The 144,179-nt window shown below is 41.4% G+C and overlaps 1 protein-coding gene across 2 annotated transcripts; it reads left to right on the top strand.

Annotated features, from left to right (window-relative positions):
• Nucleotides 1–29,560: 29,560 nt before the first annotated feature.
• Nucleotides 29,561–143,448, top strand: gabrr2a (gamma-aminobutyric acid type A receptor subunit rho2a). Of its 2 annotated transcripts, none has more exons than XM_055231351.1 (9): nt 29,561–29,648; nt 57,361–57,467; nt 101,902–101,969; nt 104,414–104,637; nt 120,729–120,811; nt 126,524–126,664; nt 130,220–130,372; nt 133,983–134,191; nt 141,564–143,448. In XM_055231351.1, exons 1-9 carry the CDS (start codon nt 29,644–29,646, stop codon nt 141,897–141,899), a joined length of 1,326 nt encoding a protein of 441 aa, XP_055087326.1. In that variant the 5' UTR covers nt 29,561–29,643; the 3' UTR covers nt 141,900–143,448. The 2 variants fall into 2 exon arrangements, with proteins under 2 accessions (XP_055087326.1, XP_033844085.2); XM_033988194.2 differs by lacking the exon at nt 29,561–29,648 and adding an exon at nt 42,437–42,600 and having other exon boundaries at nt 141,564–142,134.
• Nucleotides 143,449–144,179: the final 731 nt, after the last annotated feature.

The following is a 144,179-nucleotide window of genomic DNA, read 5'->3' as shown; positions in this document are numbered from 1 at the left end:
TTGAGACAATTACTCAGATGACTCACTGAATATGGCATTTTTGTGATTTTGTACTTTTGTTCCTTATCTGAGTTATAGAAAATGCTGTCTGTGTCTGTATTTGTGTGTCTGAAGCTCTGTCGTTACATGGTGTCCCTCAGGGCTCAGTGCTAGGTCCAATCTTTTTTATTTTTTTTAATCTTTTTTGTATTTCCCTGAAGCAGAGCAGGTCCAGAACAGCCACATGTTCTTCCACACTTGAGTAACTTCCCATTATTCCACTAACTGCTCCGTCTGGATCCTCCATCTCACACTGTTGACTAGAGTGTAAATTTATTCATACCACGTGTCTTGTTTTAATCGGTTTATGACGTTGTTAGTTTACTCATTAGGTTTTCACATTTTTTCCATTATTATTCGGACATTTGAGTCCAAAGACCATCTTAACCAATCAGGATTTTTCAGCCGCCAGTGGAGCTTTTGGTCGTAGTCAGCGTTCGTGTTTAGGAAAGTCGCACCCGCCGTCTTTTCCAACTTTGGACTTTCCTTTTCATTTCATCTTCAATTGTTCACTTGTCCTTGAGAATGTAAATAAACCAACGCCTGCAGAGAGGAGTAAAGACGGCCACAAAGACCACAGGGCCTCTCACTCGTCTCTGCAGAACATCCACCATCGCAGCTGCCTCCATCATCAAGGACCCCACCCACCTCCAGCATGGACTAGTCACACTGCCCCCTTCAGGCTGGAGGTACAACAGTGAAAAGCAGGACAACCAGACTCAAGAACTCGATTTCCAACGGCCATCAGACTCTTGAACTCCTGAGTATAACCCCGCCTCCTGGACATGGACTTACACATGATAATATTTATTTGATAATATTTTTTATTTATGCTCTTTTTATCTTATTAATTTGGTCAGCAACGTAAAAATTTAGTTGTACAGGGAAACATTTTTCTTACTGTATATATTACAATAAAAGCTTTAAATCTTAAATCTATTATTATTATTATTATTTATAGTTCATATCCCATTAATCCAGCCTTAATTAGTTTTGTTTCTGTTTCTTTTGTTTGCGTTGCTGTGCGTAACTTGCTCCAGTGATGCATTCATGGACCAGCAGACCTTCACGTTTTCACTACACTCTGCTGCCATCCGTGGTGCGTTCACGGACACTCTGAATTTTTTACTTTTAGGCAAGAAAGTAGCACGATCTCAATGTTAGTTCATCATTGTACACAGCTTATGGCTAACATATTTCCTGTGTTTCTGTATATTCTGTATTTGCATGTTTATTATTGCTGTATAGTTTTATTTGCCGCATCGTTCATTACACTCATAGTTTTTTTATTTCTGCTTTTTAGAAACCTTGAACCGTGAGCATGACTTCGATAAAGAGCAGTAGAGCATGAACGAGCGTCTGGTCACTTTATTCTGGTCGAACAACCTGAGGAGATTGTGGAAACTCGACTCGCCGTAAACACAGTCCTTTTCCGAGGTCACACGTTTGGGGTTTTTTAGAAAGAAACTCAAACAGACTCATGTGTCAGACTAGAGTCGAGCTCAGGGTTTTCTTTCCCTCGGCTGTGGTTCGGCAGGGCGGTCGATGGGGACGGTGGGAATCTCGTTCATCTATTCATGCGTGTCACTAATTAGATGACGAGGCATTTGGCTTCACTAATTGAGTCATAGTTATTTTGGGTTCCTGGGTTACACGCAAAAACAGCTCCGAAACTATGTCACTGTTTGATTAAATGACCGTCTAAGTTATTCGTTATTGTGTTGAAAGTTGGTGCTGGTCCTGCTGCACATCCACACTCACTGGAAACCTCCTCAGATGTTTGATTCCTTCATTCCAACTCTCTAAATCAGAGGCGTCAAACTCAATTTCACCGAGGGCCACATCAGCAAAATGGCCGCCATCAAGAGCCAGATGTGACTGTGCGGCAGGATAAATGTCACTAAATGTTAACAAACAATGTAAACAAACTTGTTAAATAACTGTTTCTGTATTTATTACATATTCAAGTTGCAAATATTACGTGTCTGTGTAACTGTGTATTTCAGCTCTGCTTCAAAAACAGACTTTTAATTATTGAACAATTTGTTGTTTTTCTTGAACGCTAACTTTTTCATACTTAGCTCCGTGTTTAGTGTCAAAATGTCGACGTAGATTGTACCAACCTCGCCTCATAACACAAAAAACATACAGATTTTCTCCTTAAAGCACAAACTTGTATTCACCTTTAGCGTCTTTCTTGAAACTTCCTTCCACGCTGACAACTTTCCTCTTCCTGAACAATTTGTGATGATTATTTGCAAATATTTCTCAGTGTCACTTGTTGGGAAAATCTCATTAGTTTATTGTCGATGCAAACATTAAATCAGTATAGACTTATTTTAAAATGACAGTCAAGCCTTAATTTACCTTCTCACGGGCCACATAAAATGACGTGGCGGGCCGTATTTGACCCCCGGGCCTTGAGTTTGACACATGTGCTCTAAAACAACTTGTCACCCTTTCCACTGTCACCCTGTCCAGCTCCGTTTCTCAGCCTGTTCTGTTTCTTCGTTTGCTGCCGTTCGTTTCCTAATCAGGGGTGTAGCCTTCACACTCTCCCTCTGTTCAGTTTGTGTCGCTGGTTTGTCATTTGTTCTTCTCGTTTCATTTGTTCCATCAGAGAAACGCAGACTCTGTGTTCGAATAAACCTGCTGTTTTCACCGGAGACTGAGATGTTTCTGGGGTTTTCTTTGTGTTGCCTTTACACCGTGACTTCAACCATACTTTAAAAAGGGAAAACGTGATTATTTAGATATATTTCAAAACTATTTATTATACTTTTGACGCACAATGAGTTTAGATTTTACTGGACAAACACCACTAGCCACAGAATTTTGCAACATTCACACTTATTTCTTTAATTTATTCATCCAAAATCATTTTCTCTGAGCCCTAAAAAAAACTCTCCGGTTGTATTTTGCCCAATTTGTTGTGTCATATGTAAAAACGCGGACTTCTCTTGCACAGTTTTAAGCCCGTAAACTATCTCTGAACTTGTTATGCAATCAAATAGTGTTCACAGCAAACATATGGCGCATTAGCATAGCAGTCACGTACTTTGGCTTCACTGTTTATTTTCCCATTGTTCATCCTGTTACTGGAGGGAGCTTCAACAACTCATGGAAACAAAACTGTGCTTATTATCGTCAGTTTTCCACATGCAAGGATTATTTAAAGTTAAAAAATGTGGAAGACTTACACAGAGGTGACCAAAAACATGTTTAAAATTAAATTAAAGCTACAAAAATGCATAAAATGTGCTGTTGAAGCTCTCTGAATGAATAATACGCTTCTGTTCTTATTCTGCGCGGCACACTCCATCACATGTGTCGTTTGCCCTTTGACCTCTCCACTGTGTTTCCTAACATCTGTTGATTGAAGCCCCTGATGACTTCACTGCACTTCTACTAAATCCCTGGTAAGACGCCGGACGCGCCGCTCGAGCCAAACCGATACGACCGCTCACTGAAAGGTGCTAAAAATGGTAAACTAAGAAGCTTTGTCATCCCAATGGTTAAAGAAAATGAGCCATGATGAAAAGCTGCGACGGGAGCATAAACATCACAGCTTATGGTGGATTTAGTAAAACGATGGATAAACTTTCACCGGACCAGATGGTTAAGACTTACAATGTTTTATCCACAAAAATAGTAGCATGTAAATCTCACTGATACTAAAGTTTTTAAATAGTCGTATTGTGACGATGTTAAAGAGCCAAAGCGACTCACGGCGATACAAAAAACGTCCTCCATCCAGTCTGGGATTTTTGAACTGACAAAAATCTAATCTTTTCACATGAATTTGATGTTTTTAATGTTTGACTTTGCATTTTTTTAGGGTAAAGACTGAGTGATATAGACTGTTGCTAGGCAGATTACAAACTGAACCTTTATTTTAAGGGTTGACCTTGTGTGTGACCTATGGCAATTTAAAGGTCAGCGCCCCCTATGTGTTAGCAGACGTATTTTGACAAAGCATTACACTGTTGTTGCTCAGGTGATTGCACAACTCTGGGTCTCGAACCTGCTCATTTGTCGTTTTTGTTCTGCGCTAATTGCTACGCTATTGTGGCACCTGAATTTAGTTTTTAATTTTAGTGATTTTGTATTTTTTCTGTATCTGAATAATTTAAAAAAAATGTGTGTGTGTGTATTTATTTATATTTATCTATATTTGTATGTCTGAAGCCTCACTGTTGCTGCATGGTGTTCCTCAGGGCTCAGTGTTAGGTCCAATCTTTTTTCTCTTGGTAAAATAATTTTGTTGCATTGTCGAATGAAAGCAACACAAACTCAGATACCAGATTGTCAAACTTGCATCAGAACCTGGCTTGTGAATAATTATCTTTGCTTAAACCGTCTTAAAGTAAAAATATATTGAGTCATTCCCTGGATTTTTTCATCAACACTGCGAGATTGACAGCAGACGCACGGCACAGTGAAGCTATTCAGGCTTTGGCTCGTCAAACCTGCCTGTCTCTATCAATTTAATGGTTTCTTAAAATGTGTTTTTTCTTTCAGCAGGGTCTTTTTACACTGTGAGGCAGATAAAAACCAAAAGTGTGATAATAATAATGATGCTTTAGTCATTTATAGCTCTTTTCCAGACGCTCAAAGTCGTTTTACAATTCTGTGCCTTATTCATTCACTGCGTTCTCTGTTTGTTGTTGTATTATCGGTTCAGTTGAATGAGAGCAACACAAACTCAGATATTGGGTTGTGTAACTTGCATCAAGACGTGTTTTGTGAATAACTATCTTAAATTCTTAAAAGACTAACACCTTGATTCTTGTAACAGCCTCCACGAGACTGCAGTTTGTAAGGAAGACTGAAAACTACACATGAATTGTATTTATAATCTCATAAATCCACCAATCCACCTAACTGTGCAAAATCCCTCTTTCACCGTCCTAAAATAGTACTGGGATTTCCTGTTTGCCAAATTACGCAACTGGCTCAGTCGGGATGTTTGTAAAAACAGCTGACCACGTGCACTGCCACCTTTTTTCATACGGGATTTGTCCAGATGGGTCCCTCTCAGTCTCGTGTTTCACTCAGGGCTGTCCCAATCCCATCCCGTCTGCCCTTGTGTGCCTTTCTAAAAGTACAAGCCCAGACAATCTCCGAGCGGGTCGCGCGCCGTGAACCCGCGCATCACCCGGACGCAGCCAAAACACGTCCGAACAACACAAACACAGACGACCTTGAGCGTCCTTTGGACCCGCTTCACCTGCGTTTCATTGTTTATCCTTTTTTCTAATGGAGTGTACGACACCTGCTCGTCTCCTTAGCGATGTAATGTCCCGTAGTTTGGCATTAAACAGATTTATCATTTATCATGTCGTACGTTTTTTATAAGAAATGCACTGGAAAACCAGTATCTCAACTGTGAGCAGGTTTGTCTCTACATAGATCTGACTCGTAACTCGGCCTGGTGATGCTGCCGACTGATTTCCATGGAAACAAGTTCAGTGTTTACTACGGAATATTCAATAACAACTGAATCAAGCAGATCAAGAGGAAAGTTACATGTGCATCTTTAAATAAGTGGATTATGGCGACATGGCCTGAAGTTACTGTGACGCCTCAAAACTATCAACTTAATCATAAAATAAAAGTTTAACTCTGTATAAATCATGAATTCTACTTATCACTTCATTTTTATTTAACATAAAACCTTGGGCTATATATCTAAGATTATTATAAGGAAGATAAATTATGGCACCAATGAAGAAGGAGACGCTTTTAGCTCTGAGTTTGTCGTAACATCTGAGGAATCAAAGGTTTAACAGAGTTTATTATGAACAAGAGGAGGTGATGCTGCTGGAGGAGCAGGGAGTAGGAGGCTGGGTCAGAGGTGGAGGTGGGTTTAAGAAACAGGGTCTGGCGAAAAACGAGAAACACCGACTGAGAACTATGATCATAACCAGAAAAAACAGACCAACTGTACCACAGAGGACACACTGATGACCTGGTGGAGGATCCTCAGTCTCTTTGCAGCTCGATTGTTGATTGGTTGCAGGTGTGTAGTGGGTGGGGCCAGACTCTCCACCCAGCTCCAGGCTCAGAAGTGAGAGGGGGGGGGGCAGACGGACTGGGGTCTTGACGGAGCTTTACATATTGTTAGCGTAGCATGTTACCTTGTTAATAGCTGTGCTGCGTGACGCTCACATCTGTCAGTCAAGTGTTAACCTTTTAATACCCACATTTTTCACAAAGATAAAATTATGAAATCCATGTTTTTTATGAAAATTGTCAAAAAAGTACATTAAAAAGTGAGTTTTATGGTTGGTCACAGTCGTGGGGGGATTAAACCTTGTATTGTGAATTAAAGATGTCCCTTTTTTGACCAATTTAATGTAAAAATGCGTCTATTTTGACTTGATAGTAGTTGCACTTGTAACATTTTTAACATATGTGAGATTTTGCAGTTCATATAAAACAGCGCAACTATTTTTTTCAACATGAGAAAAAGTTGAGGTATCAGTAAAACGTGTATTAAATGTAAAGAAATCTGTGTGCTCCTGTCCTGCTCTTTACTGCGGCACAACGTTCAGTCCCATCACAAATGAGACCAACATGTTTTCCATCTTACGCTCAAACCAAAACAAAGTGGAGTCATTCAAATGTATTTATCGTTACTAAAAACTGTAAAGGTGTGAACCAAACACCGTCGTTTCAATTTAAATCACTGTACCTTTTATCTGAGGTCATTCTGATGTAACTTTTACATAACCGTCTCTGGTCAATGTGACTATTTAAAGTGAACATCTGCACACGTTTCACCCTGAACTTTTATTCTTTTGAAAAATACTGGAAATACATTGAAAATATAATAACACAGTAACAAACCGAGAGCGTCAGACGTGCGCAGTACTTTCACAACTGTCGCCGGTTGAAATGGGTTAAAAATAAACACATTTATAGAAGTGACTCATGACTGACATGTGTTTCTGCTGGAGACGTATGTTCTACAGATAATGGAGAAAGAAAAACACTCGAACATAAGAAAAGTCAGAGCATTTTGAGTTCACCGTTTAAAAGATAAACCACACGTTTGATTTGAAATTTGGCGGTGGAAATAACAGCACAAATATCATAAACGCTGGTGTTGTGTTTCACCAAATACGAACACAGACGTGAAGGTCACCGACGTTAGCGACGTTAGCTCACGTCGTTCTGTCTGCGAGAAACGGCTCAACTGTGAATGGAGCGTTATGTCCACAGGTTTGTTTGGTCTTTGAGAAGCGGATTTGAGGATTTACAAAACAACTCCACAATTCAACAAGTCACGTTTGCAGCTCGAACTGGAACAATAAAGTTTGTTTTGTATTGAATGAAAACAGCCCTAAAGGTGGCGCTCTCTGTGGACACTGTGTAGCTTTTCTGGTGGAGATTACGCCGGAATGTTCCACAGTGTGCCATTAAACGTCTCTACCTCCGTGGAGACAAGCAGATGATGTCAGGCCAAGTTACAAGTCAGATCTGCAAACGGGCGATCCTTCTCACAGTAATAACATATGCAAAAGACTAGAAAATATGTTTTAAATGTTCACAGCTCATCCATCTTACAAATTTAATTACGCAAAGTTAGATTATCTCCATGGCGACAGGCCGACAGCAGACCCTCCTCTTTTATTTCAACATGTGACCCATAACCTGCCTCAAACTTAAAAGTATCTCCAGACATTTCTTGGATTTTTTCATCAATACTGCAACTTTGATCGATGACACACAGCACGGTAAAGCTATTTAGGTTTTGGCTCGTCTAACCTGCTTGTCTGTATCGATTTAACGCTGTGTTCAAATGTGGATTTTTCTCTCAGCGGGGTCTCTTTATACTGTGAGGCAGCTGAAAACCAAAAGTGAGATAACAATAATAATGCATTAGTCTTATATATCGCTCTTCCACACGCTCACAATCGCTTTACAATTGCGTGTATTATTCATTCACTCCACTCTCGCTGGTGGTGAGCTTCTATTGTAACCGCAGCTGCTCTGGGGCAGACCGACAGACGCGAGGCTGCCAGTCTGCACCGCCAGCCCCTCCCACAGCTAAAAACACGAAAAACACGCCTCGACCGCGACCTCGACCGGGGAGTGTGGGTCAAGTGTCTTACCTAAGGACACGATAAGTGTTCTGCCCCTGCTGCCCCACTGTGGCTCCTGATAATGTGTCAAATGTCGCTCGTCCAAGTCCTAACCACGTCCATCATGTGACGACCTGCTCTGCCACGCCCAGCTCTGCCACGCCCAGCTCTGCCGCGACCAGCTCTGCCACGACCAGCTCTGCCGCAACCAGCCCCGCCACGCCCAGCCCCGCCACGCTCAGGGAAGTAACAACAACCGAGATGTGAAAACAAGATAAATAAAGTAGAAATTTAATGAACAGGATTGTAAAATGTAAAGTAACAAAACTGGAGTAAACTTGTTAGCTTGTTTTTTATGCTAATATCTTACGTTAATAATAATAATAATAACAAACCAGACACGTGTTCAGTTCTGTCTGTGCTTCATGTCCGTGTTTTGTTAGTTAATGGTTGATTCCACATGTTACAGTTCACTTGTTTGACCAGTAGATGGCGCTGGCGTGTGTAATACCTGTAATTTAGTTCACTCATTTTCTTTTATACATTTCATATTTAATTTTTTCATATTTAATTTCCGTTTTTTTTTATTTCCCCCACTGTAAAGTCTGAAAAAAAACAGCTGCTTTTTATTCAAATTCAAACAGTTTCATGTCGCACCGTGTGATGTAAACCAGGACTTACATTTAAAAGTTTATTCCGTAGCGGCCGTGGACTCAGAAGCACAGAGGAGACGTGCGGAGCGTGCAGCCGTTGAATTGGGACGTGTCGTACCTGTTGGCGGCTGCGGGTGACACATAGGATTGGCCGGCCGGGAAAACAGTCGTCCAATCAACAGTGAGGACTCGCACAGGACGCCACGTGGAGAGGGGGCAGGATTCAATCACACACTAAACAGAACAGACAGATACTAAAGCTTTTGGACTGGAGCGTCGTGTATTATTCTCGTGGCTTGGTGGAGTTGGTTGAGTGCGAATCCACAGAGAGAAAGTCATCGGTTCAAATCCTGCTCCCGTCGTTCCGTCTTGTTGTCGTGTCCAGTTTCCTCTAGTGTTTGTTTGCTCTGGTGTATAAACGTGTGCACATGGGTGAGTGGGTCCTTGATGTAAAAGGCCTTGAGTGCCCAGTGGAAGCACAAAAACTAAATAAATGTGACAGTTTACGTTGTGCTGATGGTGGATTCATTCTCGTTATTTGTCTTTGCGCAGAGGTAAAGGGGAAAAGGGGGAATCAGGAGGAAACGTACACACACTACACAAACGCCACACTCAGCCCTAGGCCTTCTTCATATCTTCTCATGGGCAGTGACAACCTACTGGAGACAGAGGAAATCTTTTGAGGCTCATAAGGATCAACGACGGCTCAACTCGACTTAGGAAAACTGGAGTGAAGTGAACTTAAGTGAAGAGACAGTGAATACAAATAGTGTCTCCTGTATCTTTAATGCAGAATGTAACTCTTATACGTAACAGAAACACCTGAGGGACGCCCGGGTTTTGTATGAACCGCGCCGCACACACTTAAAAAGGTAAAGGCGTGTAAATGGACCCCTGGTGGAGAACAGTATGGAGAATTCTTCATTATGCGTTCGTACTTTTGATCGACTGCAAACTACTGAAACATTCAAGATGCTTTTAGCCGGTGCCCTGCAGAGAGCTGAACCCACAGGCCACAGGAGTTTGGAGAGAAAATGCCAACTACTGTGCTTAAGAAGTTCAAAATGGTTTTATTGCATAATTAAGGAAGTGGAATAATAACTATAGCGTGTGTGGCTTTAAATGCACCATTATATGGACGTGAATGAGAACATTTAGTGAATATAATGTGACTCATCATTTCAGTAGGAAAAACTTTATTTTTGACCTTTTAAACTTAGAATAAAAACTTTGTTCATGATTATTTTGTACTTAAACTTGCTGATTATTTATTTACCCTGTTTTCCAGACTATAACTCACACTTTGTGTGCGACTTATACTCAGATGCGACTTATATGTGGAGTATGCTTTTTTCTTCATTATTATGCCGTTTTTGGCTGGTGTGACTTAAAATACTGTGTTTTAATTAAAAATACAAATGTAACTCATGTTAGTTTTTATGAGGCTCACGTCTACTGGACTTTACAAAGACTCATGTGGACACAGGACACATGGACCTGACTGATGTGTGATAAGACAAAGAATAACTTAAACTGTCCAGAAACAGAAAAGAAAAAGGAAACTGCAAAGATGTTTATGAGGAAATAGGAAACAGACAAAATCTCACAAGGGACTGAAAAACACTGTGGATTTCTGCAGAATCAGTGACTGAAGTGAGTTCGTCTGAGGTGAGAGACGTTTGTTGATGATTTGTGACGAGTGAGCTGCATGTTTCACATGTGCCACTCAAATCAATTCAATTAAATTCAATTTATTTTTGTAAAGCCCAAAATCACAACAGCGTCGCCTCTTTGGGCTGAACATGAGAATTAATTTAACCAACGGAAAGTTAGAAAATCAACAATGAAACAGAAACAGACAAGAAATGAATCAACAGAAAACAAACAAATGGAGAAGTGTCTCAGAGCAGAGCGCCCCCTGTGCTTAGACTCTTCTTCTTGATAAGGACAAATAAAAAAAAGAAAAAGAGAAACGAGGAGAACCACAGTGAAGGAGAGAGCCACTCCCAGGACGGACAGACAGACCAGGACTAATGTGGATCCATTTACAGAGAGAGTCAAGACTGTGGAGCCAGAGCCACTCAACTCAGAGCCAGAGACGGGCCCCACCCACGGCAGGACGGGAGCCGCTCCAGCCAGACACCGGGACATCCAGCCAGGCCACGTATACTAAATAAACAGATCTGATTGGACGGCTGTGGAGGCGCAGACGCGGTGACCAGACTGACTTTAATTTGGACGATACAGAGCGTCTGGATCCCGGGCCAATTAACGCTGCAGGTTTAGTCGTCTGGCAGAGCTTAACAAGATCATTAATTTAACCAACAGAAAGTTAGAAAATCAAAGAATAAGGTCAGGGGTCACTCAGGGGTCACTCAGGGGTCAGTCAGATGATCAGGTTACACATTTTTTTAAATAATCACCTCCAAAGTCAAAAGTAATTGGTCTCTCTGATCGTTCCTCCATTTCGTCTTTTCAGCTTTTCAACAAACATGTTCCTCCTCGTCTCTGTGGCAGCGGCAGCAAAACCATTTCCCTCCCAGCCTCTCGTTCTCCTCCTCTTCATTAACACCAATATAATTTAAGCCAATCACACTCTCTGTTATTGCATCGCTGGCATTTACAGCAAACGAAAAGCATTTATAATCATTTGAAAGTAAAGTTGACAGATCTGTTGCAGTTTAAGAGGCACTAGGTTAATTTAAACTCACACTTAAAATGTAAAAATATGCAAAACATCTTCACGGCGTTTGATTGCTTTTGTAACAGTAAATAAAACCATAATATAACAGTCACTTTAGCTGTTGTGGTTTTATACATGAAAATAATGACTTGCATTTACATAGTAATTGCAGTATTCTCATGAGACAGTACAGGCAAAAAAAAAAAACCTCATCTCCTCCGGGTTGTTTTACTCCAAAAGATCATTTAATTTATTTATGAATTCCTCTTAAAGTAAAAGGATTAATTTTTCATTCCATCACACTCAGGCCTGTCTGATACATTGATTTTTGGTTTGGCTCGTCCGTCTCTGCAGCAGGAACAAAACTTCACAGTGAGTTCAATTCTTTAATGCTCCTCTTGGACTCACCGGGAAATAGATTCTTTTTCTTATTGATGAAACAGAAAGCTGCTTATATATTGTTCAGACGGTTTTTGTTTTCTCTGTTTTCTCTGTAAGCTCTTTTTTTTTTTTTTTCTTGTATCTTTATTTATACAACAGAATGATGAGCGTTCGGTTTAAAATATAAAACAAACAGAAAAACAAAAGCTCAAAGTCGATATAAACCATTAAAAACAGGAGCAGGTGTGTGTGTAAAAGTGTGTAAAAGTTCATTATCAGATTATTATCATATTCTGGACGTATGTATATACAGTTTATATAATTTACTCTGGAGTATAAGTCGCACCAGCCAAAACAATGCATAATAATGAAGAAAAAACATATATAAGTCGCACTGGAGTATAAGACAAAGAACAGACATTTTATCTTTAAAGGCAAGTTATAATAATAATAATTTTTAAACACATTTATATTTATTCAGCTCCATGAAGCACAGACAGAACTGAACACGTGTCTGGTTTGTTAACGTAAGATATTAACAGTTAATCAGATAAATAAAGCAGAAAAAACAACAAGTTTACTCTGGATCTCACTCCAAATCAATAAATCCACTGAATTCTTCATCCTCGGTGTCGATTCTGAACAAATCCACCAACTCCAGAGGAAGATGAAGCGTTCAGTGTTTGTCTTTGTCTTTTAAATGAGTGTAATGTTGATATTTTAAATGTTGAGTGGTTCAGGAGGAGTAGATACTGGTCCAAGTCTAGAGCCCCTCGCACGACTGTCACTGTGACAAGAACCAACATGTGACTTTATAGATTTGAATCATTTCACATAAAAGTCACATCTGAGGAGAAGTCGCACCAACGACAAACTGTGAAAAAAGTGACACCTAACACAATAAAATTTGTTCCATTTTTGTGAAGTAAAACATCTAAAAAACTCGTCTCCAGCCTCATAGTCATGTGACCTGGTGTTAAATGTTCTGTGTCAATGATTCACAAACAGGTGAGGCATTCTGGGAGTTTTTGAAGTCGTCCCTTAAAGACACGTTTCATACAGTTCTGTTCTTTTCTGACAAACTAACTTTTTCATAGAGAAACACTGATGAGTTCAAATCCATTAGTTTCTCTCTAAACGTTGTCACACATCAGTTTGACGTATAGAATAATAAACATAATGGCATAATAAATGAGCTCAAATAGCCAAATAGTTAATGGAAAAAACAATCTCATAAATATTTGATTCCTGTGCAGTGAGTAAATATTTAATGGGATTAATAGCTCAACATGTAAAGTTCTTTATTAATAATTGATTTAGTCATGAAATCATTAAATATTGGTTGTCCGGTGGTTAAAATAAAACATAATAGGCCTTTTGGAAATGAAAAGTGCAATAAACTGATTCACTTTTGATATTACTGTGCGTTTACTGATGTGGAATAATAAATAATGATCTAATTCTGTGATAAAGTGTTAATAAAGTGTCTGTATAAACACTGAACACAGACGTAGCTGTTTGCAGGGCTGTATTTCTAAATTCTAGGGCCCTGGGTAAATCATCCTGGGGGGCCCTGGTGAAAAAAGCACATTAGACTTTGTAAAGAGGTTCATATCGGTGCAGTTTAACCCCCCTCCCCTCCCCGGTGCGACGCCCCTGGGGAGACGCAGCCGTAAAGGTCATAACGGTGACGATAATGGAAAAAGAAAAAAAACAAACAAACTTCATAGTCACGGCCTCCAATGTGACCTGTAAATAATATTCTGTTGTTTATGGAGGTGAATGGTGGAGGGCTCCGGGGAACACTAGCGCCCAGTGTTTCCTCGGGTATAAAACGCCTCATTTTGCCTCACGCTGCTCCAGCCAGAGGTGTTGTACCAAATTGTGGGCCCCCGGTACAAATTGTCTTGGTTGTTTTACTTACTATATGTTGAAAAATGCACATTACAGATTTTTACAGGACGCCTCACTGCACTGGACCCTGTACCCCGCACAAACGTAAAGGTCACAAAAAAAACAAAACAAAACTTGATTGTAATGGTCCCCAACATGATCTATAACTAATACTCTGTAGATCTTTTATACCCCAGTGTTTCCTGAGGTATAAAAGTTCCACTTCCGTCGCCTCCTCGCTCACACTGACGCTCCTCCGGACAAATTATGGGTCCTGGGTACAAATCATCCCGGTGGGCCCACGCTACACGTCGTCAGGTGAAAAACGCACATCACAGACTTTGTAAACGGCACGGGGCCCGGGGTAAACACTGCCCTTTACCCTCCTGAGTGCGACGCCCCTGAGGAGACGTAACGCTAAAACGATAACGACGATAATGTCTGTGTGATTCCTCAGTCGTCCCGGGTCTGATCCAGAGCGAAAACCCGAAGTTAAAACTGTCAACTGGACGAATCACTGCCACGTCCAGTAGAAATCTGACCAGAACTGAAGAAGAAGCGGCTTGTAGGAGCGAAGACGTTTGGCTGCTCGTCCAAGCCGCGGCTTGGACGAGCAGCTAAACGTCTTCGCTCCTACAACGATTTGTCCAGTTACAGATTTAAACTTCAGCTTTTTGCAAATGACGATAATGAAAAAACACCTGTTATTCGTAGCGGCAGAGCGTCCGGGCCCCCTCGTTGCACCGGGCCCCGGAGAAACAGCGCCGTTTCCCCCCCCTCAGCGCGACGCCCCTGCTCCTGCTCCTGCCTGACGCACTGGGACGATCCATATTTATCAAATGAAACGCGAACAAAGTGCATCATTTGTGACAGTTTGACGATAATCTGAGTTAAATCAAAGACATCCCAGTGCACAGTCGAGCTGCGACTAACAATCATTTTGCAAAACTCATTAACCGGTTAATTAATTGATCCGTTGTTTCGAATTTGACTTTATTATTTCTGGATTTGACCCTGATGAAGCCAAATTAACAGACTTTGACGTGATCCCGATGGAGTATATTTATTTACGGACAAAAACACACAACGATTATTTGACACCTCAATTAGTTTACAATTATTTCCATGATTAGCCGCAATTAATTGATTAACTTGTTTCAGCCCTGACACGGAGCGGCGTTACATAAAGTCAGCGTGCCTCAGATCACGTCAAACTATGGCAAATTATCAGACGCAATTCTGCAAAAGCACATCTCTAATAATGGTCTATTAGTTGCAATATTACGGCTGATTACGGCTGTTAGCTGTTAAGTGGCGCCGTAGAATCCATCATATACGATAATGGGTCATAATAGCAGTTGGATCACATCATAAATCACGTCAAACCTCTTCCAGACGTATTTCCAGCCCAACGCATTGTTCTCAGACTTAGAATTCACCGTCAAGAGCGCTGTCAGTTTTGGACAAGTTGGCCGACTGCCCTGGATAGTGTAGAATGTACTTGAAAGTGAAATACTGGCGCTCTCAGAACAGCTCGGTAAGTACACACACCCCAATCTGACTTTGATGGTCGACCACGGCGAAGGCGGATAAAAAAGGAGCTATAGCTACTCATTATTTGGACCAATCTCACGACTCGGTACACGGCGGAGACGGCGGCAGAAGATCTCAGACAAGACGGACTTTGATCAGAAAACGCCAGAGGAGTTTGGCGTGACATTTCTCATCAGACTGAATGGAAAAGTTTTTTTGTGTAACTAGCGCCATCGATTTAAAGGAGGCGTTTTATGTCACGTCAACTTTCACAAGATTTAACCAAACTCCGAGGTGCGTTTGATATATTCATGCGTGTTTGAGCGATCCTCTATTATCCTGTCAGAAAATTGTCTGTTTTCACCTGGCCCCCTAGCCCCACCCACATTCATAACTTTGATTAAATATGGATGATTCTTCTGGGTGACGTGTATAACGCTGTTTTCTGATCTGTTCTAATGTTTCCTCCTCAAAAACAAACCTGGAGTTGTGTTTTTTGTTTCATTCTCACATGTTTAACACACAAACCTGCAGATTTAGGCTGAGCTCTTCTCTCAAACAGGAAAAAAACACTCTGTTCCACCTTGTGATGTCATCGTGTGGTGATACAGGAAGTGCTCCACTGTGTTTTTAAACTCCACACACCTTCATTTCTAGAATCATTTGGATCATTTCAGCCTCTGGAATTGCCGGTTTATACTGAACTAAACGTAAAATGTAGCTTGAAAACTACCACTTGATGACATCACAAGGTGGAACGTCGCATTTTGAGCTTTGTAGATGTTACAGACTAATAATAAAGTGTGACTCAAACATGTGAATGAAACAAAACACAACTCCAGGTCTGTTTTTGAGGAGAGAACAGCGTTAGAACATGGATTCAAGCTACAGGAGTTTATTTTGTGTGATACGGGACCTTGGAAAAGTAACTCGGTGTTGAATAAGAGCAGATTAAATATTGTTTGGTTTTGTACATAACCCCAGTAGCAACGTGAGGGGGATATATTTGAGGTAAAAGGATTATACCTGCTGTATGTGATTGAAGATAGTAAGAAAGCAAACTAAAAATGTCAAGACAAAGGAAGAGTGGGAACTGCAGACCACAGACTGTTTATAAATGGACATAGCTAACATGCTAGCTCCAAACAGGAAGTGATCATAACTGCTGCTTCAGACTCATTCTGGTCTTAAATGTTCGTATTAACCCTCTACATGATCCTGGGGTTTTTATTTCACTATTGTGTCTGTAAATCAAGATATGAACATTAATAACAGACAAATCAGGTCCTTCTTTCCCCGAGGTCGCTCCTGTTAGCGTTAGCAACAGGTTTGATTGACAGCGTTGCTAAGCGTCTTCTCCCTGTTAAACCAGCGGTACAGGTTTCAACATCCTCGCTCCTGATTGGCTCTTTGGTTGCTATGATACTCACGGTCAGAATCCCAAATGTAGAACTCTGCTCCAAATTAGCCGCTGTAACTGTTAGCCTTGATGAGCTTCATTTGACCGGAGCTGAACGCTGCGGGTGACGTCACTGTGACTTAATCCACTTCTTTACACACTTTAATACACAGTTCAACAAGAGCAGAGCAGTCCACAGCCTGGATAAAAGTAAAACCACCTGAACTTTGCCAAACGAGCGACTTTTATTAGATTTCACTTGGTTTTATTTATGCATTTTCAAGATCATTTATGTCGTAACACTTGATTTCTGTTTGTTTCATAATGTAGAAAAGTACAAATAACGTTATGGATTGATGTGACGCAACAGCACGCAAAGTAGGGCTATCGTTACCCCCTGACAAATGGCTTTTTGGTTCATTTCCCACATGCTCCTGCTTATCAGCGAGTGAAAAGGTGAAGCGCCTGGGAAAAGCGTCTTCCATTATGTCTGAATTCAACTCGGATAAACGCTAACGAACTCAAATTTCCCATTTTCTTTGATTGGATTACATTGGCGTAGCGCGCTAACATTACACAACTGTGCCCGGGGCCGCCTTTGTGCGAGTCAACAGTCTGCCTTTAATACGAAGTGCCATTGTGAATTAGTGGATGGGCTCTGAAGTGCCAAGGTGACTCGCCCGTTCTATTGTCGCACTTACACGAGCGCTACAGCAGTTAGCAGCGATATCAAACTGCCACGGACTGTTTTTACAATTGCTCGAGTTTGGAGGACTCACACGTGGCGGCTGAAATTGGCGACGGAGACGAGACGAGGAGGAGGAGGAGGCAAAAGGAGAAGTCGGAATGCCAGAACTAATAAAGAAAATCAAACAAACATAACGGAAAAGAGCGCCTGAATAAGCTCTACAGCCCCCCAGTCATCAGCGGCAATGTAAACCACCGCTGCGTTAGACTCCAGCGGGATCCTGAGCCGGAATATCAATGAATGTGAGTGAGTGAGTGTCTGTAAAGTGATGGAACAGCATCTGCTTTACTGTGGAATTTGCATGTTCTCCGTGTGCATGCTGGGTAATCCTTCAGCTTCATACTCTCAGCCTGGGTGTCTGTGTCAGAAAAGTGCGGAAAATGCGTCTATAAGGGCAAGAAAGTTCAGACAAATTCACATAAACGTTGGATCTCAGTGTGACTCTGAAGTGCTGTGTGTTTGCAATTTGTTTTCTCCCCGACAAAACCCACAATGTCGATGAAACGTTCTGCACCGACAAAGACGCCGACGAAGGTTTGAACTTTGAGAGAGTTTAAACGAGAGAGAAATGTGAGAAAATGTTAACGCCTGTGTGAGAAAAGTGTATAAAGTGTGTGGTGAGGGGTTTTACAGACAAAAACAGAGAGAATAATGTAAAAAATAAAGCTGATATTTCGTGGATTTGGTCTATTGCGGGTTATTTTTAGGGACCACTGTACACACTTTTCAAATGTGTGTGATTGACAGGTGGATGAGCCAATCAGGGACGTGCATGGTCCGTCAGTATTGAAGAAAATAAAGGAAAAACGTGGCTGAAAAACATGGTGGATTTCTGCAGAGTCAATGAGGAAAGCACTAAACCCTAAACAACTTTACTTGTAAATCATGCGTGACCAATGAGCCCCTTTGTTTCTGAAAAAAACCCAAAAACAAATCTGATTGGATGAGATGCAACAGACAACGTGGGACCAGACTAACATCAGTCTGTATAAAAAATACAGAGATCATTCTGTATTTGCCGGGAAAGTGGTACCTAACTTTATTCTTGTAAACGAGTACGTAAATTGTTTTTTTGCCCTTTGAGGACGTTATAAAAGCACCACTTTGTGACATTAAACCACTGCACAAAAATATATTTTAGTGTTCGCAAACCAGGAATGAAAAAGTGCAGTGTGAGCATTGCCTTTGCTTTGGCTCCTTCATCTGAGAAACTGTTCTAAAGACAACAATAAATCAAAGAGTTTGTGGGAGTTTGGAACCAGTTTGAGAGAGTAGAGGCAAAAACAACCTGCCACTTTAGCGCCGCTGTTAGCCTGGACGAGCGATTGTAGCTGGAAATATAGAAATATCCAGACTTACACATGTTATTGTTCTGTTAATCAAGTTAAGATTCAATTTGTATCCACGCATTTTATAAATTAGAACAGAAAACACAAAACACAGTCAAAAACTCCACAGGTTCCATCCATCTGCATTTAACCTATGACTCTTATCATATAATATAATATAATCTAAACACAATTTAGACTTAACAATGTAGATCACATTACAAAATAATACAATTAAATTTAAATTATTATCCCAAAATAAATCTTCATCAAAATCTAAGAGAGATTTAAATATACTTCCTCTTTCCGTGGTTTGAAATGCAACTTTATCTTGAATAAGCTGCTCGTGATAATATAAAAGTGCTCGGTGGAGAATTGTTTTGCGAAATGTTGCTATGCCACATTTTTGATCAAGGACAGAAGTTTACGCTCTGTGCAAAGAGAAGGCTCCACAGGAACCGTTTTACCTTGTGCCATCAGAACTGTCTTTGTTTTATTCCGTTGCAATAGGACATGAAAGTGCTTCTACTCTTCTGCATTGTGACCATGGCAACGGCCCTGCAAATTCACAAAAAACATTCTTTACGTGTGGTTCCTGCCGTATGTCTCCTGTCGTTGTCAGCCAATCACAGCCAAATACAAATATTCAGCATTATTTACCATTAACATACTCTTGAGTACGTTTGCTTTGGCCTTTCAAGTTTATATTTTGTTTTGTTTTTCAGGGAGTTACTGTTGAAAGAAAAAACTACAAGAGTGACCAGCATTTTCTGACATGTTACACAAACTTGTAGATGTAGTAAACACGATTCGATGGAAGAAATGCTTAGAACGAGGGATGGCCATGACTTTTATGGACTTAAAAACAGAGCTTGAGACCCACAGTGTGAACCAATTTGCCAAATGCGCCGTTCGAAGTACCCTTTGATGTTCTGTTCGAAGTACACGCCCGAAGAAGGGTACTCCTCCGTGTAGCTGCCTTCTTGCAGAAATGGGACATGGAGAGTATTTCAACCGCTCCCTAAAGACAAAAGAATAAGGACGAATATTAAACATTACGACAGCTGCACTAATAAACACGTGTGAGGGATGATTCCGCTCACGTTTGGTCAGTTACTGTAAAACACAAATGAACAGGACGTCACTGAGAGTCGCCTCGCACAGATCTTTACTCACATTTTAACAGTTTCATGTCGCTTTGTTGTAGGTGACGTAAAACAGTACGGACATTTGAACGTGTATTGCGTAGCATACTTCGTTTTTTGTCTATTGTTTTGCGTAGGCACATGACGGGATATAGAAGTGTGCGTAGTCTGCTCGGACACACGCTCCATGGATCTCGCAGGGCACATTTTCCGCCACATTCGTCAGGTGCATGAAATGGGACAGGCCTTGTTGCACCGGGAGTTACGTAAGCACTTAAATGCACCGTTTGAACTGCGCATTTAAGGGCACTTTGGCAAATTGGGACATGGCCTGGGAACTCCTTGGGATTCCACTGGAGGAGCTGGAGTTAGTCTGTGAGTCCCTGTTTAAACTACGGAGAAATGGATGGACCTTACTGTTTGCATATTTTGTCCTATTCATAGTTTTTGTTGCACCACATCCCCGTAGAAAATTCCTAGTTTGGAATTCTGTTCACTGATAACGGCAGTAAACCTTATTCTGATTCAGTGCCACCATCGTCTAGACACTGGGGAGGGATAATTTCCAAAGCTAATCTGTTAAACTCTCATTTTATTGCATAGATTCACAAAACGCAAACGTTTTGAGTGAGACAAATTAATATTTGCTCTACACTCATTTTTCTGTCTGATATAAAGGCACCTGATTTTTACTGTCTTAAAAATGTGAAAAAACAGAACTAGTTCATTTTAAGCGCTCTAAAGTTATTACCAACTTAACTTATCCACTGTGACCACGCTGATTATTCACAGTGATGAGTTTATACGAGACCAGAGTGGAGGTTTACCATCACGCTAATGCTCACAGCAGCGTGCACTTCCTGATTATCCACAATAAAACGCTTTATACCACTATTATCGTTCAGTGTTTTTGTTGCACGTCTCCGAAGCACATTCTTAGTTTTTAAATTCTGTTCACTGACGGCGCCAATAAATCTTATTCTAATTCACCCCCATTGTCCAGACGCCGGGGAGACATCGTTTCCAAACCAAATCTGTTAAACTCTCATTTTATTGCATCAATCTCTATTATTCACAAAACACAAACTTTTGGAGTGAGACGATTTAATATTCACACCACATTCGTGTTTCAGCCTGATGTAAAGACGCTGCATCTGATTTTTTACGTGAAAAACAGAAGTAGTTCACAGTTTGCAGTGGGTCAAAGTTAATCCTCACTGACCTTATACATTCAGAGCATCCTAATGACTCACAGTGATGAGTTTATAAGTGCTTTTCACAGCTTTCTGAGACCAGAGTTGAGTTTTGTCTTCACGCTAATGCTAATGCTAATGCTAATGCAGTCTTGCTGTTTCGCGGATTATTTTTTTATGCAATTTTTTTTTACAGAGTATGAACGTGCATTGTGTCGTGCGTCCTGATTGGCTGTTGGACTGTAGACCATTGTGTCGTGCGTCCTGATTGGCTGTTGGACTGTAGACCATTGTGTCGTGCGTCCTGATTGGCTGTTGGACTGTAGACCATTGTGTCGTGCGTCCTGATTGGCTGTTGGACTGTAGACCATTGTGTCGTGCGTCCTGATTGGCTGTTGGACTGTAGACCATTGTGTCGTGCGTCCTGATTGGCTGTTGGACTGTAGACCATTGTCCATCAGTCTCCTCCGTGCCGTGTCTCCTGTCCAGTACAGAATGTGTTCAGACAAATTTACATAAACGTTGGATCTCAGTGTGACTCTGAAGTGCTGTACGTTTGCAATTTGTTTTCTCCCCGACAAAACCCACAATGTCGATGAAACGTTCTGCACCGACAAAGACGCCTACGAAGGTTTGAACTTTGAGAGAGTTTAAACGAGAGAGAAAAGTGAGAAAATGTTAACGCCTGTGTGAGCAAAGTGTATAAAGTGTGTGGTGAGGGGTTTTACAGACAAAAACAGAGAGAATAATGTAAAAAATAAAGCTAATGTAAGACTTTATAGTACTATTTTTTTTTCTTTTTCTCTTTTTTTCGTGGCTCCGTATCACTGACGCAAATTCCTCGTTTTTAAATTCCCTTCACTGACGACGACAATAGATCTTATTCTGATTCACCGCCTTTGTCTAGACACCGGGAAGACGTAATTTCCAAAGCAAGTCTGTTAAACTCTGCTTTTATTGCATAGATCCCTGTTATTCACAAAATGTTTGGCAAATTAATATTCGCGCCGCACTCACTCGCTCTGTTTTAAGGCTTCAATCTTTCCCAAGGCGTGACAAGAAAAATATTATGAAGTGTTTGAAATTCGATGAAAATTTCTGTCTGGGAAAAGGACAAAAAAACAGTTTGTACACAGGATTATTTGGATTCCTCATGACTCACCACTATCGCTGCAATTGTGTGATAAAGTCAATATTGTGCGTTAGCTTAGCAATGTGCGACAATAGGACCCCGGAGAGCGACGACCGTCTGGAGAAAGTGTGTAAAATGAAAATATACAGTGTTTTGTTTGCGTTTGTATTTCAGTCAGGAGGTCACTGCATTATAGTTGATGGAAAATTACGACTCAAAATGTTATAAATATATTTTTCTGATACGTCTGGAAAGGTCACGACTACAAAAATAAAGAAATGATTAGTTTTCGACGTGGATTTCATGTTTGAGTGCTGCGCCGTGTTATGTTAGCTTGTCTTGTGAATAGCGAACTTCCTTAAGGCTCGTCTTCAGAAAATGTTTGACGTGTAACAGGGAAAAAGAAACGCCAGATTTTAATATTCCGCCGCAGTGTCTTGGAGTTCTCGCCGTCGTGTCAGCGCCTCATGTAAAACATTTAATACTCAGACATGGTGGGCTTGTCAGCTCGTGTTCTTGCCAGACGAGTATAGACATTGAACAAGAAAGATGCATATTTGATTATTTTAGTGACGAGTATTTGATTACAAAAGGTCAGTATGTCCAGTTCGATTTGTGTACAGCCCAAAATCACTACAGTTTTTTCAGACGGTTTAACAAATGTGCAGATTTAACCAACAGAAAGTTCGAAAATCAAACTTTTACTACATTTACAGACGTGTCCGAAAACTGTAAAACAAGGCCAAGACCATTTTAAACTGATTTTTAAAAATGCAGGTAAAAAGGGGATTGCTGCTCAGAGCTGCCGCCAGTTGGACTAGTGGCCACTCATTGGTACTACAACGAAAACATCTCTCCTGCCCAGAAAGGATTTTTTTCAAAGAACGAAATGTAAACACAAACTGACAGAGACTGACGAGGACTGACAGGGACCGATAAGGACAACAGAGACTAACGGGGACCGATAAGGACAACAGGGACTAACGGGGACTGACGGGGACTGACGGGAACCAATAAGGACAACAGGGACTGACAAGGACAACAGGGACTGACGGGGACTGACGGGGACCAATAAGGACAACAGGGACTAACGGGGACTGATGGGGACTGACGGGAACCGATAAGGACAACAGGGACCGATAAGGACAACAGGGACTGACGGGGACGACAGGGACTGACGGGGACTGACGGGAACCAATAAGGACAACAGGGACTGACAAGGACAACAGGGACTGACGAGGACTGACGGGGACCAATAAGGACAACAGGGACTAACGGGGACTGATGGGGACTGACGGGAACCGATAAGGACAACAGGGACCGATAAGGACAACAGGGACTGACGGGGACCGATAAGGACAACAGGGACTGACGGGGACCGATAAGGACAACAGGGACTGACGGGGATGACAGGGACTGACGAGGACTGACGGGGACCGATAAGGACAACAGGGACTGACGGGGACGACAGGGACTGACGAGGACTGACGGGGACCGATAAGGACAACGAGGACTGACGGGCATGACAGGGACTGACGAGGACCAATAAGGACAACGGGGACTGACAGGGACCTATAGGGGCTGACAGGGCACTTACAGCTTTCACAAAGGCTGAATTTTGTGGAGATTTTTACCTATTTTCAGATCATAAACATTTCCTCAGCTCAAAATCTAATTCAATTGTCTTAAAAAAAAGCATTTTTTAATTGTTAGCTTCGACTGTGCTCTATGTCTGTGCTGATTGGTCGACATGTAATCGAATCTCAAACACACAAATAACACATCTGGAGAAGGACATAAGTACGTGGACGTTCTCTGCACGTAACAGCGGGCTGGGAGAGGCATTCAACTGCATGGTGTAAGAAACAGTCAGAAAAATAATAGACACGTTTGCTCATTCATTTTAGATCAGCAGCGATGACAAACTGCAGCCTCTCCACCCCGGACGAGCATGTGTTGTTTCACTGTTTTGGACTGATAAAGTGAAAGTAAAATGTGCCAGAGCTTCATTGTGTTTATTCGTGAGTCGTTGCCAAAGTTTTAGAGCTAAAGCTAAATTATTAGACACACCTGAATGTCTCACCTGGTTCTTTGACCTGACAAGAGCCGTTTGACAAAAAACATTTGAATTTTGTTGTTTAGTTCTCTCGGTTTTCTCCGTGCATGTAAATGTAGTCATTGGTCAATAACAGACAAGCCGAGTGACAAAGAGAAAATGGATTATGTCCCTGAGTATCTCTTGTCCTTAGACCCTCGTTCTTGGCAAGGAAAAAATCAATCAAAGAAATTAATTTTGTATATATATCAAATGGTGGCTGAGTGGTTGAGAGGCCTGTTCACTCGCCTCATGGAACAAACTGGGTTCACACAGTTTAATACGGCGCTTTTCCACGTTCTTAAAGCGCTTTACATCAAGAAACACTCACACATTCACACATTCACACATTCACACTCCAGTGCAACAATTTATGACAAAATATAACATCTTTCAAATGGTAAAAAATCCTCAAAATTGTTGTGTATCACGAATGAATAGGTTGCCATCGTTACGCACCTTGAATGTCTGCAGATGGGGTCACTTCGGGGAAAATGAGGGGTTGAATTTGGTGAACAAATTTCAATATGTTAACAGCAAAGTGGCTATACCTCAAACAGTTAATGTGAAATGAATTACAAATGTGAGACGGACCTAAAAACGAGAAAGTTTTTCACATCCTTTCGGAAACCGTCTTGTAAATTCACATTTTTAAAAATTATTTCCTTACTTTCTATTTTGTATTCATGTATTTACACGGGTCCCTGGTTTATCGCGGGGGTCACGTTCTGAAAATCCGCAAAGTATCAGCTTTATTTAATTATTCTATATGTTTTGCAGCTGTAAAACCCCTCACCACACACTTTATACACTTTTCTCACACAGGCTGTCGTGTTTATTTACAGATTGAAATGTGTAGATGAAGGTAGACGGACGGGGTTGTTTGCAGTCGTGCTTGAGTAGATCGTGAGGTAATCCGTCCTGGTCGAAGTGAACTGGGTCGGAGGGTGTGAGGTTTGTACCGGTCGTGTAGAGCTGGGTCGGAGACAGAGGAGCTGAGCGGGTCCAGGGGGCGGGATCTGAGGAGGAGCAAAAACATCCAACGTAGAAACGGGTAACAAATGAAAAATCCACGAGATAGAGCCGAGCAGAGCGGTACCACAGTGGATACGCAGACGATCTGGCGCTGAGTGTCAGATCCTGGGTCCCTTTGTCCTCCAGGTGCAGCTCGATTGAGGAGATGGGTTGCAGGTGTGTAGTGGGAGGAGCCAGAATCTCCACCCAGCTCCAGGCTCTGACACAGAAGGGAGGAAGAAAACTGCACAAGAAAGATAGGACAGACTGCGATCTTGACACAGGAATTAACATTTTCTCACATTTCTACTCTCAAAGTTCAAACGTTCGTATATTATATCCCCATTTTCCTCACTGATGCTTTAAATGTGTTGTTCATCCAGCGGTGTCCACAGAGGCGCCTCTATGTGCGGAGAAACACTCGAGTCCAAAAGCGTTTCTGAAATTTGTCGGTGCAGAACGTTTCATCGACATTGTGGGTTTTATCGGGGAGAAAACAAATTGCAAACGTACAGCACTTCAGAGTCACACTGAGATCCAACATTTATGAAAAAGAAAGTAAAAAAAAAAAGCAAAATTGCTCCAAAAAAAATCAGCGAGACCACGAAAGGTGAAACCGCAATAGCTACTCATTTATTTCACCTTCTTCTGAAATCATCTAAAACTTTCGCACATCTTCCTCTTGTATATTCCCCCTTTAAAGACGAGTCCATACATATTTTGACTTGTTATCGGGCTCGTTAAAAACACTACCACTGTGAGTTAACAAGGCCGCGTCTGCAGCCCATTCGCACCAATGTTATCAACCCTGATTTGATTAAAAGTAATGGATAAATTTCACTTTACAGTTAGTTTGGCCTCATAAAGAACATGATAGTTATTCTGGTGAAGTTTTATACTCATCTAATGCATGCGGCTTGATAGAGTGAGGGGAGTGGGTGGACGGATAGGAATGAACCCCTGAGGACATAACGGAGAGGGGAGTGCATGTTCCCAGTGAACCTTTGCCAAAACCTCATTACTAATTTGTGGGCTGAATTAGCATACTGCATGTAGCCTACTTGGAAATGCATTGGGATAGTTTGAATATGACAAACGTTATGCTATATATTAAAGAGCGTCTACGTGGATTTGAGCAGAAGTTTTCCTGCCACATTACAGATGACACGACATGGCATGAGCGGTTCTTAAAAAAAAAAAAAGTCAGCAGCGAATTGTCTGTACTAATTATGGTTAGCATGCTAGATGTTGTTAGCATTACTCCGTCTGGTCTGGTCACTCTGGGCATCGTGAAAAGTACTTATAAACTCAGAATGCACAAGGTAAGTGAGCAATAACTTTGGACCTAAAGACTGTTTGTATAAATGGACGTGGCTAACCTGCTAGCCGCCACGTTCCAAACAGGAAGTGATCAGGGGCGCACTTCCGGCTCCATCGACTCAGACTCATCATTTTGGTCTTAAATGTTCGTATAATTTTTTTGTTTTTTGTTCATTTTGAGTTCTTTTTTTTTTTTTTTTTTTTTTTTTTTTTTTTTTAGGGTATTTTGAGTTTTTTTTATTTATTTATTTATTCATTTATTTAAGTTTTTTTTTTGTTATTTTGAATTTAGTTATTTATTTTTGTTATTTTGAGTTTTATTTTTATTTTTTTATTTTTGTTTTTTTAGTTTTTGGTTCTCTTTTTTTAAAGTTATTTTAAGGTTTTGTTTTTTTGTTATTAAGTTTTGAAAATCTGTGTCCTCTCTCTGTCTCTGCTGCTTCAGACTCATTCTGGTCTTAAATGTTCGTATTAACCCTCTACATGATCCTGGGGTTTTTATTTCACTATTGTGTCTGTAAATCAAGATATGAACATTAATAACAGACAAATCAGGTCCTTCTGTCCCCGAGGTCGCTCCTGTTAGCGTTAGCGTTAGCAACAGGTTTGATTGACAGCGTTGCTATGATACTTGGGCGGATTTCCAAATATGAAACTCCAAATTGCTCCAAATTAGCATGATTTTTGTTTTATTTCTTACTTTTAAATCTTGTGTTGAATACTGCGTCTCAAACACTGAAGTGAATGTGTTTTTCAGTAAGAATGTTACACATGCTTATTTTAAGAGGTTTCGCAATCCATCTTTTCAGAGACTGCAGCATTCTTTCACTGACTTATTCTACCGTCTCAGTTAACGGCCGACCCATTTATGACCTTGTACGGATGGAACAACGGTAAATACAGAAGCAATTTAATGCACAGGGATGTTAAGGTAAACTAAACACAAAAAAAACAAATGGTGCCTTGTAAGGGTTTAAACAAAAACAAAAGGTAAAGTTAACTAAAACGCCAATTTTACAGGAACAAAACAAAACTGACTTGACCGAACGAGACACACAAAATGCCTCGAACAGGTGTCCCGAATCTTCTTAAATTGGTGGGAGGCGGCTGAATTGATCGGCCAAGCTGGAAAAAAAAAGTCCTCCAATCACCGTCAAGGGCTCCAACAGCCAGGACTGTGAGGAAACTGGACAGACTCGGGGACACACAGACGAAATATAATGTACAAATACAAACAACTGAAAGAAGTTAAGACCAAAGGCTGTAGCAACGACCAGCCTTTTATAGATAGTACCTTTCTCAGAGTATAAGTACTGCAGGCTCCTTTGTGATATAACGCATGTGCTGCTGTGTGTACTTCCTCCTCTCATATCAGATAAAACTTCTTTCACCTCTACTTCGTCTGCAGTCACTTTCTTCACAATTACACCCGCTGTACCTGCTCTGACCTTGACGAGCTTCATCTGACTAGAGCTGAACGCTGCGGTGACGTCACTCACTCAGTCACTTCTTTATATAGTTTATGTTTGGACCACTGCAAACTGTTTAAAATGAACTTGTTTTTTCACATTTTAATGCAGTAAAAATCAGGTACAGCACCTTTAAATTAATATTTATGTTCTTATCTACAAGTGAAATCGGATCAAAGCGTTTATAAAATTGTGTTGCAGTCGATAAAACATTAACAAAATGTAATCAGGGTCTGGAGTAACAAGCGGCGCTCCTATACAAAACCATTAGGAGACAGTGAAATGGGGAAACCTGTTGAGAAGTGCCACTTAGCAGCTCGAGGCTCAGTGTGTTACGTCCAAATTAACAAGAAGTGTGTGGCACGTTTAAATATGAAGGTTAAAGACATTTTTCCTGCAAATGGTGTCGTCTGCTTTTGTCAATGAAAATCCCCCTGTGAGTTAGATTATTTTGGTGTTATTATTAAAAAACAGGCACGAGAGGTACAAGATCATGAAGATGGACCACACAGTTCTCTACAGGGACAATAAAGTACATCTTAACCTTAAATAATCTCACAAATGCTGTTTGAGATCACAGGAATATTTATTCACAGGCACAGTCCATCCTAACAGTCTATAAAAACTAATATATTAATCTCATAAATACTGTACATTAAACATTTGACACTCTGTACATTCATAATATTCTGTCTGTGAGCTCCGTTACCACAGCAACCCGAAATCTCGCGATACTTCACGGTTGCTCCATGAGGAAGTGTGACCTGTGTGTGTAGAGTAAACAGCAGCACAGGTGGAGGCGGGTGGAGGTGGAGAACAGCTGGAGGTGGAGCCATAACGACAAACACTTTGAATGAACCTGCAGATTGTCCTGTGTCTGTGACCGCAGCTGTCACCGTCTGTGAGATTCACCAGAGGAACTAGTGTGATCACTGTGCTAAACATGCTAATGCTAACCCTGCTAATGCTACACGGAGCTAATGCTAAACGGAGCTAATGCTAAACGGAGCTAATGCTAAACGGAGCTAATGCTAAACACGCTGATACTAAACGGAGCTAATGCTAAGCTAATGAAAGCTAATGTTACTTTATCGTTTTGTCACACACTGCCTCTGTTTTAGTCTGAGTGTTTAAATCTGAACAGTCACGTGACTTTGACCCAGTTTATTCTGCTTCTGTCTGAGAGTTTAGTGTTTAGAGTTTAGTGTTTAGAGTTTAGTGTTTAGAGTTTAGTGTTTAGAGTTTAGTGTTTGTGATCCGCCGCTGAAAAGAGCAACTGTCATTCTCTCATTGGGGTTTATGTTTACAGTCATTTACTCTGAGCAGTCTGATGTATTTATGCTGTGCAGTTATGAATTTGTTATTGTGATGTACATCTAGAATTTACGTATTTATTGTAATAATGTGGAAATGCTAAATACTGAAGCTGAAATGTTCTTGTACAGGTCAGATTTCTTCTTCTTTCTGTTTGGATTGGATCAGACTGAACGGCAAGATCTGACCTGCCAATGTCCAATGAAAGACACTGATGTGGTAAGAGGCTCTGCAGCCGACACATGTTCACTCCAACATGTTCACTTCACCTCCAAGAGACACACACACACACACACGTATTGTTTCTTCTGCTGGACTCCATTGTGTGGTGTGGATAATTACAGTGGACTGTATTGAACTGTTTTAAACTCTTTTGTAAATATGACACATGCTTTTTTGCATGTTTTTGTCATGGTACATGGTACATGGGCACCACATCCTGCTGCTGTTGTTTTTATTGAGCACTGTCTCTTTCCTCTCAGTCAAATCAGATCTGAGCCCAAAATCATTTTTTGCAAACACGTGTTACACCATCATGAGAGGAGCTGATATAAACAGTTAAACACACTGTTGTATCACAGACGTCATAATTAGATCATATTTAATTATTATTAGCATTTAACTTTTTTATAGACTTGGTTTAGTCCTTGATGTAGACTTGGTTTGGTCCTGTTCTAGTCCTGGTTTAGTCCTTGATGTAGACTTGGTTTGGTCCTGTTCTAGTCCTGTTTTAGTCCTTGATGTAGACTTGGTTTGGTCCTGTTCTAGTCCTGTTTTAGTCCTTGATGTAGACTTGGTTTGGTCCTGTTCTAGTCCTGGTTTAGTCCTTGATGTAGACTTGGTTTGGTCCTGTTCTAGTCCTGGTTTAGTCCTTGATGTAGACTTGGTTTGGTCCTGTTCTAGTCCTGGTTTAGTCCTTGATGTAGACTGGGTTTGGTCCTGTTCTGGTCCTGGTTTAGTCCTAGGGGAGGCTGGGGTGTACTCATGGGTTTCAAGACGATGAAAAACTTGCGATTAACAATTTAAAACAAAATGTAATAGCTTTGAAATGGTAAAAAGTCCTCAAAATGTTGCGTGTCATGAGTGAATATGTTACTATAGTGACGTAGCCTTGAAGATCTAGAGCGGTTACTTCAGTAAAATTGAGAAATGGGTTGATTTTAGTGGACAGATTTTCAAAAGTGACCATAGATCAAATAGTTAATGTTGTGAAATGAATTACAATAGTGAGATGGACCTAAAGACTCACCCAAGTGGAAGCTCTGGCCCCCATCGAGCCCCCACTGGCACCGCCCCTGATTTCAACACTTCTGCTGTTTGTGCTGGATTTGCTTTTACCTTTTGCTTTTGAGTATTTTGCTCTTTCTTGTAATGTCAACTAGGGACGGCTGATACTAATTAATCACATCACATAGAGTCAACCCTCAGAAATGTGCCCAAACTTACCTTTCAGTGTTTTCAAAAGGTTTAGGTATCACACAAAAGCGCAAAATATCACATAAGCATAAGTTTAAGACGTATTTTCAAAGATTAATTAGTAGCTTTGAATCGAGTTGTTTGACAGCTTTGGCAGTTTTCTTAGATTTAGCATTCAAAACACTTATGGAGTGATAATATATTGTCACCTTTTCTGCCCAGAATGATCTGAAGGAGTAATATAAATCTAAAGTGAGTCTTTTTACAATGAAAACACCTCTATTCACCTATTAAGTACAATATAATTTGAAATATATGGTTTTAAGAAATGAAATAACCATAGTGTATATATAAGTGGACATACTGTAGCTAGTGATGAGACTTTCGGCTCTTTTATGGGATCCGAATCTTTTACATCTATTCATTTCAAAGAGCCGTTCAAAAGACTGGCTCTTTTTATATTTATTTAGATGACAGAAGCTGACGCGTTAACTCATTTCATCTTCAAACTCATCACAGAGAAATAACCCAAGGCTCTTGTTTGTTAAAAATGGTTCAGACTGAGAGCGTTCAGCCGTCTGCACTAACTGAAATAAAACGTTGTACTACAGTAATAATAATAATTTAAAAACGAACTGTTATTTACAATGTCAAATACATTTTTTGTGCACAAAGCTGTAACTCGCGTTGCTTTGCTCTGCGTCTGTGTTGATTCTTGTGTTGGTTCAGCGTTTACCAGTTCAAATGCAGACGTTTTAGAGTAGTTTTTTTTAAAAAATTTTTTATTAGATCTGGTTCCAACATAAGTTCAGATAAAGGAACAGTTCTGTGCAGTTAGACTCGTCATTTTGGTCTTAAATGTTCGTGTTAACTCGCTCTACATGATGATACATGATTTTTATTTTGCCATTTTGTCCCTAAATCAAGATATTACATTAAAAACACACAAATTAGGAGCCTTCTTTCTCCGAGGTCGCTCTCTCCAGTATTAGTGATCGACAGTGTTGCTAAATCAGCGGTGCAGGCGGGAAGGGGCGTTACCTTCAACAGCCTTGTTCGGGATTGGCTTTTTGGTTGCTATGATACTTACGGTCGGAATTCCTCAGTTCCAGTTTGGCTGCTACACCTGCTCCAGCCTCAGTCCACTTTTTTTTATACAGTCTGTGGAAATAACTAATTACATTTGTCCGTCGCTATATCGTGGTTCACCTTTCGTGGCCTCGCTTTTTCGCAGATTTTTTTTTTTTTTGTGTGCAATTTTACATGCTTTTTTTTTACAGTGTATGAACGTGCATTGTGTTGTGCGTCCTGATTGGCTGTTGGACTGTAGACCATTGTGTCGTGCGTCCTGATTGGCTGTTGGACTGTAGACCATTGTGTCGTGCGTCCTGATTGGCTGTTGGACTGTAGACCATTGTGTCGTGCGTCCTGATTGGCTGTTGGACTGTAGACCATTGTGTCGTGCGTCCTGATTGGCTGTTGGACTGTAGACCATTGTCCATCAGTCTCCTCCGTGCCGTGTCTCCTGTCCAGTACAGAATGTGTTCAGACAAATTTACATAAACGTTGGATCTCAGTGTGACTCTGAAGTGCTGTACGTTTGCGATTTGTTTTCTCGACAAAACCCACAATGTCGATGAAACGTTCTGCACCGACAAAGACGCCTACGAAGGTTTGAACTTTGAGAGAGTTTAAACGAGAGAGAAATGTGAGAAAATGTTAACGCCTGTGTGAGAAAAGTGTATAAAGTGTGTGGTGAGGGGTTTACAGACAAAAACATAGAAAATAATTGTACAAAATAAGGCTGAAAGCAGATTTCGCCTATTGTGGGTTATTTTTAGAACGTGACCCGTGCGATAAACGAGGGACCAGTGTACAACAGATACATAAATATTTTCTCTGTATTGCTCTACATTAAGCTGAAGGATGTGCCCTCGTTTAAACGCACCTCTCATGACAGTTCGCGGCTCGTTGAGAGACAGTAGCGCCGCGCGATGTTCAGGGGAAATCCAGGATAAGCCGCCCATCTCCGAGGCTGCTCTGCGGGTTGCCGTGGGAGATGAGAGGGGGTGGGGTCTGGATGAATGGATACGATTGAGTCATAAACAATGCATCTGATCCAGCTCTGCAGGTGGAGCCCCCGCTGGCCTTTCGTACGCGCTGCACGGTGTAGAGACCTGTATGTTAATCATGAAAAGTTCAAGAAGTTTTCACATATTAATGTAATACTTTTTGAGATTGAAATTTGTCGCCGCGAGATACCTGTCTTTTATATGAAACTCAGGACAAAATTCCTCCGGTGTGATATCAAATAATAATGCGCTGAACAATGTAATTTTAATATACAGTTCCAGAGCACTGTCAGTTCACGAGGCACGTCGAGCTCATACTTCACGTACGGCGTTTCTAATGAGCGACATGTGTCTCGCCCCACTGCACTCATGAGGAGCTCGTGAGGTCAAAATAAGTCCGCCGCACGCTAATAATGAAGCGTTTTGTTGTCAGTTAATCAAGTGTGTCTTAGCATAAACTCATTGTGGTGAATAATTAGGATGTTCAGAATGCATAAGGTGAAGGAGGAAAAACTGGACGACTGCAAACTGTGGAAAATTAACTCGTTTTTCACGCTTTTAAGGTACAGAAACTTAAAGTAAATCTCTTGCTGCCATAGATATACACTGGTCCCTCGTTTATCTTGGAGGTCACGTTCTAAAAATAACCAGCAATAGGCGAAATCCGCGAAGTATCAGCTTTATTTTTTTACATTATTCTCTATGTTTTTGTCTGTAAAACCCCTCACCACACACTTTATACACTTTTCTCACACAGGCGTTAACATTTTCTCACATTTCTCTCTCGTTTAAACTCTCTCAAAGTTCAAACCTTCGTAGGCGTCTTTGTCGGTGCAGAACGTTTCATCGACATTGTGGGTTTTGTCGGGGAGAAAACAAATTGCAAACGTACAGCACTTCAGAGTCACACTGAGATCCAACGTTTATGTAAATTTGTCTGAACACATTCTGTACTGAACAGGAGACACGGCACGGAGGAGACTGATGGACAATGGTCTACAGTCCAACAGCCAATCAGGACGCACGACACAATGGTCTACAGTCCAACAGCCAATCAGGACGCACGACACAATGGTCTACAGTCCAACAGCCAATCAGGACGCACGACACAATGGTCTACAGTCCAACAGCCAATCAGGACGCACGACACAATGTACGTTCATACGCTGTAAAAAAAACATGTAAAACTGCACTAAAAAAATCCACGAAACAACATGACTGCAAAAGGTGAACCGCGATATAGCGAAGGAAAACTGTAAATATATATATTTTTTGTCATATAATAATGTTATAAAAGCTTTTGCCCTTAGATGGAGGTGTGAGGTAAGAATTATTACCTCCACTTTCATCACATCTGCTGCCACGCTACAACTGGGAAATAGAACTAACTCTACCAAACTTGTCAAACTAGAAAAAGGTAGCCAAAATGAGTGTTACATGCAGTTTAAATCAGGTTCATATCATTAATTTACACTCCCTAACCTCATTCTGGTGCCAAGTCCTTTCTGCGGCTCAGGCTCAGTTTCATTTCGAGGAGACAAAAGTTTCTGATCATGATTGCTTCAAGAAAAAAGAGAAAAAACTTTTAATTCTTGTTAGAAGTCTCAAGAATAGTCATGAACAGAAAGTACTGCAGCTTTGTGAGAGGATAATGATCTGAACCATGTGAAAAAAGTGCGACGGGGCTGGATTTTACTGCACCGAGGCCACAGTGAACCAAACACAGACCCTGCACATACGTCTTTGTGTAAAGCTAATGAACAGGTTTAGTTCATGTTTAAAATGTGATGATGACGTCACATACAACAGAAATGAACCGTGTCGCTCCAGTGAAGTCGGCTCGTTCTGCCTGACTGAAGAACACCACTATTATGACAGAAGAGCTACAGTTTACACTTTGCACCAGCAGTTCAGACGGGGCGTGATTGACAGTTGGATTAGCACACGCACGAATCGTTTATATCAAAACAAATATGGCAGCTTACGAGGAAAAAAGAAAGGACGAAAATATACCACCACAAACTGAAAGACGCAGAATCAATGAGCGAAACACTGAACTTTTTAATCTGACGAGAGAGAAGAATATGCAAACCACGATTTGAACTTTAATTCTTATCAATTGACAAATACAGTTATGATATCAGGTCGTCTCAGTGTTTCAGGAGTGAACAGTAACAACTTCAACCATATCTAAGACTTTTACAGTGGGAAATGTGTTTTTAAACACTTGAAAGCAGTGGAGATGTGTCTGTAACAGTCTCCTAATGCTTTTCTATCATTTACACCAGATTTATGATTGCATGTATAAAGAGGAGAAACTGTAAAAAGTGACACAATATTCAAGATAAAACCATTTATGGGTTCAGTCCTAGTTTAGTCCTGGTTCAGTCCTGGTTCAGTCCTGGTTCAGTCCTGCTTTAGTCCTGCTTTAGTTCTCATTTAGTCCCGCTTTAGTCCTGGTTTAGTCCTACTTTAGTCCTGGTTCAGTCCTAGTTTAGTCCTGGTTTAGTCCTGCTTTAGTCCTGGTTAAGTCCTGGTTTAGTCCTGGTTTAGTCCCGCTTTAGTCCTGCTTTAGTCCTGCTTTAGTCCTCATTTAGTCCCGCTTTAGTCCTGGTTTAGTCCTGGTTTAGTCCTGGTTTAGTCCTGCTTTAGTCCTGCTTTAGTCCTGCTTTAGTCCCGCTTTAGTCCCGGTTTAGTCCCGGTTTAGTCCTGATCTTAAATGAACAGTAGCCTTTCTTCATTTGGACTATTAAAATGACTAAAATCATAAATCTTTTTAATCTGCTGCCGCTTAAACCACAGACTGTTCACCTTGAGATGTGATTTTGTTCAAAATGATGAGTGACCAATGAGCTTCTTTGCATCACTGACTCTGGTCTGAGGCGCAGCAGAGGACGAGGACCAGACTGACATGTGAATAAAAACACAGAGAGATATCGTTCTGTTTTTATCGTTCTGGAGCTTTAGACGAGCTTTTTCAGACGTGAAGCAGAGCCGGCGCTCTCATCCTAAAACAGATCGTACCAACATCAGGCCTTTTACTCCGTGATTTTGATCAATAAAATGTTTCACAATCACATGCAGACGCTGCGCTCTGATTGTTTCATAAAGTGCTGCTTATTCATGGGTTTCAGCCAAATGAATCCTTCCTGATTTGAAGGATTTTGTGAGCTCCTTTCCCCATCCCAGAATTATAATATTTTGATTTGAATTGTGTTATAGCTTTAAAAATGGAGGACCGCTGCTGTGCCAAATCATTCAAAACACGAAGAAATCCTTATGCCTGAAACCCATGAATAATCTATGGGGGGAAAAGTAAATTTACTCATTTACAAATGTCCAAACCGCTTCTGCTCGAGGAGACCCGGGCTCCACAGAGCAGCCCTGACAAATGACCGTGACCTCTCGGGATTTCGGTGTTGGGGGTTTTCGGTTAAAAATGCGCAAAACGGCTGCCAGAAATGCTCCGAGACGTCAGCCGCTCCCTCATCCCGCTGCCTCTTGTGAGCGTCATAATGGGGCCTAAGCCACATAAGCAGATTCAGAGAGGAGAACCGTGACCTGCAAATGTGCGAGAGCCATCTGTGTGCGAGAAACGCCGCCGCGAGAGCCTCCCCTTTTGTACAGCAGCGACTCCGAGAATGAGCCGTGGCCTGTTAATTAGTGCTAGACACGTGTGCGTGTGGCGTGCGTCAGTCCTCAGAGTCATCCGACCGTTACCATCAAGTCTAACGCCATTATCACGTCTCCAAACTCAAACTCAAAACTCACTTAAAGGAGTTTAATTTGTGTTTTCATCAACTTGACAAACAAACACGTCGGGGCTGAACGGGGTCGAGCTTTAAACAACGAGAAAGTAAATAAAACATGTGATGTGTGTTTTAATTACTCCACAAGTGCACATCGCAAACATTTAAAAATACAATCTAATGTTGCAATTAAAGGAAAACAAGTTAAAGACAGTTAAAGATGCACTGCGTAACTTTTCTGGTGGGGTTTCTATCAATGTGGTTTATTACAAATGATTTTAAGGGTCAAAAATACCTCGAAAAACATGTAAAATACTGTAAGTGGCACCAAGAAATGGAAATAAACAAGTATAATGCCAGACTGTGGAACATTCTAGGGAAGGGAATAACAGATGCCCCTCCACCAGAAAAGTTCCATAACATTAAAGCTCCGATATCACACAAACTGGATTTAAGTCATGTTCTAATGTCGTTTCCTCGTCACAAACAGACCTGGACTTGTGTTTTGTTTCTGCAGATTTAGGCGGAGTTCTTCTTCTCTCAAACTGAAAACACTCTGTTCCACCTTGTGATGTCATCATGTGGTGATACAGGAAGTGCTCCACTGTGTTTTTAAACTCCACACACCTTCATTTATAGAATCATTTGGATCATTTCTGCTTCTGGAGTTGCCGCTTATCTCGACTGAACTAACGGTAAAAGGAGCTGTTCACTTGGAAAAAAAACTACCACTTGATGACATCACAAGGTGGAACGTCACATTTTGAGCTTTGGAGATGTTACAGACTAATAATAAAGTGTGAGTCAAACACATGTGAATGAAACAAAACACAACTCCAGGTCTGTTTTTTGAGGAGGAAACAGGATTAGAACATGGCTCAAAGCTACAAGGGTTAGGTTTGTGTGACATAGGACCTTTTAAACAAGCTCTGTTCCACCTGGTGATGTCACGAAGTGGTAGTTTTCTGAGCTCCTTTTACCTTTTACCTTCAGTTCAGTCGAGATAAATGACAACTCCAGGACTGAAATGATCCAAATGATTCTATAAATGAAGGTGTGTGGAGTTTAAAAACACAGCGGAGCACTTCCTGTATCACCACATGATGACATCACAAGGTGGAACAGTGTTTTTTTCAGTTTGAGAGAAGAACTCAGCCTAGATCTGCAGGTTTGTGTGTTAAACATGTGAGAAAGAAACAAAACACAACTCCAGGTCTGTTTTTTTCTTTAGAACATAGAAGAAAATAAAACAAAACTGATTCTTGTGGCTTTAATCCGTGTTCAGTCTCCAGGTTCTCACCAAGAAACATTTTGCAGAGACTTAAAGATGAGACTCCTCCCAGTTTGTGCTTGGTCTGGCGTTTATCTTTCTAACGACATAAACGTTCTGTGATGTTCTTGCGTCTGTATTTCAGATCAGCCCTGACGCTCGAGTCGCTTCCTCTGATTTCGTATCTTAAACTTCTGTCAACAACAAACCAGAAAGACTCAAAACTGCATTATGTGGCTTTTCTGGCAACTCCTGTCTCCATAGTGATGTTATTGCTTATCTAACTCTTTGGAGACAAACCGGTCACGCCCCTAGACCAAGTTATGGGTTAGATCTCCGGAAAGGCGAGCTCCGTCACAGTTCTTCAATGATTATAAAAGTATTTACGTTAAAAGATATGTAAGGTCCTGTATTACACTAAATAGAAAATTGTGTTTTGTTTCATTCACACATGTTTGAGTCACACTTTATTATTAGTCTGTCACATCTCCAAAGCTCAAAATGCGACGTTCCACCTTGTGATGTCATCAAGTGGTAGTTTTCAGTGAACAGCTCCTTTTGGACCCTTTGTTTTAGTAAAGATTGGCAGTTCCAGGGCTGCAGTTATCAATATGATTCCAGTAAAAATGTTTGGAGTTTCTAAACACAGTGGAGCACTTCCTGTATTACCACATGATGACATCACAAGGTGGAACAGAGTGTTTTCTGTTTGAGAGAAGAACTCGGCGGCCTTTTAACTTTTATTTGTGATGATGTGCTCTCAAGAAATGTCAGTGCATTACTCAACCACTCCATTAATGTGCTTAAATGAAACAAAACACCACTCCAGGTACATTTAATTACCACAATTAACACAATTAAAGTCTCCAACATGGCGTTTTTTGTGTTTAAGCTGATTCATTACACTTCTACTTGAGCGGTAATCTTTTAACTTTCCATTTCTCATGCGATGTTCCGTTGGTGGAATCGTACGTGTCAAATGAAGTTTCATCCTTGGAGGTGAATTAAAAAGGATAAAAAATGACAGCTATGGTTTTTACAAGGCCACAGTTTAAACCTGTGCTGGATAAATGCTTTTGGAATATGTTTTAAAATTGCTAATTGAGCTTCTTGAATTATTCATTAACCAGTGAAATCACAAGCTCAACAGTTCAGCCTCAAAATGGAGTCCACTGACAGATTTGTCTTAAGTGTTCTTTATTACACTTTAATCTATGTGTTAATCATGTATCAGTCTGTTTCCTGATTTGTCTGTTTATGAAGCCTGTGCGTGTGAGAGTCAGTGTCACATACTCAGAAGGAATAGACTCGATACTGATACCAATACCACTATGATGGTAGAATGTGATTTTCCACATTAAATGTTGGTACTTTCTTTTCTCTTCACATGTGTCTTATGTCTGAGTGATCCACACAGTCCAGTAGGTTCATAGTGAACCAGGGTTCTGTTTGGTGCTGATTTAGACCTGGTTTAGTCCTGGTTTAGTCCTGGTTTAGTCCTGGTTTAGTCCCGGTTTAGTCCTGGTTTAGTATTATAATTAGGACAGTGCATATTAATCAACATGTCAACAAACAGCATCAGTGTAAATATGCTGGAATTAGCACAATAGCGAGTTTAGATCTGTCGTCCGAAGTCCTGGTTTAGTCCCGGTTTAGTCCCGGTTTAGTCCCGGTTTAGTCCCGGTTTAGTCCTGGTTTGGTCCTGGTTTAGTCCAGTAGGTTCAGTGTATAAAAAGTGTGACCGGAGGGTGTGTTCCAGTTACAGGGGAGTCACACTCCTCAGTCTTCCCGGTCTGTTCCAGGGACTGGAGAGGAGAATCAGACCAATAATCGAACCTCGGATTCAGGAGGAGCAGTGTGGTTTTCGTCCTGGTCGTGGAACACTGGACCAGCTCTATACTCTCCATCGGGTCCTCGAGGCTCATGGGAGTTTACCCAACCAGTCCACATTTGAGCGTGTCCCTCGTGGTGTCCTGTGGGGGGCGCTCTGGGAGTATGGGGTCTGGTCCTTGTATGACCGGAGCAGGAGCTGTGTCTCTGCAGTCAGACCTGTTCCTGGTGCATGTTGGACTCAGGGCTGCCCTTTGTCACCGGTTCTGTTCATTATATTTATGGACAGAATTTCTAGGCGCAGCCAGGGGCCGGAGGGGGTCTGGTTCAGGGGCCGGAGGGGGTCTGGTTTGGGGACCACAGAATCTCATCTCTGCTGTTTACAGATGTTTGTCCTGATGCTTCTTGGAGTCAGGACCTGCAGCTCTGGGCGGTTTGAGGCGAGTGTGAAGTGTCTGGATGAGAATCAGTCCGTGTTTAGACTGATCGCTGTGATGGACCCATAGAGACAGAGAGACGACATTATAAACATATTCAGGAAAGGTTCATTTCTGTGCTGTCAGTGTGACGTTTTTAGTATCATTAGTATCTGATTTTAGATACTTTTCACATCTCTAGTAGCCCTATTTTTTATTTATTTATTTATTTTTATTTCTTGCATTTGCTAATAATGAATGTTTTTGTCAGAGCAGTTGTAATTGTTATCAACATTCACAAAAAGCAAATTCAAATTTCGTACGTTTCTGGGTTAAATACTTTTTCTGTTCATTCAGTTCCATCTGTTTCTTTGACTAAAGATTAAACCACAGGGGGATGGGACGTATCTGTTTCTTTACCCCAAACCCCCCGTCGTCTGGTCGTCGTCGGGTCGTCGTCTGGTGGCGTCTGGTCGTATTATAATGTGACACAGCTTTAAAAATCGCTCGTCCTCTGAGCCGGAGAAAACGTGATTCCGTAATTGAGTTTTTATTTACAAGAGAGCGCCGTAATCTTGTTGTGTCATGCTACGATGCAAATAATCCGCGTGTTTCTCTCGCGAGCCTACAGATGTTATATGCCCCCACTCCTCCTCCTCCTCCTCCTCCTCCTGCCATCTCTCTCTCCACCCGCCCCCTCTCTGTCCCTCTATCTCTGTCTCTCCCATCTCTCCTACTTTTTACTATCTCTGTCTATCTCTGTATGTCTCTCTCTTTTCTCCGTCCATCCCTCTCTATCTTTCTGCCTTTCCCTTTTTACTATCTCTCTGTGAGAAAGAGAGAGATAGACTCAAACACACACACAAACTCTCTCTCTTGCTCTCTTCTCTCACACACACACATGCACTCTCTACCCCTCCTCTCTCCTTCTCTCTCTCTCTCTCTCTGTCCCTTACTCTCTCTCTTGCTCTGTCTCACACATGCATGCACATGCACTCTACACCCTCTCTTTCTCCCTTTCTCTCCTGCTCCTCTCTCTTTCTCTCTGCCCGTCCCTCTCTCCCACACTCTCTCTGTTGGTCCCTCTCTCTCCCTGTTTACCTTTGTCCCTCTTTCTCTCTCCCTCTCTGTCTTTCCCTCTCTCCCTCCCTCTTTCCCTCTCTCACTGTCTCTGTCGTTCTCTGCGCCTTTCTCTCCTCCCTCTCTCTCCCCACTTTTCTCTCCCTGCTCCTCCCTCTTTGTCCCTTTCTCTCTGTCACACACATGCATGCACACTCTATACCCTCTCTCGCTCCCTTTCTCTCTCCTTCTCTCTCTCCCTCTCTTCCTGCTCCTCTCTCCCTTTATTTCTTTCTCTCTCTCTGCCCCCCATCTCCCTCCCTCTGTCCATCTCTATCGCTCCCTGCTCCTCTCTCTCCTCCCTTTCTCCCGGTCTCTTTCTCTCTGTCTTTCTCTGTCGCTCCGGTGGTTCAGTCCTCTCCCTCCCTCTCTTTTCTCTCTCTGTCGCTCCTGCTCCTCTCTCCCGGTCCCTTTTTCTCCTCCCTCTCTCCTCTCTCTCTCCCTCTCAGTCACTCCCTGCTCCTCTCTCTACTCCCTCTCTCCTGGTCTTTCTCCCTCTTTCCCTCTCTCTTTCTCTGTCGCTCTGGTGGTTCAGTCCTCTCCCTCCCTCTCTCCCTGCTCCTCTCTCCCTCTCTCTCTCTACCCCCGTCTCCCTCCCTTCCTCTCTCTCCATCTCTGCTGCTCCCTGCTCCTCTCTTTACTCCCTCTCTCCCTCTCTTTCTCTGTCGCTCCTGTGGTTCAGTCTTCCCCCTCCCTCTCTCTCTCTCTCTCCATCTCTGTCGCTCCTGCTCTTCTCTCCGGGTCCCTTTCTCTCCTCCCTCTCTCTCTCTCTCTCTGTTTCTCTGGTGGTTGACTCGTCGGTGTTTGCAGAGCGCGCGTGCAGCTCAGAGTCTCCACACTGCGCCTCTGACACTGCGCCTCTCTCCACACTGCGCCTCTCACTGCGCCTCTCTCCACACTGCGCCTCTCTCTGCGCCTCTCTCCACACTGCGCCTCTCTCTGCGCCTCTCTCCACACTGCGCCTCTCTCTGCGCCTCTCTCTGCGCGTCTCCGCTGCGATGAGCGCGTGTCTCCGGAGTTGAACCATGCGCCGCCGCCCGCGTCCTGCCGCTGTCACCGCCGCCGCCGCCGCTGCTGGAATGATCCGAATCAGAGCCGCTTTCAAGGGACTCACCTGTGGATTTGCGCCGCCACGATGCCTTATCTGACCAAACACTTGATCCTGAGTCTTTTGCTCCTGTGTCTGGTGGTGACCGGGGGCTGTCGTAAACACGGCCACCGCGTGAGGAGATCATGGACCGGGAGCGTGGAGTCTCCAACACAGACGAACACGCAAACGCAGACGGTGAAGCACGGCCCGTGAGTACAGCCACGTTTTAAAACTGTTTTACTGTAAATGAAACGAGTGTGCTGCTGTTTATGAGCTGTGTTTGGCTGTGCGTAAAAATAACACGTTTTAAAGACGAATTTCTGCGCAACTGATCAAACTACAGGACTATTTTAAAACACTTTGCGCACGGTGCCAAAACGCGCGGTTGGATGTGCGTCACAGGGAATATTTAGCCACAAAATGAACCTCATAAAGCTTCATTTGGCTTTAAAACCTCTTACAGAACCCATGCGTAATTCAGCGCGCGTGTCTCCAAATGGTTCCACGTCTCCTGTGCGTAAAGGTGTGGTCCGTGGACTCTTTCGGGAGGTGGATTTCAGACAATGGACCGCGTGCGTTCAGGTGACGCGCGACACGCAACAGTTGAGACCCTCGTGTCTGTTCCAACTTCTGTGAAACGTGCGTGAGGAGAAGTGGGAGCACAAAAGGCGTGGATTAAAACGGGGTGTGACATCTTATCCAGTAAAGGTCACCCCCGCTGCGCGTCACTCCAGCTGCACTGTCCGTGACCAGCGTCTCATCCGGGGACAGAGCAGCAGCTTCAGTGCATGTGGCTGTAGTATTTTTATATATTTACGTGCTGAGAAGTGGTGTCTCCTCTCATTTCTGCGCAGTTTGTGAGATTTTTTGGCTTTTACGCACGTCACGTAAGCAGCGATGGAGCTTCATAAAAAAAACCTGCGAGGCACTTCACTCCTTCTGTTTAGCCCAAGGACACAAAACAACAGTGCAACAGAAACACGCAGCTGCTTCTGCCTCACATTGACCTCTGGTGGCCGTGAGGATAATGACTCAAGTCCAAAGAGGCGCTGGAGGTGGATTGGGAAGGAGCTGAGGGGGAGTCGGGGCGAGGAGGAGGTGCCACTGTGGAGAGGCGCAGGGTTTACTGTCCAGAAGACATAGATGAGGCTGTAAACTGAAAGATTCAACACAACTTTCACTCATAAATTATTATTACATTCTGATTTTGCCCCAGAAAGTCTAATGTAAATGTTGGAAACTGTAATGATGTCGTCTTCTAATTATAAAACATTCCATCCATTGCGAGTTTTTACGATGCTTGCATTACGAGCCGGGGTCAGTCAGGAGCGAGGAGGTGTCGCTGTGGGGAGGTGCAGCTCACTGTCCTGAAGATTATACCCACAATTACTGAAGATGGTCGTTAAAGTGTAGACTGCAAACTGAAGGATTCTACCCAAATTTCACTCATAAATTATTATTACATTCTGGTTTTGCCCCAGAAAGTCTAATGTAAATGTTGGAAACTGTAATAAAACGTTTCATCCATGGCAAACTTGTAAGAAAAAGTCACATTCATTACGAGCTGGAGTGAGTCAGGAGCGAGGAGGTGCCACTGTGGAGAGGTGCAGCTCATTGTCCTGAAGGTTATATCCATAAATACTCAAGATGGTCTTCAGATTCAACTCAACTTTTTATCTATTGGGTTCTGTTTTTGCCCCAGAAAGTCGAATGTAAAGGTTGGAAACTGTAATGCTGTCGTCTTGTAGTTAGAAAACATTTCATCCATTGCAAACTTGTAAGACGCTTGCATTACGAGCAGGATTGAGTGAGGAGTGAGGAGGTGCTAGATGGTTCTCAAACTGAAAGATTCTACCCAACTTTTTCTCTATTGCGTTCTGTTTTTGCCCCAGAAAGTGTGACGTAAAGGCTGTTATGCTGTCTTCTTTTAATTAGAAAACATTTCATCCATTGCAAACTTGTAAGAAAAAGTCACATTCATTACGAGCTGGAGTGAGTCGGGGGCGAGGTGCAGGGTTCACCGTCCTGAAGATTATATCCACAAATACTGAAGATGGTCGTCAAAGTGTAGGCTGCAAACTGAAGGATTCTACCCAACTTTTTCTCCGTTGCATTCTGTTTTTGCCCCAGTAAGTGTAATGTAAATGTTGGAGACTAATGCTGTCGTCTTGTAGTTAGAAAGCGTTTCATCCATTGCAAACTTGTAAGACGCATGAATTACGAGCCAGGGTCAGTCAGGAGCGAGGAGGTGCCACTGTGGAGAGGTGCAGCTCATTGTCCTGAAGATTATATCCATAAATACTCAAGATGGTCTTCAGATTCAACTCAACTTTTTATCTATTGGGTTCTGTTTTTGCCCCAGAAAGTCGAATGTAAAGGTTGGAAACTGGAATGCTGTCGTCTTGTAGTTAGAAAACATTTCATCCATTGCAAACTTGTAAGAAAAAGTCACATTCATTACGAGCTGGAGTGAGTCGGGGGCGAGGTGCAGGGTTCACCGTCCTGAAGATTATATCCACAAATACTGTAGATGGCTGCAAACTGAAGGATTCTACCCAACTTTTTCTCCGTTGCATTCTGTTTTTGCCCCAGTAAGTGTGATGTAAATGTTGTCATCTTGTAATTAGAAAACGTTCCATCCATTGCAAACTTGTGAGACGCTTGCATTACAAGCCGGGGTCAGTCAGGAGCGAGGAGGTGCCACTGCGCAGAGGTGCAGCTCACTGTCCTGAAGATGTCAACCATCTACAGTATTTGTGGTTATAAAAGTGTAGGCTGCAGACTGAAAGCTTTAACTCAACTTTTTCTGTATCGCGTCCTGTTTTTTGCCCCAGAAAATGTGCTAGGTGTAGGCTGCAGACTGGAAGCTTTAACCCAGTTTTCTCTCATAAATTATTACGTTCTGTTTTGTAATGTAAAGCTTGAAAACTGTAGCACAAATCCGACTGCTTCACATCGTCGTCTTCTAATTGGAAAAGTTTTTACCCATTGCAAACCACATGTACTACTACAGCGTATGGCACTTAAATGGAAGCCGACTGACTGTGTGTAGGTCATTTTTATTTGTTTTTAAGCTTTGCCGGTCGCCACAAAATCATACACATGAATATTAACAATGTGCCAATCAGTTTGTAGAAGCTAGCAACAAGTGACATAGATTTAAATGCTTCTTTCTTTCACGGTTTGAAAATGAGATCGTGTAAAGTTTATTCACCTTCGCCTTTACTACGCTAATACTACAAATCCCAGAATGCTTTGCTAGTACGCTGCAACTGAGAAAGACGAGTGCTTCTCCTTTTCTGTTGACTCATTTGCGACCGAGAAACATAATTTATTTTGTTTGTTTGAATAAGAAGTGAAAATGACTGTTGTGTCTTTTATTTCAAAGCAAAAGACGAAGTTTAAATCTGTCAAATCGTTGTTGGAGCGAAGACGTTTAGCCGCGGCTTGGACGAGCAGCTAAACGTCTTCGCTCCTACAACTTTCGCTAACCCTGCCTTAAAACTTCCATCACGATACGTAGATTTCAGCTGGATTTTTGTGGTTTATTTGGTTTAAATCCAAGTTTCCGATCACTTTTCGCTCTTCACATCTTCATTTTAATTGATCCTTGTGAGAAACGTCTGACTGAAAATTGCGTTAGGTTTAAAAATGGAACGCTTTAAAACAAAAATGTGAGTCGAACACGTCGGGATGTGCTTCCATTTGCAGCCAAGGCCGAGCAGCGTTTGTAACACGCGTGCAATCGCTTTGGTGAATATCGCAGTGGCATCAGGAGACGCAAAACCCAAACGTGTCCTTGGGCTTTAAACAGGCCGTCTCCACTCATTAAGGCGCCGGTTTGAAGTCGGAGAAAATCGGAGAGTAACAGGTACAAAGTGACCAGGAGGATTCTACAGATGTATTTGTCTAGTGTCTAAAATCACACTTACATATTTCACTGCGCCGAGATGTAAGAGCCTGTACGAACAAGCGGTTTTGAAGAGTTTTCAGTTCAAAGTGAGCTGTTTTGGATGTGTGTAGTGGGATCTTCTCCGCAGATAAAATCGCGTCTAGTGTTTAGTCAGAGTTGGACGAGTGTCAAAGCCAAGAACAAGCGCCGAAACTAAACTCGTAACCTCTTAGTGGAGCTGTAGCTGACTTTTGATGAGGTGTAACACAACAAATACACACAATATTATGAAAGAAAGTGAGTACATTGGTCCCTTATTTTTTATCGCAGGGGTTATGGTCTAAAATAACCCACAATACGTGAAGTAGAAAGCTTTATTGTACATGTTTAAAGGCTGTAAAAGGTTCATTTCTGTCCTGTGAATGTGTGAGTCTGTAGTTTTAGTATTACTATTGGTATTTATTAATATCTGACCCTAAAAGATAGAAATACCACAAGTATGTTGACAGAAAGATGTGCAGTACCCAGAGGAACAAACATCTGAGTTTGTTAATTGTGTTAATCGTCTCTGGTTGTGTTTGCCTCATCTTTAAAGAGGGGGTATTTGACTTCTATGGAGTACAGTGGTCTCTCGTTTATCGTGGGCGTTATGTTCTAAAAAATAACCCGCAATAGTCGAAATCCGCGAAGTATCAGCTTTTCTAAACGTCGATAATCTGCTAATATATGTGAACATCTGTCTGTTTAAAATGATTCATGGTGTTGCTGGTCCTTCCCCTAAGGTTTGTCTCACTGAGCTCAGGAAAAAACAACTCGAGTCACTAGGGCGCCCTCTAGAGGAAAGTAATGTACGACTTCTTTCACTAAAATGAGTATTGTTGCTATAACCTGGCACCACTCATCTTTACTGTTTTTTAAGGCCAATCTACACACACTTTATACACTTTTCTCACACAGGCGTTAACATTTTCTCACATTTCTCTCTCGTTTAAACTCTCTCAAAGTTCAAACCTTCGTAGGCGTCTTTGTCGGTGCAGAACGTTTCATCGACATTGTGGGTTTTGTCGGGGAGAAAACAAATTGCAAACGTACAGCACTTCAGAGTCACACTGAGATCCAACGTTTATGTAAATTTGTCTGAACACATTCTGTACTGGACAGGAGACACGGCACGGAGGAGACTGATGGACAATGGTCTACAGTCCAACAGCCAATCAGGACGCACGACACAATGGTCTACAGTCCAACAGCCAATCAGGACGCACGACACAATGGTCTACAGTCCAACAGCCAATCAGGACGCACGACACAATGGTCTACAGTCCAACAGCCAATCAGGACGCGTATTGCCAAAATGACTTGAAACAAAAAGGTTTGGGGACGGCAGATCTAAACCAAATCCACATTCAAACTAAAATGACATAAAAATACTGTCTTTTTTTGACTAATTAAACATAAAACTCCAAGTTATCGTGTCCAAAGTTATTTTCAAATGTCATCAATATTTCTCAAGTCTCTGTATATTTCCCTTTGATTGTACCTGGTGGTGTTAGCATGCAGGACTAGCGCTGGTATAGAAAAAACACAAAAAAAACATATAATTTTGATGAGTGTGTGACAGAGACGGGCGGCTGTGGGACTGTGGAGATGTTGTGCGTTCGCTGGTTTAAAGTGGTTGGGTCCATGGTCGTGCATATTAAACTCACTGGGATCATGACTGGAATACGGGACGCTTCAGTTTCAGGTTTAATAAGTTACTCTGTCTATTAAGATAAAATAGTCTCACACACACACACACACACACGCACAACTTTGTCAACACACTGGAGACGTATTGTAAAAAACGCCTTTGCAAGATGAATATGAATGTAAAAACTTTGAGAGATTTTCAGATGCTCGCGACGATACTAAACTACTAAATGTTACTGCAGATTTTTTCCCATACAGAACACCCAATGTCATTTTTAAAGCTGCACTGTGTAACTTTTCTGGTATAGCGTCTGTCATGGGCTTGTCTCCATGACGATGTTATTGGAATTCTTTAAATATAAGTCGATAAATCTACAGTAACTTGCATTTACATTATTCTTTTTCACCTACTGCACAAACACATCTTGAAAAACATGCGTTCTTACTGAGAGCGGGTTCGCATCTCCGCAGATCTGACCTGTGACTTCACTTGAGCTGCTTAGAATGTTCCACAGCCTGGCATTAAACATAATCTATTGCGGTAAAATAGCTAAAAAAAACCATACGTTCGTATTGTGAGCGTGTTTGCATCGCCGCAGATCGAACCTGTAACAGATCGACTGAAGTTCTGGGTAAAGCCTTAACATCTCCATGGAAACAAGTAGGTGACGCTCCACCAGAAAAGTTCCATAGTGGAGCTTTACAGTACTGGGAGTCTGGCATCACAGCCTGGAGTCGTTAGGCTGTTGTTTTTCGATAGTTGTCAGTTTTGCTTTTTCACAGCAGCATGAAACAGAACTGTAGAGTCGTCCGTCGTTTTATCACGGTGTCGCTGTTTTATGGATTTTTGTTTACAGTGTCTGAATGTGCATTGTGTCGTGCGTCCTGATTGGCTGTTGGACTGTAGACCATTGTGTCGTGCGTCCTGATTGGCTGTTGGACTGTAGACCATTGTGTCGTGCGTCCTGATTGGCTGTTGGACTGTAGACCATTGTCCATCAGTCTCCTCCGTGCCGTGTCTCCTGTCCAGTACAGAATGTGTTCAGACAAATTCACATAAACGTTGGATCTCAGTGTGACTCTGAAGTGCTGTACGTTTGCGATTTGTTTCCTCCCCGACAAAACCCACAATGTCGATGAAACGTTCTGCACCGACAAAGACGCCTACGAAGGTTTGAACTTTGAGAGAGTTTAAACGAGAGAGAAATGTGAGAAAATGTTAACGCCTGTGTGAGAAAAGTGTATAAAGTGTGTGATAATGTAAACATTGTTAAAGATTTTCACTTTTTTACCAAGATTTCTTTTAATTCAAATATTATTAATGTAATTTTCTGAGGTCCCGTGCTGCCTCTTTAGGTCCTCGCTCCCCTGATTAGGAAACAAGTGTCTGGAGCTTTGACGATCTCATTTATAAAACTCTGATTAGCCGTTAGCTCGACTACTGTCGTCTGATTCTAGGTTTGATCTGAATTTGCAGTGTTTTATGTCAGATGCCCTTCCTGACACAAACTTCTTGAACAGAGTAAAGTGACAGTGGTGGGTGAAGTTCTCAGTTTTGTTACTTAAGTACAGACACAGAGGTAAAAAGTAAAAGTATCACATGACACAATCTAAACATAAAGTATTAAAGTACTTGTTTAAAAATGTAGTTTAAGAATAAAAGGTAAAAATATTTCACACAGATGTTAATTTGTTAAATGTAAATGTGGTGATATTGATTAAAAATGATTCATATTTTGGTCGACAGCAGCAATACAACAGTACATTTCTTTATTTTTCTCATGAATTTTGTGTTTTTATTTCTTACAACTTTCTCAAAGTTGAAGCTTGAACTCGAAAACTTGTGTCAGGATATTTCCACGAACACGGTAAAAATAACTCCTCAAATCAGATGAAAAGTACTTTTTACTTTTCAGTTCTGTTCATAAATGTAGTGAAGTAGAAAGTACAGATACTGCTCTCAAATGTACTCAAATAAATGTAAAAAGTACACACTGTAAAACTGACTTAAGTAGAATTTTTAGATATCTGTGCTTTACTTAAGTGCAGTACTTTAATACTCTTTGTTACCCTCCATGGCTGGTGACTTCTTGTACTGCAGATTTTATTTTTCAAGGGAGTCCTGGCCAAGCAGCAGCAGCAAATAAAAAACACAGTCACATAATTAAAAAGAGACAAGAGAAAAAGACAGATTATGAAAAACAAGTGCATGTTGTGGGGCCTCGAGATCTCTCAGTTTAGATTTAAAAACATCCAAGGAAATCAACTCTGTCATGTTCCAGTCTTTGTGTAACTTGTTCCGTGCATAAGGTGCAGACAAAAGCCTTTTTGCCCAGTTCAGTGCGAGCAAATGGAACAGAGAACAACACATGAACTTAAGAACGAAGAGAATAAGAATCAGCTCTTCTCTGTGACAGTAAGGAACAGATGTAGGTCGACAGTGTCCAAGCATCGCCTTAAAAATGAAAGTGACCGATGAGTCCTCCTTCGAACGGCCAGGGCAGGACATCCCACTGGAGAATACAACTCACAGTGTCATTGTTTTACAGTTAGAAATGAACCTTAACGAAGTATGATCAGCAGTGTCAACCAAATATACAAAGATACTACGAGCATAAATTAAAATGACTGAAAAAACATTTAACATATGGACAAATGGCCTGTGATTATCATTTTTGCTTTTCATTTTGCCGTTTATGTTTATCAAAGCTGCAGCTAGAAAACAGAAAACAGGAAGTAGATGGTAGTGGCCACGACTGAAACCCGACATCATTAAAACACAGCCTTGTTAGCTAGCGACGCACGCACACGCTCCGCACAACCCGCTAACTGCGCTTTAAACATTTTAATTTATTTATCTATACTGGCAAAGGCCTCTCTGCTCAGCGTGTGGCCAAACAGCAGCAAACACAGCCACTTTCTGCCCAGGCTCTGTACATGACGCACATGAAGCACAATTACGGAGCGGCTCTGCGGGTTTCGGGACCCCATGGGCGGATCGCACATCCCTCCACGGCCAAAGGGCTGAGCCGAGCCTAAAAATGTGATTCGAAAGTCCTCCTTCACACCGGGATGTTCAATAGTGGATACTGCTTCTAAGAACTGAGCTCTCGGGTATTTGAAATAGTTAAAATAGAAATTTCTCTGCAGAGTCTGGTGAAAAGTGTCTCGACACGTTGGACCGAATAAAACATCCAGGGAGTTTTTACATTGAAGAAAGTAATTATAAGGTGGGATTCTTAATGTAATCATAATGTAGTTTGAATGCTCTTATAAGTAACGTTCAAATGGCTGTTTTAGTGTGAATAGTGTTCAATCTGACAGCCCTGGATAAATCGTTTAGAGAGTAATTAATTGGAAAATCTCATGTAATTGATTTAAAGAACGAACAAAACGGCGTCTGGTCATTTTGGGGATGAATAAAACTCATTCAGTCGTGGCGTTTTCAGTGAGGACGTCCTCGTTTGCATTCAGGGCTTGTTGTGCTTTCAGGGCAGAACTAACACGCACCATATGTAAGATTTACACTTTAAACTCCATAAACGTGAGTCTTTGGGTCGCCAGGTCCAGTGCTGATGTCGAGCTGGAACTTAAAATGACTCAGTCTGATTTGAATTCTCACGAACTGAACCTCAGCGCTGGAACTTTTCACACGAGGTTCGTCCATAAACCGAGAGAAACATGCACCGTATTTCCCGGTCTATAAGTCGCTCTAAAACCAAAAAATGAAGAAATAAATTCAGTTGTCCGTGTGATCGTAACAAAAATGTGAATGTTAAAGACTGAGATGTGACTTCGATCTGCAGTTTAAGGCCCTGGCAAACATAGAAGTTATATATATAAACTAAGCATGTGATATTGAAGTTTTGCGTGACGATTATCATGGCCAGAATAATTGTGATTAACGATTATATCACGGTAATGATTAAAGTTTATATGAATATGAATAATTCTAACTTTAACAGAATATTATGGATGAGCAGGGCTGTCAACTATAATTTGGAGGCAATAAGCCGTACATGGCCCCCCGTAGTACAAATTAATAGGAAGAGGGTCTAGTTCTGGGCCCCTAAGACTTTGAGGCCCCGGACCACAGACCCCTTTGTCCCCCCAACGACTCCCCAGTGGATAAGTATTTTTTTTCTGCACATTCAGGTGATGTAATAATGATTATCTTTGTTGGTGATTATCACGATTATATAAAATGTCCCGCGAACTGTTATTGTCAACCCTTTTTATCACGATAAACGATATTATTGTTTATTGTCCCATCCCTAATATAAACGGATGTAGATGCTGCGTTCCAAACAGTTCTGGCTCCATCGACTCTGGCTCCAATTCACTTTCTATTGAAAAACTGTCTCCTCTGTCTCTACCTGCTGCTGTCAGACTCATTTTGGTCTTAAATGTTCGTATTAACCCTCCACATGATCCTGGGGTTCATTTTTTATTTATTTATTTATTTTAGGTTATTTATTATTATTATTATTATTAGAGTTATTTTGAGTAATTTTTTTTAAATTTTTGGAGTGGTTTTTGTTTATTTTTTGTTATTTTGAGGTTTTTTTTGTTTGTTTTTTAGTTATTTTGAGTTTTTTAGTTTATTTTCTTTATTTTCTTTAGTTATTCTGAGGTTTTTTTTGTTAGTTTTTTATTTTTATTTTGAGTTATTATTTTATTTATTAATTTTTTTCCATCCATCCATCCATCCATTTTCTTCCGCTTATCCGGGGCCGGGTCGCGGGGGCATCAGTCTGAGCAGGGACTCTCAGACTTCCCTCACCCCGGACACGTCCTCCAGCTCCTCCGGTGGGACCCCAAGGCGTTCCCAGGCCAGAGAGACATAGTCCCTCCAGCGTGTCCTGGGTCTTCCCCGGGGCCTCCTCCCGGTGGGACATGCCCAGAACACCTCCCTAGGGAGGCGTCCAGGAGGCATCCTGAGCAGATGCCCGAGCCACCTCAGCTGGTTCCTCTCAACGTGTAGGAGCAGCGGCTCTACTCCGAGCTCCTCCCGTGTGACCGAGCTCCTCACCCTATCCCTAAGGGTGCGCCCGACCACTCTGCGGAGGAAGCCCATTTCAGCCGCTTGTATCCGCGATCTTGTCCTTTCGGTCATTACCCAGAGCTCATGACCATAGGTGAGGGTAGGAACGTAGATTGACCGGTAAATCGAGAGCTTCGCCTTCCGGCTCAGCTCCTTCTTTACGACGGACCGATACAGCGACCGCATCACTGCAGACGCTGCACCGATCCGCCTGTCAATCTCACGCTCCATCCTTCCCTCACTCATGAACAAGACCCTGAGATACTTGAACTCCTCCACTTGGGGCAGAGACTCTCCACCCGGAGAGAGCAAACCACCTTTTTCCGGTCGAGAACCATGGCCTCGGATTTGGAGGAGCTGATTCTCATCCCAGCCGCTTCACACTCGGCTGCAAACCGCCCCAGTGCTGCAGGTCCTGGCTCGAAGAAGCATCAGGACAACATCATCTGCAAACAGCAGAGATGAAATCCTGTGGTTCCCAAACCAGGCCCCCTCCGGCCCCTGGCTGCGCCTAGAAATTCTGTCCATAAATATAATGAACAGAACCGGTGACAAAGGGCAGCCCTGGCGGAGTCCAACATGCACTGGGAACAGGTCTGACTTACTATTATTAATTATTAATTTTTTTGTTTTGTTTTTTTAAACCGTGTCTCCTCTCTCTGTCTCTGCTGCTTCAGACTCATTCTGGTCTTAAATGTTCGTATTAACCCTTTACATGATCCTGGGGTTTTTATTCCGCTATTTTGTCCCTAAATCAACATATGAACATTAATAACAGACAAATCAGGTGTCTTCTTTCCCCGAGGTCGCTCCCATTAGCGTTAGCAACAGGTTTTTTGATTGACAGCGTTGCTAAGCGGCAATAGTCTCGCTCCTGATTGGCTCTTTGGTTGCTATGATACTCGCAGTCAGATTTCCAAATGTTCACCGCTATAACTGCTAGCGTCGATCTTTTGGACAAAACCTGCTCTCTAAACAAAAACTATCGACGGTCTATCGCTCTTTTCCGTTGTTGAAGCCCTTTTGATAGACGTGGCTTCTGCGTACTCCCTCAGCAACGTCTAAAAAGTTAAGATATTACTTAAGAAAAATATATATTTCACCTTCTGTGCCTGTGCATCCTGAGACGGCGCGCTAGACGGTCTCAAGCTGTTCTAGCACAAACAAACATTTCAAGGTTTTCGTTCGAATAAAAAGCACTTTATGGAATATGGTTCTAGTGAAAAAAGTATTGCTCTGGTATTTGTCAAACAGATTTGAGTTCTGAGTGTGAATTAATTGACTGTAGACTGGCTCCGCTCTACAAAAGCAACAAAACTGACCAAAGTTCTTACACTTTCCGTCTAAGCTGAGCGTCCGCTGTGTGCTAAACCAGCGGTGTGGACGGAAAACGGCGTTACCTTCAGCTTCCTCGCTCAGGATTGGCTCTATGGTTGCTATGATACTCATGGTCGGCGTTCCAAATTTAAAAATCGCCGCCAAATTCGCCTGTTAGCTGCTAGCGAGCTTCATTTGGCTGCGGTCACGTCGTCCTCTTCGTTTTTACTGTCGACCCAGGTTCAGTTTTGATCGTGAGACCTTTTTTAAACTGTAAAAGTGCACGCTGTAGTTTCTGTAAATCCACACACAAAAACATTTATTTGCGTATCACAGAGTACACAGTAAAATCAATTAATTCTCGTAATGATGTGGTTTCACTGGCCGCGCTGACCTCATCTTTATCATTTTGGAAAATCACATTCAATCAATATGACTAAAATAATAATTACAGCCTTGGGACATTTTCAGACGTAATTCGTTTAAACCAATCGTCGACTTCAAAGCGTGTTTGATTCACTGCCTGATGCGGCTTAAGTGAATTTACTTTATTGAACTGTACAGTAATGATCTGTTAACGAGGTGACGGATGGTTCAATTCCCATTTTTTATGGTTTGATTTATTGAGTTTCTTTGTTCTAATCAGGCCACGTGTGTAGAAACAATTGCCCCCAGTGAAAAATTGTTGAAAATAGAGAATTAAAACCCATTGGTCGCCTCTTAAATCTATTTTTATTTGCATATTGCAGGTAATTTACATGTTTTATCTGCATGAAAGCAAAGTTTATTCATATAAAACACCTTTCACAAACAAAGTGCTGCACAAAAAGAAGTTAAAACTCATAAATATCACAACAGAGTCAGTACAAGAACATGGCCGTCGTAGCAGCCCACAAAGAAACGACTGCACCTTTTAAACGATCGCCGTTTTGAGTTGGGTTTTAAAGGCGTCGACGGATCTAGTGAGGGCAAGAAGAGCGAGAGATTGTTCCAGAGTCTGAGAGCAGCAGCCTGGAAAGAGCCTCAACAAACAAGGCTATAAAAGTCTGCACCAAAATACACATCGAAGTCATGAGGAGCTGGAGAGAAGGACACGACCATTCACGATCTGATTCTCATATGATCTTATGGTTTACACTGGTCCCTCGTTTATGGCGGAGGTTAGGTTCTAAAAATAACCCACAATCGGTGAAATCTGCGTAGTTTTTACTGTTATTCTCTATGTTTTTGTCTGTAGCCCGAGATTAAACCAGCGATAGTCGTGTTATAGACTTGGTTTAGATCTGGTGATGCTCAGAAAGACAAATCTTTACTTCGGTGGAACTTGTGAAAAGTTAAAGAATCGCTGATATAAACTAATACGTCCAATTAAAAGGCTGAAAGAAACAGCGCCCATGTTTGAAACTGACAGTAACTTCCACCTGGATTTGGGCGGTTTGTATATTTTTCTGATACACTGGTCCCTCGTTTATCGCGGGGGTCACGTTCTAAAAATTACCCATGAAGTATCAGCTTTATTTTTTACATTATTCTCTCTGTTTTTGTCTGTAAAACCCCTCACCACACACTTTATACACTTTTCTCACACAGGCGTTAACATTTTCTCACATTTCTCTCTCGTTTAAACTCTCTCAAAGTTCAATCCTTCGTAGGCGTCTTTGTCGGTGCAGAACGTTTCATCGACATTGTGGGTTTTGTCGGGGAGAAAACTAATTGCAAACGTACAGCACTTCAGAGTCACACTGAGATCCAACGTTTATGTAAATTTGTCTGAACACATTCTGTACTGGACAGGAGACACGGCACGGAGGAGACTGATGGACAATGGTCTACAGTCCAACAGCCAATCAGGACGCACGACACAATGGTCTACAGTCCAACAGCCAATCAGGACGCACGACACAATGGTCTACAGTCCAACAGCCAATCAGGACGCAGAACACAATGCACAAAAAGTGACCCGTGATATAGCGAGGGACAACTGTACATCATTTTCTTGTACTTCCAGCCCAGTGTACTATTTCTGCTGTTCTCGAGTCTAAATATATGAAGCATCCTCCAAAAACACGACGCTAAACACTTGACGATCCGACACACGCTGCTCAAATACTCTCCTCCACAAAGGAAAGTCCACAGCGTCAGTTCTAATATATACGTTTTCAAATTTCAAATGCGTTTTCACGGTTTCACGCTATTCCTGAGTCAAGTGTCCTAACCTTTCCCATCATGCCGTGCACCCGCAATTATCACAGCAGGGCCCCCTCTCTGCGCGACACTGTACGACTCGTTTATGACTCTGACAGCCAGACCTCGTTCACCGCGTCGCCGTTTTCCACACGGTTTGTGCTTTTTCATGTATAATGAAAGAGCGTATTGTTTGGATCGTCCTCGTACATCGCAGTTTTGCAAAAGTAATTCAGTTTTTTCTATGTGAAATCAGTTCAAAGTGAAGTTTTCAGTCGTCCCGCTGAGTCTTGTTTACTCTTAATCTTGATTTGTTTATTTTTTATTTTTTGTAATTTTATTTTTATTTATTTTTTATTGCATTTTAACATTTTACAGCACAGGAACAGACAAAAATATATATACATACACACATTAAAAAAATCAGAAAATAATAATAAAAATAATATAATAAAAATAATGATGATGATGATGATAGACGTAGCTAAGTGTTGTAAGCATAATAAGTGATAATATTAATGGAAAGCAATAATACGGGCACAGACGTTGTCCAGAAAACAAAACAGAAACCGCACAGAATACTCAATAAAAAAAAAGTAACAGTAGTAAAATAAAAAAAATATCTGATATAATACTTTTTGATATCAAGTCACGCTCCAGATCTGATGTTATTTCTGCTCTACTTCCATTATAAACTTCTGTTATAGAAGTTTTCAATATATTTAATCATTATCAGTTCATTGTCGAGTTTATATTGTATTAAATCTGTTATACCTTTCATTACACCAATAACTGTTACGTTCTTCACAATCATGACTTTACTTTTTGTTTGTTTTTTTTAAGCTCAATCGCCAAGAAGCCTCCAGATGTGACCAAGTCTCGCAAAGTCAAGACGGAACATTTACTCCGAGTAGATGATCACGACTTCACCATGAGGCCCGGGTTTGGAGGTAAGACTCTGTTTAGTTTGTTAAATGGAAAATAAAGTCTATACATTGGCTCTGTTCTGTTGGTGCTGATATCACTGCGACAACCTCAGAGCGGAACTGTCTAAAGCTGGAACACCTTTAGTACTTTTGACTTTTGCTACTAATTTAATTTAATATATTTATTTATGTGGTTGGGACAGAGCATGTTAACGAACAGACGTGACGCGACAGACATGGATGTAAACACACAGATTATAACCAAAGGATCATTTACATCCATCGTCCCAAGGGCTGGGGTCACAGAGGGGTCAAAATAAAAACAGCTAAATCCCCATAGCTGCACAGATCCCATTATTTACATTTTACCCCCACCCTCTTCATATTTGCCCAAATATGCAAAATATGAAAAGTTAAAGTCACATTGTCACTATAGATGAAGCACGTTTGGTTTGACCAGAACCACTTTTTCATTTGAGCTTTAAAAGAACTGTACGGGACATTCTCTCCGGCTTAGAGACTCTTTTATGGAGGTTTTCAATGGTTTTAAATGTCGTGGGGCAAGAGACCAAGTAGTTAAACAATCGTCTATGTGGAAGATGATCATAGAGTAGAAATAGTTTTCAGCAGTGCTCAGGATGTGACGAAAATTCTGATTGGAACACTTTTTTTTTACGTGACTTTTAAAGGACAATGTTGGGTCTACGATGACTCCAAGGTGTTTAAATTCTGGGACCAGATCGAGTTCTCCTCTGTTGAGAAAGACTTTGGATTGCTTTCGTTCAGTGTGACGTTTATAGACGTACATTCAGAACGTTTTTTGTGGTGTTTAACAAGATGCACACGTCCTTAAACCCGTTATATCCCAATAAACACACAGTAAACTCCAGATTCCTCCAGGATTAATTCATTATTTCATCCGTCTGTTTAAAAGTGCAATATGTCACTTTTCTCGTGGAGGATCTGCTTCCTGTATCCCTCTATCTCTCCACTGCTTTCCCTAGAATGTCCCACAGTACGGCATTGAACGTATCTATTTGCACGGAGACAAACATGTGACGCCACCAGGCCAAGTTACAGTCGAGATCTACGGAGAGGCGACTAGTCAGAGTGTGTGCTGTGTTTGTATTTTTATAGCTGCGATATGTAACTAAACATCTGCAAGACAGTTAATGCCATACTGTGGAACAATCCGAGCAAGGAGGGAGACAAGCAAGTATCAGAAAAGTTACGTAGTGTGTCTTTAACATAATTACTACTACTACTACTGCTACTATGACCGGTGGTTGTATTGATACCATCACTTTTACTAGTACTTAATAATAATAATAATAATAATACATTTTATTTATATAGAGCTTTTCAAGATACTCAAAGACACTTTACATAGAAGAACAATAAAAAAAAATACAAATATACAAACATTTAAAATCAACACTCACAATAATTAAAGATTAAAAGCAGCTTTGAACAGGTGAGTCTTTAGGTGTTTTTTGAAGATGCTGAGGTCGGTGCGGTCCCAGAGTTGTTGCTGTGGAGTGTTCCAGAGGGCGGGGGCAGCGATGGAGAAGGCTCTGTCTCCTCAGGTTCTCCTCAGGTTCAGAGCTTGGTCCTACAGGGGAGGGAGAGGAGGTTTGCGTTTGAGGAGTGGAGGGAGCGAGAGGGAGTGTGGTGATGGAGCAGATCTGTGAGGAGGGGGCAGGTTATGGAGAGCTTTGAAAGTGATGAGAAGAACTTTGAACTGAATTCGCTGAGAAATGGGGAGACAATGGAGGTTTTGGAGGACCGGGGTGATGTGTTCACACAGACGGGTGTGTGTGAGGAGGCGGGCAGCAGAGTTTTGTATGTATTGCAGTTTATTAAGTGTTTTTGAGGGTGTACCATATAGGATGCTATTGCAGTAATCGATTCTGGATGCGATGAATGCATGGATTAAAGTTTCTGCAGCTGAAAAGGTACTTATGATACTACCACTGCTATGGATGAAACGTTCTGCACCAACAAAGACGCCTACGAAGGTTTGAACTTTGAGAGAGTTTAACCGAGAGAGAAATGTGAGAAAATGTTAACGTCTGTGTGAGAAAAGTGTATAAAGTGTGTGGTGAGGGGTTTTACAGACAAAAACAGAGAGAATAACTGTAAAAATAAAGCTGATACTTCAGGGATTTCGTCTATTGTGGGTTATTTTTAGAATGTAACCTCCACGATAAACCAGGGACCAGTGTGTTACAAATATACAAATCATCCAAATCCAGGTGGAAGTTACTGTCAGTTTCAAACACGGCTGTTTCTTTCAGCCTTTTAACTGGACGTATTAGTTTATGTCAGCGATTCTCAAACTTTTCACAACAAGTTCCACCAAAGTAAAGATTTCTTGCCTTTCTGAGCATCACCAGATCTAACTGACTGTCGCAGGTTTAATCTCGGGCTAAACCAGGTTCTGTCATTTCCACTACAGTAATAAAGAAGAAATTCAAAGGATTCAAAAGTGGATAAAATGAACTGTAAAATTTGGCGAACGCACAAACTGAAGCGCCGTCCAAGTCCCATCTTAAGGAGTTTGAAAAAGACAGTTTTATATCTGTTTTTGTGCTGTCATCACTTATCATTGAAAAGATGAATATATCCCATTTTTGAGCCCATCTTCCCCGCACGAGGCCGGGCTTGAGGACAGTATGATGTAGTGGACCTTGCAGCTCCATGGAGACAATAGACGTGTCCTTCTACTTTTCTAGTTTGACGGATGTTTTTATCCCAGCTCGCAGTGAAGCACCCCCCTAAGCCACTTCCAAAATCAATACTTCTCTGGACAGAACACGGGAGAAAGGGGAGGGCCAAGGCTCAACGTCCCCTCTGAGATGACACAAGCCGAGGCAGAAGGTCACTCGTGTGTGTGGGTTAGCGCGTTAGCACGTTAGCGTCTCGTGTAATTGATCGGTCTTTGGAGCTTCACTCAGATATGTACGGCTCTTTGAAGTTAAACCAATTTACAGACTCCATCAATCCAAAACTCCTCTGTGCGCGCGTCTTCATTTTTCTCAGTAATCCCGTTCTCTCGCAAAGTCGTTACCAGAACAAAGATGTTTTTCATTCTCATAGAAGTGAAGCCGCTATTGAGGAAGTTGGTGGTTTGCGTGGCTTTGAAACAGAATCCTCCATAATGCAGACACTTGTACATAAACAGTTGGCATCCTGTAATTACTTGTTTTCAGAGAGTAACACGTGACAAAAAACTGTTCAGGGATGTGAAGGATATGAAGACGGAGAACTCTTTTTCAAAGGACTTTCCAAATACTGCAGTTATTCGTGGTTTTTTTCAAAGTTGAATAGTTGACACATTATCTGAGGATGTGTTTAATCTGATTAAACCTTCATGCTTCGTTTCTGATGGGTTTTAGTTCTTTTACCCTATGCACTGCTGTCACTTTAAAGATGAAAATGTGTGTGTGAGTGAATGAGCTGAACTTGAACCTTCAACCTTGAAAGTGTGTACATTTTTAAAGTAATGCATGGGGCTATAATGTCCAATTTTATGTATTCACAAGGTTGAGGCTTTAATACGAGGGTCATTCAATAAATAAGGTATAAGGACTTTTATACACATAGAAGCTTACTTTTTTATTTTATTTTGTTTTACTTGTTTTTCACATGGATTTAATTTCTTTTGCAGATTAAAAAAAACAAAAACTTTGAGAGTTTTGGCGATTAACGAAGATGGTCGACCAAGAAGCTCCAGGACTGAACAGCGGTCAGTTATCACGTTTTTGGTTGCTGAAGGTGCAAACCCGTTGAAATTCACAGGAGAATGTCACTGTGTCTGGTTCATCTCAGGAGACGTCACTTCTGTAGCCTCCCTCATCATTTTTTTGGCTGAAACATGTGAAACCAGACACAGTGACATTCTCCTGTGAATTTCAACGGGTTTGCACCTTCAGCCAAAAACGTGATAACTGACCGCTGTTCAATCCTGGAGCTTCTTGGTCGACCATCTTTGTTAATCGTCAAAACTCTCAAAGTTTTTTTTTTTATCTGCAAAAGAAATTAAATCCATGTGAAAAACAAGTTTAAAAAGTAAGCTTCTATGTGTTTAAAAGTCCTTATACCGAAAAATTCACCTTATTTATTGAATGATCCTCGTATAAGTCCTCGTTTTTGCCTCTTCCTGCACCTGCTTTTTTATGTATTCTGTGCTTTTTTTTTTATGGCTAATGGGGATCCAAACAGAAGGGGAAGCACGGCCTCTGATTGGCTCGTTTGCAACTGACGATGTCTTTGCTGATTGGCTAGTGCGACCGTTTTCTCTAACTTAAGCCATTTTCAGTCAATATCTACACTTAACCTGACAGAAGCAGGAACACAGCAGCCAATCAGGGACTGCCATTCTCCCGCCATCCTCGAAACAAAACATTAGCAACTGGGTGAACACGTGCTACGAGACGATGGAAAGAATTTTGGTCAGTTTTGTAGAGTGGAGCCAGTCTACAGCCAATTAATTCACACCCAGAACTCAAATCTGTTTGACAAATACCAGAGCAATACTTTTTTCACTAGAACCATATTCCATAAAGTGCTTTTTATTCGAACGAAAACCTTGAAATGTTTGTTTGTGCTAGAACAGCTTGAGACCGTCTAGCGCGCCGTCTCAGGATGCACAGGCACAGAAGGTGAAATATATATTTTTCTTAAGTAATATCTTAACTTTTTAGACGTTGGTGAGGGAGTACGCAGAAGCCACGTCTATCAAAAGGGCTTCGAGAACGGAAAAGAGCGATAGACCGTCGATAGTTTTTGTTTAGAGAGCAGGTTTTGTCCAAAAGATTGACGCTAGCAATTTGGAAATCCGACTGCGAGTATCATAGCAACCAAAGAGCCAATCAGGAGCGAGACTATTGCCGCTTAGCAACGCTGTCAATCAAAAAACCTGTTGCTAACGCTAACGGGAGCGACCTCGGTGAAAGAAGGACCTGATTTGTCTGTTATTAATGTTCATATCTTGATTTACAGACACAATAGTGAAATAAAAACCCCAGGATCATGTAGAGGGTTAATACGAACATTTAAGACCAAAATGGCGAGTAGTTACAGAGAGAATGTTGATATGTTTCAGCGCAGCAGTGAGCGGGTTAGCTGAGTCTATTTATATATACAGTCTAATGGTGTAGGCTTTAAAATAAACCACAGTTTGTTAGCGTAGTACTGCATTTTAGAAACATGGTTCGTTCTAATGCTGTGGCTTTCTCAGTTTTGCTTCTCTATAAAACATCATTTCCATAAAGTTGTTTATCAAAAGAAACGACAATGAACTCAAGGTTTGTTCTTTGTGACTCTGCTGATTCATCTACGCACACCGGCTCTTGAAGTGGGTAAAAAAATCACCTTGTTCATCGGGTTTTGTTGAAAGCAGAGAGGGTTGCAATGGGATTATAGTTTCTTTGTGAAGAGGCAGAGCATGTCGTGGAAATGGGACTAAAAATAGCTTTGGAGCGTGCATGGATCCCAGCAGAGGCGATACAGCTCCAGTCGCATTAGCAAAGAGAGTCTCCCTGTATTTCCTCCAGCCTCCCCGGGAGAGGAGCCAGCACAACAAAAACAATATTAAAGTCAAGCCCCGGAGTTCTCAAGAGGGGGAGAATATAGGTCCATCTTGTTCACTAAAGTAGACAGTTGTGTTGGTCTGAAAAGCTGTTTTTGATTCAGTGGAAGTATGCCTTTGTGATCGAAAACTGACATTCAAGTGCTACGTATTTTTGCTTTGTGCTGAAACCAATGTCTCCGATGGCTTTGAATAGTTTGTCATGGAGCAGAAACAGAAATTAAACCAGGAATATTGAAAAAAAAAAACTCCTGTTGACAACCATATTTTGCAGTCAGAGAACGTGAACGTGCTGCTTTAGCCCAAACTACCTGCACTCTCCATCCTCCATCAGCCAAATCATCGTCTCCCATCGACTAGGGATGTTTTCAATGGTTAATTTCACTTTTATTTTATTTTAAGTTTCCGCTGTCCTTGTAGCATCTGCTTTTTAGAAATACAGCTTCTCAAGTAATGGAACTCACCAGTGCAACTCAGCACGGTTTTTCTTTTCTGTCCAAGTTGAATCCAAGCACATGAAGGTAAATCTCACAAACACGATTTTCAAGGATGTTTTTTGCTTTTCTATTCAGGGTTTGAATAATAATAATAATAATAATAATGATGCAATTTTGTTTTGCACTTGTAATATGGTTGTCAAAAGTATCGAAAATCAGTAAATACTAAAACTAGTATTGGAACTAGATACTCGTTTGAGCGACTAAACCGGGACTAAACCAGGACTAAACCAGGACCAGACAGGACCATGAAACACTTTGAACCTACTGGATGAAACCAGGACTGAGCCAGGACTAAACCAAGATTAGATCAAGACTAGACCAGGACTAGACCATAACTTTGGACCATATGAAACCGTTTAAAATGAACCAGTTCTGTTTTTCGTGTTTTTAAAATGTCAAAAATCAGGTCCTGCTCGTTTTTCCACGTGCGCAGAGCGAGATGTGCTGCGTCTCAGTCTCCTCGGGATGTGCTGCGTGTCCGTGGTCTCCGTCTCCTCGGGATGTGCTGCGTGTCCGTGGTCTTCGTCTCCTCGGGATGTGCTGCGTGTCCGTGGTCTCCGTCTCCTCGGGATGTGCTGCGTGTCCGTGGTCTTCGTCTCCTCGGGATGTGCTGCGTGTCCGTGGTCTTCGTCTCCTCGGGATGTGCTGCGTGTCCGTGGTCTTCGTCTCCTCGGGATGTGTCTCTAATCTGTCTGATGTGTGAAAAGAGTTGACAGAGTCTCCAGTTTGCTGAAGCTGCAGATGTTGCTCCAGCTAAAAGTGAACACGCTCTCACAAACTTTACAAGAAATGTGACTTTGAGCAGAGCGAACGTGACAGTTACAAGAGAGAAAGGCTGAGGAGGCAAAGGACCCGTGTTACATGTTACCCAGCATGCTTTGTTCTTTCCAATTCTGCAGAGTGCGCCTATAAAACACTGCACACTGGAACGTTAAAAGAGGAGTACTAAGCAAAATGTACTTTTTGGAGCATTCTACCTCATTATAAGGTTGTCCAGTCGTCAAAAACATCTCTGAAGAGGTTTTAGATTTCATCCACGCTTGTTTGAGTAATCTAGTGATCTGTCTTGGGCCCTAATTACAGTTGGTAGTTTTTATTCTGTCCAATGCTCTGCCCACAAGCCTAAATCAGCCAAGCTCCTGTGCAACAATCCTCCATAAAAACACAAAAGCGTGATACAAAAGAGGCGGCACTTTGAATTCAACTCGAGCCACTTCACACTTTCAGTCCTGGTCTAGTCCTGGTCTAGTCCTGGTTTAGTCCTGGTTTAATCCTGGTCTAGTCCTGGTCTAGTCCTGGTCTAGTCTTGGTCTAGTCCTGGTCTAGTCCTGGTCTAGTCCTGGCCTAGTCCTGGTTTAGTCCTGGTTTAGTTTAGTTTAGTCCTGGTCTAGTCCTGGTTTAGTTTAGTCCTGGTTTAGTCCTGGTTTAGTCCTGGTTTAATCCTGGTCTAGTCCTGGTCTAGTCCTGGTCTAGTCCTGGTCTAGTCCTGGCCTAGTCCTGGCCTAGTCCTGGCCTAGTCCTGGTTTAGTCCTGGTTTAGTCCTGGTTTAGTCCTGGTTTAGTCCTGGTTTAGTTTAGTCCTGGTCTAGTCCTGGTTTAGTTTAGTCCTGGTTTAGTCCTGGTTTAGTCCTGGTTTAATCCTGGTCTAATCCTGGTCTAGTCCTGGTCTAGTCCTGGTTTAGTCCTGGTTTAATCCTGGTCTAGTCCTGGTCTAGTCCTGGTCTAGTCTTGGTCTAGTCCTGGTCTAGTCCTGGTCTAGTCCTGGCCTAGTCCTGGTTTAGTCCTGGTTTAGTTTAGTTTAGTCCTGGTCTAGTCCTGGTTTAGTTTAGTCCTGGTTTAGTCCTGGTTTAGTCCTGGTTTAATCCTGGTCTAGTCCTGGTCTAGTCCTGGTCTAGTCCTGGTCTAGTCCTGGCCTAGTCCTGGCCTAGTCCTGGCCTAGTCCTGGTTTAGTCCTGGTTTAGTCCTGGTTTAGTCCTGGTTTAGTCCTGGTTTAGTTTAGTCCTGGTCTAGTCCTGGTTTAGTTTAGTCCTGGTTTAGTCCTGGTTTAGTCCTGGTTTAATCCTGGTCTAATCCTGGTCTAGTCCTGGTCTAGTCCTGGTCTAGTCCTGGCCTAGTCCTGGCCTAGTCCTGGTTTAGTCCTGGTTTAGTCCTGGTTTAGTCCTGGTCTAGTCCTGGTTTAGTTTAGTTTAGTCCTGGTCTAGTCCTGGTTTAGTTTAGTCCTGGTTTAGTCCTGGTCTAATCCTGGTCTAATCCTGGTCTAGTCCTGGTCTAGTCCTGGTCTAGTCCTGGTCTAGTCCTGGCCTAGTCCTGGTCTAGTCCTGGTTTAGTTTAGTTTAGTCCTGGTCTAGTCCTGGTTTAGTTTAGTTTAGTCCTGGCCTAGTCCTGGTTTAGTCCTGGTCTAGTCCTGGTTTAGTCCTGGTTTAGTCCTGGTTTAGTCCTGGCCTAGTCCTGGTCTAGTCCTGGTTTAGTTTAGTTTAGTCCTGGTCTAGTCCTGGTTTAGTTTAGTTTAGTCCTGGCCTAGTCCTGGTTTAGTCCTGGTCTAGTCCTGGTTTAGTCCTGGTTTAGTCCTGGTTTAGTCCTGGTCTAGTCCTGGTTTAGTCCTGGTTTAGTCCTGGTTTAGTCCTGGTTTAGTCCTGGTTTAGTCCTGGTTTAGTCTTTAAATTGTCAGAGTTTTGTTGTCATGGTGAAGCTCCCAACAACTAGCATGCGATCGCGCACTTTTTAATAATTGGACAGCAAAACACTTTCTAATTAGATGCAGTGACATATTTGGACCTGAGCTGTTTAAACATTTTATCTGTGCAGGGAAAAGAGGATTTATGCTCAGATACATGAGTAAAATCAGATCTAGGGAAGGGACACACAGATTTGAGACAGTATCAGGCTTTAGTTCACTACTTTTCTTCTTCTTGGTACAAACTGTCATGACGTAATACAAATCTGCTACAAAATCAGACAATAACCACACAATCGTCAGCCATTGTGCCCGATAATCTGCAGGTTGTAGGTTTTATGGTACAGAATATGTCCGCCGCCGAGTGCCTGTGCCACTCATATCTGCCTCTGTCACAGCGGATAATGGATTACATCATACGACTCTGCGATCGGACGCTAAATGCCAACACATGTCGAGCGCCGCTGTCTGCTGATGGATACTGGGCTATTGACTCAATCTGGCTCCGGCTCCGCGCCCCGTTTAGATTTACTGCGGCTTCAAATCATCCAAATTTAGACTCCGATGACGCGATACCAAAAAGGCCACTACACTCAGCGCGATTAGTTTACGCCGCTGTTTCTGAATAACGTACAGTGCTCGCTAAAATCCCATTAAGCCGCCGTCGGTAAGTGGTTAGCACTTATGAGGCTTTTGGTCTAAAATTGGTTATCCTAATGGGTTTTTCCAGGTATCCCCGTTTCTCTAAAGGTGCATTATGTAACTTTTCTGCTGGTGCCATTGCCACTTTCTTGTTTCCACGGTGATGTGCTGTGCCTGTCGTGTTTTACACTATTTTATTAAACTTATTTACTCTGTGTTTGCTCAAGTACAAGTGTTCAGACTAACAGCCATAATGTACTGTGAGCAGGGCTCGCCTCTGCACAGATCTGACTTGTGACGTGGCCTGATGCTGTGCTTGTTTCCATGGAGAGCAGGTGGATAGTGCCGAGGTTTGGTCCTGGTTTGAGGTCAGTTTGGTGCTTATGTAGACTTTGGTTCTGTTAGTCCTGGTTTAGTCCTGGTTTAGTCCTGGTCTAGTCCTGGTCTAGTCCTGGTCTAGTCCTAGTTTAGTCCTAGTTTAGTCCTAGTTTAGTCCTAGTTTAGTCCTGCTCTAGTTCTGCTCTAGTCCTGCTCTAGTCCTAGTTTAGTCCTGGTCTAGTCCTAGTTTAGTCCTGCTCTAGTCCTGCTCTAGTCCTGCTCTAGTCCTGCTCTAGTCCTGCTCTAGTCCTAGTTTAGTCCTGGTCTAGTCCTAGTTTAGTCCTGCTCTAGTTCTGCTCTAGTCCTGCTCTAGTCCTAGTTTAGTCCTGGTCTAGTCCTAGTTTAGTCCTGCTCTAGTCCTGCTCTAGTCCTGGTCTAGTCCTGCTCTAGTCCTGCTCTAGTCCTGCTCTAGTCCTGCTCTAGTCCTAGTTTAGTCCTGGTCTGGTCCTAGTTTAGTCCTGCTCTAGTCCTGCTCTAGTCCTGCTCTAGTCCTGGTCTAGTCCTAGTTTAGTCCTAGTTTAGTCCTGCTCTAGTCCTGCTCTAGTCCTGCTCTAGTCCTGCTCTAGTCCTAGTTTAGTCCTGCTCTAGTCCTGCTCTAGTCCTGCTCTAGTCCTGCTCTAGTCCTGCTCTAGTCCTGCTCTAGTCCTGCTCTAGTCCTGGTCTAGTCCTGCTCTAGTCCTGCTCTAGTCCTGCTCTAGTCCTGCTCTAGTCCTGCTCTAGTCCTGCTCTAGTCCTGGTTTAGTCCTGCTCTAGTCCTGCTCTAGTCCTGCTCTAGTCCTGCTCTAGTCCTGCTCTAGTCCTGGTCTAGTCCTGCTCTAGTCCTAGTTTAGTCCTGGTAGTCCTGGTTTAGTCCTGGTTTAGTCCTGGTTTTATTTTGGTCTAGTCCTGGTCTAGTCCCGCTCTAGTCCCGCTCTAGTCCCGCTCTAGTCCCGCTCTAGTCTCGCTCTAGTCTCGCTCTAGTCCCGCTCTAGTCCCGCTCTAGTCCTGCTCTAGTCCTGCTCTAGTCCCGCTCTAGTCCCGCTCTAGTCCCGCTCTAGTCCCGCTCTAGTCCCGCTCTAGTCCCGCTCTAGTCCCGCTCTAGTCCCGCTCTAGTCCCGCTCTAGTCCCGCTCTAGTCCCGGTCTAGTCCTAGTTTAGTCCTGCTCTAGTCCTGCTCTAGTCCTACTCTAGTCCTGGTTTAGTCCTGCTCTAGTCCTGCTCTAGTCCTGCTCTAGTCCTGGTCTAGTCCTGGTCTAGTCCTGGTCTAGTCCTGGTCTAGTCCTAGTTTAGTCCTGGTAGTCCTGGTTTAGTCCTGGTTTTATTTTGGTCTAGTCCTGGTCTAGTCCTAGTTTAGTCCTGCTCTAGTCCTGCTCTAGTCCCGCTCTAGTCCCGCTCTAGTCCCGCTCTAGTCCTGGTCCCAAACTTGACCCTGATCTTCCCAAACACGACGGGACTTTTCATTCTCTTCAATCTAAAGTGTGTTTCTTTTTCCAAACGTCTTTGCGGAGTGTGTCTCACTCCGCCCATACTTCCAGAGTATTCCAGACGCTCCGGGTCTGCGGGGGGCCTCTCTGCTGTCGGAGATCGGCCTGTGTCTTTCTCGTCTGTTGTATTTATAGATTTGACCCCAGAGGAAACGTACAAAGACGAAAGTTTCATTTTAAATCCTCCGCCGTCCGCCATTGTTCTATTGTTTCCCATTCACATCCAAGCAAACTGGTAATGCATTTGTTAATTATCATTTATATTAGCGCACGGGAGAATTGATTGTCTTCCGAGCCAATATCTAATTTGAAAGGATTTAGCAGTTTGGAAATTCAATGAGCACTTGAATAAATTAGACCAGACTTTTATTATTTTTATGACTACGACGTGAATAATCTGAGACTTTAAAGTATGTCGTCTTGAGTCCGTGTTCAGATCAATGCTGTTTAAGATCTACACTTCAATTATGTTTTATTCAACATATGTGTCAAACTCAAGGCCCACGTGCCAAATGTGGCCCGCCGTGTCATTTTATGCGGTCCACAGCGAGGTATATTAAACGTTATACAGACATTTTTTCACATCTATGGAAATACACGTGCAGTATTTGTAAATTGGATAAGTAATAAATACAGAAAGTTTATGAACAAGTAAAAAAAAAAGTAGTTTTACGTTAAATCTGGCCCTTTGAGTTTGACCGTTTGGCCGACGGTGAAAATATGTTTGATGCCCCCGTTTTAGAAAGTTGCACACAGTTTAGTTTTATTCAACTTGAACACCATTTGTGAAAAAGAACGAACAGTCAAATTCAAGCTAACGATCGTGATTATCCATTATCAGGAGAAATAGCGCAACTACACAAAATTAAAACACCTTAATATGCAAAATCTACTTTTTCGAGCTTTTGACCCGGTTCTAATTGTTTCTCCTTCGCATTTACCCACGCAAAGTTGTATTTAGTCTTTATTCTCTTGCACTTGATGCGTCGTTGCTCTGATCTATCCATGTTTTGGCCCAAATTTTTAAAACTGCTTCGCACTAGCATGATTGGCGGCTGTCCACAGGAGCGGCTGACAGGACGCGCTGATGTGTTGAGACGAGTTTTACCGTGAAGGGACAGAAATCAGCTCCTATTGCGCTCTGAAATTTTATATAACGCAGAAGTAAACTGTGAGGTTTGGACACTTTTTCTTTCTTAATTTCCCATGTTTATTTTCCGTTTTAATTCATAAGAAGTTACAGGAAAAAAATGTTAAATACGTGAAAACGGCGAGACTGAAAAAAGCTGAACCCCGATATAGCGAGGGGCGACTGTATTTGTGTTTTCCTGTATATTTTTGTTAGTTTTGAATTCTTCCCTAGTTTTTCTAAGTATATTTTTCATCATTTTGCTCTTGGTTGTTTTGGTTTTGTGTCCCGGAGTCTTTAAATAGCGTTAGCCCGGCGTGTTCGCTCTCTCTCTGCTCGCCGCTCTCCGCTGGTCGGTCTGGGTCCTGCGCTGCCCCCTTCTGGCGTCTCCATGCCGGGTCCGTAGCTTTAGTTAGTTTAGCTTCTGTTGTTTGTCCTGGTGAGTCTGGACGTCCTGTTTTTGTTCTTTATTTCATGAAGTTTGAGTTGTTTTTTCGTTAGTGTAGGGACAGCGCACCGTCCTTATTTTACGTTGGTCTTTTTCCTTCTTCCTTTGTTTTTTTGGGGCACGGGGTTTGATAAGGATTTTTTAAAACAACTTTAAAAACTTAAGAAGAACCAGAAGTCACAAAATAATAAACATGTTTCTTTTATTAAGTTATTTTAAATGACTCATCTGCAGACAAACGCACAGTATGTCTTTAAACGAGCACTGCGTCATTTTCCGGGTGCAGGACTGCTACCTGCCGCCTGCCTGTCTCCATGGAGATGTCATAGCTTTTCCTGGAATGTTCCTCAGTGTGACATTAATTTATCCAGCTTTAAAAAAATACATAGAGAAACATGCATTCGTGCTGGTGCTGCCTCCGCGACTCGGCCTCGGGTAAGAAGAAGAAAATGGATGGATGACGTTCTTGCTGTGGGCCTTTGTGACTCGCCTTTCTACAGATCTGACCTGTAACGTGGAAAGTTTTAGCGTTGGTGGTTTGTGCTGCTGTGGACTCAAAGCGGTCTGCCGTATTCATTGCCGTTGGCCTTGGCGGAGGTCTCTACTGAGGCTATCGTTTAAAATTACTCTATTACTCAATACTATCAGTTCAACTTTCTGTACGTCCTAATTGAATTTCATTATAGTTTACGGCTTCTAATATAATACAGACCATTTTACCGGCCTTTAGAGAACCATATTTAATAAAACACCAGTGTTTTTTTACGGTCTTTGGTATAGTCCGCCTCGCCGCCGCCGTAACACGACACCCAGAGGAACAGAGCGAAACCTGCTTATTACTTTCTGTCCATTATCTTGTTCGTAAATGACATAACCATCACCGCTTTGTAGGAGATGTTCCCGTCCGTGTGGTCATTGGTAAAAGCGAGTGCGAGGGCGAGCGTTTGCGTTTGTATTAACCGTTTTTAATCCCGGCTAAGATAACACATTAAGCTCACTGTTAATCCAAGAGCGAGGTAGATTATTCGTAGTTGTGCGTTGTGACGTGGGGCGACGGTGTGCTCAGGCCGCTATGTGCTTTTCAGAAAATGTGATGGTTTAATTCTGGATTTATAAAGGGACATAAATCTCGATACGCGCAGTCGATTACTTTATTATAGATTGAGCGCGCGAGTCTAAACCTCAGACGTGGTAAAGCATAAACACATTTTTATAAAGCGCTTTTCCACTTTCAAGCCACTCAAAGCTCTTTACGCCAACAATAGACGCTTAGAGGAACAGGGGGTTAAGTGTCTTGCCCAAAAACACGACGACAGCATTCGTTTGTGTGTGGAATTGCACCGCCAACCCGTGTGAAAGCGGCGCAACCAATGATATTTATGCAAGAGCGGGATTCGTGTGGACCAGTGGACAAAAACTCTACTAGCGGAGCGTCTTTTTTGATGAAAATATTGAACTGTTGCCGTAGAAATGAACAATTCAGAACCAAATATTCAAATTTTTAAAATGGGCAACGGTGCAGAAAATGTCACCCTTAAACAGGACGCTGAAATTACATAAACGTTGGATCTCAGTGTGACTCTGAAGTGCTGTACGTTTGCGATTTGTTTCCTCCCCGACAAAACCCACAATGTCGATGAAACGTTCTGCACCGACAAAGACGCCTACGAAGGTTTGAACTTTGAGAGAGTTTAAACGAGAGAGAAATGTGAGAAAATGTTAACGCCTGTGTGAGAAAAGTGTATAAAGTGTGTGGTGAGGGAAAATAAAGAAAAAGAAATAAAGAAAAAAGAAAGAAAGAGAAAAAGGAAGAAGGAAAAAGAAGAAGGAAGAAGAGGGAAAAATGTGTGAGAAAAGTGTATAAAGTGTGTGGTGAGGGAAAAGAAATAAAAAAAGAAAAGAAAATGAAAGAAAGAAAAAAGAAAGAAAAAGAAAATGTAAGAAAGAGAAAAAGGAGAAAGAAAGAAAAAGAAAAGAAGGAAGATGAAGGAAGAGTGTGTGAGAAAAGTGTATAAAGTGTGTGGTGAGGGGTTTTACAGCCAAAAAACATATAAAATGGAGCGGATTTAGCCCATTGCGGGTTATTTTTAGAACATAACCCCCGCGATAAACGAGGGACCAGTGTATTCGTATATTCACTGCTGTCACTTCCACTTGGTGTTTATGGATTACAGAACAAAAAACAAATGTCTACTATATTAAACACGACGCCAAACACACAGACCTCTGCCAAGGCTTTGACCCAATGTTTTGACCCAGAGACTTTACGTAGTGTTGTTTGGAGTTGGTATTGAATCGCGACAGTAGATGCTGAACAATTTTGTCTAATTTCAATATTTCTAATGAATATTGTGATCAGATTTATGCTTTAACGATGGGATTTTACTCAAAGTTCACAGTTAACGTGACCTGAAACACTGCAGAACATGTTTGTAGACGTCGAAACTACTGTATAAGCAGATTTTTACAATATATTTATTATTGTCTGCAGCCAAAATGATGCCACTGTCATCCTGAGCTGAGCTTTTTGTGGTTATTCAAATGACTCGCAGCACCATCACACCAAATAAATACTGTATAATAAATAAAAACTCAATGTATCAGTGAACAACAGCAAGTCTACATTCACAAAGCTTTTCTTCTTGCCGCATCTACCTTTTGTGTGCACATTGAAATACCGCCTCGCCACAGCAGTCCTGCTTCATTCAGTCTCTGCAGTGCTGCTCCTAATTACTGAATAACTGGGCTTATGTCTGTCTGCCACAACTGCAGATGACCTTTAGTCCAGCGAGACTCCCTCCTCTCCGCTCCGGCAGCACTCGCATTTGTGTCATTAACTTTCCATCAGCGGCTCGTCTCTGCCTGTGACCACAAACCTGCCTCTAGGTAACACATTTTAGGAGAGCTGTGCCTCAAATAATGTCATTGTCTGGATTTCTGCCTCCAGAACTTAGCAACTGCAATATGAGAGATATCCTGAGCACGTCTTATGGCGCAAAACGGATTTCCTTTTGGAGTGTGTTGTCTGTTTTGGAAAAAAAAGAGGCAAAGGTGGTTGTTTTAAAGCAGACCTATTCTGCATAATCTATGTTTTTAGAGGTTTTAACCATGTGAGTTGTTTCTCCTTCTCATTTACCCTCTTAAGGTTTGTATTTAGACTTGAAAGCAGTCCTCAAATAGTGGGGAACATGCTTTTCTTTGCTTTTCTAGAATAAAGTGTAATTGCACCTCCACTACAGTAGGTGGCAGTGGTGCTCTCATTGTCAGAGTGTAGGATTAGCTCTATGGTGTAGGGTTTGTGCTCGTACAAAGAGCAGGAGAGAGTGAACAGATCGAACACAGAACAAACCTCAAGAGACACGACGGAAAAATATTTAACAGGACGAAAAGACGGAGACAGACGGAGGTAAAGAGATAAACGAACGTCGCCCGAAAGAAAGACGAGGAAGAGCGACGAAGAGCATGTAGCACTCGACTTCACCGTGACCACGAGACGAGGACAGACCGGTGTGTCTGTGTCTAAAAATGTTGTCTGTGGAGAAGCACGAAGACAAATAAATGAAGACGTCACTTAAGGACATTACCCCCCGATCACGACGAGAAGAGAAGAAGAGTTTATACAGAGAAAACGCCACGAATATTTACAACAATCATCCAACTTTGTGAATGATACTTCAGTCATTTTGGTCTCGTTAGTGTCGACAATCAATGAATTTAGTATGATTTATGCATTTTATTTAATTTGAATGTTTTAATTTGATATTTATTTAATTTTAATGCATTATTTTGATATTTATTTCATTTTTATTTATTAATTTGAGATTTATTTTTATTTATTAATTTGAGATTTATTTAATTTGTATTTATTATTTTGAGATATATTTAATTTTATTTTATTATTTTGATTTTTTTTAAATTTAGTTTTATTATATTTTATTTTATTTTTCATTTTTCAGTATCAAATGGTTCAATCAGTTAAAAAATGTGTATAGTTTAAATAAGGATTACATTTTTTATGAATTTCAGGAAAACTGATGCATTTTTAATATTTTCTGTTACAGATTAAAAACACCATTATTAAAGTTTTTTTTTTTTGTTGTAAGTTCTATATTTATTTATTTATTTTTTTGTTTTTGCCTTGTTATGTAGTACTTATAACAGTTTTATAGACAAATTGTACTATTATAGTTCAACAGAAGTAACAGAAAATATTGAAGCGCTGGTTTAGAGCGATTCTTGGATGTTTGAATAATCTTTATACTCCTGTTTTCACGACGCCGTTGCTCCGATTTACCGCCGTTTTCACCTCCACCGTTACTCACCCGCTGCTCTGTACTCACCCTGTTTTCCAGTTTTATTTTCTCAGTGATGGGCGTATGTTTCGACAGAGTTGTGTGGTCATTTTGGTACAAATGATGGAAAAAAAATTAAAAAGTCCAAATTAAACCATGCTAATCCACGAGTGTAATAGATTCTAACTGTATAACGAGTCGAGCTCAGTGTCGTGTGAGTCGAGCTGAACGCACACGCCGGGGTCTCTCCTGGAGCTGCAACTTCAAAAATGAAAAAGAAGCACCGCACACTCACATGGCCCGTGTCCAAAACCGCTTTTTTATCGTTCTGAGATTACGTTTCAGAAAGATCCGAAAAAAGATCTGCTGAAGGATTTTGGCTCGAAACCTAATCTCAGAATGATAAAAAAGTTTCTGGACGTCGGCCATCGCAGCTTTGCATTCTTTTCATTTTTGAGAGTGGTCGTCTTTAAAAATGGAAGAATTTGATCCCAGACCCGACCTCAGAGATTCTCAGTCTATATTCAAATTGTGTTTATCCACGGATTTCAGAATGATGAAAAAAGATTACCATAGCGATTGCCAATTTAAAACAAATTGAATGAAAGTTTGTGTTTGTAATTATTGCATGTGCATTCTCACATGTCACCACTAGATGCTGTCGGTGTTTCTGCTGTCAGTGCGCACGCTTTGACCTGACGGAAGAAAATCAGACAGGACAAAGGTCAGGTGAGGGCAGGGGGAGGGGTCAGGTGAGGGCAGGGGGAGGGGCCAGGTGAGGGGGAAGGTGAGACGGAACAAAGGCCAGGTGAGGGTAGGGGGGAGGGGCCAGGTGAGGGGAGGGGGAACAGGTCTCACATCTGCCATCTACTGGTGAAAAAAAAACAAAAAAAAAAACTTACAGATATTATCTTTAAAAGGTCGTCTGTCAAAGGAAGTTATGATGCATATTGTTGTCATTAGCAACAGGGCTAATGTCAGTATTATATCTAAATTACTAAATATTACAAATACAATAATACTACATCATTTAAAGGTACTGTTCATATTTTTTACTCCGAGGTTTGACTCGGCGTCTCGGTTTCGTTCTGTGAAGACTTTGCGTATATACGATACTTGTGTGATTGTGTGATTGTGTCCTCTGGGTGTTTTTCTTTTGTCTATTATCAAATCACAGGAGACGCAGCAGGAAACGGGGAAAAGACATTTGAAGTGTCATCTTCAAATGAGAATGAAGCAGTTTTCTGTAGCATCCTTTCTGTTGTGAAGCGTATTCTACGGGGGGAAGCAGCTCATTACAAATACTCGTGTTACTGCAGCTGACTAGAGCTTTGGGGAGATTTTTACTTTTACGAGTAGGTTTTTTCTTTCTTTATTCTTTATTTGTCAAGGACCATGTAAAAATTCATGAATCTTACAAAAGAAAAGATGATTTGTGCCAGATTTAGCTCCTGCTGCTTCCATCTTCAGGTGAACACACATTAAAACACATTTCATCACAATTACATAATAAAACGAACAGTTCATCTTTGATATTAACAGGAAAATACAATAAATGTCCCATGTCCAGTGCAGTGTGTTTACTACAGTCCAAAATAATATAAAAAAATCAATTCTGTGCAGGTTTTTAGAGGAAATACAGAACATTATAAATGAACCAGACTGATGTGGACACATTTGATTATCTAAAATGTACTTCAATCAAATTTCTAGTAAAATTATTCAAATCTCCAGACAGTTTCAGAGTCTGGAGCTGATTCTGATGGTTTGAAATAAAAAGGCGACTGAGCAAAGGTCCAGGGCCAGTTTCACAGAGACAGAGGATCTGGAGTTTGTTCAGAAGAAAGTTTAATAGATTTTTTCAATGTAGGCGGAGCTGCTTTATTAATAATTTCTTAGTTTTGAATACAAGATTAAATTGTCATAACTGAACATTTTATATTTACTTAGGATATTACAGTGGGGATAAAGTGTTTTTTTTATCAAGTGCCTTTACTGCCTGATTGTAGACGGATCTGAGAGTTTGAGCCGCTCTTATCGGCCTGAGACGAGCAGGAAAACCCGTACTTGTACTTGAGTATAACCGTGTACTTGTACTTCACTACATTTGATTAATCAGAGCTCAGAGAGGATGTGGATTCAGTTTTGTTTTAATTAATTCAGCCACTAAATGCTTCTGCTACTAAAGTAACTAGTATTTTGATGCATATTTTTCACTTTTACTTAAGTAATTGATAACATTTTTAGACATTTGAGTGTACTTTTACTTCTTCACATGTACAAGACACAAATTGGACACAAAATAAATAGAAATTGGAGATAGAATATGATAAAGTTATGGTCCTGAGCTTTGGGCGATGACCGAGAGGAAAAAATGGCAGATACAAGCGACAGAAACGGGATTCCTCCGCAGGCTCGATCCCAGGACACTCTGGAGGCTGAGGTGTCTGGGGTGAGGGAAGTCTGGGAGTCCCTGCTCAAACTGATGCCCCCGTGCCCCAGTCCTGGACAAGAGGGAGAACAGGGACGGACGATAAAGTTCATTGTTCATCAGGGACTCTTCCTCCAGTCGTCTTTCCGTCAAACACTTCCGTTTCTTCATCTTTGATCCGTGTCTTTTTCCGCTCACGTCGCTTCCCGCTGATTTATTTCTGAAATGACTCCAACAATTTGTTCCAGCGAATAGTGTCACCAGTTCTATCACTAAAAAAACTGCAACTGTTTTGTTCACTTTTTAATATCGTTGCTCATTCTTTCTCCAGTTCCCGTCTCTGCCAAACACAAATCAATAATGAACGTCTGTGTCGTTCATTTCCTAAAATAACATGAGACCAAATCCATTCACTCATCAGAAGTGACACGGGGAGGGGGCCTTTCTTTGATCTCCAAACTGTGGAGATTCAATTAGGAGATTGTATCAGTCCTGGTATTTCAAAGCACACTGGAATAATCCGGTTATTTAGGCTGGTGTCTGTTTTAACCAAATCAAATGTCGTTGTTGTTAAAGTTTTGCATAAATCATTCTGTGTTAAGATGATTGTGTAGTCGAGGCATTTCAGTTGCATTTTCTGATCATAACTGTTCACTCTCGCTCACGTACGACATCAACATTTGGACCCAAACCCGGTCTACATCAGGACTCGACCAGGATCAAACCAAAACAAAGAGGACCTGCGTGTGCCAGCTGGAACAACTGCAGTGTTTTTGTAGGTTTGAAGTAGTTCTGCAGGCTTATAGTGAACTTATGTCTTACAATTAGGCATTTAAAATAGTAAAATAACTAAATAATATCAAAACTAGAACAGATTTAGGTCTTAGCCACAACAGGATCGTCCATTAAGTTGCTTGAATGAACTAAAGATAAAATAAAGTAAAAGTGGAATTATAATCTTGATCCCAAGTGGAGGAGTTGAAGTGTCTGAAGTATCTCGGGGTTTTGTTCAGAGTTAAAGGATGGAGTGAGAGATTTAGTCCTGGTTTAGATCTTTGTTCTTTCGCTTTCCAATAGTCTCTACTTTAGTCCTGATGTAGTCCTGGTTTAGCCCTGGTTTAGTCCTGATTTAGTCCTGGTTTAGTCCTGATTTAGTCCTGGTTTAGTCCTGATTTAGTCCTAGTTTAGTCCTGGTTTAGTCTCTGGTTTAGTCCTGGTTTAGTCCTGGTTTAGTCTCTGGTTTAGACCTGGTTTAGTCCTGGTTTAGTCCTGGTTTAGACCTGGTTTAGTCTCTGGTTTAGACCTGGTTTAGTCCTGGTTTAGTCCTGGTTTAGACCTGGTTTAGTCCTGATTTAGTCCTGATTTAGTCCTAGTTTAGTCCTGGTTTAGTCTCTGGTTTAGACCTGGTTTAGTCCTGGTTTAGTCCTGGTTTAGACCTGGTTTAGTCCTGGTTTAGTCCTGATTTAGTCCTAGTTTAGTCCTGGTTTAGTCCTGATTTAGTCCTGGTTTAGTCCTGGTTTAGTCCTGGTTTAGTCCTGGTTTAGTCCTGGTTTAGTCCTGGTTTAGTCCTGGTTTAGTCCTGGTTTAGATCTTGGTCTGGTCTCTAGTTTAGAGACCCCTGGGGGGACTATGTCTCTGGACTGACCTGGGGACTCCCTGGAGGAGCTGGAGGACGTGTGTGTGTCGTCCCTTTTGCCTCCGCCCTGGATAAAGTGGAAGGATGGATGGATAAAACGGATGGATAATCCCTGATTTATGGCTGATAGTTCAGGGTTACCAAGTTTATCTACATCTCACAATAACAAAGAATTAACAAAACGAAATGTATTTGTACATGATTCAATTCTTGCTCAAACCTTGTGCGTCGTTTTGTGAAATAAGAGTTTACTTTATGGTTTGAGGTATTTGACCCTATCTCGCAATCAGACATAAACTGGTTTAGTCTGAAAATATTGCCCACGTTACAGTATTCCATGTTTATTTAAATCCTTTCCCAGAGTGACGTGCTTTGTGCGCTGAGCTTCTCTATAATCAACACTTGTTTATTTCTTTTTCATTTGTGGCTAAAGCTTTAAAGCTGCTACGCTAATGGGGGCGGAGTCAGGGTCAGTAGTGCCCGTAACCATCTGGAGACGCTTATACGGAGGTGGGACCAGTTTAGCCGCAGCGTTCCTTTCTACATATAGCCCGCGTTAGCCTAGCCTTTAGCCTCGTCTTCAGCTCGGAGCCATGATGAATAGATTAAGCTGGCAGCGGTTCGCTCCGCTTACAGCTTAGATTAGCACAGCCACCAATCTGTTACGGCACCGGACAGCTGTTACTCTGCAAATGACACTTTGTCCCTAAATGGAAGAGGAAAAAACTGGAAATACTACATGAAAAAGGACACGCGGCGCTCATTCAAACACAGCGGTCACCTGCACAGGTGCGGACTTGGCCCGGTCAAAACACAAAACAGGGACAGAAAAATGAGGAAACTGCCGTGAATTTGGATAAACAACAGCTGGTCGTCAAAGAGAAACGTGTTTGATAGAGGAAGGTAACTTCAGGGAAATTTGACAGATACGTTTTATTGATTATTCATTAACCCCACCCCCCACCACCAGAAAAGTCACACTGTAGAACTTTAACACTGTTTTATGTATCAGTCCGTTAATGATTTGACCATCTGGACAAACATGAGCTCAGATAACCTTTGTGTGAACTTAGTATGAGTCAGTATTTCATGTGGAGTATTGACCTTATTCCGCCCCGCCCACTTTTGACATTAAACCACGCCCATTTATTTAAATTTAGAAAAAGCTTTGCTGCTAACACATTCTGTACTGGACAGGAGACACGGCACAGAGGAGACTGATGGACAATGGTCTACAGTCCAACAGCCAATCAGGACGCACGACACAATGGTCTACAGTCCAACAGCCAATCAGGACGCACGACACAATGCACGTTCATACGCTGGGGAAAAAAAAGCATGAAAAATTGCACTAAAAAAATCCATGAAAGGTGAATCATGATATAGTGAGGGACAAGTGTAATGGCAAAATGCGTAGTAGTTGTAGTAGTAGCAGTAGTAGTAGCAGTAGTCAGTAGTAGTAGTTTGGTCAGTAGAGAAAATGGAGAGAGGAAAGAGAGACGTAATTTTAATATGCAAATAACTTGAGTCCCTGTATTTGTTTTTTTTTTGTAAATACTCCCTCCTCCTGCGATAAAACAACCTTTAATCCACCCACTGTGAATTTATGACTTAGTATTTCTCGTTTAGTACAGTAAAGCATTTGAGAGTGAAAGAATGATGCTTGAAATTGTAACTAATGGCAACGTGCAAGTAGTAATAGTAGTAGTAGTAGTTGCAGTAGTGGTATAGTCACAGTAGATGTCATTAAATAGAGAAAAGTCATTGTAATCTGCAAATAAAATGAACCTCGCTCATGAGATTTTCCTTATATTTGGTGTTTTGTGAATACCCCCCTCCTGCTACAGTATAAAACCTGCTTTAATCTGCCGCACCGTGCCCCTCCTCTGCGCCGAGGTCTGCGCTAATGTCCTGATTTGGCTGAGCCGGTGACACGCACAGACCCCCGCGGCGCCGCCTCCTATCTGCGAGCCCTGAACTTTACAATCTGTAATTCAGCATAATTGAAACGACACATCGCTTAAAACATCATTTGAAGTTGGTTGCATGTGGTGCGGAGATAAGGTTTGGTATAATCTGGTGAATTTTGTGTTCTCATAAATATTCATTTTTTTTGGTTTTACGGTGGAGTCGTGCCGTCTCGTTGGGATCGCGGGATGTGCGGTGGGAAACGGCTGAAGTGGCTGATTTGTTGTGACGTTTTTGGTTGAACGTCGCTCGTGTCTGTCATGAACCTGCAGCTGGGAATGTGAAACTGGAAACTCCTCTTTGAACGATGTTTTGAAGGTGATTTTGGTGATGTAATGGTGCTTAGCGCTGCAGTATCAGAGTCAGTCATGATCTGAGCCTTTGGTGATGGTTTTAGTCACTGTATTTGTCAATATTCACGTTTAAAATCCAACACAACAAACATGACGCTTTAAACACATGGAAATTACATCAGCTCTGTGTGAAAGTCCAGAGGTTTGTCACTGACGTCAGCCAAACATAGTGACTGTTTTCTTAAGAAATATAAATAATATCTGATTTAGTACCAGAATTATACATTTTAAAGAGCACGTATTAGGCAACTTTTCTTGTTCTAATCTTGTTTCCTCGTCACACACAGACCTGGAGTTGTGTTTTGTTTCATTCTCACATGTTTAACACACAAACCTGCAGATTTAGGCTGAGTTCTTCTCTCAAACTGAGAAAAACACTCTGTTCCACCTTGTGATGTCATCATGTGGTGATACAGGAAGTGCTCCACTGTGTTTTTAAGAGGGGTGTGCAAAAATATTGAAATATCAAATGGTACGGTATCAATATGTGTATTTTGTGTATATTTTACCAAATTATTCTGTCACTGCAACGGAATAATTTGACGTTTGCTTCACTGTTTTGTTGATTTAAACAGGTTTATTTCATATTATCTTTGGTTTAACACAGACTTTTCGTGTCACAGTTGTTTTAGTCGATATGTTTTGCTCCTTCAGAGTCGTTAAACTGCACATGTCTCTGTGTAAATGTAAATGTGGAGCTCGTATAAACTGTGGATGAATAAAACTGACACATGGAACAGTCTGATGTGTTTTTATCGTTGGTAAAATCCACAAAACAAAATGCACTTTATGTTTATTCATCTGCAATAAATGGAAGATACATTTAAAAATACAAATCTAAAATGAATGTTTTTGTGTGAAAATGGGGTTGATCATTAAGTTTCCCGAAAGACTTTATTTTTCACTGAATCGTATTGAATCGATTTGAAATATATCGTATCGTCTTGTATCGAATCGACAGTGCGGTGTATCGAGGTTTGTATCGTATCGGCAACTTCTTAATGATCCCAGCTCTAGTTTTTAATCTCCACACACCTTCAACAGAATCATTTGGTTGATTTCTGCTTCTGGAGTTGTCTCTTATCTCGACTGAACTAAAGGTAAAATGTAGCTTGAAAACTCCCACTTGATGACATCACAAGGTGGAACGTCGCATTTTGAGCTTTGTAGATGTGACAGACTAATATTAAAGTGTGACTCAAACATGTGAATGAAACAAAAACACAACTCCAGCTCTGTTTTTGAGGAGGAAACAGGATTAGAACACGACTTTTGTGTAATACAGGACTGATCTCAGTAATTCACAAAAATATGTAATTACTTCCAAGTTTGCGGCGCCGTGAGACGTGAGACTAGAGTAAACACAAAACGACTCCTGGTTTATCTTCTGCAGGGTAAAATCCTCCGTCTAACTCAGCCCCGGTCCCCTGAGCAGCGCCGCAGCTTTAATGTGTCGTTGTGTAACGCCGCGGTTTGGCAGGTGCTCGACGCTTTGTGGATCTGGAAATGTAATATTTTCAATCTTCAGGCCAGAGCTGTGCATCGATAAACGGGAAACAGATGCGAGTTTTTACGGGACACGTATCAACTATCAGCAACAACCGCGAACGCGAGCTAACGTGGTTTTGCTAAGTTCGTTTTGCTAACTTTGTCGGTCGAGTTTTTTGCGTCGGCTGCTTGATTTTTCCCATGTGTTTGAGTAAAACGTGTCTCGCTCCAGCACAGAAACGTTTAAAAGCAGCTCTCGAGGTCAAAATGGGTCCTCTGCGTGCCGTCTGCGTCCAACCCAAACGTTTTCTTGTTGCTAATCAGGAAGTATGCGTTAGAATGCTAGTCGTTTTTAGCTTCATGGTCAAAATAAGTCAGATAATCATGAAGTGTGTTAGCTTGTTGTAGCGTTTGTGGTTGTTGTTACGTCACTGATTAAACTCTATGATCTGAGTGGTTAAAGGTGCTTATAAACTCATCACCGTGAGTCATCAGGATGGTCGCGGTGCGTAGAAGTGACGGGACTTTCGACTCTTTTATGGAATCTGAACTTTTTAGAGCCGTTTGAAAATCTGTTTATTTATGTGAAGTGTGAGAATTTATTTTATCTTCTGTTTAAAATGGTTCAAACTGAGACTGAAGACTGAGTTTACGCTTTGAAATTATGAACATTTAAACAAAACGCTTCACTACAATGACAATAATTTAAAATAACTGTTATTAAGATGCTGAATAGTTTGTTTTTTGTGTTTTGGTCTCACTCGTGTCTTCTGCTCTGTCTGTTCTGATTCTGCTTCAGTTTTAATCAGCGTGAAAATGCATAAAAAGTAGGAAAAAGATCTGATTCTTTTGAAAACTGAAGTCTGATTCCAACAGTTCACATAAAGGAGCCGAGTCACATCACTAATGCAGAGGGAACGGAATAACTTTAGACGACTGACGCCAGTTTAAAATGAACGAGCTTTTGGTTTTCGTGTTTTTAAGACGCGGAAAAACCAGAACAGCGTCTTTAATATGTGTCTTTTTGTGGCCACAGTAATTCTTTCTTTCAAAGGTCGTTTTATTTTTATTAAGCAAAGTGTCAGTGACGTGAACAAAACTTATACTGTGACTTTTTTCAAATAACATAACAAAATTACAATAAAAATAAAATTACCCCCCCACACATAAAACAACTGCACAGAACAGAAATGAGACAGACATATAATAAAAAAAATAAATAAAAACATAATAATACAAAAAAATAAATAATAATAATAATACAAATAATAAAAAATAATAATACAAATACTAATAAATAATAATAATAATAATAATATTAAAAACAACAATAATAATAATATTAAAAACAACAATAATTATATTTAAAAAAATAAACAGAATAATAATTAAAAATAGTTAAATTATTTATATTCTGCAGCAATAGTTGGGGGCATCACAGTTTATAAAATTTTGTTTCTGATCCACAAACACTACATCTCATTTTTATCCAAATCCATATAAAACATTGTCTTTTATCCATTGTGCCTGACGGAGATGCAGAGTCTTTACACTTTAGTAAAATAAATCATCAGGTAATAAAGAGGGCAAAGGTCAGAACCTTTAGGCAAGTTTATTTGTACAACACAAGTCATACACAAGGTAATTCAAAATGATTTACAGAAGAAGAAAGACACAAAATCACACAAATCGAAATGTAAATAATCACAAATAATCATCATAAAATTAACATTAAAACAGAAGATAGATAGAGAGATAGATACTTAGATAGATACTTTATTAATCCCCAGCCAGGGAAATTCACATGTCCAGCAGCAAAACAGAGACACAACACAAATTGCACACAGGTATAAAATCACAAAGATAAGATAATAAAGTGCACCCGATCAACAAGAGCTGTTATACAGTCTTATAGCAGCAGGAATGGCTGATCTACTGAACCTCTCAGTTCTACAGTGAGAGAAGCCTGGTGCTGTGGCTGCTTCTCTGAGCTGACTCTCGTGCAGTGGGTGTCTGCTGTTGTTGAGGATGGTCTACATCAGACTCCTCATCCTCTTCTCCACCAGCTCCCCTACAGAGTCCACCCACCACCCATCACTGACACACACTTCCTGATTAGCTTAGAAGAGGCAGAATAAAACCTTTTTCAGTCACATGCACAGATAAACAGAACTGAGTCTGGATTTAAACATCGTCAAAGTCGAGTTCATTATTACCTCTAGATTTCTGTCCTGATTTGAAGGTTTTAGAGAGAGACACTGGAGGTGACGCTGACACTTTCTCTGTGTTTTATGACTTGAGTCTTGTCTGAGTTTATCTGGACAAAGTTGTTTTTCCTCCACACACTGATCTGTTGATGCAGTGAATCCACTGGTCCATATTCACCTGCTGCAGTGAGACATAGATCTGATCTGTTTAAGTTGTGGTAGGACCCAACCTTTAGTTTGGAGTTTGGTAAAAAAAAAAAAAAAAAAAGGTCCAGGGCCACTCCAAAAATGGTTTAATTAGATTCTGCAGGATTTCAGACATAGTTCATTTCTGGCATTCTGTTTTTCAGACCAGCTCATGTGGAAAGTGTCTCTGTTGCCCGAGTTGGGTCGACATCAGGGTAGAAGCGTTTTAGTTTAACCTGAGACAAATGGACTCTGTGGACATGATGAGCTCAGTGACGTAGAATGAACTCGGCTCAGAATCTTCTGTAAGACGAAAATGTTGATCTTGTTCCCATTTAGCGACAGTCATTTTAAAAACTTGTGCGAGTCTTCCACCTCTGAATATCACAATCCAATTAGTGTTCACCGAGATTTAACAGAATTTCAAACATCATTTCCGAGGCGTTGGATCGGGCAGAGCAGTAATCGAGACACTTTGACTAAAGCTGATGTGGCTCTTCGCTGCGGCGCTAATGACGGCCTCGCTAACATTGTGTCTGTTTCTATCTGTATTCAGCTAATGTGACCACAGAGCCTGGAGCCGCACTGAGATACGATTGTTCTGGTTCTGAATGACCCATTTGTAGCATATAGCAATTACCGCTGTTTTATTTAATCTACCTCTCAAGGCCGCGTGTAATTGAGGGGTCATGTTTGGTCATTCTGCGTCGACTCGGATAAATACGGATAATGTTTAAGTGTTTAAGTTGTCGATGAGGGTGATGTTGCGGTCACAGCTCATCGCCAAAGCAAACGGCACAAAGCAAAGAACCGATTCACTGATTCTGAGTCTGTGGACATGTTCTTAAAGGCACGGTACCTGTTTTTTTCCTCGCTCCAGTAACATTTTATTGACAAAATAAACCCTCTGCGTTCAGCCTGCACCTCACTTTTGTTAAGTAAAAGTACAAATACCAGAGTAAAAACATACAAAAGGAGAAATATCAAATGAAAAATCTACTTAACTAAAAGTATGAAAGTACCTGTTTAAAAACGTACTTAAAAAGTAAAAGTATTTCCCATAGATTTTGAGGCTGTTTGTTCAAATTCTGAACGTGTTAAAACTGAACCCTCAGCCTTTTCAGCAGGTTAAAATAAAAAATAAAAAAATAAATAAAATACTTTCCAGTCCTGTTCATAAATGTAGTGGAGTAAAAGTACAGATACTGCTCTCAAATGGACTGGAGTAAAAGTAAAAAGTATCCACTTCAAAATTCACTGAACTAAAGTACAAATAACTTTTTCATAAGTACAGTACTTTACTACTTTTACTTTGTTCCACTGCTGGATGTTTGCATCTAATTATTGTTGATGATCAGGAAGTGGCTGTTAGCATGCTAGCCTCTGGTCTCAAGTGTTTATAAACTCATCATGGTGAATAATTAGGATGTTCAGAATGCAGAAGTATTTCATTTAAGTGTATTTTATTTGTCTTAGTTCTTCTTTTAATCGTAATTTAAATTGGAGGATTATTGTGATCTTGAAATATTAAAATAAAATGACATATATATATATTTGTGTCACACTCACAGAAGCCCTCGCCAGAACAAAACACACAGCCTCACGCCTCATGACGACAGATCACAGTCCTGAGGAACGATGGAAGTGACTTTATCCTCGACAGACGCAGCAGAAGAGTCTGTGGATTTAACAAACAACAACTATAGATGTTTATACAAAGAGTAAAGGCCAAAACAAAATAATATATACAGTGTTATCTTCTATAAAGTATTTGCAGCTCCCCGGGTTTTTTTTGTTTTTTTTCCATGGAAACTGTGTCCACATGGCTCTTTGGGGGTTAAAGGTCACCGCACTGTCCATCCAGTGGTTTATGAAGTACTAAAGTTTAAGTAAAAGTACAGATACAGAGGCAAAAGCAGTACATTATTTTGCAAATTTCCCTCAAGTTCATTGCTTTGTTTATATGAAATAATCCATTTTATTAACAAAATACAAAATACTGTATATACTTTTTATGTGTCAACCTAATCCAAGCTCAACACATTTTCCCCGATGGATCAAAAGTGAGTTAAGCCCAGAGTTAAGAAATAATGAAGCTCTGAGTCCAATTTTTCAATGAGCAAATACAGACACGAGGCAGATCTAACTCTTCAGCCGCTCACAGGAGCCACTGGAATCCTGATAATCCATCGACAGCATCGCTCTCCTGCTGCACCTCCAACTCTGTCTCTGTCTTTCTGTGTCTCCATCTCCGTCTCCGTCTCTGTCTCTGTCTTTACACATCAGGAAACAGGTCTCTCCACAGAATCACAATGCACACATTTGTAGTCTGGTAAAGTTTCCCGGTGTAGCGGCAGGAAGTACTGCTGTGTACTGTGTAATGAGTTTGTAAATTGTTTCTAAAGGGTCAGGTGAGCTCGGAGTTGGATATTTGCAGTTTTGAATTTGTAAATCTCGGGTTATTTCGAGATAAAGTCCGAAAAACTGTCAGAAGATTCAGAAATTTGGACCGTCGCTTCAGCAGTTAGCGTTTTAAAACAGTATATTATAACTTCTGAATAGTGTAATGTCCCAAAATGTTGTCTATAAACAGAAAGTGTGAACCATAGACTGTACAGAAGTGCGACGTTTGACTCCAAATGAAGCTCGTCGAAGAGCAGTTACAGCGGATAATGTGGAGCAGAGTCACATATTTGGAATTCTGACCGCGAGTATCACAGCAACTGCAGAGTATGACGTCATTCGGTCGTCTTTAAGTTGAAGCGCGGACACAGAAATCGCAGGACGCAGTATCTAAAAGTGAACGGTGAAAATATGAAGGTGAAGCACGTGATTACTTTTGTTTTCTGTAGTGAAAATACGTCGTCAAAACAAGACTTGAACAGACGATCACAGATGTAGAGGCTGAGACTGGATCTGTCCTTCACTGTGGTTCTTCAGATTTATCTTTTTCACGCTTCACTTTCACATTTTCACCACTTAGTTTAAGATACTGCGCCCTACGATTTATGTGCACGTGCTTCAACTTAAAGATAACCAAGTGACGCCATAACAGAGCCAATCCGGAGCAAGCTTGTTTATCAGGGAGCAGACGCTTAGCAACGCTGTCAATCAAACCTGTTGCTAACGCTAACAGGAGCGACCTCGGGGACAGAAGGACCTGATTTGTCTGTTATTAATGTTCATATCTTGATTTACAGACACAATAGTGAAATAAAAACCCCAGGATCATGTAGAGGGTTAATACGAACATTTAAGACCAGAATGAGTCTGAAGCAGCAGAGACAGAGAGAGGGGGCAGATTTTCAAAACTTAAAATAACAAAAAAAAACACACACAAAAAAAAAAAAAAAAAAACTCAAAATAACAAAAAAGAAATAAGTAAACTCAAAATAACAAAAAAAAACTCCATAAAAATAAATAAATTAAAAACTCAAAATACCCTCAAAAAAAAAAAAAAAAAGAACTCAAAATGAACTAAAAAAAACAAACCAAAACAAAAAAGACCCTCAAAATAACAAAATAAATAAATAAACTCAAAATAATGGCGAAGTGGACCGGTTCTGACGGTTTTAGAACTTCTATGAGATAAAACATGTCTGATATTTGTCTGTTATTAATGTTCATATTTTGATTTACAGACACAATAGTGAAATAAAAAAACAGGATCATGTAGAGGGTTAATACGAACATTTAAGACCAGAATGAGTCTGTACAGAGAGAGGGGACAGTCGATGGAGCAGGAAGTGCCCGTGATCACTTCCTGTTTGGAACATAGCTGCTAGCATGTTAGCACATTTACACATACAGTCTTTATCTGAAACCTGTACAATTATTTACACGCTCACATCCAATACTGAAGCAACTCACCTCTGTCTGTTGTAAAACTTATTTAAAACGCGAGAAAAAAAACGATATATACTGTATTTGTTTATATCTGTGTCCATCAAAAGTGTCAGACGTCCTGGTGCTTTAAAGGCTCATGTTCAGATTTAATAAGAATTTACCCCAGAACTATGCGGCCAATATAATCCAGTCATTTGCACGTGGTTATAGTCGTTGAAATGTGCTTCTATTTTTATTTTTGCTTCTACATAACTTTGATATTTCACAAACTTGAAGAATGTTTCAGTTTTTATACAGATGCATTGTTTTATTTGCATTTCTTTTGTTTTTTTGCACACTGCTCGCTTCAGTCTGTGCTAACGTGATGTTTATTCTCCTCTTTTATTCTCTGTTCGTCACTTTAACACAGATATATGTCGTGCAGAGTATTTGAAAACCACAGCGAGTCCGATCCTTCTGTTTTGACTTTTCCTTTGTCGACTCGCCGCTCTGGACCCTCCCCGCCGCTCGTCTCTGCAGCGTCCATCAAATCCACAGCGCCGCGCTCCCATTGGCCGACCTGAGACGGGAGGGGGCGGGTCGACTTACTTTATGACCCACTTATTTAACTCTGTTTCTGGGTGAGGGAAATCGATAAAGCCGTGGATGTGCCGATGTTTACAGTGGAGCTTTGTTTTCAGCAGCTGCAATTTAAAAGGTGCAAAGGTGTTTGTCTCCGTGAAGACGAGCAGGTGAAGTTACAGGTCAGATCTGTAGAGAGGCGACCCCACAATAAAAAGACTCTAACGCGGTCTAACGGACTCTAACGGAGTCTATCGGGGTCTAGTGGAGTCTAATGGGGTCTAACGGGGGTCTAGCGGAGTCTAGCGGAGTCTAGCGGAGTCTAGCGGAGTCTAGCGGGGTCTAACGGAGTCTAATGGAGTCCCACAGACTTTGCACCAGTGTTTTATATAACTTGAGGAGTGGGAGTTCACATTCTATCGATAAAAAATTTAAAGCACAGTCGAACAATGTGATCACATCAGTGTTTCTATCAAACCCAGAGTGGGGCTGATGTACGACCGCTGCTGCAAAGAAAACAAAGTTTTACACCTTTGTAAGAAAGTGAGTAATATTACATAAGTATATTGTCCACACCAGCCCTTCCCACTGGTTTAGCTGGGAGCAGGTACTTAGCAACGCTGTCAATCGTCGTAACTGGTGCGGGAAGGACCAAGAGGTGCAGACTCGGGGCAAGGTTACAGTGTTTATTTTACAAGTCTATGTGAAAATAGTCTGAAACAGTTCAGGTAACACACACACGAGGATCCAGGGAGCGGGAGGCGGACAAGACGGACGGAGAGCGGGTCGGGAACGGGAAGCCAGGGCCGGAGTGAAGAGGGAGGCGGAGACGAGACCAAGACAAGCGGGGCCGGCGTAGTCCAGGAAGCGGGACCCAGAGTCAGAGGCAGGCGGGACGCCAGAGACCAGGACAGGCAGAGCAGAGGGAGATGACGGTACCGGAGCGTAGAGGCAGGAGCAGGAGCGGGCGGAGGCAGGAGTCGGAGCGTAGAGGCAGGTGCAGAAGCGGGCGAAGGCAGGAGTGTTTACACGCGGACGATCTGGCGCCGAGTGTAGTCCTCAAGTACTCAGCAGCAGGTGGCGGTGATTACGCTGATGCGCTCCAGGTGCGTGCGGAGAAGTCTCGAACTCCGCCCAGCTCCGGGCAGACAGGTCGGGGAGGGGTAGAGAGCACGGGAGGACAGGGACAAATGGGCATCATGACACAATCAAACCTGTTGCTAACGCTAACAGGATCGACCTCGGGGAAAGAAGGACCTGATTTGTCTGTTATTAATGTTCATATCTTAATTTACAGACACAATAGTGAAATAAAAACAGTCAACAGTTTTCTAGTGTAAAGTGGAGTCAGAAACGCGCTCACACTCACTTCCTGTTTGGAGCGCAGCAGTTAGCGTGTTAGCTTCATTTATACATACAGTCTATGATTTAATGTTATGCTCCGTTTTGTTATTACCCCCCAACCGGAAAAGTTGCATAGTGCATCTTTAACCCACACACAAAAAGTCTGATTTATTCTTACAAAATCTAAACCTTTTGCACAAACCAAAACATGGACAGTAGGTTTGATCCTTCAGCTGAGGCCGTCCTGACCGAGTCTAGCAACGACATGGACGGGTCATGGAGCAGAGGACAAATATCTCTACGGAGACAATAAAGTGAACCTTACCTTTAACTGACAGAGGCTATTCGACTTAGAATATTAAAAATCCCAAACTGATTGCAAACAATTTGATCACAATTCTGTTAAAGTTTCATAAATGTGACAGAATAAACGTCCCACACCATAATCTTTAATACAGTCAGACAGTTTTCCCTCTGTTATTGTCAAAGTGACACGTCTGAAGCGCCGCCGCTTTGTTCGTTTGTTCGTCGTAATCCCGCGCGGCGCTCCTGGGACGCTCGCACATGTGAACAGCTCTGGTCACTTTTAATCTACCTTTTAGCGTCGGTGCTAATCTCCCTGGATTACCACGGTATACATAAGTGATGCAAAGTGCTTCAAATCGTCTCTAAATCTTCGCTCCCTTTGCTCCGTACTTGAACGGCTTATGTAACGCCACTGTGCTTATAGGGAGGTCAAAGGTCGTCTGTCTGAAGTGGTGATATCAGACAAACAAATCAAGTTATGATGGAGATGAGTTTATCCAGAGATCAGTGAAGCTTTAGGATCCCGATGTGCAGTGAATATTATTATGACTGTATTAAAGCTGCTCTGTGTCACTTTTCTGCGTCTCCATGGAGATTTAACTATTTTACCTGGATTGTTCCGCAGTATTGACATTAAACACATCTATCTCTGTGTAGAAAAGCAACTGACACATCCAAGACTAGTGACAGGTCTGATCTGTGGAGAGGCGAGCCCATATTTAAAACAATAAAAACTCCTGTGACTGAATAAATGCAACAAAGACACGTTTATGGGACATTTCAGGCAAAGAAAAACATCTCCGTGGAGACAAGAACGTGGCAGACACTCGTGTATTTACCCAAGTACATGTCACTTTGTCCAGAACGACGTACAGTCCGGAAAATACAGTACTAGAAAAATGACATAGTGCGCCTTTAAAGGGGTTTCCATGTACTAACGTCACATTAGTTTTGTCCCGATGCAGATGAGTTTTAAATGTTTTCCACACTGTTAGCGGTTAGCATGCTAGCTCTGCGTCTGTGAAAATGATGTAAAATGCTTCTAAACTCATTGAGGCGAATAATTAGGCCTGTGGAAACATCGTGAGGAATAACTCTGCACTGTTCTGTTTTCAAACTACAAACACTCAGCCCGTCACAACACGTTTAAAAAGCCCCATTCTGAAACTTTCACTGATTCATTCCTTGTACATTCAGAGTCAGATGTCATAACACTTTTTTATCTCTTTTGGCCACTCACCGCAGAGATTCCTTGATGTAAATGATCAAAAACTCTGATCCACTGTCACAAACTCACATTTATAAAACGAGATAAAGTGTTGTGCTCAAAGACACAATGGCAGCATTTCTCTAAACAGGAATCAAACCGTGAACCTTTTACTCTGTGAATAATCTGCTCATATAAATATTCACTGTTGATTTTGATGAAGTTCATAGTTTCACTTCCTGGTTGGACATAACAGAGGTATTTCCATAACTGTTGCTTAGCAACCGCCTCCTGCACAACGGCCAAAACTGGAGCGACAGCGGCTCAGACGGAGCTGAACCGAGGACGGTCCAAGTCTCAACAGAAATGTGTCAGTGCTGGAGCGGCGAAGACGAATGATGACGATGTGTCTATGGGCAAGACACTTACACCTGTGTGTGTGTGTGTGTGTGTATGTGGGTGTGTGTATGAATGGAACTGTGTGTGTGTATGTGCATGTGTGTGTGTGTGTGAATGTGAGTATATGTGTAGGGGTGTGTGTGTGTGTGGGGGTGTGTGTAAAAGTTCTGTATAAAAATGTGACTTTCACCTTTAACTCGTCTAATTCCGTCTTAAACTCACTGATTATACAAATAAAACACAATTATAACACCTTTATGTTGTTAACCCTTTAAGGACTGAGCGCACTATGGGCCTACACTTTTATATTTTTTTTAGCCATAAAAATCATATTAAACAAAGTATCAGAATTTACTGCATTTTTTTCACACATCTACTTCTATTTTACTCATCCATCTGTATTTTTTCTTTTACGCATTGAATAAATGAGTGTAAATCCTCGCAGCCCCGCGCTCTCATTCGTCACCTTCAGGACAACAGAGGCAGATTAACGTAACTGACGGAAAAATATTTAAATAGCCCCATGTCTCCGCTTTGAGACGCCGTTTGAATTTACATGAGAGCACGACTGGGCGGAGTTACGCTGCTGGAAAGTCCGCAACCCGCTCTATCGGCGACGAGAGGACCCGACGCTATAGGGTCAAATACAAGTTTAAATCGTCAGACAGATGTTTTCTTTGTGCATAAATTGTCCTGCATTTTCAGTTTTTTTATTTTTTTTTTAATCTCAGCTCTGATAGAAAAACTATAATCAATATTTCCCACAGAAACGCACCATATCCATGTTTAACTGTTGAACTTACACTTGTCCGGTGCGTTTTGGCAGCGACGTTAAAGCTATTAGCTGAACATTCTGGCTCAGACTTTGCTAATATGGCGTACAGACAAATGTGAGATTACTTTTTGGGTCAGACGTTCTACTTCCTGTTGAAAAAATGTGATTTGTAATGTGTTTGGGGCCGTCACTCAAACGGAGCTTAAAGGGACACGACGCCAGCATCTGTAACGCTGAAAAAACTAGGACAGATGTCAATGCGAGTTCAGACAGACGCGATAAAGCCGTTATTAGTTATCACACATATTTCAAATGTTTATTCTCCTCTGTGTCCTCCATGAATTTTTAACGTTTGTTTGGTCTCCGCAGACAAAATCTCAGCTGTTTGTTTTTTGTGTAATGGAATATTTTATTGTACGTACACGCGCTGAGGAGTTGTGCCTAAATTAAAGGTCGTTAAAGGCGACGTATTATCCAAAAACATCCCTGAGGAGGTTTTATACGTCGTCCACGCATGTTTGAGGAACTTAACGATCTCTGAAAGTGATTTAGCTCCGTACGGTTAGCACAACAAGCTTATGTCATCCACGCTTCTGTACGGCAATTCTTTAAGTTTACGAAGGCAAAAATACAAAAAACTTTACACTACAACTTCACAAACCTGGCGATATGCAGTAGTTTCATCAGCGTAACGGGGAGACGAGACTCAGAGCGTTAAAAACCAAACTGAAAAATATTAAACACGTCTCTGTCCCTTTTAATAATCACTATAATTTAGTTTATTCTCACTTTTTTATTCATAATTTTTAAATATCCAACTAATCATAACTGTCCCGGGGTTTGCTTTGTTTAGTTTTTCAGTTAGTTTATCTTTTATTTAAACACCACACACACCTGATACTTTAAAGAGATTTTATTTGGTTAAATTTAGGCCACGCCCCCTCTGTTTCCAGACGGAGAGGGGGCGTGGCCTGTGTCGTGGGCCGGACCATGTGGAGGAGAACTGGGTTAAGTTCTTTTTTTTTTTTTTTTTTTATGTCTTTGTGTGTTTGTTTCAGTCTTTAAGTGTTTATATTTTTATTTTAAACACTTTTTGTGTCTTACGAGATCCCACTAAAGTTAATAATAATAATACATTTTATTTATGACGCACTCTTAAATCAACAGAATCCCAGAGTGCAACAACAAAAAAGAAATTTAAAATACTATTTGCTAAAAGCTAAAGACATAACAATAAGCTTTTCTAAATAAAAAGGTCTTTAGATTTTAGATGAGTTTGTGGTGCCGCTGAACAGAAGCTCCACCCCCCGGTGAGTTGTACCTGTCGCACCTGTGAAGTAAAAGTGTTTATCAGGGGGAGGAGCTTCTGGATAAAAGCAGGACAAGTCAGTGTTTGAGGGAGAATCGGCGTCGCACAGTTACTTTTTGGACACATATATTCTTTTTTGTAGTAAACTTTATTAATTGGGATTTTTTCTGAGTCTGCCTCCTGCTTCCCCACAGTGTCAATACTTTTTAACAGTTTTAAGCAAATACTGCGTTTTCAGAATACGTTAAAATCAGTTAATTCCACATAAAAGTAAAACCGTCCTCTTTAACTTCCTGTGATTTAAGCCGTTGACCTTTGCACACGGTGAATGTAAATGTACAGAAAGGTCAGCTGTCACTTTTAGTTCTGAAAAGGTGTTTTATAAGCGTCTACTTGAACATACTGAATAATACAGAACATGCGAGACTTACACGTGTGTCACCTCGGCAGCAAAGTGCTTCAACTGAAGATAAAGGAAAACTCTGGAACCTTTTTTTGAACAGTTTTAGCCCAGTTCCTGTGTGGAGTCACCGCAACATGTACGTCGCTCTGGAGTATAAGTCGCACCACAGAAAAAAATGCAGAATAATGAAAAAAAAACATAAGTCGCACTGGAGTTTAAGTCACATTTTTGGGGAAATTTATTTTACAAAATCTGAGACCAAGAACAAACATTTTATCTTTAAAGTCGAGTTCTAATAATAATAATAAAATGTGGACCAACAGGCTGAATATCAGTACATCACGCTAACGTAACACATTTATATTTATTCAGCTCCATGAAGCACAGACAGAACTGAACACGTGTCTGGTTTGTTAACGTAAGATATTAACAGTTAATCAGATAAATAAAGAAGAAAAAACAACAAGTTTACTCTGGATCTCACTCCAAATCAATAAATCCACTGAATTCTTCATCCTCGGCGTCGATTCTGAACAAATCCACCAACTCCAGAGGAAGATGAAGCGCTGCGCCGTGTAGTAGATACTGGTACCAGTCTAGAGCGCCCTCGTGTGGTCGTCCCTGTGACAATAACCAACATGTGAAATTATAGATTTGAATAATTTCACATATAAGTCGCATCCCGGACAAACTATGAAAAAAGTGACACTTATAGTCTGGAAAAAACAGAATCTATCTTGCTTTTATAAGTTTTAATGCAAAATTGGCTTGTGACTGGGCTCGCCTCTCCGCAGATTTGACATGGTGCTCGGTGGCTCTGCTGGTTTGTCTCCATTGGGCGACAGTGGCTCAGTTGGTCCAGTGTTTATCGACTGATCTGAAGGTCGTCTTTTCTAATCCTGCTCAGACTCCCACTGACCCCAGATAAACGCTGTTGTTGTGCTCTTGGGCAAGACACTTAACCCCCCTTGACCCCCAGAGTCTGCGGACAACGCTGTGTGAACAAACCCTCGATGTAACGCGCCGTGAGTGTCTCGAAAGTCAGAAAAACGTGATATAAAACGTGACAGTTTACCAAAGTTTTAACCTGTGCTGTGAAATATCGGGTGACAGAAAAGTTACACAGTGCTTCTTTAACATAAACCTGCGTCGCCAAAACTACTTGTTATTGTAGAAGTTAATTCCTTTTAGCAAAATCCAAAGCTGAATAAATCCTAAAACCCGATTAATTCAAACCAGCAGCAGTTGGTTGTTTTGTGAAAAAATCAATTTTTGCGACTTGGAAAATTAAATCCCTGACTGTGGTTTCCTTGATTGGTTCCAAATTGTTTTGTTGAGTTCCATCTTTTAAAGTTTACACCTTTAACTCCATCTAAGGCAGTGCCATCATTTAGTCTGTGGCTGATAACAGAAGTGAAGAAACAGTATAATTCCTCCAGAAATGAGCAAAACTAAAGCGACCGTGCCACGAGAAGGACGTATCTGAAATGAACGCTGAAGCCGCTCATTGTGCATTCCTGAATATCTTTCTTCAAATTGATTCCGCGCGGTGCCTAAATTGTTTTAAAATCCTGCCAGTTGGTGAATGCCACATTGAATCAAAAACACTGAGGGACTAATCTTTTGGCGCGTGGAGGAATATTGAAAATCCACCAAAGCAGTTAGAGATCTTAATGGGAAAAATCAATAGGGAAAACTCAATAAGGCCCTGATAGAAATGTTTTATACCAGACTTAGCTTGAAGGCTGCGGATTGTGACCCCGACGACAAAGAAGAACAAAGAACTCACTATTTTCTCTATCAATATCTTATTTAAACAAATCCAGACACTGCATTAAAGGGCTGTGCAAAATGGACTTTTAATTGTGTTGTAACTTTCTTTCTCTAGTGTTTATTTGTCAGAGAACGTGTACAAATCCATTAATCTAACAAAAGAAAAGATGATTTGTACCAGATTTAGCTGCTGCTGCTGCTGAACACACATTAAAATACACATTTCAACACAATAGAATAAGTTTTAAAAATCATTATTTACAGGTTTTTACAGTGAAACAAAACATGACAAATGAACCAAACTGATGTCGACATGTTTGATTTTCTAAATTCTACTGTTTTACGGAGCCCCACAGATCATGGGAAGGAGAAGAATAATATTCACCAAATAAAAAAATAAAAATATATTATCTTGAGGGAACATAATAATTTCTATACAAATATTTTTACGACTGCACAAGATATTTAACTTAAAGAATAATATCCTGTTCCCTCGTGATAATATCGTGTGGAATGTGATAATATCCTGTGGACACGCATTTATGTCCTACACCGGGCTCCGTACTTTATCAAATTTCTAGTAAAATTATTCAAATCTACAGACACTTTCAGAGTCTGGAGCTGATTCTCTGATGGTTTGAAAAGAAAAAGCGACTGAGCGAAGGTCCAGGGTCAGTTTGGACCTGAGCAGTTTGGATTCACAGAGACAGAGGATCAGGAGTTTGTTCAGAGGAAAGTTTAATACATTTTTTCTTTTAGTTCTGTTAGTTTGTGTTGAATGCACATCCAGGTGGAGGTGAAACGGCGCTAGCTCCGGTTAGCGAGTCTGGGTGTAGTGTCGACTAACGGCCTGTCACTCCACGTCGATAGCTCTACTACAACGAGCGCGTCCACGTCTGTAATCACGTTCCGTTTTGCACTTTTTTCCCCCGTTAATTCTCAAATAAGGCAACTGGAACTCAACATTACGTCGGCTCACAGCACCTGCCGCCTGCAAACTCCACCTGCCGCCATCTTACCTCCCGACAAAAGAAACTCTTCAATTGTCGACTGAAAAGGGGGCGTGGCAGAAGCTCTCAAGACTATGATGCATCTCTGTATATCTGACCCAAACTGCACTCACAAGACTCACCTGCAGGGGGAGCTCGTGCAAAAACTGTGTCTCGGATCCACAAAGTCAAGCGCAATTGCATCCGAATGTCAAAAACAATTTCACTTATAATATTTTATCTGAATATATCATGAGTTTGGTCACCGGTGTGATTGACAGGTGGGTCAGCCAATCAGGGGCGGGCGTGGGCCGTCGTGTCAGAAAAGTAAAGGAAATAAACATCACGGGTGGATTTCTGCAGAGTCAGTGAGCGAAGTGAAACTGTTAATCTGAGGTGATAGAAATGTGACTTTATTTGTGAATCGCAGGCGACCAATGAGCTCCTTCGTTTCACACGTGTCACTGAAAAAAACAAATCTGATTGGACGATCACATTTAAGACCAAACTGATATCGTTCTGTATAAAAAAAGCAACATTTACCAGGCAAAAGCTACTATTTATGCAGAAAAAGGTATAAGGAAACACTGTTTATATGAAGATTTACTTGAATAATAATAATTCCTGCTGTTTTTTCCATTTACACTAAATAAAAGGATTAGTCCACAAACACAAAACGTTGGTTCATTAAGACTCCATCGACTGATTAAGGCTCTAGATGTAGTTTTAATGCCGTTGTCATCCCACGTTGGAGGCTTGAGTGCTCGGAATCGGTGTGTTTTCCGTGTCCCCGCCTCCTGCTCTGTACCTACTTATTATTCCAAACATCCACAGTCCTGGTCATAATCTGCTTTTACGCTAAAATGCCACAATGAAAAGCAAGTCTGGTCCGTTCTGCCGTTTGGAAATGAATGGACCTGTTTCTATGTTATAGCTCAGTGTTGCAGTTTAATGATCTATGCACAGAAATGTCTCCACTTTAGTCTGTTTTTTATTTGTTTTGCTGTGGATCCCGGGGCCGCTGAGGGTTTACGCAGACCTTTATGTGCAGGATGTTATAGTGCGAGGTCTTGTTTAAACATATTTCATCATTTAAAGCGGCTATTTCTCTTCTCCCCCTAAAAGTCTGTGTTGTTTTCTTCTTCGTGTAATGATTTTGCGCTGCTGTCTGTCTAATCGTCCTGTTTCCTTAGTCGCACTTAGCCTCCCTCATGCATTCAACCGTTCCATTAAAAACATGTCTCTTGCAGCTGGTCTGGTTCAATAATAATTACCGAGTTGCTAATTTAATTCTGTTTTTTGATGTTTTTTGGGTGAACTGGCAACATTCGTCGATGCCTGATAAGCTCCAGTGTTTATGTGATACTCTAGTGCTTCTCTCGTTGTTTATTGTAGCGTTTCTCAATCAGGGGGACAGTATTTGGATGTATAATTTTCTTTGGAGAACATTTACATCCTTAAAACAGTTTTTGTAGCATGATTTTAGACGCAAGTAAAACAAGAAATGATAGTGACAATATCTGACAACTTGCAAACAGGTTTATTTTTATTGCAGAATCTCAAGTACGCATGTTGGGGGTACTTGAAGTGTGAGACAAAGCTCCGCGGGAGACGGAGACGAGAAGATTCGGGAATCACAGGATTTCTGCACCTGTCAATCTCACTCAGCCTCACGACACCAGACGTTCTGTTCACGGGGATCAGTCTCATGTTCGGGGCGACATTTTGAGGACTTTTAACCATCTATCCATCCATTTTCTCACGCTTATTCGGGGCCGGGTCGCAGGGGCAGCTGTTGGGGGACTCACAGACTTCCTTCACCCCAGACACATACTCTAGCTCCCCCGGTGGGACTCCAAGGTGTTCCCAGGCCAGAGAGAGAGAGTCCGTGTCTCAATTCGCCAAATGCACCGTTCGACGTACCCTTCAAAGTACCGTTTGAAGTACCCGCCCGGCGAAGTGTACTCCTCTGTGCCGCCTTCGTGCCCAAATGGAACATGGAACTTCAACCACTGTCTGGATAAATTTGTGTTTAGAGTAATCGCTGTAACTGAACAAACGTGAGAGTCGCCTCAGTCAGATCTTTACTCACATTTTAACAGTTTCATGTCGCTCTGTTGTAGGTGACGTCAACCAGTACAAACATTTGAACGTGTTTTTCGTAGCGTACTCCTTTTTCGTCTTTTTTTGCGTAGGCGCGGTGCATGATGGGATATAGCAGTGCGTGAAGTCTGCTCGGTTGCACGCTTCAGCTACAGTTGATCTCCATGGAAACGTAGGGCACATTTTTGGCCGCATTTGTCGGGTGTGTGAAATGGGAAGTGACATAAGTGCCCTTAAATGCACCGTTCGAACGGAGCATTTAAGGGCACTTTGGCGAACTGGGAGACGTAGTCCCTCCAGTTTGTCCTGGGTCTTCCCCGGGACTCCTCCCTGTAGGACATGCCCCGAACGCCTAGTTTGGCAACAGTCCCGATATTTCCTCGCTTTGGGCCGCGGTTCGTCGGGTCACTCACTTCTGGGTCACTGCTCTACATAGTGAAAGAATTAGCGTGTTGCCTTTAGCTCTGTGGCCCGCTGCGTCGCCTCATCACCTCGTTCCGTGGTGCCAGTGCCGGATGGACATTTATAACCTAATAAAAACTTTCTAACTAATGTTTATCGCGGCGTCGCTTTTGGCCATTTTGAGTGAAATTGTCTCAGTGGTTTAACAGAACTATCAGCAGATCCACGCGTTTTAAAGACATTGCATTTGCGATTCATTAGTGTGAGCCGCAGACAGAAGGCGTCAGGCGGCGGAGACTTGTCCCCGAGGCAAACCCCAAACAGAGTGAACTGGGTTAAGTGACGCGAGGATCAGGATCGCTTTATTTTGTACAGTTTTCACATAACCCGACTGTGTTTAACAAAGAATGACCCTACGCAAAGAACCATTCAGGCTTAAAAACTATGTCATTAACATCCTAACCCTAATTCCTGATCTCGTAATTAAATTATTGAGATATAATCATTTTATAAACTGTTACTAATAGATTTGATCGATTCTGAGCCTGGTTCAAGGTCAATAATATGGAAAATAGAACTGATCTTAAAGGTGAACTGCATGACTTTTGCTGAGGAACATTCGTAGATATTGCTAACGTGCTAGCTGCTGCGTTCCAAACAGGAAGTGATCATGGACACACTTCCTGCTCCATTGACTCTGGCTCCAATTCACTTTCTATTGATAATCTGTCCTCTCTCTGTCTCTGCTGCTTCAGACTCATTTTGGTCTTAAATGTTCGTATTAACCCTCTACATGATCCTGGGGTTTTTATTTCACTATTGTGTCTGTAAATCAAGATCTGAACATTAATAACAGACAAATCAGGTCCTTCTTTCCCCGACGTCGCTCCTGTTACCGTTAGCAACAGGTTTGATTGACAGCGTTGCTAAGCGTCCGCTCTGCTCCAAATTCACCTCTTAAACTGTGAACCTTTCCCTAAAATATTTCAGAGTAAACTTGGCTTCACGAATGTCATATTGTAAAACCTTTCGGGCAAATACATCCGACCAGAAATGTTACACAGTGAACCTTTAAAATGAAAACCACTTCACGACCAGTTAACTGCACCGGTCAAGAACATAATTTATCATAAAAGTAACGTGATCTGGAGATATTATCACACTGACGCAAAGAGACGGTCTCAGGAAGAAGCCACAGCGTTTCAAGGACATTATGAAAGAGGAGGATGAAAAGGCTGAGGTGGCTGATATTGTTCTGCTCCTGCGGTGGACAGAGTTTATCCAGTATCATAACTCGAGAGCCAATAAACTGATCAAATCTGAGCTGACAGCAAAAGATAGATGAGATAAAAAAGAAAAAACGCTGCTCCTTGGTAGACGACTTTCTTACACTCACACCACACGTTATTTTGTTGTTGTGTTGTTGTTGTGTTGTTGTTGTTGTTGTGTTACACTTGTGCTACACCTTGTTACATCAGACTTTACTTCGATATTTACTCATCTGCTGTGTCTGGTTCAGTCCGGTGCTCACTCGCTCTATCTGAACATCGGTTTAGTCTTTGTAAATACACTTTTCCTTGAGCGCAGTTGTCCTGTACATTCTCTCCACAGCGCTCCCTGGTGGCAGACTTTGCTCACTGTCCTTTTGTTTCCAGGCCCTGCGATCCCGGTGGGCGTGGACGTGCAGGTGGAGAGTTTGGACAGCATCTCAGAAGTCGACATGGTAAGAAAAAAAAACACTGCTCCTGGGGTTTGGGCTGAAGTTCTGACACGTTACAAACTTATATTAAAGTGAAAACAACGTCTAGTGTGGGTTAAATAAATAAAATAAACTTATAAAATAAACTTATAATAAAGAAGGTTAAAGGTGGACTGTGGAACTTTTCATGAAGCTAACACACAGACAGTGGCTCCTCTTTTCTGCATCACTCGAGGAAAAACTAAAACTAAAACACAACTCCACCCACACCAGTCCATCTTTCCCACAATCAGGGAATAATTTAGCTCCATAAAATGTTTCTTTATGAGAGAAAAGTAGATCCACGGTCAGTTGATTCACCTTCAAGAAGATGTCATTATTTTAGTTTGGAATATCCCACAGCACGGCATTAAACGTACCACAACAACAAAGCTTGAAATAATAATTAAAGTCTTGTTTTTCATGGTATTTTGAGGTAAAAACTCACATGTAACTGAAGAAATGCAAGACAGATAATGCCAAACTGTGGAACATTCCAGGCAAAGAAATAACATCCACAGAGACAGAAGCTCGTCTTAGTGCTGCTTTAAAAATAATAAAGTAAGTTTGAAATGTGACGCAATGAATTTGAAGAGTTTGGAGGAAAAAAAAGCAACATTCAGACTAAAAGAAACCAGCAACAACTTGTAAAATCAAGATCAACATTTGTAATTCAAATCATCGTCACGGCGACATTTTCACATTTTCACTTTACAGAAACGCCGCAGCTCGAAAACGTCTAACCTTCAACAAACGTGTCATTACGGAATGGCATTTTCCCGAGAGTCTGAGCGATACAGCGAATCTGTACATGTGTTTGAAGCGTCTCAGCGTTGATCTTTTACTGTACGTTTTAGAGCGCGTCAGCAGGTACGGAAGCCCTTTTGGGACATGCTGTTTTCTAATTAAACAACAAACACTCGCAGTCGGCAGACGCGCACCCGGGGATTACGCTGCAGTCAGAGTGAAATAGTAAAACGGAATCACACTGTTAAACCAAAGTAAATAAATAAATAGATGTTTGTGAACTTTGCCTGTTGTATTTTGAGGATTTCAGTCTGGTCTTTACTCTCAGTCTCACCTCGAGTCAGAAACAAACATGATCACATTTGTTTATTTCGATTGTTCACCTCATTTATAGCAAAAAAAAAAAAAAAAAAAGCTTCATTCATTGATCTGCAGTGTTTTTCAGTCTCCTGTGATTTATTTTCGTCTCTTTTTTCTCATAAGCCCCATGTTTGTTTTGATGGATGCACCTGTCCCCGATTGGCTGATCCACCTGTCAATCATACTCATCTGCACAGAGGAGATTCACAGAGAGATTCACGTTAAAATCCTGGAGGAGAGTGTGTTCTGGAGTGTGTTCTGGAGTGTGTTCTGGAGTGTGTTCTGGAGTGTGTTCTGGAGTGTGTTCTGGAGTGTGTTCTGGAGTGTGTTCTGGAGTGTGTTCTGGACTGTGTTCTGATCTGAGCCGACTGTGGTTTAAACATCGGCTCAAACGACATATTTGTGTTTAATGAGAAACAAAAAACAGATTTTGTTTCATGTCAAATTCCCCAAATAAGAAATGAACGAATCATAAATCAGTGAACACATGAGCAAAAGGAAGCAGATTAGCCTCAAACAAACAAAAAGAAGTATATATACTAATAAAGTTAAATGAAGAGAAAGAAAAATAATAATAATCATAAAATAAAAAATAATAACAATAATAAACGATAGTCCAGTGGTGTCAAATTCAAATTCATAGGGGCCAAAATTAAAAACTGAGACAAATTCATGGACCAAACTCAATATTTATTGAAAACTTGATTAAACATCAGGTGTAGTCAACTTTACTTTACCTTTAGTTTTGCTTAAACACAAAATCTGGAACGACTCAAGCTTGATATTAAGAGAGAAATTAAATTTGAAATAAAACACACATCAGTAGAATTAATTTCTTATTTAATTAAATAAAATAAATTGTGTGTCTCTCTGTAGAGATTAATTTGGCTGATGTGACTTGAGCTCGGTCTAATGAGTCTCCACAGAAAAGGAGGGGCACTCACCGACCTCGACCGCACTAGTGAAGCATTCTGGGATTTGTAGTATTAGTGGTGCATGTGCCGCACACTGGACCAGCTCTAATATGAGTCCACAGGCCAAATATAATTACACCACGGGCCAGATTTGGTCCCCAGGCCTGAGTTTGACATGTGTGACATGGTCCCTCCAGCGTGTCCCAGGTCTCCCCCGGGGCCTTCTCCCGGTGGGACATGCCACACCTCCCTTGAGTCACCTCAGCTTCTCCTCTCACCGTGGAGGAGCAGCGGTTCTACTCCGAGCTCCTCCCCTGATCTCTGTGGAGCATTGACTCACTTTTATCCACGGTCCTTTCGGTCGTTGCCCAAAGCTCGTGACCATAGATCATTTTTATTTTTCCGCAGGATTTCACGATGACGCTGTACCTGAGACACTACTGGAAGGACGAGCGTCTGACCTTCACCAGCTCCATCAACAAAAGCATGACCTTCGACGGACGACTGGTCAAAAAGATCTGGGTCCCTGACGTCTTCTTCGTCCACTCCAAAAGGTCCTTCATCCACGACACCACCACGGACAACATCATGCTCCGAGTGTTTCCCGACGGACACGTGCTCTACAGTCTGAGGTAGGTCATTTATAAAGACCCAGCGGCGCAACCAGGGACTTTACCTGCATTTGACCAGAACAGTGTGTGAACGGGGCCGTGTGTGAACGGGGCCGTGTGTGAACGGGGCCGTGTGTGAACGGGGCCGTGTGTGAACAGGGCCAGAGTGGATTTATCTGCTTTTTTATCTGTCAGTTTCCGGGTAAATTACCAGGATTAAATGACCATATTATGTTGTTTTCTGATCTGTTCTAATGTTGTTTCCTCGTCACAAACAGACCTGGAGTTGTGTTTTTTGTTTCATTCACACACGTTTAACACACAAACCCTCTTCTCTCAAAGAGAAAACACTCTGTTCCACCTTGTGATGTCATCGTGTGGTGATACAGGAAGTGCTCCACTGTGTTTTTAAACTCCACACACCTTCATTTCTAGAATCATTTGGATGATTTCAACCAATCTGGAATCGCCACTTACCTCGACTGAACTAAAGGTAAAATGTGGACGTTAACTTGACAAACTACCACTTCATGACATCACGAAGTGGAACAGAGAGTTTTGAGCTCTGTAACAGCATTATAATTTCGATTATTTGGTTTTCTGTAATTTAGGACCTTTAATTTAGTAACCCAGACATTGTTACTACATCCAGTTCGTCATTTATCGAGCGTCGTGCGAAAAACGGCTAAACGCAGAGAAAAGCAGAACAAAAACCCGTCGTAGTTTCTTTCACAGACACTAAAACAGACGCAGTTTTGTTTCTATTTCAAAATCTGGGGCTGAGGTGAAGTATAAATGATATTTTTCTAGCAGTTGTTGTCAGATTTATTACAACTACAAGAGCAAAAACTGTGATAATATCGTACAGGAGAGACACGTGTAAACAGGATGGGGCGTTTAATATTGATTTTAAAAGCTTTAAAATGAGCCACAAGGACAAATAAGAAGATAAAAAACATGTTCTTTTTAAATCTGCAGTAATAAAATATAAAATCTTTACCTAAAACACTTCAACCCAACTCCCACAGGTCGTCCACTGAACCGGTCTGTCCATCAAATCAGACTTTCACGCGTCTGTCCCTCGTCCTAAAGGAGACATTGAGGGTCCGGTCTCTGCGTACGAGACCCTGGACGAGGCGTGATGTGCCTCTCGGTCCCAGCGCCGCTCCGATGCCTCAGGCGCTGGCGTTTTCATCCACGTATTTCCTGGTTAACCTGCTGATATAAGTGTCCCCAGGTCCCCAGATGCTCCTCGACCCAAATGATAATGTGAAAATGTTCGGTTCTACGTGCAAATGTTAGAACAAGACTTGAGCAGCAGAGGCACGCTAACTTTCACACTCTCGGTACGCTCATTTACATAATAGTTCTGCAGGAGAAAATGGTAAATCACACACAACACACTCACAAACTGCACCGGCTCTTCTTCTTCTTCAGTTCATCCTCGCAGTTTAGCACCTGCTTTGATAACTGAGGTCCAAACAGTTCAAAAAGCAGCGTTTGAGAGTCAATTTGTGCTTTTGTTGGCGTAACAAAGCACAACAGAATGTTTTTAAAAGCAGAGGATCGACGGCTGAGCAGGGGCAGATCCACAGACAGACGGCGACTACAGGGAAAACAACAAGCGCCATCAGTGCACTTGTTCCTCACTTGTTTCTCACTTGTTCCTCACTTGTTCCTCACTTGTTCCTCTCTTGTTCCTCACTTGTTCCTCACTTGTTCCTCACTTGTTCCTCACTATATCGCGGTTCACCTTTTTTTTTCTCACAGTTTCGAGCATTTTTTTTGCGCAATTTTACATGCTTTTTTTACAGTGTCTGAACGTGCATTGTGTCGTGCGTCCTGATTGGCTGTTGGACTGTAGACCATTGTGTCGTGCGTCCTGATTGGCTGTTGGACTGTAGACCATTGTGTCGTGCGTCCTGATTGGCTGTTGGACTGTAGACCATTGTGTCGTGCGTCCTGATTGGCTGTTGGACTGTAGACCATTGTCCATCAGTCTCCTCCGTGCCGTGTCTCCTGTCCAGTACAGAATGTGTTCAGACAAATTTACATAAACGTTGGATCTCAGTGTGACTCTGAAGTGCTGTACGTTTGCAATTTGTTTTCTCCCCGACAAAACCCACAATGTCGATGAAACGTTCTGCACCGACAAAGACGCCTACGAAGGTTTGAACTTTGAGAGAGTTTAAACGAGAGAGAAATGTGAGAAAATGTTAACGCCTGTGTGAGAAAAGTGTATAAAGTGTGTGGTGAGGGGATTTACAGACAAAAACAGAGAGAATAATGTAAAAAATAAAGCTGATACTTCGCGGATTTCGCCTGTTGCGGGTTTTTTAGAACGTGACCCCCAAGATAAACGAGGGACCAGTGTATTTCATTTTTTAATTTTCACCAAACCCGCGGTGCAGCTAAGTCCTGCGTGTTTGAATAATCCTGTTTGGTCCAACATCTGAGGTTCAGGTTTTCAACACAATGAAGACCAACTCTGTCCTCAGACCCAAAGCAAACAGAAACAAAGAGAACAACAGACGACCATTACAGGTTGAATAGGGTCGTTAAGGCTGAAACTGGAGACAAAAGCTGTTTACAGTTTCAGTGTCGTTAGCTCCTCCCTAATCTGACCAGAACTGAAGAAGCGAAAACGTCTTCACTCCAACGATTTGTCCAGTTGATAGATTTAATTTAGGTTTTTTTTGCTATGTTCCAGTTTTCAGTTTCATGTTTGAGTGATCCTGTATTGTCCTACATTTGAGGTATCAGTTTTCAGTTTCAGCTTTCATCTGAATAATTGAAAAAAAAAAAAAAAAAACCCAACACATTCTTGGGGTTAAGAAATGTTGTGGATCCATGTTTCAAAATTCCAAACACATGAAAATCTGCCACTCGCTCTGACAACGATCCATCGCAGTGTTTACAAAGAACAAAATGAACATTATTATCTTCTATTAGATCAGTATCCAAAACTAAGTACCTGGAAAAAAGCATAAGTCTTCTTTAAAAACAGTTCACAAAGAGACAGGAGAAGAGCTAATCATTGTGTTCGCTATTAAGAATCAACGCAATTCAAAAATAATGGTGTTATTGAAGAGCTCGGAAATACAGCAAAACATATTAAAAGAAAAATATTAGACTATTTGCACATTTAGGATTTGAGTCGAAGCCAATGTGGCACTTTCCCCTGTGGATTGATACTCCTGAGTCGTATCATTAAGTCATTGAAATAGATTGAAACGCCCCGCGGTCGTCACCCAAACAAACATCTTTTGTTTGAGTGTTTTCAGACTCAGACGCGCCTTCGTTCACAAAAAAAGTATTGAGCGGTTGTCATGTGGTGTCACTGAAATAGCAGCGTTCAGGGAGATGTTGACAAAGAAAAGTCAGGTTTGAGGGTTCCGTGCGCAGCCTGGCGTTCGTTTACAGCAGAGGTATTCGAGCAGCGTGTGGTCGTTTAGTTATTACGGCGTGAGACACATCCTCGGACTGCAGGTCACGGGAAGTAGAATAACCACGAAAAACACTTAAAGCTGATCTATTCATGTTTGTTTTGTTATAATTTGAGCTTTTTAAGTCACAATGTTCATCTAAAACACATGTCAAACTCAAGGCCCATGGGCGAAATGTGGCCCGCCATGTCATTTTATGTGGCCCGCAACAAGATAAATTAAAAGGTCTGACTGTCTTAAAATATCATTTTATCAGGAGATACACATTTACACAGCCATTTTTTCATATCTATGTAAATCCTTATGCAATATTTGTAACTTAAATAAGTAATAAATATAGAAATGGTTAATTAAGACGATTAAAAAGTAGTTGCACTTATTTTATTTATATTTGTCTTATAGTTATCTGGCCCTTTGAGAGAAACCCTTTTGTTAACGTGGCCCTCAGTGAAAATCTAAAACGACTTAAAAGAAACAACTCCACGTTAGAAATCTGTGGCGCCCAGTGGGAAATGGCGGCGCCGTAAATGTCATCACAACAAAGCGCCGCGTAGCTGTCGCCGCCGCTGATGGACGACCGCCGATCAAGCTGGCGAGCCGAGGATTTTCTTTCATTTGTACTAAAATGAGGGCACGATGTTACCGAATTCTAGATGTATCACTGATAAAGAAAGTAAAATAAATAAGTAAAGAGCAGAGGACGAATAAAAACACGGGTTGGTCAGAGTCAGAGTCACTGTCGGACATAAACGTAGACTAATATCACTGTACATGGCTAACCTGCTAGCTAGCTAACATACATGACCATTCACACAGACAGTGGCTCCCTCTTTTCTGCATCACTCGAGGAAAAACAAAAACTAATGGGCAGGAAGAGGCGTCACCTTCAACATCCTCGCTCCTGATTGGCTCTTTGGTTGCTATGATACTCGCGGTCGGAATTCCAAATGTAGAACTCTGCTCCGGCCTCGACGAGCTTCATGTGGAGCTGAAGCTGCGGTGACGTCACAATCACTCAGTCACTTCTTTACACAGTTTATGGACATAACATCGGATTATTTTTAACGTACCGTAAGTTTAAGTCGCACCGGCCAAAAAAATACAAAATAATGAAGAAAAAACATATTTATACCCAGGCCAAACTGGACAAAAGTGACACTTACAGTCCGGAAAATACAGTAAATGTAAAGACAAAACGTTAAATTATTGTTTTGCATCGGCCCAAAGTTATTCCTCACTTTTATAAACATTCCGAGCATCTTAGTTACTCACAGTGATGAGTTTATAAGAGCTTCAGACGCCGTCACAATAAGATGAATGGAGTATGTGTGTAGCTCTGAAGTAAAGTTAAATAACTCTACGAAATATATTTTTAAAGAAGTGAAGAGTTTAGTATTTAGATTTTTTCCGTTCCTCCATAATTCTTTATATCTTCCTCCATGTAGTTGTATAATAGTCGTCTGTTTGCATAAAAAGTGTTAAAAAAAAACCAAAACAGCGAGAGGGCGTGTCCAGACTTCTGCCGTTCATTATTCATGTACTTTTGGAGGTTGTGCGTCCCGTTCTCTCGCTCAGACACAAAACTGCATTTGGAGTTCTGTTTAGACAAGCTGATTAATATTTGAAGCTGCGTTGGATGTAAAATACAAAGTGTGTTGGTTTAGTCGACGTGTTGAGCGTCTCGCCGTGACGATGTTAATAATGTATTCAGTGGGATTTGTATCTGGAGAAAGGTCACGCTCTGACGGTCGTTCATTTTTCATTTAAGCTCGTCTGATAGCTCAAAATATAACGGCTAAATAATTATAAGTTAGATTGAGCTCGTATCTGTTTTATTTCAAGGTGTAACGTCGACCACAGATACTGAACTCAGCCACAAGGGGGCAGTACACAGGCAAACGGTTTGTTTTTTAGAAGAGCATCCAGGAATGTTCAGAGTTTTCAGATATTATAAAGAACAAAAGAACAATATTTATATGAAAACAAGCCAAAGTGGCCCGTCCTCCAGGTCAGAAGAGTCAGGTGTGTGGAGATGCAAGCCCACGTATGATAAGGACCCAGGTTTTTCAAGGTTTTTCAAGGTTTTTCAAGGTTTTTCAAGGTTTTTCAAGGTTTTTCAAGGTTTTTCAAGGTTTTTCAAGGTTTTTCAAGGTTTTTCAGTGCAATCAGGTTCAATGTTTGGGTTAAACATGTATAGACTAAACCAGGACTAGACCGGGACTAAACCGGGACTAAACCGGGACTAGACCGGGGCTAGACCGGGGCTAGACCGGGGCTAGACCGGGGCTAGACCGGGACTAGACCAGGACTAAACCAGGACTAGACCAGGACTAAACCAGGACTGGACCAGGACTGGACCAGGACTAGACCAAGACTAGACCAAGACTAGACCAGGACTAGACCAGGACTAAACCAGGACTAGACCAGGACTAGCACACTTGTTTTTCAGTGCTTTCAGGCTGAATATTTTGGGTTAAAATTGACAGACTCTAATTTAAATTTTATTGTATAATTGAGAAAGTAAAATTTCACATATATTAGAGGAATGACATTAGTTGAGTTTAGTTCCGGTGCCTTAAGTCTGAATTACTGTTGAATTGTGGTGTTTCTTTCTCACATTTAGTGACATTTTCTATCTGTACCTTGAGCGTCGGGTCTGGGCAGCTCCTCGTTGAAGGGTCAGTTTACAGTGACACACATCGTGTCCAGTTGAGTTTAACACGGCCCGAGTTTGACCTTAGGCTAAACTTTACAAACTGACCTGGTCCTGACGCCTCACACACAGGACGGGGGAGACTCTGGGGGGTCCTGCTCTATTTAAAGCCCCGTGTCCCTCTGTGCCCTGGATTCACTTTGACCATTGGATTTGGACTGAGTTCAAAATGTCAATTGATTTGTCTCAACCACAAATTGAAGAGGAACATTCAGACTGTAACGTTATGGATGTGATGAATAAACCCCATTACACTGATGAACATTCAGACTGTAACATTAAATATGTGATGAATAAACCCCATTAAACTGAAGAGGAACATTCAGACTGTAACGTTAAATATGTGATGAATAAACCCCATTAAACTGAAGAGGAACATTCAGACTGTAACGTTATGGATGTGATGAATAAACCCCATTAAACTGAAGAGGAACATTCAGACTGTAACATTAAATATGTGATGAATAAACCCCATTAAACTGATGAGGAACATTCAGACTGTAACGTTAAATATGTGATGAATAAACCCCATTAAACTGAAGAGGAACATTCAGACTGTAACGTTATGGATGTGATGAATAAACCCCAGTAAGCTCCTGTTTAATCTAAAAACAACTATTCACTAGTTCTGTGTTAGTGTTGGTCACATTTACACCATGTCAACATAAAAACTATACAAAATTAATCAGGAAACAAACCAGGACTTGACCAGGACTAGACCAGGATTACACCAGGATTAGACCAGGTCTAAACCAGGACTAGACCAGGACTAGACCAGGACTAGACCAGGATTACACCAGGTCTAAACCAGGATTAGACCAGGACTAGACCAGGATTACACCAGGTCTAAACCAGGACTAGACCAGGACTAGACCAGGTCTAAACCAGGACTTGACAAGGACTTGACCAGGACTGTAACAGAACCAAACAAAGTCTCCATCAGATCCAGACTCGACCAAACCTCAGATAAATGTGTGATATTCAGATTCAGGGGTAAATTCTAGACTGTTGCCATAGCGATCAACAATTTAAAACAATATATAATGTTTTTTGAATAGGTTTAAGTTCTCATGTTGTATTTACTGTAACAAGAAGCTGAAACCCATAAATAGAACTAATATTTTGTCCCATTGTTGCCCCCTTGTGGCTCACATTAATACATTAGGGTCTATCTTTGATTTTTTTTAATGTCCCCCCTCTCTGTCTCTGCTGCTTCAGACTCATTCTGGTCTTAAATGTTCGTATTAACCCTCTACATGATCCTGGGGTTTTTATTCTGAGTTATTTTGAGTTTATTTTTTTCTTTATTTTTTCTTTTCTTTTTTTTTTTTTAGGTTTTTTTTTTTGTTATTTTGAGTTCTTTTTTTCTTTTGAGTTTATTTTTTGAACTTTTTTTCTTATTTTGAGTAGTTTTTTTGTTTTGTTTTTATTTTTATTTTTGTTTTAGTTCATTTAGTTAACTGCTGCTTCAGACTCATTTTGGTCTTAAATGTTCGTATTAACCCTCTACATGATCCTGGGGTTTTTAAATCAAGATATGAACATTAATAACAGACAAATCAGGTCCTTCTTTCCCTGAAGTCACTCGTTAGCAACACTACAGACAGGAAGGGGGCGTTACCTTCAACATACTGGCTCCTGATTGGCTCTTTGGTTGCTGTGATTCTCACGGTCGAAATTCCAAATATGGAACTCTGCTCCAAATGAGCTGCTTCACCTGCTCTGGCCTCGATGAGCTTCGTTTGGAGCTGAAGCTGTGCGGACGTCACACTGAGTCACTTCACACAGTCTATGTTTGTAAACGGTGCCGTATTTAACCGGAGTATAAGTTGCACCAGCCAAAAAAAAGCATAATAATGAAGAAAAAACATATTTCACCTGAGTATAAGTCACACCCCCGGCCAAACTGTGGAAAAAATTGCGATTTATAATCTGGAAAATACGGTGAATCAATAGTTTTTTCTAATTAAAATCGTTTGTTAAATGTGCTCCTGAGCCGCAGACTGTTCTGTGTATAATCCAGTTACATAATAGTACTTAGATCCTCCAGCCTGAAAACTAAAACTGCAAGAATAAAAATGGCCAGTCACATTTTGAGCACAAAACTCAGCCTGGAGACATGGAAAGTATGCAGATTTTTGCGTTTGAAAATGTACACAGACCTTGTAGTTGTGTGATTTGTGGTTAATTATGCGCGCAGCAGCTGCATACATTAGTGACAGTCTGAGCGTCCTTGTTTGTCTCGTTTTTGTTTTCAGACCTTGGCACTTCACCGCCATTTCCGAAAGCAGCTTAATCCTGACTGAGACATCCAGATTGTTCACAAATAAGATGGAAGTTTTGAAGTTTAGTTTGTTGTCTGTCTCTTTGTGATTTTGCCCTTCACTTGTTTGGAGAAATGACGGGGTGTGGAGCTATCAGTGTCAGCGCTGTGGAGAACGCGACGCCGTGAAGAACGCGACGCCGTGAAGAACGCGACGCTGTGCCCAGACTTTGAGCTGCGGCAACAGAGAAGCAGCGTTTTCTCTCATTTATGCGTTTGTTTATTTAGTTAAAGTCAGAAATATTATGTAAAAGCGTCTTAAAATGATTTGTGGTTTTGTGTTCTGCACTATTTATAAAGTCCAGTTGGTGAGAACAAAAACATGTACAGTTATTATTCGCCCATAAATGTGTCGGTCCAATCTGATTGTTATTTATGACAAAGATTAAATTTTAGCGGCCTTTAGTCAACTTTTTTTCACTCAAACGCCAGAGTCACATGACCTGATTGGCTGTTGGACTGTAGACCGTTGTGTCGTGCGTCCTGATTGGCTGTTGGACTGTAGACCATTGTGTCGTGCGTCCTGATTGGCTGTTGGACTGTAGACCATTGTGTCGTGCGTCCTGATTGGCTGTTGGACTGTAGACCATTGTGTCGTGCGTCCTGATTGGCTGTTGGACTGTAGACCATTGTGTCGTGCGTCCTGATTGGCTGTTGGACTGTAGACCATTGTCCATCAGTCTCCTCCGTGCCGTGTCTCCTGTCCAGTACAGAATGTGTTCAGACAAATTTACATAAACGTTGGATCTCAGTGTGACTCTGAAGTGCTGTACGTTTGCAATTTGTTTTCTCCCCGACAAAACCCACAATGTCGATGAAACGTTCTGCACCGACAAAGACGCCTACGAAGGTTTGATGACGCCTCTGATGTGTCGTCTTTATCGGTTGATTCTCGCCTGTTGGTGACGAGTCCAACGACAAATTTATAAAGAAACCACATGACCATTTTTGAACAATAAAAAAAAAAAGAGCTGCTTGATTTGGTGAAATGCCACAATAAAAACGTTTATAAAGCGTCTGTCCATTCTGTTGGTGAACCGTCGACTTAGTGATTGTGCGTGTGTGTGTGTCTCGTGTGTGTTGTGTTGCTTTTAGCTCCTTCACCGTACATGTGGGTACAGATATTTATGAACCAGAGCCCAAAACAAAGGTCTCGTTACAGAGCGAGCGTCTGCAGCCTGCGCTCGTACAGTTGTGGCTGATTGTCTGCAGGTGTGGGGGGGACTCGATGGCTCAGATCAGAGAGTCCTTTGAGTTTCTAACCTGCTGCTTAAACACGGAATCTGGCAACTCAAATGAGTCTCGTGTGAGGCTCAGTCTAATTGGATAATTGTCTTGAGAACCAAAACACCAAATTATAACATTAACAACTTGGCAATCACGTCTGATGGTTTTGTAATTAAGAATAAATCAGCAGGAGAATTGTGTTCAAACCAACCATCGCTTTTCCCGATGGCGTTTACTTCGAATCTAAAGACACGGACAGAACACGTTTAGGATAAAAATAGGATAAAAATGTAAATCTCGGTTCGTGTAAGCGTCGTCCGTACGGTGCTGTGTCCACTATTTGCACGGTGATTTGCGATGTGTGTTTGTGCGATTTTCTGTGTGCATTTCAGTGTTTTATTTCAGTTTTATTCGATGCTCGTGTGATGTAAGACGCTTATGTCCCTGTGGACGTCTGGGCCGTGCGGGGGGACGTCGTTCTTAGGCTGTTTGGACATTATCCCCTCTGTGAAAATGATCTTTTCAAATGGCGCTTTTATCTGGAGCCCTGAACATCCTGGTGATTCGAGACACAAATACACGTTTTATCTGCTTCTGTAGACATCTTCATAACGTCTGTGAATCTCCTTGTGGTTTGGAGGTTGATTCCAGCTCGATTAGCAAACTGACCTTGTGTCATTTGGCAGTACACTTCACCCGACTAGAACGTCCGGGTGATTTGAGACGCACATGCACTTTTTATCTGCTTCTATAGAGATTTGTGTTACGAGCCAGTTCAGCGAGGGACAGGAAAAGTAACGAAATAAGACTGAAAATTGTAAAACTAAAGATATAATTTATTTAAAAGGAATGTTAAGGTAAAAACTCACAAAAAGAGGCTCTTAATTGAGTAGTTTTCAATGTATAACTTAAAAACAGTTGTCCCTCGCTATATCGCGGTTCACCTTTCACGCCCTCGCTGTTTTGTGGATTTTGTTTAGTGAACGTGCATTGTGTCGTGCGTCCTGATTGGCTGTTGGACTGTAGACCGTTGTGTCGCGCGTCCTGATTGGCTGTTGGACTGTAGACCATTGTGTCGTGCGTCCTGATTGGCTGTTGGACTGTAGACCGTTGTGTCGTGCGTCCTGATTGGCTGTTGGACTGTAGACCATTGTGTCGTGCGTCCTGATTGGCTGTTGGACTGTAGACCATTGTCCATCAGTCTCCTCCGTGCCGTGTCTCCTGTCCAGTACAGAATGTGTTCAGACAAATTTACATAAACGTTGGATCTCAGTGTGACTCTGAAGTGCTGTACGTTTGCAATTTGTTTTCTCCCCGACAAAACCCACAATGTCGATGAAACGTTCTGCACCGACAAAGACGCCTACGAAGGTTTGAACTTTGAGAGAGTTTAAACGAGAGAGAAATGTGAGAAAATGTTAACGCCTGTGTGAGAAAAGTGTATAAAGTGTGTGGTGAGGGGTTTTACAGACAAAAACAGAGAGAATAATGTAAAAAATAAAGATGATACTTCACGGATTTCGCCTGTCGTGGGGGTTTTTTAGAACGTGACCCCTGTGATAAACGAGGGGCCAGTGTACATCTTGATTTACAGACACAGTAGTGAAATAAAAACACCAGGATCATGTTGAGCAGGTTATTACAAATAGAAAGTGAATTGGAGCCAGAGCCCATGATCACTTCCTGTTTGGTACGTAGCTAGCAGGTTAGCCATGTCCATTTATATAAACTGTATGTCTAGTGGTTCCCAGACATGTTCACAAATGGCTCAAAATCAGGCACAGGCTTTTATCTCTTTCCGTTGCACCAGTTCGTCGGTGTTTGCTAAAGTCTCACTTGGTTGAAATATTTACAGTGTCTTGCACAATCCACTTTACAATCGAGCATTTACATTCAGTCCATGCACTTTTACTGCCTGGAGCATGTTCTGCCCCAGGACTGTGTCAACAACCTCTACCAAAACACTTTTTATCACGACGACGCAGCCGTGTCCACAGTCGGGTGAAGTGTACTGCTAAATGACACAAGTTCATTATGCAAAAGCGAACTGGAATCAACCTCCAAACCACATTACGATTCACAAAAGTGTCCCACAGCCGAAAACGGTCACGTCTCTGCAGCTGATCCCTGTTTCTGTCCAAGCTCTGACCTGACAGAGCTCTCCTGTGATTGGAGCGTTGCTTGTAAGCTGGCACCTGATTGGCTCCTGGGTCCTGTGTGTGGATTGGTGCACAAAAAAGGCCCCGCCCTCTGACACTTTGGCCAGTTTTGTGATGTGTAACTTTGACTTTTGTAGTTTCAGACATTCGTACATCTGCGGTTAGTTCTGAGACGGATTTGTTTTATGTTATTGTAATTTCTAGACTGTATTTAAGTTACAGTGGTCTCTGGTTTATCACGGGGGTCACGTTCTCAAAATCTGCAAAGTATCAGCTTTATTTTTTACGTTTATTCTGTGTGTTTTTTGTCTGTAAAACCCCTCACCACACACTTTATATTTATTTTTATGTATTTATATTTTGACTCAACTGGAATGTGAAGGAATACATGTGTTAAAACTGAAAGGGAGTGAAATATTGAAGAAAAAAAGTCTAATGCTGCCACTGTCTTTACTACTACAGCAACACTACTACTACTACTACTACTACTACTACTACTACTACTACTACTACTACTACTACTACTACAACAACTACAACAACTACACAGTAAATGCCATATCGATATTAAGTGTAAAAATAATGTTCCATATGTGGTAAAGTGAGTTAATATTCCAACTATTTATATTACACTGGTTTATCTCGGGGGTCACATCCTAAAAATAACCCACAAAAAGTGAAATCCGTGAAGTATCAGCTTTATTTTTTACATTATTCTCTCTGTTTTTGTCTGTAAAACCCCTCACCACACACTTTATACACTTTTCTCACACAGGCGTTAACATTTTCTCACATTTCTCTCTCGTTTAAACTCTCTCAAAGTTCAAACCTTCGTAGGCGTCTTTGTCGGTGCAGAACGTTTCATCGACATTGTGGGTTTTGTCGGGGAGAAAACAAATTGCAAACGTACAGCACTTCAGAGTCACACTGAGATCCAACGTTTATGTAAATTTGTTTTTTTTAAAAAAGCAGCAAAATTGCACAAAAAAATTCCACGAAACAGCAAGACCATGAAAAGTGAAACGCGATATAGTGAGGAACAACTGTAGAGGAAGGAAGGAGGAAACAACATTAGAACAGATCAGAAAACGGCGTAACGTGGTGCAGTTTGTTTGTGGTGGAAGGTGAGGATGTTCCGCAGTGTGGCATTTAACTCCTGTCTATACCTCTGATGACAAACAGGTGACACGAGGAAACGTCCGCTCACATTTCACACCTGTAATGGAACAAATGCAAGTCTGCAGTTTAATCCCAGATTGTGGAACATCCATGGACACAAGCACGTGGCCAGAAAAGTTACACAGTGCATCTTTAAACAGCCTGGATAGTAGATCATAACCCAGTTTCTTTTACAGTAACAGTTAAACACGTCAATATAACGAACCGTTCCAGCGCGGCGGTCTCTCTCTGGATCAATCCGTCTGCTGCGTTCTGTAAACCGCACACGCCTGTTTACTCATATCATTTTGCAAGTTTCATTTTTAATTACTTTATTTTCCTCGACTTGTCTGAGCGCTCTTTGATTCCGCAGTGAGGAGAGAGCAGAAAGTCTCGCAGATGACGTTTGAAGTTGTTTGTACTCGGTCGATCTGAAACATCTTCAGATCCGTGACTTCGAAATTCATGAATTATTTTTTTCCGATTCCTCCCCTCACGGAGCTCCATCGGGTGACGGCTCATTTAAGCACCACCTCCGACTTCACTTTAACCTTTCAACTACTTTCTACACCTACACCCACAGTCGCTTTGCGTGTATAATTCATGTTTCCATCGCGTCGTTAGGATAAATATTGAAAATTCATATATTCCGAGATGTTTTATTGAAAATTTCCAGGATGGCTTCTGAGCTGGAGCGCTGTACAGTTTGAGATGATGACATTGTGGGGAAATACGGACAATTTAGGGAATTTTATGACAAGGAATAAGGCAGGGCACATCCAAACGCTTTAAGAACTTTCACCTGCCCCTTCCTGAGTGTGTCCAACCCCAACAAAACTTTTGGGATGTTTGGGAAAAGGCCGTACTCTGGAACCGTGATCCTGTCAGCGAGTGCGTTTACATGCGCTCGGAGAAACCGCGATACGATACTCTCTGCGTACGTGCGTAATCAGACTGTCCTGGACGTTTAGAGCGGGAACTTTGGCGACGTTAGTGCAGATACGACACGAGCTAAACACGTAGCAACTTTTTAGCGTGTTTCTAATGACAAAACGAGAAGATCAACGTTCAAATAAGGACAGAAGACGATAGAGCAGGTGTTTGTAAGCAGGTGTGTGGTTTAGCGCCCCCTTCAGGCAGATATAAGGCAGCGTCCAGCAGGAATCTGACCAGAACTGAAGAAGCGGCTTGTAGGAGTGAAGACGTTTAGCTGCTCGTCCAAGCCGCGGCTTGGACGAGCAGCTAAACGTCTTCACTCCTACAACGATTTGTCCAGCGATAGATTTAAATTTTGACTTCAACAAATTAACTTTTTACTCGTTAAGTACATGTTTAAGTGTAAATGTAAAGATATTGATTAAAAATAATAAATAATTAACTACTTTCTTAATTTTCCTTATGCGTTTTGTTTTGTTTATTTTTGTTTCGCTCAAAGTCAAAGCTTCAACTTGAAAACTTCAGTCAGGACGTTTCCACGAACACGATAAAAATAACTCCTCAAATCAGATTAAAAGTACTTTTACTTTACTTTACTCAGTCCTGTTCATAAATGTAGTGGAGTAGAAAGTACAGATGCTACTCTCAAATGTACTGCAGTAAAAGTAAAAAGTACACACTGCAAAAGTCTGACTTGAACTTTGAGAGAGTTTAAACGAGAGAGAAATGTGAGAAAATGTTAACGCCTGTGTGAGAAAAGTGTATAAAGTGTGTGGTGAGGGGTTTTACAGACAAAAACAGAGAGAATAAGTGTAAAAAATAAAGCCTCTCTCCAAACGTCTTCAGTCCTAGAGGTTTTAGTCCAGTTTGTTTCTTCAGTTTGCACGTGCTCAGTTCAGCCGCAGAGTTGACGAATCAGGACGCTGTGTTTACTTTATCCAGGAAACTCTCGGAATATCCCAGAGAGAGTATCCTGGTTTCTCATGATCAGGATACACGGGTTTATTTGGGATTTATCCGGGATACTGTGTTCACATGGAAACTCATAAAACCTCGATCGTACCCGGGATACTCGAGTAAACGACTGTCATCTCTGCACTTTGACACTTTTTCAACCATCTGAAATAAATAGTTTTGTGAAATGGTGTAACTAAATTATACATTTGTGTTGTTGTTTTTTTTATTATTAATTATAAAAACATCACAAATTATGTAATTAACTCCATCATTTTGAGTTTAAGTGTAATTCAGTTGAGTCGTTTTATGTATTTCTGCTTTGATTTTATAAGTGTAAATGTGTTTCCTTTTGAGTCCTTTTTTTTCTTTTTTAGTTTTATTTTTTGTTGAATGATAAAAACTATGCACTGTTGCCATAGTGACTAACAAAATAAAATCATTACGTTAATCATTTTGAATGATCCGAGTATCTGATTTTGAATTATGAATGAAAGATTTTGATGTATTTTTACCTTCAATCCCTCCGTCCTGCAGACTCCAGACTGTTGCCGTAGTGATTATCCATTCAAACCCAAATCTTCAGTCTCGTCAGTGGGAAAAGTTCTCAAAATGTTGCTTAAAACTAGAAGCTGAAGCCCCTGGACAGATAAATATTTTTGAGACTCTTGTTGTTGTAGAATTTTGAAGGTGTTGAAACTTTTGAGAAGCTGTTGGTCAAAGCTCAGGGGTTAAACATCATGAAACATTTTAGAACAGAACAAATAAATGATGAGTAAAGTCAAGTGTGGTTTTGAAATAAAAATGTGCATAAGTGTTTTTTCCTCGTGTTCTGATCGTCCTCGTTCGTTCTTCTGGCTCTGGACTCTGGGCTCGGTGCTTCAGGCTCGACTCTCTGGGATTTAAACCACAGATTTATACGACAGAACATTAAATCTAACTCTGCTTTTCTCCAAAGAGCATCAGCCGTTTCACTACAGGCGTTTTTTTGTTTTTTTTAATAACAAAGCTGGAATTTTACTGTTGGTTTTTACAAGAGGTGGGTGAAGTCCTCAGTTTTGTTACAGATCCAGAGGTAAAAAGCGACTGGAGTAAAGACGATCCTTAGACTTGATCTGTGTCGAGAGCGGGATTTGAACCGGCGACCTTCAGATCAGTGGTGCTGCGGCGTCACGTGTCGTTCTTGTGTGTTTCAGGGTGACAGTGACCGCCGCCTGTAACATGGACTTCAGCCGCTTCCCTCTGGACTCTCAGACCTGCTCCCTGGAACTGGAGAGCTGTGAGTGAAAGTTAAACTCTCTCTCCGTCTTTATCCCTCTTTCTCTCTCTCCACTTAATGACCACAGCACCTTCATCCTCTTCCTCATCCCTCGTTCCTCGCACAGTCCTGCTAAAGTCGTCTCATCATTATCTTCTGACCACAGAGGGTGAGGTCTAAACATGTGGTGAATCCAATTAGAAGCATTTTATCATGAGATACTCAGGAAGTGCACGTTATCTTTCCTCAGGGACATATTAAACATATAAAGTCTCATTCATCACCTGCACGTCTCAAACATCTTAATAAAACAAACAGTAAAGATAAAGTCCTGCTCAGTGTTTCAGTCTCTGTGAGAGTGACCTTTAAACTTCAGATCAACTTTTGTTTCACAACATAAAGCTTCAGCTCTTTGTCTCTCCACTCCTCTCTCTGCCCTCTCTCTATTTGTCTCTTCACTCCTCTCTCTGTTCTCTCTTTTTCTCTCCACTCGTCTCTCTTTTCTCTCTCTCTCTTTTTCTCTCCACTCCTCTCTCTGTTCTCTCTCTGTCTCTCCACTCCTCTGTCAGTTCTCTCTCTCTCTCTTTGTCTCCCTCTCTTCTTTTCTCTCTCTCCGTCCTGTGTAATTATCCTCCGTCTCTAAAGTGCAGATGGAGCTATAAAAGAAATGTTTCTCTTTGTAAAGTAAAGGTCAAAGTTAAATAAATCCATCTCTGACACGTCCTCAGCCCCTGAGACGGTCCACATATAAATATATACTTCACACATATATATATATATAATATAAATATATACTTCATACAGAGATATATAATATAAATATATACTTCATACGGATATATATACATATATATATATATATATATACACATATATATATATATATATATATATATATATATATATATATATATATATATATATATATATATATATATATATATATATATATATATATATATACGTACTTCATACGTATGTGTATATATATATATATGTGTACTACTTCATGTGGATATATAGATGTATAATTGGATCATGTTCTTCTTTTTCCTCTTTTTTATCTTAAAGGAGCAGTTTTCTGATTTTAAATGTGATAAATTTGACCACAGGGTGAATCTCTGATCTGATTTCTCTGGTCACAGTTTGATTCTGTTTATTTCCAAAAACATTAGACATTTGTTTCTGTTATAATTTGGTTGTGAAGTTGATTATCCAATCAGAACACAGAATGAGCGTCACATGACTCATTTGAGTTTTCAGGTTCAAATCAGAAATTGAGCTGAACTTTTACATGAGGAACGTTTTATTTGAGTCCTTTATGTGTAGCTGATTATTATTATTATTATTTATTATTATTATCATCATCATCACAGACTGTTCTGTTTCTCGGTGATGACTCAGGAGTTGGAGCTCCGTTGTGTCGGTCGAGTTTATAAATCTATACGTTAAATAAATGTCTTGATTGATGTCTTGACATTAAATGAGACGCTCGTCTCATCAGGGACGATAAATCAGACTCGTAATAAAAAAAAAACATTTGTGTGGACATCATTTAGAAAGAAAACTCTCTCTCCCTCCCCCTCTCTTTCCCTTTCTCCCCCTCCCCCCATCTTTTTCTCTCTCCCTCTCTTTTGCTCTCTCCCCCTTTTGCTCTCTCTTTCCTTTTCTTTCTCCTTCTCTCTCCCCCCCTCTGCCTCTCTTTCTCTCACTCTCTGTCTCTCTCTCTCCCCTCCCTCCCTCTCTTTTCTCTCTTTCTCTTCCACTTTCTGTGCCTCTTTCTCTCTCTCCCTTTCTCCCCTTCCCTCTCTCTCTGACTCTCCCTTTCCTTTTCTCTCTCCTTCTCCCTCGCTCTCTCCTCCTCTTATTCTCTCTCCCCTTCTCGCTTTCTCTCCCTCTCTTTGCTTCTCTCTCTCTCCCTCTCTGTCTCTTTCTTTTCCCTTAAAAAAATAAATCCATACTAAATAAATAATAAACGAGTGTAAATCACCTCCAGACAGTTCAGATTTCATTTTCTCACAGATTTTCTCAGAAACTCGTCTTTTTCAAACATGTTTTTCTGATGTTGGGTCGGGCGACTGATTAATGATGGAACAGACTCACATTAGTGTTAAAATCGAGGGTTAGTTTATTAAAAATGATTCAATAAAGTTCAAATCCTGATATTGATCCAAAAAAAGACGCTGTACCTGATTTTTACTTAAAAATCTGAAAAACAAAACTCTTCCATGTTAAACTGCTCTGAACGTCCTAATGATTCACCACAATGACTTTATAAGCACTTTTCATCACTTCCAGACACCAGAGCAGAGTTAGCGACTAGCATGTGAGTGTGCACTTCCTGATTATCGCACAAAAAACACTTTAAATCAGATCCAGACGTGGAGAGACGCTCAGAACAGTTTATCTCTGCATTTTACTCAAAATCACCTCAGAGCACAAGGGTCGATGTGTGTGTTGTTTTTTTTTTGTTTGTGATTTGCATGTTCTCCCTCTGTTTCCTGCTTTTTCAAATATAAAACACACACTTTTGCACATTCCTGTCGTCCTTTCGTCGCTCATCCGTCCTGGTTTTTCCGTACTTTAGCCGTAGCTCACTCCACGTCCTCGGTTTAAATCTGCGATATTCAAAATGATCTTTCCGTGAGGTCGAAGTCGGTGTGAAAAGTTGAAGCCGGCGAGCGTTTGATTGACAGCTGTGCGTCGTGGATGCGGGAGGAGGACAGACAGATTGCTCCTCTGCGCGGCGCCTCGGTGCGTACTCAGGGATCCGTCGTTTCACTCACATCAAAGGTATTCCCGGGAAGCGGCGCTCTTCACCAGGGGCCTTTTCAAAAAGCGTGGCTATAAATTTAAGATTAAGGTCGGTCCTGTGATGTCTTAAGACCGACGTGTCTGTGAACCGGCCAGAGCTCGCGCCACGTCAACAGTTTGGTGGGAAAGATTCGGCAACGCTATTAGCAATTAAGGAACGGGAATGATGGGAATCTATGGAGGAAAAAGCAATCCCGGGATGAGGAGCCGAGTCGCTGCAGGAGCCAAAACTTCTGAGATGGTTCTGGGTTGTTTTTCAGACTTTATTTCATCTTTGTTTTGTTCAAGGTTGAACTCTCACTTGAGAAGTTTTACTAGAACAAAGTACAGAGTCAGAAGTATCGGAAATAAGACGCTAAACGATACTGAAACTAATATCAAAACTAGAGACTCATTTGAGCAGGAATCGATACTAAAAAGTCACTTTCACAGGACAGAAATGAACCTTTTCTGAATCTGTTTAGAATGATCTCGACTGGGGCTGGGATCATTAAGAAGATGCCGATACGATACGATACGATACACACCTTGATTCGATACAATACGATATATTTCAAATTGATTTGATACGATTCAGTGAAAAACAGAGGCTTTCGAGACACTTAATGACCCAATTTTCACAAAAAATAAACTTTTTTTTAATTTACCTTCCGTTTATTGAAGATGAATAAACATTAAGTGCATTTTTAGTTTTTTTGTGGATTTTACCAACGATAAAAACACATCAGACTGTTCCATGTGTCAGTTTTATTCATCCACAGTTTATACGAGCTCCACATTTACATTTACACAGAGACATGTGCAGTTTAACGACTGAAGGAGCAAAACATATCGACTAAAACAACTGTCACACTACATTTTGGATTATGAAAATATCAGTTACTATAGATATAAAACAAATGTAATAGATTTATAGGGATATTTATGCTACTGTGCTGTTGTATTATTTTAAATGTAAATGTATGGGCTCTTGGGGGCCCCCTGGTGGCCTCGGGGCCCCAAGCTGCTGCTCAGTCTGATTATAAACCGGACCGGCCCTGAGTCAAAGTACTGATGGTAATGATTTAATGTTTATAATGTTTTTCATTTTCATCATGGTGTCAGTTTAAGTTTTGAGCATCGAGTCAATTCCTTCGTATAAAAATCAGGAAATGATTTTATCTTGACAAAACAACAACAGCTTTTGTCAACCTGCGACTACGAACATAAATACAGACATAAAAACGACATAAACGTTTTTTGTTTTTGTTTTTTCTCTCAATCCACAAAGTTACATCACCAAACTTAACACTTAATTATATTCTCTCTAAAAAGTTAGCCTCAATCCCAAAGGCGGGACGTCTTGCTGAGCTCAAAGCGTTAAGCTCGCTGCCCCCTTCTGGCTGTGGAGTATTCGGACTTAAAATCCTCCTTTTTGTCATAATTGTGCCCTAAAAAGGACTCCCACAGCTTCAAAAAGTATTCTGCATCATTTCCAAACCCTTAAATGAGTTTGTTGTTGTAAAAATTGCTTTGTCTGATGATCTAAACGTGTCCATGTTTGTGTAGAGCAGCAGACGTGTGGTACAGCGGCTGAAAATGTCATAATAGAAAGATAACGACTGCGGTTTGTGTGGGTTTGTGTGGGTTTGTGTGGGTTTGTGTGAGTTTGTGTGGGTTTGTGTGAGTTTGTGTGGGTTTGTGTGGGTTTGTGTGAGTTTGTGTGGGTTTGTGTGGGTTTGTGTGAGTTTGTGTGGGTTTGTGTGAGTTTGTGTGGGTTTGTGTGGGTTTGTGTGAGTTTGTGTGGGTTTGTGTGGGTTTGTGTGAGTTTGTGTGGGTTTGTGTGAGTTTGTGTGGGTTTGTGTGGAGGTCGGACTTGTATCAAAGGCACAGGTTAATTAGTGGCAGCTGAATATACGCTGTATGGTTTTATATACGACTGCTCCTCTTCATCGCTGGATAATGCAGTGATGAGCTATTCAAGTCAGACCACACATTACACTCAAAAGTACTTTTGGTATTTAATGAATTAGGACGATTATTAGTTTTAACTTTAGTTTGAATGTGTTACTAGACCTGTTCTATTCGCCTTTTAAAGACATTTTCAAGACTTTTTCATGCTAGATTAATGTCATGGTGATGGCTATTAAGTTATTTCAAAATGACAGCTCCAGCGGTGGATGAATGTGCTTGAATTAAACAGTAAAATGTCTGTAACACCTCTGTAACACCTCGGTAACACCTCGGTGATGCCTCTGTAACACAGCAGTAACACTGCAGTAATGCCCCAGTAACTCAGCAGTTGCGCCTCTGTAACGCCCCAGTAACACCTCAGTAATTCCCCAGTAACGCAGCAGTAAAGCCCCTGTAACGACACAATAATGCCCCGTAACGACACAGCAACGCCTCAGTAACAGCTCTGTAATACCTCTGTAACGCCTTAGTAACAGCTCTGTCATACAGTAACATAGCACACTCTGTAACATAGCAGTAACGCCGCAGTAATGCCTCAGTAACACCCCAGTAACAACTCTGTAACACAGCAGTAACGCCTCTGTAACACCCCAGAAATGCAGCACTAACACCTAGTGCTGTGTTTCTGTGTTGCAGAGACGTTACAGAGACGTTAGTCCCTGTAACGTCTCTGTAACGTCTCTGTAACGCAGCAGTTCCGCCTTAGCCGTCAGGTCTGATCCACGAGCAGTGAAACTCTTCACTCTTGAATTTTTCTTCTACTAAAGAGGAAAATGTCAAGTGAAACAAACTCTTCATTCTGAATTCTTATAAATCACTGATGGGGTTGTGTGTCTGATGTGTGTTTGTGTGTTTGTGTCTGACGTGTGTTTGTGTCTGACGTGTGTTTGTGTGTCTGACGTGTGTTTGTGTGTCTGATGTGTGTTTGTGTTTGTGTCTGATGTGTGTTTGTTTGTGTGTTTGCAGATGCGTACACAGACGAGGACCTGATGTTGTACTGGAAAAGCGGCGACGAGTCTCTGAGCACAGACGACAGGATCTCACTGTCACAGTTTCTCATTCAGAAGTTCCACACCACGTCCAGACTGGCCTTTTACAGCAGCACAGGTACTACAGAGTACTACTACTACTACTACTACTACTACTACTACTACAGAATACTACTACTACTACAGCAGAATACTACTACTACTACAGAATACTACTACTACTACTACTACTACTACTACTACTACTACTACTACAGAATACTACTACTACTACAGAATACTACTACTACTACAGCAGAATACTACGACTGTGAATACCGTTAATGATGTAATACCACATTTTACAGGGGTGTGTTTTTGTGTTTTTTCTTTTTCACTTTAAAGTTTCTAAAATGTGCTGTACTTGGGCCTGTCAGGATAAGAATAACATAATTACTGGAGTAAATACAGACAAAGAGTTCAACTGAAATATATTTAAGAAACAACAAAAACCCCACAGCAGATTTAATCCACTAAAACCTTTTTTGGGGATCACATTTTTGATTCCAGTATTGATCTCTACAGGTTACAGTCACATTACATTTAACTTTTCCCCCATTTCAGCCCATTTGAAAATGAGCTGCACTAAATAAACATCAGAATGAATCAGAATGAAACACTTTAGTGCTTAGTTTTTGTGTTTATTCAGTCACAGACGTTATTCAAAGTTTTAAGGGATAAATCGTATCATATTGTCAAAAAAACAACAACAAAAACTTCTCAATTGGACAAAGAAAAAGTCGACAAACAGTGACCCCCAAAAATGGTGGAAAAATATTGTTCTGTCTTTGAAATATTGAAGGATAAGTCAAAGTCGTGTCAGAGTGGTTTATAATCACAGGTTTGGACGAGTTTGTAAAACGTGAACTTTTGACAATATAAAAACAAAACAGAATAAAACAAAACAGAATAAAAGCACCAGACGAGATGCAAACACATCAGAAACACGGCTTTATTCTTTATTATTGATCTGAGTTTTCTAAAGGTGCACTCTGTAACTTTTCAAGTGCCATCTGCTTGTCACCAGGGACGTGTTATTGGCCTGGAATGTTTCACAGTGTGGCATTAAATGTGTTTATCTTGTGTTTATTATTGCTGTGGGGTTTTTTTGCAAACAGACTGAAAGGCTGAGTAAAACCAGGACTAGACTGGGACTAAACCAGGTCTGAACCAGGACTAAACCAGGTCTGAACCAGGACTAAACCAGGGCTGAACCAGGACTGAACCAGGACTAAACCAGGTCTGAACCAGGACTAAACCAGGATTAAACCTGGACTAGACCAGGACTAAACCAGGAGTAGACCAGGACTAAACCGGGACTAAACCGTATCTAGACCAGGACTAGACCGGGACTAGACCAGGACTGAACCAGGACTGAACCAGGACTGAACCAGGACTGAACCAGGTCTAAAACCAGGACTAAACCAGAACTAAACCAGGACTAAACCAGGACTAAACCAGGACTGAACCAGGACTAAACCAGGACTAAACCAGGACTAAACCAGGACTAAACCAGGACTGAACCAGGACTAAACCAGGACTAACCCAGAACTAAACCAGGACTAAACCAGGACTAGACCAGGACTAGACCAGGACTGAACCAGGACTAAACCAGGACTGAACCAGGACTAAACATACTGTGGAACATTCCAGGTAAAGCATCTCCAGTTTAATGAAACAGCAGCGAGGGGCAGTTTGGATTAAACTGGTTCTACATTTAGACACAAACTAAAGATTCATTCTTGTGTTACCTAAATATTTTTTGTATGTTTATATATTTTCTCAGACTAAACTTATCTTATGTGAAAATCCTGCCTTGAAGCTCCGTTTTGCCCTGTTTGTTGGACAAGAAGATGATCAAAAAGAGAAGAAAAGAGTTTCAATAGCGACATTTGAAAACTTGTTTTGAAACTTTAGGATAAAAGCCGCTCAGATAAAATGGGACTTGCTCCGGTGCCACCAAAATGTCTGAATTCTTTATCAAATACCACCATCAAAGTCGCTATTTCAAATGTTTAACTTCTCTTTTATATTCAGAACGTCGTGTTAACTTTGCATGTGGCACAGGTTATCAGGCAGCGTTGTTTGTATTTCGTGTTTTAGGATTTTAAAAATGTCTGCAGTTGGAAAACACTGTATTTCCAAGGGTTATATTTGCATTAGAGCTCCCCCTGTAGGCGTCATCGTGTAATGCACTTTCTTTATCACTCAGAACGTCGCAGGGATTCATGACATTGTTCATTTAACCAGGAGAAAGTTGGGGGAAAAAAGTGAAACAGCCGTTGGTCAATAACAGACGAGACGATATTCACAGGAAACAAATGAAAAGTGTCCCAGAGCCACAAAGACGACAGGAAAAAGAAAAACCGAGGAAAACCACAGGGAAGCAGACACTCACATGGACTAAACCAGGACTAAACCAGGACTAAACCAGGACTGGACCAGGACTAAACCAGGACTAAACCAGGACTGAACCAGGACTGAACCAGGACTAAACCAGGACTAAACCAGGACTAAACCAGGACTAAACCAGGAGTAAACCTGGACTGGACCAGGACTGAACCAGGACTAAACCAGGACTAAACCAGGACTGAACCAGGTCTAAACCAGGACTAAACCAGGACTGAACCGGGACTGAACCAGGACTAAACCTGGACTGAACCAGGACTAAACGAGGACTGAACCAGGACTAAACCTGGACTGGACCAGGACTGAACCTGGACTGAACCTGGACTGGACCAGGACTAAACCAGGAGTAAACCAGGACTGAACCAGGACTAAACCAGGACTGAACCAGGTCTAAACCAGGACTGAACCAGGACTGAACCAGGACTGAACCAGGACTGAACCAGGACTGAACCAGGACTAAACCAGGACTAAACCAGGACTGAACCAGGACTGAACCAGGACTAAACCAGGACTAAACCAGGACTAAACCAGGACTGAACCAGGACTGAACCAGGTCCATGTTATATTACATATTGATTTGAAGAAAACTATGACATTTTTAAGCACCAACAAAATATTTTGACATCATCTGAAACCCAGCAACACATTTTGTTGTTGTTTTTCATTTTTCCGTCTGATTCCTGCAGCATTATTGATCCTCTGCGGTGACATCACACTGGGGGGGTTCTGCCTTTATGCTTATGGCAAAATCTTAAGCAGTTACCATGGTGACACAGTGCACACAATATCTACCACAAAAGTTGAAAACTCTAGAAAAAAGTGTCAAATGGATTTAAACAGCTCATGTTCAGGAGAGTTTATGTTTCTGTTTTTACACAAAAGGTGAGAGGACCAACAAACTCACTGTTGGCTAATGCTAATGCTAATGCTAACTAGCTTGTGTGTAATGTTCTGTGAGAGGGACTTGATCAGATCAGCTCATCTGTCTGAGTTCAGATAAGTCGGGTCTTTCTGGTCAGATTGTGTTAAAGCTCAGATCAGAGGTTGCTGTTTTTAACTTGAGTCACGGAGCTTCAGACAGAGCAGTGCCTCCAGTTTGCATCACCCCCCTAGGGAACGTCGATGACATCAGCTGCACTGCATCAATAGTTGTGTCCTTGGGCAAGACACGTCTCCCCCCTCGTCTCCCGTTTACTCACCAGGTCTGTGTGTTTGTGTGTTTCAGGCTGGTACAATCGTCTGTACATAAACTTCACTCTGCGGCGCCACATCTTCTTCTTCCTGCTGCAGACGTACTTTCCCGCCACGCTCATGGTCATGCTGTCCTGGGTGTCCTTTTGGATCGACCGCCGCGCCGTGCCGGCCCGCGTCTCCCTGGGTAACGAACAAAAACAAAATACATGGAAATGCAGTTTGGAGGGATGTGGGAAACGTGTTTTTACAAAGTTTCAGCTTTATGTCAATGATTTAAATACTTTACCTTACGCTTTCAAAACTTCTGTAAACCATAAACTTTTGGGTTTTTTTGTTACTGGGCTAAATGTCACTTTTTACTTTAAAGCTACCATCCGCCTGTACAGTTTTTATTAGTTTTTTTTCACCAGTAGATGGCAGAAGTGAGACCTGTTCCCCCCTCCCCCATGCCTTCACCTGGCCCCTCCCCTGCACCTGGCCCCTCCTCCTCACCTTGCCGCTCCCTCTCACCTGTCCTCTCCCCCTCACATTGCCTCTATCCCTCTCACCTGGCCCCTCCTCCTCACCTGACTCCTCCCTCTCACCTGGCCCGTCCCCTAACCTGCCATCTTCCTCTCACCTGGCCCCTCCCTCAAACCTGGCTCCTCCCCTTGACATGGCCCCTCCTCCTCACCTGGCTTTTCCCTCACCTGCCCTGTCCCATCACCTGGCCCCTCCCTTCACCTGGCCCCGCCTCCTCACCTGGCCCTTTAAAGCTGCACTGTATAACTTTTCTGGTGGAGCGTACGCCGCTTGCCTGTCTCCATGGAATTGTTTTCACTTCGTCTGGAACATTCCATGGCACGGAATTAAACATATTTATCTCCATGGATACGAGTAGATGAGGTGACAGGTCAGACACGTGGAGTGGCGAGCCTGCTCACATCAGAGTGCATGTTTTTAAAGGCGTCGTTTGGCAATAAAAATGAGCTGTAATTGAAGAAATGTTAGATTCTGTAAATTTAAAACGGTAATGTAGATGAGATCTCCATGGAGACGAACAGGGGGCTGATCCTGCAACAGACAAGTTCCACAGAGCGCCTTTAACTCATAACACGTGTAGTATTTTAAAGTCGCAGTACTCTCTGCTGCTTTTGTCCGTGTGTCACACAAACACTGCTCCGTCTGAACGAGCCTCGTGATCAGAGCGAGTCGTCTCTCTGCTCAAATTCAGCTGTTTTTTTCCCTCATTTTTCATCATCCTTCATTCATCCTGGTTTGTGCTTCTTTTCAGTAAAATGTCGTCTTTAAATTTTCACAATTCTCCTTCAGGCAAAATTTGAGAAAAAAAAACAAAACAACAACAACAACAAACAACGCACCCAGCTGCTTTTGTCACCAGAGAGAAGAAGAGAAACATCAAAGAAACACCAGAATAAGACGCACAAATAGAAAGAAGAAAGAAAAATGAATCTGAAATAACAGAGGTCGAGAGTTTAAGATAAAGTTTGTCTGATTATCCATTTTATTTAAATTCATGTTACATAAAAATCTGCACATGTGTGTCCAGATTGTCCAGTCAGGAGCCCGACTCACTCTATTTAACTCTCTGTTTCACTCTGTGTTTCACCCTGTGTTTCACTCTGTGTTTCACTCTGTGTTTCACTCTGTGTTTCACTTGTAGTAGTACTAATGGTAGTAGTTGTTGTAGTAGTAGTAGTAACAATGAAGTATAATCCGTAGGACAGTCCACATTGTTGTTTCTTATGTGCATTGTTCAGTCGTGTAGACTCTATGTGATACTTTCATCATTACCACACAGTTCTGGTGTGGGCATTGTAGTTGTAGTAGTAGTAGTAGTCGTAGTCGTAGTAGTCTTAGTAGCAGTAGTAGCAGTAGTAGTAGTAGTCGTAGTAGTCGTAGTCGTAGTAGTCTTAGTAGTAGCAGTAGTCCTAGTCCTGTCTTCAGTCGTGTAGACTCCAGGTGACACTTTAATCTGGTGTGGTCTCTTTCCAAATGACTTTAAAATAACACATCAGAATAATCCGCCGGTACAAATAGTCGTCTCTTCTTCTTCTGTGTTTGTTTTTAAGCAGATTTAAAGCGGGAAAAGGCCCCGGAGCTGCCGCCGTGTCAAATGGTACAGAGACTTACACACAGTTGGCTTTGGGATTTCAGAATGGATTTCGGATTTGCATTCAAATTGGCTTTTTATTTTACAGCAGTCTGGAAGAGTTACTGTCAATTTGGTTTGAAATTATGTCTGCATTGTTGTCAGGACAAAGGCATTACATAAGTTAGCACAAAAGGAGGGATTATAAAGCGCGGGATGGCGTCACAGATCCTTATTCGAAACACTCGGCTGACTGTGACTCAAACGCCGTGCTCCTGCAGCCGGAAACATCGTCAAGGCTTTAAATCCCAAACACAGAACTGAACCAGGGATCTGATCGTTCAGGGGCAAACACCAACTCCATTAAAGGTGCAGTAAGTCGCTTTTCTGGTGGAGGTTTTGTCATTTTTTTTAGATGTTTTCTTGCCGACTACAAACTAGAACGTTTCATCGACATTGTGGGTTTTGTCGGGGAGAACACACAGCACTTCAGAGTCACACTGAGATCCAACGTTTATGTGAAACCAGGTGGTCCACCAAAAAGTTACATAGTGGAACTTTAATGACCTCAGTGCGACATCAGTCCAAGAATTGTCCTGTTTTGGGAAAAGTGCTCAGTTTTAAGCCACAACAGCTGCCAAGTCTGATAATCTGACCAATCCCCTGTGTCTAGAGTGAGAACCTAGTGGTGCATGATGGGATATAGTAGTGCTTCAGCTACGGTTGATCTCCATGGAAACGCAGGGCACATTTTCGACCACATTCGTCCATTGCATGAAGTGGGACAGGCGGAAGTTGTGTAAACCCTTAAATGCACCGTTCAAACTGTGCATTGAAGGACACTCTGGCGAATTGGGTCCAGTCTCTATGGTTCCTCTTTATTTGAGGGAGTCACTGCAGCGCTATAGTTCACCCTGAGGTCAGAGGTCAACTCAAGACCAGAGGTGACAGAGCCTTTTCTGTGACTATGGAACAGCGCCCTCTGCCTGTCAGATCCTCTCAGTCTTCAACACATTTTAAGAATAGACTGAAAACCCCCCTCTTCTCCCTGGTATTTAACTCTGGCTGGATGTGTGGGTGTTTTATTGTACTTTTCCTGTGTTACCGTATTTTTATTTTGCACTTTGGTTCAGCTCAAGTCGTTTTAAATGTACTTTATAAATTAACCTTAACTTTATAAATTTCTTTTGCTGTGGAATCTACATGAACGACTGAGGGATGACACAGTTAAAGATTTAAATATTATTGAACTTTAGTCGCATTAATGACTTTTCTGTTTGATCAGTTGAGGGGTAAATGCTCAGTTCACGTCACATAAAGGATCATTTGACCCTAACGAGCCCATGAAGTCGTCACTCGCCCGCCCCCTTGTGACTGGAGTGTGTATTTCTGTCTCTATATCTCTTAACTCCAGCATCTCCAAAGATAATGTCTTTATCCATTATAATTGGTAAAAGAAAAACTTCAATTTTTGACAGTGACATCAAGAGGAAATTACAAAGGAACATTTTAAAAGAAACCAGTTCACATTGCGTCACAAATCCTCATTTAACTGCTACGGTCTCAGAAACAATTGATCCGGGTTTGACTTGAATGTTTTGCCTCCTGCTGGTTGGCTCCCGGTGAGTGGAGCTGGGGGCCCTTTTTTGCACCGTATTGCATCATATTTAAACCTTTCCCTTTCGTTCTTCTTTGTGTCCAGGCATCACCACTGTTCTAACCATGTCCACCATCATCACCGGAGTCAACGCCTCCATGCCCCGAGTGTCCTATATCAAAGCCGTGGACATCTACCTGTGGGTCAGCTTCGTTTTCGTCTTTCTGTCCGTCTTGGAGTACGCCGCGGTCAATTACCTCTCCACCGTGCAGGACAGGAGGGAGAGAAAGATGAGAGAAAGGGCTCGGTCGCAGGTAATCAACACAAAAGGGATCGTATCAAAGTGTGAAATGTCACAGATATGGTAAAAGTCTGCACCACTCTCCGCTTTACTGGCTCCCAAATGAGACTTGATGAGATTGTTATTATGAAAACAGATGTTAGGCCGTCGAGAACAGATGTCCTCACACGACAAAAAGCTGATTGGAAGTTTCCAGCCGAGAAGATTGAAGTTGAGGTTTAGATTTTTAAACGAACCCACGCAACGAATAAGTGAGTGTGACGTCACCACGGTGTTCAGGGCCAGTTACATGAAGCTCAGCGAGGCTAGAGCGGGCGTAGCGGCGAGTTTTGAAGTTTTGAGCCCAGTTCCTTATTTGGAATTCAGGCCACGCGTAACGTAGCAACCAAAGAGCCAATCAGGAGCGAGGTTGTTGGAGGTAACGCCCCTTTGATACGAATATTAATAACAGACGAATCAGGCGCGTCGTTTCCCTGAAGTCGGCTCCTGTTAGCGTTAGCAAAAGGTTTCTGCGACCGAACGTTATGTTTGATGTCACAGCCTCTTAGTCCGATTCTACGAACTGTCTAAGGTCCATGCACTCGGTCACCGCAAGAAACAAGAACATATCAGTCAAACTATTTCAATTCATAGCACCTTTTCTAAACCACGACAACAAAACTGCCTGTATTATTTTAGATTTACTGTCTGTTTTTTATTTGCGTCAACAGAAAAACTGGGAAAACCAATATTATAACACTCTTTCTTCTACTCGTTTACCTAATTACTCGTCGTCCTTCACACTTTATTTCTGCTCTAACCGTAAAGATTTGATGGAGTCCATAAGGCGTCCATAAACGCAAATGACTTCAAGGTTGTATTTATGAGTACAACCGGAATTTTCTGAAGAGGCAGAAGTTCAACGAGACGCTAGAAGGTTCAGGTTTGATCGGTGAAGGTTTAATCATCACTTTAACTGTTCAGATGTTTATAACCTGATTTAGACGACGTGGCTGCATTTCTTCCTGCACAAAATATGAATTAATAGTGTTTAAATAGTATAAAGTTGCAGGCGCTGTAGAGTTGGGACAGTTTTGTGAATGTCTCCCTTGCTCTTCAACCCCATTCCGCGCTGTACTCTCCAGTTTCATAAAGTTTCCTGGTAAAAAAAAAAACGACTGAAAAAGAAAGATTTTTTGACATTTCGATGGTACACTATCACTCTGTAACATCTCCAGTTTCCACCATCCGCTCGTCTCCATGGAGATGCTATTGCTTTGCCCGGAATGTCCCAGAGTACGGCATTAAACTGTCGTGCATTTATTCAACTCCGCGGGTTGTTTACTGCTCGCTAAAAAACTGAAAAACAATCTTGCTTCTCCACTTAATTTACTTGTAACTTGGCCCCGTCGTGTCGCCTGCTCGTGTCCAATGAGATCAGTTTAATGCCATACTGTGGAACATTCCAGGCAAAGCACGGACATCTCCATGGAGACAAGCGTGCAGAGGCTCAACCAGAAAAATGAGCGAATCTTTAAAGAACAAAGCAAGAGATAATTTTAAGAACAACCAAATCCAACCAATTTCAAGAACAACTCAAATCCTCCTCAGACAAACGGGGCTGTGCTTATTTTAAATTTGGGGTGAAACTTTGGATGTGGCTGATTCTCCTCGAGCGGGTGCACGGTTCCATCCGGTCGGACAGGATTTTCTCACTCCTGAGCGCTGTCAGAGCAGCTTAAGTGCGAATAATACCCTCACAGCGGGCAACGCGGTGGAAGTGGAGTCAGAGTAGGACACAAAAATACTACTCCTGGACAGGTAAAAACAGGTCATGTCCAGAATATGCTCTCGAAAAACAACTGGACAAGCTCAGAGAACTTCATCATTTTAGACACGTTAGAATCACTTTAATGAACTGTGGCCTGTGCGCTTAGAGTTTAAAAAGATACTGCAATCACAACTGAACCTGGGTCGAACACAAACATGTTTTTCTCATTTTCAGTAAATAAAAGCAGCTCTGTCTCTCCCACATGTGAGAGCCGAACCATCACCTCTGAGTCACATCAATTCAATTTATTTTTGTAAAGCCCAAAGTCACAACAGCGTCGACTTTTAGGGCAGAACATGAGAAATGATTGAACCAACAGTGAGAAAATCAACAATGAAACAGAAACAGGCAAATAAATGAATCAACAGAAAACAAGGAAATGGACAAGTGTCCCAGACCTTCTCCTGTCCTTAGACTCTTATTCTCAGCAAAAAAAAAAAAAAAAACAGTGGGAAAAAGAGGCCAGTCCCTGAGGACTTCAGGGGCCGTCTCCTGCTGGAGTCCTGGTTTACTCCTGGTTTACTCCTGGTTTACTCCTGGTTTAGTTCTGGTTTAGTTCTGGGTTAGTCCTGGTTTAGTTCTGGTTCAGTCCTGTTCTCAGGACTCAAGTCTAAACCAGGAGAATCAGTGTTTGAGTTTTGTTCAGTTTAAACCTGAACTTTCTTCCTGAAGATGTGACTCAGGCCTCGACTTTGACAAAGTTTAAATCCAGACTCAAACTGTTCTGTTCATCTGCTGTGACTGAAAGGGGTTTATTCTGCACTTTTCTCTTTTAATGTTACTTTTATGATGATAATTTGTGATTAGTCTTTCATTGGCTGGAATCTTATTTTGTTTGATTTTAATGTCTTTCTTATTCTGTAAAGCACTTTGAAAATATTTAAGTTTAAAAATAACCCACGGTAGGTGAAATCCACCAAGTCTCAGTTTTATTTTTTACATTATTCTCTATGTTTTTGTCTGTAAAACCCCTCACCACACACTTTATACACTTTTCTCACACAGGCGTTAACATTTTCTCACATTTCTCTCTCGTTTAAACTCTCTCAAAGTTCAAACCTTCGTAGGCGTCTTTGTCGGTGCAGAACGTTTCATCGACATTGTGGGTTTTGTCGGGGAGAAAACAAATTGCAAACATACAGCACTTCAGAGTCACACTGAGGTCCAACGTTTATGTGAATTTGTCTGAACACATTCTGGTGAAACAGCGAAAGGTGAACCACGATATAGCGAGGGACATTTGGATTTCTACATTGAAACTGGAAACTCAAGAGCGAGACTCGAGTGAGGCTCTTTCTGCTTTGATTGGATAATTGTCTCGAGAACCAAAACACCAAATTATGACATAAACAAGTTGTAATTGACAATAAACTCAGATTATCACCATTGTTTTTCAGTAAAAGTATTAGATCTGAACATGTTTACCTCAAATCTGGGACCACAGTCATTTAATGTTGATAGAATTTCAAATCAAACCTGTACATCGACTGTTTAATCCAAGCACAAAGGGTCATTCATGAGTAAACGCTCTGCTGAGAGGAGCTTTAACTCACGCACATCGGTGAAATCATTTGCATGTCCTTGGAGTGCCGCTGCGTCGCAAAGATAACACTATCAGCGATCTGCCATCTTCAAAAATCAGGCCATGACAGAATGACATCATAGTTCCCACGCTTTTCAATTAAACCCGTGTACAGTGGAGCAAACGACGCACAGTCAAAATCAAATGACTATTTTTATGTTTGCAGTTATTCTCCTAATAGAATCTGTTTTTATGGGCAGTAAATTTCCAACTGTGTATTTCCTTGTACAAGTTTTCTGTATCTCAAATGAAAATGCTGATTTGAAAACATAAAAAGCAAATATAATGCAGAGCTGTAGGAGAATGCACAGTGATTACAAACTCAAATCTGATTTTTTGCAGTTATTCTGTGACAAAACGTCCTCTGCAAACTGTGATAAATGCTCAGAGGACACGTTTGGTACTTTTATCTACATGTTTAGGGATTGTAAAGAAAAAAAAAAAGTCAATATATTTTGGAAAACTGTAGATTCTAATTTAACTAAAATATAAAGCAAAAATTTCAGTTTTTCCCCACTTATCTTTTTAATTTAACGATTTTTCAAACTGACTAAACTGGTCCTTTTCTCATAAAACGATTCGACTGACAGGTTTAACAGCAGTGGGAAAACGTCTGGCCCTTCAGTGGCTGGAATCTTATTTTTTCTATGTTGATTTTTATTGTACAAATAATAAAAAACTGATCACAAATAAAGAATGTCCCCTGTAAACAGTATATGTGCTGTTCATGGACTAAACGTTTCCTTGTACATCCCTGCACTCGTTTATCAGTTCATTTTTCAGAGAATGCACAGTGATCACAAACTCAAATCTGAGTTTGAATTGTTGGTTATTTGGATAAAAGCTCATGTGACTTTTTCATGGACTGTTCATTTCCAGTCGTGTGGTTTGTCGTCAAATGTCCTTTTCTTTTTGTCCCGTCCAAAATCAATGTCTCTGTTGGCAAAGAGTCGAGGGTCGTGGCCGAGGTTCTGGATCCAGTGATGTTTTTTTTTTCTCCTCCTGAGACTCGAGCTCTTTCATGGCACAGACTTTATTCATTTCTCTTTGTTATTTGGGCTGATTGGACCTGATGAGCAAAAATAAGGAATTATCTTTTTACATTATGAGAAAAATTATGTCACATTTGACGACAGTTGTTCTACATTTTAATTTAATTTTGATAGAACATTTGAATAATTATTTACAAAAACTATTAAGAGCCTGAAACAGCAACATTTGTCCTGAGTTAAAACATTTGTGCCTCTTGGATCAGAGTCTCGTGTGAAGATCTGCAGACAGGAGCAGAGACTTTAACAAAAAATAAAGAAATAAATACAATTATGAACATTCTAAACTCTTAAAAATATTCTAAATTAAACATGTTTGCATTGTTGCTGTTCTGTTCAACCCAAAATGTGTTGTCCACATGAGGACGCCAGGCCCCAGGAGGATAAAAGTCTCACCAGCCAAAAAAAGTTTAATAATGAAAAAACTATGACAAAAGTGCGAGTTATAGTCCAGAAAATACAATATTTTATTTATTTGATTGGGACGACTCGTTGCACAGTTCAGACATTTACATTTTATCCACCTCCTGATCAGTGGCTCTTGTGTCTGATTGGACGATGGTTGAGCGTTTGTCCACTGAGCTGAGGGTTAGTGGTTCAAATCTCCCTCTTGGTTGATGATCAGATCCATTCTGTTCTTTGAAGGTGGAAAAGCTCTTTATAAAAATCTGACCGTGACCATTTTACATAATTATAAACGTCACAAAATAAAGTGTAAAGTCAAATAGAGACACAAACCACATCCACATCACTCAACAAACTTATTCTTATTTTGATTAAATATGAAATGTTATTTGCAGGAAACGCTGAAATATTGTCAAGATTCATAGACAATAGTCTTGTCCTCTGAAAACATAAGTTAATTTATTTATGTATTTATTTATTTTGGAGAGCGTCTTGTGAAGTAAAGTCAACAAAAGATTCTAACAGAGTCTGACTTTGAAAATATGCTCTGGGTTTTAACCAAGGATCCTCCAGCTCTAATACGACATTTCAGTTATTCATGGATTTCTCTGTCCTTATCTGAACTTTACACTGACCTGGTTCAGAATCTGGTTTAGTTCTAGTGTAGACCAAGTTTAGTCCGGTTTAAGTCCTAGTGATATGAGATTATGTTGGATTGAAATAATTGAATTTTCCTAATGTTGGTGTGTTACAAATGACATGCAAATTCAGCAGGAAACCAGATCTAAACCAGGTCTAAACCAGGTCTAATCTAGGACTAAACCAGGACTATTCCAGGTCTAATCTAGGACTAAACCAGGACTATTCCAGGTCTAATCTAGGACTAAACCAGGACTACATCATTTCCACTGTAGTTCTAAACACAAAATTATACAAATGACACCAAAAAGTGGATAAAACAAACTCTAAACTTGACAAACTCAAACTGAAGCCTCACAGTTTGAGAGACTTTTGTGGACTAATAATAATAATAATAATAATAATAATAATAATAATAATCGAGATGATTGATGACAGACGTTTTCATATTTGACTATTTCACGCAGCCAAACAGTTTTAATGCAGTATTTACGAGCGCTGTCCCGTCCGTCAGGTTGAGTCACTGTTTATCATATGATCTTGAAATATTACTTTACAAAATGACACAAACCGTCAAAGTCACCTTGAGCGTCGTGGTCGTGCATCACGCTGAGATCACGTCATGTAAAAGCAGATTGAACACATGACACAGAATAACGAGTCAGATCAGGGTAAATGAGGTTTTCTTATATCATCAATCACACGTGTTCATGTTCACGCGTGTGTCGGGTTTACGTGATTTTGGGGGCATCACATTGACCCAGTCCCAACATTAATCATCTCCCTCTTCTTTTTACCTAAACCCCGAGCTTAACCTGAACTTTAAATCTTACTGTTAATCTAATAATAAAAGACGTACATCATGTAAACCTGCTGTCCTCATATGGAAAAACAAGTTCAGTGAAGTGTCTCGTTCAAGGAGGAGACAGCAGTTTGCACGAGTCACAGTGAGGATTGAACCGGCAACCCTTTGACCCCACTGCACGACCTGAACCACGTTTGCTTCAATGTTTATAGAACATTATACTGTGTAATAAAGTTAAATGAGCTGGTGCAGCGCAGCTCTCAAACATCTCACACCAAGCACCAGGTCTAATCTAGGACTAAACCAGGTCTAAAACAGGACTAAACCAGGTCTAAAACAGGACTATTACGGGTCTAATCTAGAGCTAAACCAGGTCTAAAACAGGACTATTCCAGGTCTAATCTTGGACTAAACCAGGTCTAAAACAGGACTAAACCAGGTCTAAAACAGGACTATTACGGGTCTAATCTAGAGCTAAAACAGGACTATACCAGGTCTAATCCAGGACTAAACCAGGTCTAAAACAGGACTATTCCAGGTCTAATCCAGGACTAAACCAGGTCTAAAACAGGACTAAACCAGGTCTAAAACAGGACTATTCCAGGTCTAATCTTGGACTAAACCAGGTCTAAAACAGGACTAAACCAGGTCTAAAACAGGACTATTCCAGGTGTAATCTAGAGCTAAACCAGGTCTAAAACAGGACTATTACGGGTCTAATTTAGGACTAAACCTGGTCTAAAAGTGGACTACATCATTTCCACTGTAGATCTAAACACAAAATTATCCAAAGGACGACACAAAAGGGAATAAAATGAACTGTAAATTTGTCAAACGCACAAACTGAAGAGCAGCCCAAGTCCCAGACGCACCACAGACACAGCACAGACACAGCACAGACACAGCACAGACACAGCACAGACACAGCACAGACACACCGCAGACACCACAGTTTGAGAAATACGCAGCTCGTCAAACTCAAATCAATATATTGTGTCATTTTTGATCGTCCTAACTCAAACTCATGACCTTCGCCTCTTTCTCTCCTCTTTCTCTCCTCTTTCTCTCCTCTTTCTCTCCTCTTTCTCTCCTCAGTCTTTACCGTGCACCTGCGGCATCTCCCAGACCAGGACCATGACCATGCTGGACGGGACCTACAGCGAGGCCGACACCAACAGCCTGGCGGGCTACACGGAGGAACCGATGAGCCCCGACATGGAGCAGGAGGAAATGCACGAGGTCCCGGAGAAACCAGAACACATGGTGGTGCATCTGTCTGTGAGCAGCGAATCCACCAACACCAAGAAGAAGAAAAGCATGAGAGCGCTCAACATCATCCAAAACACTCACGCCATCGACAAATACTCAAGGATGATTTTCCCCGGGTCCTACATCTTTTTCAATCTTATTTATTGGTCTGTTTACTGCTGAAAAGACTCAAACGGGACGATGGGACGATGGGACGATGGGACGGACACCAGTGGACAGCGATCAAAGCTGCCGGACATTATGGTGTAGCAGACGGTTTATTTTTCCAGCGACTTGAATGTGCTTCTGCTGTTCGTACATTCGTCGATCTCTTTCTCAGCTCTCGGTCGCCTGATATTTCTGCTCTTTCTACTTCATCACCTCCTCACGGCTAAAGGCGACGCGCGCCATCTGACCATCTGTGACAAACGTGTGCGATTTTTATTTATGTGTGAGAATCAGCTCAAGCTTTCAACGAAGATAACTTATTTATATTCTTACAATCAAAGGTTTATGAAAATGTATTATTATTTATGTTGACAACACAAGTCTGTAAATGCTAGCATGCTAACATGCTCACGGTATATCTAGTATGTGTACGTTCACCATTTTTATATTTTTGTCACCATCACTTGAACTTTTAGAATATACATACACATTTTATTTATTTATTTATGGATCATTCTGTTTTGGGAGTAGCTCTAGTAGAATAAAGTGTTTTACATTTAGATAATCTTCATGTCACGTCACTTCCCTCTGATTGGTCGGGAGCATAGACTGTATAAACAAATGGACGTAGCTAACCCGCTAGCCGTCATGTGCGCGCTTCCAGCTCCATAGACTCACTTTACGTCACTTTACATTAAAAAACTGTTGCGTTTCTTTCTGTATCTGCTGCTGTCAGACTCGTCGTTTTGTTTTTCGTTCGTATTAACCCTCTACATGATTCTGCCGTTTTCATTTCGCCGTCGTGTCGTAACTCAGGATATGAACATCAACAAGAGACGATTCAGACGCCTTCTTCCCCTGAGGTCGCTCCCGTTAGCGTTAGCAACAGGTTTGATTGACAGCGTTCAAGCACCCTAAGTGCCCGCCCCCTGACACACCCCCGGCTTCCACAGCTGCGCTCCTGATTGGCTCTTTGGTTGCTATGATACGAGCTCCGTCACACTCACTTCGTCCACTTCTTTATACAGTCTATGGTCAGGAGTGAATGGTGTCAACATTAAACACATTATGAAACTAAACTCCCGTTAAACTCCCGTTAAACTCCCGTTAAACTCCCGTTAAACTCCCGTTAAACTCCCGTTAAACTCCCGTTAAACTCCCGTTAAACTCCCGTTAAACTCCCGTTAAACTCCCGTTAAACTCCCGTTAAACTCCCGTTAAACTCCCGTTAAACTCTTCCTTTGGGCCTTTAGTGCTGAAGTTTCCTGAGCTGCTCTAAGCAAAAATCAACGTGGAAACACATTTTCGCATTTTTACATCCGCCCTCGACATAACCGTCCTTCTCCCTGCAACGTTATTCTGCCTGATGACATCATCAACATGAGACAGGCCTTTAAGTGTTCGCATTCCAGGCAGCTTACTGAAACACAATCATTACAGCGTTGTGGCTTTGGGCTTTATAGACCTTTTGCAGAACTTTTATATGAACAAAAGCGACTAAATGCACTAAACCCAGAGTGACGGAGGGTTCAGAGGGATGTTACACACTACAGTAACGTTTATGGGGTTTATTATCCAGGTCGAGAGATATTTGGATCATTTGGGAGCAGGAGCGGCGAGCACTATCGTAAATGTGAGTAAATAAAAGAACATTTGAGTTGGGAGTGTGTGGTCTGTGTTTTCACATCGTAGTTTGGCAAAGTCTGTGGTTTCGACGGAGAATAGAAATGTCCATGATTGTCTTTGAGTGTTAATAAAGATATGGTTCCTTTTGCAAACTGGCGTCGTATTTCATCTGTCGGAGCGAGAACGGCTACGGAAAAAACGTTTAGAGAACTCACCCTGTGGCATCAAAGACAGTTTCACTTGTTTCTATAGACGAGTGTTTAAAGTTTAAAGATGATGGAGAATAACAGTTAAGTAACTAATGTCCAGTTATTTTAGTTTAGTTTATGTTCCAAAGTTTTTATATCTTGCTGTTAAAGGTACAGTATGTAATGTTCACCCATATGGAAATAGAAACTTATAAATCTATATAGAATCTATCTTTGAACAAGAACAGGGAACTTAGACATCATCTATCTCCAAAAAAAAAAAAAGTCGCCACCTGGATTTAACGAAGCAAATAAGTACGAGCAGAGAAAACATCTGAGGAGTCTGTGGAATCCCTCAGTCGTCCAGGTCTGATCCAGAACCAAAGGCAAAGTTTAAGCAGCAGCAGCCAAACATTTTCACTTCTACGACGACAGACTTAAACTTGGTCTTTTGTGATCCGAGCAGACTGCAGAAACTACT

This window comes from Periophthalmus magnuspinnatus, chromosome 22, assembly GCF_009829125.3.
Source record: "Periophthalmus magnuspinnatus isolate fPerMag1 chromosome 22, fPerMag1.2.pri, whole genome shotgun sequence".
Classification (NCBI taxonomy): Eukaryota; Metazoa; Chordata; class Actinopteri; order Gobiiformes; family Gobiidae; genus Periophthalmus; species Periophthalmus magnuspinnatus.
The sequence above is the reverse complement of the archived record's forward strand: the minus strand, read 5'-3'. Positions and strand labels throughout refer to the sequence as shown.

Bases quoted from the DNA above. Each gene is read 5' to 3' on its own strand.
- gabrr2a (XM_033988194.2), top strand. From the start codon at position 42,437: ATGCCTTATCTGACCAAACACTTGATCCTGAGTCTTTTGCTCCTGTGT. The intron at 57,468-101,901 runs GTAAGACTCTGT...TTTTGTTTCCAG, and splicing joins CATGAGGCCCGGGTTTGGAG to GCCCTGCGATCCCGGTGGGC. The intron at 104,638-120,728 runs GTAGGTCATTTA...TGTGTGTTTCAG, and splicing joins CACGTGCTCTACAGTCTGAG to GGTGACAGTGACCGCCGCCT.